The sequence below is a fragment of the Podarcis bocagei genome (assembly GCF_964188305.1).
Source record: "Podarcis bocagei genome assembly, chromosome: 6".
Taxonomy (NCBI): Eukaryota; Metazoa; Chordata; class Lepidosauria; order Squamata; family Lacertidae; genus Podarcis; species Podarcis bocagei.
In genome coordinates this window covers 4,426,479-4,570,657 of record NC_138130.1, presented here as the reverse complement: position 1 = coordinate 4,570,657, position 144,179 = coordinate 4,426,479, and the positions used below count along the sequence as shown (strand labels likewise).

General features: G+C 43.6%; 4 long non-coding RNA genes across 5 annotated transcripts in view; 1 reads left to right on the top strand and 3 right to left on the bottom strand.

Annotated features, from left to right (window-relative positions):
* The window catches only part of LOC308589479, an 18,352-nt gene extending 5,540 nt beyond the window's left edge, over positions 1–12,812 (bottom strand). The window contains exons 1-2 of one of the 2 annotated variants that reach the window (XR_014009304.1): positions 10,478–12,812; positions 9,637–9,748 (exon numbers count right to left, since the gene is read on the bottom strand). This is a non-coding gene — a long non-coding RNA (uncharacterized lncRNA). The remainder of the gene's footprint in view (positions 1–9,636; positions 9,749–10,477) is intronic. The other variant, XR_014009305.1, reaches the window with a different exon arrangement.
* Positions 12,813–31,492: 18,680 nt separating this feature from the next.
* Positions 31,493–99,828, bottom strand: LOC308589476. The gene is made up of 2 exons (XR_014009301.1): positions 99,400–99,828; positions 31,493–33,217 (listed from the first exon to the last, which is right to left on the bottom strand). It is a non-coding gene; the product is annotated as an uncharacterized lncRNA (long non-coding RNA).
* Positions 99,829–121,135: 21,307 nt separating this feature from the next.
* Positions 121,136–124,412, top strand: LOC308589743. Its single transcript, XR_014009464.1, has 4 exons — positions 121,136–121,374; positions 122,487–123,258; positions 123,432–123,683; positions 124,112–124,412. It is a non-coding gene; the product is annotated as an uncharacterized lncRNA (long non-coding RNA).
* Positions 124,413–132,857: 8,445 nt separating this feature from the next.
* The window catches only part of LOC308589529, a 14,424-nt gene continuing 3,102 nt past the window's right edge, over positions 132,858–144,179 (bottom strand). Inside the window, exons 2-3 of the long non-coding RNA XR_014009358.1 lie at positions 137,206–137,342; positions 132,858–133,873 (exon numbers count right to left, since the gene is read on the bottom strand). This is a non-coding gene — a long non-coding RNA (uncharacterized lncRNA). The remainder of the gene's footprint in view (positions 133,874–137,205; positions 137,343–144,179) is intronic.

The following is a 144,179-nucleotide window of genomic DNA, read 5'->3' as shown; positions in this document are numbered from 1 at the left end:
TTAGAAGCATGATTTTCATTGATTTATCTATCAGTTAAACCAACCAGAGCTTGCACATTTAGAGGGGTTGGGGCTTTTCTGCACCAATTACCTTGTCATTTGTTGATTCTACTTCTGGATAATCAGAAACCATCCATTAGCTTGCAATAGTGTCTGCTTTGAAGTATTGCATGTGGCAAAACTGCTTTTGTGGGTCAAACATGCACACTCCATAGGGGCACTTGGGGCAAGAGGGTTCACTGTGGATGGGGTGAGCTTTTGCCTTTTCGACCATATTATTCTTTTCCTGGTAGGAAAGGATGGATTAAATTAAAAGCAATAAATAATGTTCCTTGTTTTTTGTAGCAGGGGGTGGATTGCTTGTAAACCTGTCCCATCACTCCCTGCAAGGGGGGGGGGCGGTTATAGTGACCTGCTGGGATCCTCCAGTCTTTGCTGGACCCCACGGTAAAAGATCTTTGGGGGGGGGGGTGGCGGCCACTGGAGGGCTCAGGACGAGAGCTGAATCGTTGTGGAGGCAGCTGCTTGGGTTGAACTGTGCCCACAATTCTCATAATTTAAGACAGGATTTCCTGCAAAGAAATGTTTCCTTGTCAGAAACAGAGAAGCAGCAAGCAGCAATTTCATGATTTTGATTTTACAATTAACTGTTGAACTGATAATTATGCATGAAAAGCATGGAGAAGATGGGAAACACCATGCATCCCATGAAGCTGCCATTTGCAGAATCAGACTCTTGCGTGTGAAGACCCCCAGACCCCCTCCAAAATAAATCACACAGGACACAGAATATTTGTTTAAGGTTTTTGGTGTTAATTTGGTCTCAACTTTATTGATTACAGCATGTGAGGGGTTGCTTAGGCATTGGTTCGGACTACCTGAACCAGCACCAGCAGGAAAGCGTGTTCCCCATAGCAGAGAGCACGTGTGGCGGTTGGGGGAACAAGCCACCCTGCCGTTACTGGGCAGATTTTTGGGAGGAACCAAGCCTTTAAGTGGTTAAAATTGGGTTGCTGGGGGGTTTTGATTGTTGCCAATTTGGAGGAGGGGTCAGAGTCTTTAAATATAGGATGCCTGACGTTGGGCGTCCTCTTGGCCATTTTGCATCGGATCACATGGAGCACCTGGACAATCTTCTCATTGTCTGGTTACATTTCTTTATTTCTTTATTTCCCCTTTCTTTTTAATCCTCTCTAGTCCCTTAAATAATTTAATTCCCCCCTTTTCCTGTTCGATTTCCCACCCCACCCCTTACCCTGCCCTGTGGGAAGATTCTCCCTGTATCTGTGGCTTGCCTTTCCCGATAGTGAGAGAGCCCCCGTTAAGGGGCTTTCTTTCGCAAAAAGGTTTCCCCCATTTCTCTTGTTGAAATTAGGGCTACTCAGGGCTGTTCCCAGTTTAGCTGGTATCACTTTTGTTTATAGTACCCCGAAGGTTGGCTTTATTTTGAGTGTGTGCAGCACTGTTGGCCAAATTTTAATCTAGCTTTCGGCAGGAGCACTATTTTGAGTTCCTTTAATATTGCTATGAGACTTAAGATTCTCAAGAGCAGAGGCATGGAGGCCTATTCGGCCTGCACATAACTTCCAAGCCTAAAGTCTGCTACAGGTAGCAGTTAATTGTTAAGTCTCTGACCTCTCTATAAGAATGTACCTGCTTGCAGGCCCAGTTGCTGCTAATGTATATCTGAGGCAGACAGAGGGCGCCAGAGGCTCTCTGTGCCTCCAAGGACTATGAGCACTCTGTATATGCTCTTGAACTATGCTGTTTCTGAACAAGTTTATTTTCTTCAAGTTTGTTTTGCCCTGATAGTGGCGACTGCCATTTTAGAGACGAGCCATTGTGGCTTAGTGGCTAGAGTACAGGATTAGGACCTGGGAGACAGGGTTCATATCCCCCTCTTAGCCATTGTTATAACAAGGCAAAACAAGCTGCTCCTTTTGGACTATTCTGTTGCTGGGTAGTTCAGCCCATTTGTGATAAAAGAACTTTGGGTTTCTTGAAGGGGTGCTTCCCTCTAAAAGGGCAAGCAGGGGTACCTGGACAAGCTGTGGGCTACCTCAACTCTGCTATTTCACTGGAAACATTTTTGCCTGGCCTAGCAGGTGATCCTAGGGATTTGCCCTAGAATTCGATGGCCTGGAAGCGTTTCCGGCCTGAATAGTGTCCCCATGTGGTCCATGAAGTATTGGTTTCACTGGGTCAGCGCATAGTGCCGGTAATGCCTAGGTTGCAGGATTGGTCCCTGTATGGGACAGCTGCATACTCCCCCATTGCTCTACCTGGACACTTAGGTCCTTTTGGTGGTTACCTCACTGAGAGGGAAGTAACGGGCGCCACGTTTGCAATATGCAACTGGGAGAAAGCACCTTTGCGTGCCCGCATTGCAGTTTGCTCTGTGCGTTGCAGGGCACGGCGCTGCACGGGCTGCAATTGCATTGCATTGCATTGTGTGAGAGATTTGCAGTTGCATTGCATGGAGGGTGTGTGCATTGCACAGAGTGCGTAGTTGCATTGAACGGAGGTTGTGTGCAGTGCACGGAGTGTGTAGTTGCATTGCATGGAATGTAGTTGCATTGCAGGGAGTGTGTTTTTGCATTGCATGGAGTGTGTAGTTGCATTGAATGGAGTGTGTAGTTGTGTTGCACGGAGTGTGTTTTTGCATTGCACAGAGTGTGTGTCTGAAAAGGAAGCTGGCTCGGCGGCAGCTTTGTCGGGACTTCTTTAGGGGTTCTGGCCAGCGTCGGCCCTGTAAATTTACATATCATGATGGCAGCACAAGATGCCCCCTGCCCAAGCGGGGGCTGGAAGCTGGCAAGCAATAGCTCAATACCTTTTGCCCATATTCCCATTTTATTTAGGGATCCAGTTGGATATCGTTGCTAAAACATACCACTTGCCTATGGAGAAGCTGTCTGCCTTGAAGGAAGTTATTTTGTAATACTTCCTCTGTAGCAAGTGATGCTTCATCAGATCCGATCTTGCTGGGTCACTTAATTAATCTTCCCACTAGGCCAGGCTGCCTGCGGCCTGAGGTCCCCTTACCTTTGTGTACACCTACCAAGCGTGGTGAAGGCAGATATCAGGTGATGGTAGCAATTCCTGACCTGAATGTATGCAATAGTAGTTCGCCATGGCAGGATACCTTGAACCCGCTCAGGGATTTTCAGATTCATGCTGGTGCTGCTGGATCTTTGCCCTTTGGTTTTTATTTCAAGGGCTGCTGGTGTGCAAAGCTATGGCCTCCAGCCCGGTGTGGTGAGGCAATCATGTGACATAACTTTTCTTGAGTTTTCCCCATTGTAGTAGCAGTTCACATGTGGCTCGAGGAGTTCAGTGACCATCGGATCTGCTTTTGGTCTGATAACCAGGTAGTGGTGAGCGTCTTGGCAAAACAGTCCTCACGCTCTAGCACAGTCTCCGCCCCTCCGCTCATGCTTTCAAGCTGCGCCACTTAAGGTTTAATATTGTGCTTTCTACGCTCCAAATTACACTGACACACTATCCGATTTTCAGATGAAGCGCTTCAGATCCTGGGCTCCAGACTCAGCTATTGCCAGACTTTTCCAGACCACCTGTGGCATTTTGACAACAATTAGTAATTACAGAGAGCAGCAGCTTCATTTCCCCTTCTGCTTTTACCTATTAGGGGAAGGCCTGGATGGATTTCTTAGCATTAAGCTGGCAGTCCTCGGCCATTCAGATGAATTGGCCCCCATCCTCTGAGCAGATCCTGCAGTATTTGGTCCACCTGCTGCAGATTGGGCATGCGGTTATAACTATCAGAATTCAGTCCGCTGCAATGTCTGTTACACTGAAGCTTTAATTTTCAGAGACCCTTGTATAAAGTTTGTAGTGCGCAGGGCCTTGGAAGGTTGGAATAGGCTCCAACCTCATAGGACAGTGGGCAGGAAGTCGGTCAATTTTTACCTATGCAGTATCTGCAACAAGTTAAAACTTGTCTGCGGGTTAAAGATCAAGGTGGGACTCCTTTCAGTAGTCCATTGCATTTTCGCACTGAGGGTTGGGGAAATGGTTGTTGGAGCCAGCACGGGGCTGAGAGTCTGGAGGCTTATTGCTTCAGGACTTTTCCTTATCCTTTGGAGCTTGTCATTAGAGTTGGTACCTCTAAAACAGTGGGCAGGAGTGCCACAATCAGGCTTCCCGCCAGAGGTGAGGAGGGCCCTTGCCCGGTTATGGATAACAGAATATTTGGCTTTTCATTCCCCTGGGGGCTGGCCCGCTCCTAGTGCATGAAAATGGGTTCCCGTTAGCCAGGCATCAATGTGCTTACGTCGTGCACCAGTTATTACGGCCTGCGGCTTGCTTACCGCTGAACATGCCTCATTCCTTACGATTAGGTGCTGCTGCAAAGGCTGCACACTGGGGGCCTGTCAGTAGACAGGATTGTGAATACGGGTCATTGGAAGTTTGACGCTGACAAGGGTTATATCAGGAAGTGTCACAATGATGTCTGTGCTGATGCTTGTCTGTTATTTCCTTTTTTCATAGGAGCAGCTGTGCACTTTTGGGCCACAGCATTGTACACTGGGCTGGCAAACGTGCTGACGAGTCTGGACTGGGGCGCCATCTCAGTCTTCCTGCCCATGTGAACATATACTGGATGTCCAGATGGGGAATGCTTTGGGAGGAGATCCTTCCTTTGGTGCGGTCGAGTGTGACCTGTGCAGGTCCTCCCGCAGTGCTGGTGGTACAGCTGGGCGAGAATGATTTGCTGTCTTCCTCCAGCATAAGTTTGCATTCCTGCATGCAAGAGGGCTTGGATTGAGTTGATGGCAGCTCTCCCTGGACTCAAAATAATTTAAGGCATTGGTTCAAGGTGGTCTGGAGGGGGGGGTTGGAGCACCTGTCCCCTCCAATGCGCAAAGATATTCTATTAAAGGAAACCAAGGATTCGCCATGCTTTTGTCGACCCCTTTCGAGGGGTAGGGCCACGTAAGAGTCCCTGGGAGCATTTGGGGTGAGCTTGAGTCTGATCCTGGTTCATTGCTCCCCTATGCTGTTTACTGGTACTGACGATATGGTGGGGCCCAGTCGTCAGTGCTGCCCTGCTGAGGTCAGGTGCAGCTAGTCGGGAACCAATGCCTAGACAAACTACCACCGAGCAAGCCAGAAAGCATGTTAATAAGGCGGTGAACAATAGAATAAAATAAAATAAAATAGGTCCTTGCTTTAGGTGGTTCTGTAATATTCTACCCTGCTATTTTTCTTCAAGGCTGTTGCCCTCTTTAGGGCAGATGGGGTGCATCTTTCCCCTATGGGGAACGACACCTGGCGAGATGCGATTGCCTTGGGATTCATTGCTCCCCCACAATGTTTGCTGGTACTGATGATATGGTGGGGCCCAGTCGTCAGTGCTGCCCTGCTGAGGTCAGGTGCAGCTAATCGGGAACCAATGCCTAGACAAACTACCACTGAGGAGGCCAGAAAGCGTGTTAATAAGGCAGTGGAAAATAAAATACAGGTCGTTGGAAATCGAATGCATTCAAAGGTTATGTTCGTTAACATTGTTGGTGTCTTACAATTTTTGCTTGTTTTATCTTAGGTTTAGCAGCTGTCCGCATCTGGATGGTGGGGCACAGCATCATGCATTGGGCTGGCATCAGTGCACGGCAGTCCGGATTGGGACCGGGTCTCGGCCTTCCTCCACATGTGCAGTTGCCTTGGCTGTCCAGACGGGGAATGCGCCAGCCAGAATTCCTGCCGCTGATTCGGAGGCAGGTGCTGCTGGAAGGGCCGCCCACTGCTGTTGGGGTGCAGCTGGGTGAGAACGACCTGGTTTCCATGGACTGTTTTTCACTACGTGCTACAATTTTGGGTGACCTGGAGAAGCTGCGGGCAGTGGTGCCGACAGCAAAAATATTTTGGTCAAGCTTTTGCAACGATGTGTTTGGAAGGGTAGTCGTTGCCCAGCTGCCACTGAAAGGGCCAGGAAGCGCATCAGTTCTGCTGTGTCTAAAAAGATTTTTGAGCTGGGTGGAGATGTGATTTCCCACCCTGAGATTCTTTTTCAGGCTGAATCCTTTTTCAGAGCTGATGGCGCGCACCTTTCTGCCTTAGGGAATAAGGCTTGGCTGGGTGCGGTGGTGGCTAAGCTGAAGGCTTGGTTGGGTCTGTGAGTGGTTTGGCAGTGAGCTGAAGGCTCCATGGTGGTTAGGCATTGGTTAAAATTGGTTCTTGGAGGGGTAAGTGCCTACCCCTCCAAATGATGCGGAAAGGGAATTCCGTTAAAGGAATCCAGGGGCTTGCCATTCTTTTTGTCCTTGTCCCTGGCATCGGACTTGGGCCGTGCAAGCCCCACAGGAACATGGGGGTGAGAAGTGAGGGACTGATGCCCAGATTCATTTTCTCACCCAATACTTGTTTCCCACGCTGGCTTCTCTTGGTGTCCAGAAGGCCAGCTCTGTCCCTGAGGGCAAGGACAGATAGTCATAACCAATGCCTAAGCAACCACTCACATTTTTTGTATTTTGAATAAAGTTGTGGCCAAAAAATTATGCCAAAAACCTTAAACAAAATTTGACGTGTGAAGTGTGAAATTTTTGGGGGGTGGCATTGTGGGACTCAACACGCAACAGGACTGACAGCTGGAACCTCCAGAGGTCAGTAAGGGAAAACATAGTGGGGGAGCCCAGAGGAGGATTTCCGCCTCTTAGTTCACCCCAGATGCTCCCAGGAACTCTGGCATGACCCTACCCCTGAGAGGGGATTGGACAGAGCAAATCAAGCCCCTGGAATTCCCTAGTAGCAAGAACAAAAAATGAGGGGCAGGCACAGCCAATCCATAATCCCCTCCACCAAAGAATGAACCAACGCCTAACCGCCAACCTTACCAAGTTGTGACGATTTGCTACACGGTAGGCAAAAACCAAATGGCACCCGCCAATCAGCCAAGTGGCAAAATTCATACCGGGCCCCTGCTCCAAAAACAGACAACCCCATGACAGGCATAGCAAGGTCAAAAACACAACCTTAAATTATAAGGAGGGAGGGCGGGAGATCCACTGCATGATGCGAAAGAGCAAGTACTTCGCCTCATGCAGCCCCTAAATAGCCCCTTAGTTGCCAATCAAACCCCAATGACAGAAAATTTTCCCCAGTAACAAAGAGGCAACCAGTGATGTGAGGAGGTCATCCAAACGGGCCCGCCCCAGCAACAAGAAGGCAGTTTGGTGATCTCACCACAACACATGGCTCTCCATGATTTGGAGGACACGATTTAGCCTACCAATCATACTAGGGCTTCGTATGCACAGACTGCTTCTCTGGAGCCCCGTACTGAGGAGAGCGGGGCGGGGAGCTTATGTACTGAGTAGCTAGTAAGAACCAACCATCCAGGCCATTGCTGCTCATTTAAGAAAGTATTTTCTAGCCATCTACAGTGATTGGGAAAATGTCAGCAAAACGGAAGCCTTACTTGATAGCCTTAATTTCATTATTCAATTAAAAACAAATTATTTTAATGGTGTTTTTAATAGACTTAACATTATCTTCACATTCTGCTAAACTTTGAACTAGACATTATGTGAGCAAACATTTGGCAAATTACCAATCTCATGTGCAATATTAAGTTCTGTGTTTTTTAGAAACTGGCATTTTCCTCCTCCACCCCTTTCTCAGAATTTAGTCATAAGGTGTATGTACAAATGTACTTACATTTATAGAGTACCTATATTTATGCTATATGTAATCACATAAAACCATAATGCTGTTGGCTCCTGGGGTTATTTAAGTGGTTTTTGTTTTTTATGTTAGGATTGCTGGTTGGAATGAATAGATAATGTGATCATAAAAGTAATTTTAGACAGCCAAGGAATGCATTCAAGATGACAAATACCTCTTAAATAATCTCCTTGGAGTCTTTAGCTAAAAACATGATACAGCTTTCTTTTTTCATTAATTGAGCACATAAGGAAGTGTTTTAAACGTGATTCCCACTAGGAGTTCAGTTAATCTCTGCTAAAGAACTGGATTTAAAGCATGCATTCTTAAGCAGCTTACAACTTCAGTGAATGCAACTATGCCACTATGGTATTAGTTCTGCAAAATATATGTTCATTTATAATGGGACTGCTTGTTTTATGAAACGTTGGATCACAGTTTATTGTTAAAGTCAGCACTGAAAAGAAAAGAAAATATGTGGTCAAAATGTATGCTATCATGTAACCCAAGCTGATTGGACAACAAGCAAAAAATTATTTTAAAACATTTTCCAAGTATTGAAATTGTAATACACCACTATCACTGTGCAAAGAAATGCTTTCAAGTCTGAAAGGGGTAAAAGATTTAGACCAAAGGATGGTCAAAATACGTTTTATAACAGTTCAGATCACCCAGGGTGAAGAATTCACCTGCCCACCACGGACAGAGATGGCTTTACAAGTGCTCTGGAAGTGATATAAGGCAAGTTAGATGTAATGGGCAAATGTGTCTCATACCATACATAAATGTAGATAGGATCATGTTACGCAACTGTGGGCACAATGCACTTCAGTATGGAATGAGCAGCTTGGGATCCAGCAGATCTCCAGCTGAGGCAGGAGGTTCCTGGTGCTGCTGGGCTACCACAGCTTAGCCCTCTGATCCTCAGGTCACTCAAAGATATCCTGGCGCATCTCCCCTATCCAACTAAGATGAGCCCAGCAAATTGCAAATGCCATAAGCCCTGGAAGGGGAGCAATCCAGGGTCGTGGTGGTGGTCAGACTGGGGATGGGGGCGGGGGGTTGGCTGCATCCTAAGCCAATTCAGCTCACAAGACTTGGCAATCCAGCATAAGTCAAGTTGGCAGAAAGAGTGCTGTGATACAAACATTATTTTAAAGGTCTGTTTTGCCTCTGCCAGACCTATGCTGATTCAGACAGCAGTAGTCCTGCTGCTGAACCAAGTTTGGATCTGGTGTAACTTTACACTGGTTAACTTAGACCAAATTGCTTTATGCCACTTTCTTGTGTACAGGATTTCTCCATGGAACATTACTTCATGAATTTACTGATTAAAATTGTTATGCATTCAGTGGTTTGTGTTTGCCTAAGCTTGAGTCTGGACTAAGGATTCTGAGCTCCTGTGTTCTGATTCAATACATGATGTCCAATCACAGAACATTTCAGGATTTGGGCCTCTGCCATTGGCCCTTGAAGTCTGAGTCATGATTCACAGCCTGGAAATTTAGACGGCCAATCACATTGGGAGTGGGAGTGGCCCAGACTTTCAGGAATGTATATAAGCAGTTGCTTTGCCTCTGTTTCCAGTTATGTAGTTCAATAAAAGTTACTGCTGTTATCGCTGTGTCTTGCCTCGTGGGAACCCACCTACACTTCAAAAATGATTACAGATTGCAGGTCTAATAGAAATATATACCATGGCTGTTCCCATGAACAACTGTGTTTTTCAGCCAGAACTCCGTTTCAGCACCTCAGGTGGCCTCCATTGTCATTATAAAAGAACAAGAGAGGTGTTCATGATGAGTTCTGGCACCTTTTTTTCTAGAAAAATAAAACTAGTAATATTTATATCTTACAAAAATGAGAAACACAGAATGTATCTTGGGCCCATATTAAAAAGAAAAGAAAACAGTGCTACAAGGCTTGGATTCCTTTTGCTGTGACTGCACTTACCCATGACAAAAGCAGGGGGGGGGGCTTTGGTGTGGTCTGAAGTCCCATAAGGCCACCACCTTGCCATTATGGATCTGGCCCATGCATGGACAGGAGACCTCCTGGAAATTAACTGTATGAAAAAAGTAGGATACTGATATAAGAATATAAATAATGTTTTATACGAAATTTTCTCAAAATTTTGGATTTCCAAAAACAGAATTAAGAACATTTATTTCACCTCAAATTCCATGTCCAGAGTGCACTCTGCTAGTTGATGGTTTGCAAGGTCATGGATCTCAGATTTATCTCAGGTCTTCAGTGTGATAACATAGTGTGATAACAGGACTTGATACGAGCATCTCCTTCCATGTGGGGTTTCACCATAAGTGATAGGAGAGGGTAAATGAGGATTCTCCTACTGATGTGTTCAAAGTTATTCAGACTTGGAAACATAACTCAAAATTATATTTGTACTTGTGCTTGTTTCTTCTGTGGGAATTAGGAAGTTTTAGGAGTTTTCATTTACAAGCTATTTGTTTTTCTCTTCTCCTTCAAATGCCCTCTCAAAACTCTTCTTTCCTACAGGGCCTTTGGCTTATCCTGTTAATCCTCATTCTCAAATATAAGCAAGCTGTAATGCATTTGTCCACATCAATCCTGTCACTGCTGTTTTCCCCATTGTCTGTTTTAAATGGTAAGCTTTCAGGGGAGCAAGGAACCCTGTATTTTTGCCTATGAAATTTTGCAATCTGCCAGTACATAGTTGGTGCTGTATAAATATGTATTGGGGGGGGGGGTTTAAAAATGCAGATTAATGGAGTGGAATTATGTGAATGGATCTTCCAAACAGAGGCCTTACATTGCAATTGGGTCATAAACATTCCAATTCTTCATGTGTGTTTTGCCAATCGGCTTCCACATCTTCTTGTGAGTTCTGGATATTCTGCTGCTTGGATTAGCTAAAAGGATAGAGAAAATCCATACACAGAAACAAACAGCCGAGGCCTCAGTCAGTTGTATCAGAAGGTTATGATATAAAGTATGAATTCATTTAGGAGAGGAGTGGGGAACTTCAGGCCCACGAGCCAAATGTTGCTCTCCAGTCCTCTGTATCTTTGGAATTCTTCCTACGCAACACGCTACCACATCATCACCCCAGGATACAGCCCCTCTCTTAACTTATTTCGCCCCACATGAGCATTTTTACCTGGCTGAAATGTGTCCTTGACTTCTGATAATGTCTTATACTTGCCTGGGTGGAGGGTAGAGAGGTGGGTGGTTGGGTGTGCACATCCCAGCCTACTGCATGTAAGAATTTGGGCACAGGGACATAATTAATTCTGATAATGATGAATGACACTTGCAGTGCTAGCTGGTGGCAGAGTGATTTGGTCTTCTGTTTTTAACATTGTCATGGAAATAACTTTTGGTTTTGCAATACACACAAAAACAGTGGGGGAAATCATTCCTACACACACACATTCTGTGAAGATGTGAGCAGGCACTTTGTACGCCTTAGGAAGTTCAGTGACACACCATAGGTAAAGTAAATAACAGGCAAAAGCAAGGGAAGGTGCCAACCTGAGCTCCCTGGAGGAAGCATGAAATATACATGCAATAAATAAAAACAGATTTACCCTATGTTGCATAAATATATGTAAAGCAGCTGAGATATACAGGCAACTTCAGAAAGGATGATCAGTGAAGCACACGGGGCAGGTGCTGCTTGGTAATAAGGCAAAAACATCTGTACAAGCAGGAAGGCTCAACCTAGAATCATAGAATGAGAGAGTTGGAAGGGACCATGAGGGGTCATCTGGTCCAAGCCCCTGCAGTGCAGGACTGTTTTGCCCAACGTTGGGCTCGAACTCACAGTCCTGAGATTAAGAGTCTCAAGAATTCCTCTCTTCACAACGAAGGATAGAGAAACAAGTCTGTTCTTTTTTTCTGTCACTTTCTTTTATAGCAAGAGAAGATCAGAAAATATTCCTCTATGCCACATGAGCGGCAAAGATCCTAATTGCTAAAAACTGGAAAAAAGAAACTGTGCCAACAAAAAAGGAATGGCAAGAAAAAACTGTTAGAGTATATTGAACTGGCTAGATTAACAGAGGCAATTAGAAATCACACTAGACAAGAGTTTCAAAAAGCATGGGGAAAATGCAGAGAATACTTCACAAAACAGTGCCCTAAAATACATACCTGGACTTGTTTTGATTAATGTCTGTAGGAGACTTTGTGGATATTTAAGTTATAATTAGAAAAATCTTAAGTATTCATAAAGGAAACAGTTTATAAGAAGTAAATAAGAAGGCCAGATACAAGATAAAGGAAGTCTTTTATTTGGTTATTTGTATTGTTGTATGTTATGCTTATTGTATGTTATGTTCACGTTTAATGAGGGTGGATTTGTGTATTAGGGGGGTGGGGGGGTTGTGTTATGTTGTAAATAAAATTCCAATAAAATTAACAATTTTGTGTCACTTTCACATGTGTTCATTCATAAGTCGGTTCTGTCCTATTTCCGCATCAGTCTGAACTTTTTTTAAAAAAATGCTCACACAAATTCACACTGGTTTTGACCCTGAAATGTATCATTTTAAACACCTTTTAGTAGGGGCTGGGTCTTTTGTTTGCTTGCTTTTTGAGCTTAAGAACTGTGTCCCAGTTCTCACTTTAATTCAGGAAGCATAAATCAGACTAGTTTATTTAAAAATAAAGACCACACTAAATCCTTGAGCATCCCTAACCACCAGGGGCTTGAGGAAGGGCACAGTAAAATGTCAGGGAATACTAGATCCTAGTTTCATGCAATCTTGTGGGTCAGAAGTACCACTCAGACCCTCAAACCCCGCTGCAGCTTTCCCCAATATTGGAAGAACTAATTATTTTAACCACATGGGACAAATCTGAGTTAGGGTCCTTTGGACTTTTTGCATTGCACTGTATTTTCAATGCCACTCCTGGAAATGTGAAGCTCTGGTTGCTGAGAGTGCCTCATCTGGAATTAGAGAAGTTATTTTCCAAGTTCAGAGAGGGAAATAAGGTGTCAGTCAATGGGACTTTTTTTTAAACAAGTCACCGATGAACAAAACCACCTCTAAGCAAATTACAAGAAAGCCAAGAAAAAGAAACCAAGCTGCTGCGGCTTTTATGGCTGCTTGTGGCCACTGAGGAAGCAAAAGCAGTGGGGGTAGCCTCGCATGTTCCATTCCCTAACTCGTGCCCTGGTTATTTTTCTAAACCTTTCAAATAGTCTGCCTTATATAATGCGCTACAGAGAAACTGAAAGTATAAATTGATAATCATACCCAGAAACCTCAAAACACCAATTTAAATAATGTGGGCTGATAAATTAAAACTGGCAGATATGAAGAAAGCTGGGGCAGAGGTAACACGATGCCATTAGTTCACTGATGGCTCGCTTAATTCTGAAAACACTAAATTCACAAAAACATATGGGAAGTGCCAGAAAGAGTTACAGCCAGCAGCCTGAAATAAGACTGCAGGCCTAGATATGAACGGCAGTCAGAGGGCAATCCCATTTGAGGATGAGGAGCAGAGCAGAGTCAGCCCCAAAGAGCAGCTACCACCAGCAACAAGCCTCAGTATTAGCCCCCAAATGCTGCTGTTGACTGACTCCCTTCTGTACAACTTTCTAGTGTGGGTACCTAGAAGCTATTGCCAGACTGGAGGAAGGCACTCTGCGATCCCTCTCAGGGATGACTAGGCTGATGCAGCCGTATATAGCCCTTCGTAAACATGTAATCAAGCAAGTCAAGCACAACCACATCATTGTGACCTGCCAGGTGCTTGGGAACCTCTCTCATTTTGCCACCCCAAGCAGGGCAGATAAACCAGTAAGTGCCCTGATGGCTAGACATGCACACACTCAGCGTAATAGGCCTCACGTCCTGCAGGCCTGCCATAATTGGTATTTCATTTGAGCAAAGCAATTTTGGATCAGTGAGACAGCTGTAGAGAATTGCTATTTGTTCATTTTCCCCCTTGCCATTCCCAGTAAACCTTAATCAAACTCATGACTGCACCTGACCTAGCATTTTGTGTTCCCATTTAGATGTTTGTCCCAGCTTTATGTTAACTGATGGACAAACTCCAAAGGACTCTAGTCAAAAAGATCTACCACACATGAAAAGTCAGCTATGTTCATTTAAATGTTTGGATATTTGAAAACAAGGCTGTGTCAAAGCTGGGTTTTGTCAACCAATTTATTTAGAGACTCTTTGTAAAAAGAGCCATTGAGTTTCTTCCAGTGGTTTTCATTTGATTCAATGAAATGTGAATGGTTATTTATGGACATGCTGCTCTTTCCTTATGGGATAACACCACCCCAATTTCCCCTTGTAATGTTATGGGATCATATGCTGAATGTGATTGGATGATCCAGTGCACCTGAACATGTTTAATTAATGATGCAGTGACAGACACACAGCAATCCCAGGTCTCACAAGGCGGCCCCAGGAGAGAGAAGATTAGATGGCAAGAACAACAGAGCACAGCAGGATGGGAAGCGTCATTTTTGTGGCAAGTACTGAAGTGTGGAAATGAGAAACCTGGTGCCAAACCAGCCCTGATAAAGGTGCCAGAATTGGAGGAATTGGATAAGGTGTCTGCCAAAAAGTTATTTTTCTCTGGAATGCTAGCTTTTTATTTGAAATACAAACCTATAAAATGAGAAGCCTAGTTCACATTTTTGGAAATATAAAAGGATAGCACACCAAAACACTCTCTCTCTCTCTCTCTCTCTCTCTCTCTCTCTCTCTCTCTCTCTCACACACACACACACACACACACAGTTTCTACTAGCAAAAAGTAATTTTATAAAATATCTTGAGAATCTTCGGCATCTGAATGGCAAAACATATGCAGTTGCAGACACTGTGTCAGCCTTGCATCATATTTGACCTCCAGCATCTCATCAGAAATGCTTACATGGCTGGCTGCATACAGCAAAGCATTCAGGTTCAAAAATTCAATTGCAGCTAATTGTGCAAGTAAGCAACTAGATGTTTTGCATCAGGGACAGAGCAGATACGTTTGTTGTTATTTCTGTTTTTCTCTATATAGTGGATGTATGTGGAGTCTAGAAACATGTAGGAGAAGATATTAACAATACAGAATATTGTTTAAATACCCTTTTCACCTGTGCTGAAAATTAGAGGTTGAATCCAAAGCTAGTTGTGCTCAGAGTAGACCCATTGAAGTTAATGAACAGGTTTAACTTAGGTTTATTCATTCCAACAGGTCTACTCTATGTAGAACTTAGTTGGATACAACGCTAGGTACATTTAAAAAAATTAGTCACCTTGCTCCATATTGGAGGCCTGGAATGTCTTTTCGGAACAGTCCACTCATTTCCATGTTTGCATGCATGCAATTCCCTAAGTGAAATGAAGCACAACTTCTTTCATTTCTTTTCGCATTGCTTCACCATGCTGGATATGTGCTGTTAATTTTGCCTGTATAGAGGCAGGGCTTCAGCAGTCAAATAAGAGGGTTCAGCTGGAGTGCCCAGGAAACCATGCTTTGATTTCTTCATGTCTTCATGCCTCCTTATTCATGCCTTCTTTTGTTCTAAGACAGAAGATGTGAAGAAAGTGTAGAATCACATGGGATAGGGCACCACAGGTTGGGCATCACACACTACTCCTCCACACCAGGAGAGGTGGCAGTGCTTTGCCAACTCACACCTAGAAACCTTGTGTCGCAGTTACAGTGGAAGGAAAACACACTCTCTCTCAAGGTGACAACCCCTGGGGGAAAAGATTGGTTTGGAAGTGTTCAAGTGATGAGTCTGACAGCTCTGTTTCTAGAACTGGCCCAATATATTTTGCAATGTGAGGCAGAGCAGCCAATGGTGTCTCCTCCATGGCCCACCAATTTATTGAAGCACCTTAGGCAGAAAGTTTGACAACTGCCTCTTCCTGGTGGTAAAAAGAACCTGAGGCAGCTACCTCACTCAGCTGGCCCTGTGGTGCTAATAAACTGTGGAGCACATATGTGAAGTGCTTATTCGTGTACAAGAGAGAACTGGATGGAAGGAAATTTAGATTGCTGCATATGCTGGTCTCAGACCTCTCCTTTTGTTCTGTAACCAAGCATCAGCCTCTTCTTGGTCTCATTGTACAGCACACACGAGGAAAGTAAAACTGCCAGGAAAATGTTCTTATTCGAAAGGCTTATTTTAATGATTTCTCTCTTGAGACTGTGGCTCTTAGGGTTTAGAATATTGTGGTTTTAGCTCACTTACTGGCATCCCTGATCACAGACGTCTGGTAAATCTAATGAAATACAGATTGTTTGGAATATGTAGCTGTCAGGCAAAATACCCACTTTTTCAGGTTTAAAACTCAAGGTCATAAAGACAAAGAGATGCAAAGCTGGAAAATGTTGTTTGTGTGATAAACATTGTTTGTTTATTTCCCATCCTTCCCCTAAGGCTCAAGGCAGCTTACAGTTACAATTTAGAATTTTAAATTATAATAAAAAGGAGAACCACTGGTGGGGAGAACAGCCTTAAATAAGAGCTGGAGCCAACTCAGAGGGCAGCTGGCAGTTCTGACTGACTTTGTCCTGGAAGGGAAAGTGTGTGCCCACAGCTTCCAGCAGCACACTGTCTTTGTAGTATACAGCAAGCACAGACACATTTTAAACAGTTGTGTCCTACCTCTCCCTGTGCTTGCTTTACAAATAGCTGATTTTTAAAAATGGTGCCCCCAAATTTAAAACATCTAATTTAAAATAATTGTTAATTGTTTGGATGTTAAACAATTAACATCCAAACATCAGTTTGGCTTCTGTTTGGTGGCACAGTGAGTTAATAGCACAACATTAACTTTACATGGTACAAAAGTCTCTTGGTCCCAGAAGTGCAAGGAAGAGGCTTCTTCCCCTCATCTTTTTTCACTTTCCTCAAGGACAATTACCGTATTTAAACTGTTTGCAAGAACAGGACATGACCTCTGATGATTTACCTGCTCTTTCTCTATACAGATGTGAGTGTAAAGTTTGGGTGTTGTAAGCAACGTCAGAGTGGACCTATGCATTATCTGGGCAAAGTGTTTTGCCAAGCACCATTTGCCAAAGTAATGTGAATGCAGGAGTGAGGATCACTTGCGTGGCGAGGCCCTGTGACCACCCCGTTCCCTAAGGTGGAAATAACTAGACAACACATGGCATATTGGTTTTAGGATCAAATAAGGCCACAACTTTATTGGTTACAGATGTAAAGGTTTGGCCATAGGCATTGGGGTAAGCAATGGCACATGTTACTCACGTCTGTCCACTGGGAGTGTATCTAAGAGTGAAGCCAGCCGGGGGGCGGGGGATGCCCTATGATCTACATCAAATCTGGGCATCCACTGAACAGTCCCCATTGGAGGAGTGGTATGTCCCTAGCCCCTGTCCAGGCATGGGATAGGAGCCACACCTCCCAGATCCTTTTAACAGGATACCCTTACAACCTCCTCTCCAACTAAGAGTAGGCTTACCCAATGCCTATCCAACTTACAAAGTTGAGATGATTGCTATGAGGTAGGTGAAAACCCAAATGGCGGAGCCAATCTGCCAGATGGGAAAAATTCCTGCTCGGTCCCTAAATCCAGCAACTGACATAATCCACAGCAAGGTCATACCATCCGCAAAACTCTAATCTGAGGGAGTAAAGGTGGGAGAACTGGCGTGGTGAGAGAGTGGCTGAAAGGTCCTGCAGACTGGGCATTTATCCTTGTCCTGGGCATAGTGCCAAGCACCGCTACTGGTCAGTTGGCACCAATGCCCAAGGGAACGCCCCCTAAATTCCTACTGCCATTGACCAATTCAGTGGCAGGAGGGTGATCCAGCCTGCAATAGGCCAGTTCACAGGAGAGGCCTGAGCCCCACCCGGAAAGCCCCCCACAGAATTTGCAGCCTAGAAGCAGAGGTGCTAAATTCTACCTCTGTCCACTGCACATACCCCCTTGAAACTGTTTCCCCAAGGCTGTGCATCAAAGTAGTCTGAAGGATATGTACTAGAGAGCAGAGGTGCAAAGCGAAGGTTTAAGCATCTTCTCCCACCTGGCATTCTTCCCTCCAAATTGTCCCCATCCCTAACATAAGCATTATAGGGAAAATCATTTATTATATTCAATAGCTTCCACCAAGCACAGCACATTTCACTAGGATGTGTACCTGGAGAATTATTTTTTGAAAGGTGAACATTTATTGACTACATACTCATATCCATTCATAAATAATATAATTTTTATTCATCAAACAAACTAAAGAAACTAAGGTATCACTAAACTTATTTTTCATGAACAACTAAACTTTACTTTAAAAATATGAATTTTACAAAATAGCCACAAAATACCATTTCCTCCTGTAGTGATAACCAGGTGTATACAAAGATACAGTCAGTTTTCATGAGTTTTATCTTTAACCCAATAATAAACTATACCAAACTTACCAAAAGAGATTAAGGTTTCTTCATCTTCTTGCCCTAGAGAAGAGACATAACTCATCAGGTGGGAGCAAAAGGTGTTCATATAGGCTCAATGTTAATGTAATTTGCCATCTAGGAAAGATCAAGACCACTAGGGAAAACTCCCTGGCCACATTCTGGACTCATCATCCACAATTACCTTTTGCCCTCACTCCTTACCACTGAATTGGAGCAAACGGCAATTCGGGTCTTCCACAGATTTCTGTTTGCTCCAATTCAACATCAAAGAGTGGGTTTTCATGGGGAAAGTGTCGGGGGGGGGGAGCTCAGACACGGACCTGGAAAACCCAGATCTATTGCCTAGAAATATGGAGCAAAGGTAAGTGTGGATGAGCCCTGTATCTGACATTATGTGACTATGAAAATTGTGTTCTTGTTTATTAACAGAGTGGGTTAAACCACAGAGCCTAGGACTTGCCGATCAGAAGGTCGGCGGTTCGAATCCCTGTGACGGGGTGAGCTCCCGTTGCTCAGTCCCAGCTCCTGCCAACCTAGCAGTTCGAAAGCACGTCAAAGTGCAAGTAAATAGGTACCGCTCCAGCGGGAAGGTAAACGGCGTTTCCGTGCGCTGCTCTGGTTTGCCAGAAGCGGCTTAGTCATGCTGGCCACATGACCCGGAAGCTGTACGCCGGCTCCCTTGGCCAATAAAGCGAGGTTAGCGGCGCAATCCCAGAGTCGGCCACGACTGGACCTAATGGTCAGGGGTCCCTTTACCTTTACCTTACTCCATGGTGTTCTTGGACTTTGTTGGTCAGCCGTGACTCCCGCTAATTGATTTGCGATCCTCAATCAGCGATTTATGGCCGCCCGGCACACTTCCGTTGCGTAGCTCTCAGTCACGCCTCAGCAGAGTTTCACACAGCGGTGTAAAACTGTCTCATAGTTTGGCTTAGCTTCCAGACAAACACACACAGTACAGGTTTGTCTATTTACAGCCGTTTATTCCAACAAAACTCCGGAAAAACCGGGACTGCTGGCAGCCATTACAAAACTGCTCCTTTCCCCTCACAGCATAGAGTGAGACTGGCAAACTCCTCCCAATCTCCTCCCAGCTTCGAAAGCTGACGTCAGAATGGTGTGGCATCATGGGAACAACTTAACCTGTTAAGTTCCAACCCCAACACCCCCCTTTGCCGCCCATTCTGACAAGACCCTTTTAAGTTCAACACCTTCCCCTTTTCCTTGTGCCCCTTCCTGGCATCTTTCCCAGGCACCTGTTGAACCCCTTCAACACTCCCAGAATCACACTGTGCGAATTTTGCCCACGCACACGTTGCCTGGTATCTTTCAGGTGGAATGCCCTTTGTTGTGCGACTAGACCTTCTGGGCACAAACTCAGATGTTACCTCTGACTCACTGCCACCAGGAACTGTGTCCTCAGCATCACGGGATTCCCCCTCTGATTTAAAACGTTTTCGAATCCTCTCCATTACACTCACAGGAGAACTGGGCTCGCTTTTGGGTGTTCTCTTAACATCTTGTGGAGAAACTACAGATACCTCCTCCTGTTCCTGACTTTGGTCAGTGACCTGATCGTCATCATCAGACTCAGCCTCTCCTTCCTCCCCCTCAGAATTTTCCTGTTCTGAATCAGAAAGACATTCTGAGAGCACATCACGCATGACAGCAGTTTGTGACTTTTTATCCTGCTCATAGAACTCAGCGTGTTTACTGATCAGTAACTTACTCTGATCACCTGATGGAAATGCGAACCTCCATGCACGTGCTTCTGGCTCATACCCGCAGAAGATCATTTTCCGGAACTTGGATCCATCTGGCCCCTGCAAAGCAGCAGGTACTGACACAGATGCACGTGACCCAAACATACGCAAAAAATGAATCTGGGGTTTCCTGCCATGCAACAGCCTAAAGGGTGTGTCACCTACCATTGAATTGTAGGTACGATTCCAGGTGAAGCTCACATACCTGATTGCCTCCAGCCAAAACCTTGGAGGTAACCCAGAATCTTTCAGCAACACCTGTGCAGCCTGGACCAGAGCCTCACATCGGAGCTCTGACACTCCTCTCTGATTGTGTGAAGTCACTGTGTGACGTATCCCTTTCTTGCGAAAGAACTTCTGCAAAGCAGAACCTGTAAATTGAGCTCCTCTGTCACTTGTGACAGCTTGCACTCTGGTGGAAAACCTTTGTTCCACCTCCTCAATCCAACGTTTGATCAGCTGTGCTGCATCATCCTTGGATTTGAGACCAAGAGTCCAGGTATTCTGCGTAAAATCTTCCTGCATCGTGAGCAGATACCTGGCCCCTCCCAGACTTGGTTCCTTTACAGGACCCCACAAATCTATATGGACCAGTTCAAAATGTTTTGTTGTTATCCTCTCTACTTTTGGATAACTGCATCCTTTTACCTTCGCCAGTTTGCATGTTTCACAACTTATCATATACCCACATTCTGCGATGTGACAACCTTTGGAAACCTCCGGCAGCACCTGTAGTTCTTCTAAAGAACCATGAGCTGTTCGTGCATGCCAAGCATGGACACATGAATCATGATTGGGAATTGTAGCTCGCAGTGCTTGTGCTTTCTCAACCTTCCCATCACCCTCCAGAGACGTTTTAAGAATGAAGAGATCATTCTGCCCCTTTTTAACCTTGGCAAGCATCCTCTCTCCTTTGGAGATTGTGCACACATCATCCTGAAAACAAACCTTAAATCCCTTTTTCAGTAAATAAGGCACAGATAAAAGACAGTGGTGCATCCCAGGAACAGTACAACACTTCAACGTTTCCTGTAAAATAGAAAAATGCACATTTACAGCATTAGTCATATTTCTTTTCTGTCCATTTGCAAAGAGAACAGTCTTCCCAGCCGGAATTGCCTTGCAATTCCACCTCTCGACAGCAGGTGTCTCTGGAATCAAATTGCAATTAGCTGCAGAGTCAATAACAAAACTAAGCTCTGAGCCTGACCCACAGCTGTCTTCAGCCAACGCCAGACTAGCCGTGATCTGATAAGTCTCTTCCTGGCACCTGGCACGTCCACCAGCCTCAGTCCCACGCCTGGTTGTTTTTCCAGACCGGTTGCCATGGAAACCCGACTGGTTCCCATGAGAAGTGTCCTTGAAAACATCCTGCCTTGCCTCTCTGCTCCGGTGGGGGCAACCTCGACGCAGATGTCCCGCTGCATTACACACGTAGCAACGACGAACTCCAGTGGAAAAACACTGCCCGGGGCTTTTTTCAGCTGGCCTGGCCCTCACCCTCCTTCTTCCGGAAAAACACTCCTTGCAAGATCCGCTAGATCCGCCCCCCCCGAACTTCACTCCAGCAGACACAGTGGAAAACTTTTCAAACTTGCCTTTGGAACTTTCCGCCCCCCCGACTTGCTCACTAGCACTCCTTGAGGCTAAGTCATCAGGAACAGGGGCTCCAGCTATCTCTAGGCTTCCAGCTTCCATCTGCCCTTGGCCCTCCGCTGAGTCTTCACACAGACGTTTCAGCACTCTCCAGGCCTCACACGCAGATTCAACGCTCTCCAGGTGATGACGCAAATTAGCATGCACACCTGCCATTAACATGCAGACCTCAGCTTTCTCCCTCTGCATTTTTTCCTCCAGAGAAACAGATCGCAGCGTCTGTGCATCTCTGTCATCTCTTCCATCTCTGTCCACCAGTTGCACTGGTTCCCTTTGGGAAACGTCCCAAACTTCCGTGGCCAAAAACCACGCTCTCACCCTTCTTGCCCAGGTATTCCACGCTTGGGCGGTGAGTTCCTCAAGCTGTTCAAACGGAGCTTGAAACACCTCCTGGCCATCTGCCATGTTCTCCCGTTCTCCCAAGACGCCCCAAGCTGTACTCACAGAATCACCAGCTCCCCTGGCGTGGAGAAACGATTCCTTGCTGCTCTCAGCTCTCAGCAACACAGGCAAATCTCTGCGTCTTTCAGCTTGCTTGCTTGCTTGCTTGCCTCCGCCTCCTGCCGTGCTTCTCTGCTCGACACCGCAGATTTCAAAGCTCCCGGCAGCCTCCCGTGACAGTTTTACGATCGGTGATTAAGGTTACCCATAACCTCTTGGACTTTGTTGGTCAGCCGTGACTCCCGCTAATTGCAATTGCGATCCTCAATCAGCGATTTATGGCCGCCCGGCACACTTCCGTTGCGTAGCTCTCAGTCACGCCTCAGCAGAGTTTCACACAGCGGTGTAAAACTGTCACCTAGCTTGGCTTAGCTTCCAGACAAACACACACAGTACAGGTTTGTCTATTTACAGCCGTTTATTCCAACAAAACTCCGGAAAAACCGGGACTGCTGGCAGCCATTACAAAACTGCTCCTTTCCCCTCACAGCATAGAGTGAGACTGGCAAACTCCTCCCAATCTCCTCCCAGCTTCGAAAGCTGACGTCAGAATGGTGTGGCATCATGGGAACAACTTAACCTGTTAAGTTCCAACCCCAACAGGTGTGGCTTCACAAAAAATGTATCTTCAGTTTTTCTGAGAAGTCCACTCATCCTCATTGGTGGATGGTGTTGCAGCCAGTCCCTGGACTGCACAAATAGGCCAGATCGCTGGCAGCCCTTGGATGGGCATTCCCCTGGCGGTGGGGAATTTAGGGGGTGTTCACAGGAGTCTTTAAATTGCAACCTGCTAGGCAGTCTTTCCTGTCTGTTAATTTCCCCAAAGACCGAGAAGGATTTGCTTTATATGGAAAATATTTTACAGGAGGCTTAGTTACAATATGATTCAACATCCTTTTATTATATCCACTTTGGAAGCATATAGAAAGAAAGCAGTGAATAAAATCCTACAAAGCATTATAGGCTTGGCTTTTTGATAATACCCAAATGTAGTTCCTCAATATACTGCTCTTAATTTCATTTCATTTCTTTTTTTTAAAAAAAAATATTTTTTATTCATTTTCCAAATAAGTTTTATACAGTCAACAAATTATTTTACACTCATGCTTCAATTTTTTACTTCCCTCAGTTTCTCTGTCAATCTTTCGAAAAATTTCTATTTATTGATGCATTTCTAAACATGATATTGCCTTTCCCCACTCCTTTTCCTCTTACTCTCTTTTTTGCAGTATTTATTACTATTTCACAGAGTCTCTTCAAAACCAACAAGCGTTGTCTGTACATAACATATATTTTTCAGATATTCTGTAAATTTCCCCCAGTCCACGATAAACTTTTGGTCTTTCTGGTATCAAATCTTCCCAGTCAATTTGTCCAATTCTGCATATTCGGTCAATTTCCTTCTCCATTCTTCCACTGTTGGAATTTCTTCATGTTTCCATCTTTGGGCCAGAAGTATCCTTGTGGCAGTCACTGCATGTTGAAACAGTTTACAGTCTCTCTTATTGATTTCGTTTCCTACCATTCCTAATAGAAAGGCTTCTGGTTTTTTAATGAACGTATATTTCAACATCTTTTTCAATTCATTGTATATCATTTCCCAGAAGTCTTTCACCTTTTTACACTCCCACCACATATGATAGAATAATTTCATTTCATTTCAATAAGATTGCTTTCTAATTAGTGTTCTGTAAAAAAGGATTTTGAAGGCTAGGTGTCAGGGACTGGGCAAAGGAAGAATGGTGGAGACCGCCTCCCCAGCCTGACCCTTCCAGAGAAGAGGAAGACAGTTCAGAATTGCAAAAGAGGTTTGATGGAAGCCAAAGCTCAGAGGCAGATGAGAGGGAAAGTCGGGAAATAATGGGAGAGGAGGAGGAGAAAGAGGAAGCACCAGGGGGGCGACAGGTGATGGACACAGGGTTTTTAGAAAGCATTCCAGAACCCTCCTTCAGGTAGTGATAAAGCAGGATATCAAATTCAAACTCCTCCTCTTCTTCTAAATTACTGCAGATAGTGAATGAGCAGAACTTCACGTGTTCAGCTTCATGTTTCACACAGCATCTGCTTTTGTAAAGTGTGGCAGTGAGTTACTAGCTCCTGCATCTGTGCCACTTCCTGCATAAAGTGACATTTGAACTGTCCTGCAGCTCATTTATCTGTAACAGATCCCCAAAATTCCAAAGTCTAATCCTCCTCACTCAAACTGAAGAAAAGATAGAATGGAATATGGCATCACTAAAGCCTTGCCCACACTAAAAGAGAGAGTCGCATAGCTTTCTCTGTTGAAACATAAAATCGGACAAATACTTTAGAATGAAGTTTTTAGTTCTCAGGCCAATTCAGAATAGGAGAATCTTTCAAATAATAATAATAAAATGTTTTTACAGTAAGTAAGAAGCTTCAAGTTACCAACTCAAAAGTAAGAACAGTCTATTATAGTATGACAGTATAACAATTTGTAGCTTAGGAATCCTCAGCATTTTCCTAGCTAACATTGTATGCCGGTCTCTGGATGAGTGCAGTCCCTCTTGCAAACGCACATTCCCACTCTAAGAGACATATCCTCAGTGAGCCAATGCATCATGGCGGTAGGGGTGTGTCATGGAATGGAACAAGATAAGGTGGAGGGAAACCCCATGCTCACCACACTTTTGCTCAATATATATTAAATTCCCTTCATATTCCAAGGGATTTCCAGTAATTTTGGGCATTACCGCAATGGCGCAAAGCTCTCTTTGGTTAGACTTATTGAAAATATGGTTCTCACACTACTTTTCAAATTTTTTAAGAATTTTAGAATTTGCTATAATTGAAATTCAGTGGTGGTCTATAGGAATGTGTAGAACCTATCCACCTTCTAAGTGAGAAATGTTGATAGTCTGGCTTTCCTCAATATATTTCACTTGTGGAACTTAAAAATTTGATTCAAATTTCATTTCAGATGAAATTTGCTCACTTTCAAGTTGGAACTTGATCAAAACTTGGGATTTCCCATTTGGTGAGGCTAACTTCAGCATTCACTTCAACTTTAGTTTTAAGGGAAGATTACCATAGCAACACTAAAGTGTACTGCAATCCCTTCCCCAGAATGCAATTTTTGAAACAAAAGTATACTGTTGTTCCTCTTGATTGCATACTGTGTTGGGTAAAACTTCAAACAAATCAGGTATAAAATATGTGGTGTGTTTCCAAAAATCACAAGAAGAGGATAATAGCGCAACTGTTTTTTCTGTCTTAGTCATATGTACCTGAAACTAATTTGACTGCAAAAGTCATATCAACTTAGTTGGATTAGAGACCTTCAGAAAAAAGAGTTTGGCTCATTTCAAAATAATATGTGAACAGCCATTGCTTTTTGGCCCTGGCCTTTTGCAGTTCTTCAGTTTTTCTTTTCCTTCCAGACTTTCTCCTACGGAACTGTCCTGCCCTCTCTTTCTTCTGGACCTCTCCCTTGTCCAAGGATCTTTTTCTTTGTCCTAGGACAGGCTTCCTCAACCTGAGCCCTCCAGATGTTTTGAGACTACAATTCCTAGCATCCCTGACCACTGGTCCTGCTAGCTAGGGATCATGGGAGTTGTAGGCCAAAAACATCTGGAGGGCCGAGGTTGAGGAGGCCTGTCCTAGGACCTTCTTGGGTGCTTTCTCTGAGCCTCCTTTCCTGTTTCTTCTATTCAGAGGCAAGTCACCATGAATGCCACCCTTGTTCTCTTATGATGGCAATGATGCCTACCTGAGAGGTGCTGGGACTGAGTTCTGGTGAGGTCTATCTGGAAAAAAATCCCTGTGTCCTACCTCTTTAGGATTAGTGCACCTCAGCCAATGGCAGATAGAAACCCTGTGTGGACTAATACTCTCATTGGATGAGAGGAGATATGATAGACATCTTCAAATAACTAAATAATTGCCACACGGAAATAGAGCAAGCTTGTTTTCTCCTGCTCCAGAGGGTAGCACCCAAACCAGTGAAAGGAGTTTCTGACCAAACATCAGGCAGAACCTTCTGTCAGTAAGAGCTGTTTGATAGCAGAACAGATTCCCACAAGAGGTGGTGCACTCTCCTTACGTAGAGGTTTTTAAGCAGAGGTTGGTTGGTTGGATGGATGGATGTTTTAGTTGAGATTCCTGCATTGCAGGTGGTGAGGTTAGATGGCCCTTGGGTTCCCTTCCAACTCTCCAGTTCTTTGATTCTATGACTCTGCCAGCATGGTCGTGGTCAGAGATGAAAAACAACTAAAGGGCACCAGGTTGGCTACTCCTGCTCTATGACACATGGAGAACGAAGCCAATCACCACTAATAACAATTACAACACCCCTTAGCACTTTGCAAAGTAAACGGTTCCCTCCTCCCAGAACTTAAGAGTTGCAAGCAATCATTTCCTTCCTAAAAAGTGATTTGCCATCACTTATTTTTATCAGTATTGTATCTAAAAAAGAAATTCTCCCTTGATTTTCTCACTTTGGCACACAGCTTTTACCAACTGCAGACATTTCCAGGAAATGGTCTATATCAATCAATAACACTTTTATTTTGAGTCCAGATGTCTGGTAAACCACTAAGGGCTACAATCAAATTCTTTTCTTCCTGTAGTTCGCCTTCTCGCCTTCTGTTTGTATATGTCAGTGAACAGGACTATGCACCAATAGGTAATAATTTTCTCATCATAGTGATTTAAGCAATTCAAGGAAAGAGCTGGGAAAGCATGCTTCCAGATGCTATTCTGAAAATCACCATTTCACTTCTGCAATGTTTTCAAAGTACCTGGAGGCTTTCATTTCTAAACTGAAGCAATAGGATGAATTGCACAAGCACATCAGTCTACCCAAGGATCTTTTTAATGCTCTGGTTCTTAGGAACATTTGATATTGGAAGCAGACTTAAGTATGGATTAGTACAGCATCATCTATGACCTGCCAGGCTGAATGGATCCTATGGTCAGTTACTTGACAGTTTCCCTGCTTTTGTGAAGTCATGCAGAAGGTTTATCCAACCCGTGGAGAACCCATCAGCCTGCCTGCTGGGCTGTGTTTAGCTCGATGAGTCACAAGTTCTGCAGGCCTAGATGTAGATGCATTTGAGCACTGGAACCCTAGCAGGACACTTTTGGTTTATAGAAAAAAGGGGGGAGGGGGGTTCGAAAGATATGCTCCCATCTGGCACTTCTCAGGACTGGATTTTCCAGAAAAGAACAACCATTTCCTGCACTGTCTTCATGTACCACAAAATGGCAGGTTTTTGTGTCAAGTTTCCCTTTTCAAAATGAGTGACACCACTACTTGCCTCATGACTTGACGCAATTACGTTGAATGTTTTCCTGCCCCTGGCTTCAGCAGCCAATGATGTAGGGCAGGACCAGGAAAGATGGACAATATGACTTATTTAAATTCCACCCTTCTATTGTTATTTTGACCTCTTAGTTGCTTATTGCAAAAAAGCCTCTAAGCAACTTACATAAATGTTAAAAGAAAAAACCCGCATTAGATATTAAACTGTGATTTCTATAAAACAACTCCAGTAACCCATAAACAAACCCAGTAGAAATAAACTTTCCCATGATAGATTTAAAATGTATTGTTACATGCTACTCTAATCCATGAGTGGCAAGAGACTCCAGAGGTGTCGGTGTTTTCCCAGGGCATCATTTCCTTGGAATGATGAGAGACTGTGGTGTCTTTAGGACATATGGTTTTATTCACACACATATACAACCTAAGGATCAGATGGAGGGGCTCATGGCATTGGCACCCCAACAGATCTTGCTTGTGCATTAGGTTTTTGAAGAAACCCCAAAGCAGCTATTGGATGTGAGAAATAGTCTAGGTAAGTGGAATGATGAAACACTGGTTGTTGTGCTAGAACTAAATCTGCAGGGCCTGATTCAGTAAATAACATACAGCTCCTCTCCCACCTAGCTTTTTGAACAGTAACCACTTGGGAGCAGAGGCAAAAGCTCCCCCAGTGTGCTAAGTACTATCTTCCAGGAACTTGTGCAGCAACCCTTTATAAACTGAAGCCATACAGGCCTTTCTCGAGGCACTTAAATGCTTTGTGTCTCTATAAATAGGAATAACACTTGGCAAATGAGTTGGAAGAAGTATCTTAAACAAGCTGAAAGACGCATAAGGGTGAAGAGTGCTTTTGAACTGTGTTGCCTCTCTCTAGAGAAATCAGAGTGAATGACTGGGTAAGAACAATAGAACTGACTTGCAGGAGATTAAGTCACAGGGTCGCTCGGTTTCATTCTATCACTCTCTCAAAGAGAATACAGGAGACACAACCCATTGATGCTCAAGAAAGAAAGAAAGTGGTTTTTTAAGGTGAGTGTTTCTCAGGTACATGAGAGCTTGCCTAGTGAAATGCTATGAATCTGGAAGCTCCTGGATTACATCTCACATCCACCTTCAATTCACGGGTAAAAGTTCCCCATGTGAGAATTTGTGGTCCAGCTGAAAAGGCTTCCGTATGCCTAGGGCTGTAATTAGATCATGCAGAGGAAGTGTTCTGAACACTCTGAAAGTGCTACATAGACATTCTTGCTGTAGCGTAGCATGGCAGGTCCACTAAGTGGCAGGGGTCCTGGCTTGCCCGCGTCATGTGACGTGCCTCGCCCCTGCCTAGCGTGCGAGCACTCATACGCTGAGCCGGGCTGCATGGGTGTTCTGGAGGTGGAGAGGGGACAGGAGAAGGAGGTGCTCGGCATTCTCTTTGTGGCATTGGGCAGGGCGGGAGGAGCACGGCCTCTGGGCTTAGCCTCCTCCCCACAGCATGTGCCAAGCAGGGGCAGGACACACAGAGGGCGAGCTTCACCCTCACTTGCTCCAGCCACCCCCCAGGCTCCCGGGGTGCCTGAAGGGTCCCAGCGGTGCTGGGGGGTGTTGGCCCCCTCAATATTGGGGGGGGGGGAGGCTGGAGCTCCTGCCTCAAAATATTGAGGGGGTTGAAGCGCCTTCTGCCCCTGCTAAGAGGATTGCTGAGGATAATCTCAGTAATGGGCTTTCAGCTGCCTATGAGGGATGCTCCTCCTCTTACAATACTGACACCGTCACAGCTCTACATTAAGTTTACATAGATAGGTCAGCGGTGGGAAACCTTCAGTCCTGTAGCCCAGGCTTCCTCAACCTCAGCCCTCCAGCTGTTTTTGGCCTACAACTCCCATGACCCTTAGCTAGCAGGACCAGTGGTCAGGGATGATGGGAATTGTAGTCTTGAGGTTGAGGAAGCCTGCTGTAGCCCTATTTAGGCCTGAAAGAAATACTAATTTGGCTCCGGAGGCCATTTTCCTGAAGCCACACCCATTCACCCTATGCCTGACATCATATGTGATGTCATGCAGCTGAAAAGCAACTGAGTTCCCTTACCTTTTTAAAATTAAATAATTTATATTGTTTTGTTGGGGGGGTGGCTGGAACAGATAAACAACCAATGCCCAAGCCAAAAATCCACCTATATCTGTAATCATAGAATCAGAGTTGGAAGGGACCCTGAGGATCATCTAGTCCAACCCCCTGAAATGGAGGAATATGCTGTTGTCCCATATGGGAGTCAAACCTGCAACCTTGGGGTTATCAGCACCATGCTCTAGACAACAATAAGGTGGTATTGTTTAGCATCAGACTTATTCAGGGAACAATTCATCACATTGAAACAGGAGATTGAAGTAGAAACATTAAAGAAACTACCAGGTATCTGAACATAAATTTGTTGGATCATTGTCAACAATGGCAATATGCAGCAGCAATTGTCCAGCCTTTCAAGAGTCTCCCTATATAGTGGCAATAAGATAATTAACTACAGACGTCTACAAGAACATGCAAACCAGAATATTGTCTCTCAGTACAAGAAAGCTTAAGACCCATATCCAATATAAATCATCCTTAATACTGGTGTCCAATGCAACTTTATGCCCCCCGCCCTAGAAAATGAAATCAAAATCAAAACTCAGTTCCATTTCTTCCATTCTATTTACCAAGACTATGTGGATGGCTATGATATCACCACAACCTCTGCCATAGAAATGGCTACCTGTTTTCTCCTTTACCTGAAGAAACATATTCAATATGGCACTGAACAAGAGCAATTAATAGTTCTGCCATCCATGGATTTCCCTTTGAATTCATCTAACTGGATGCAGCATCATGTAGCAATAATGAATAACATTTTAAGTGGTTTGTGAAGGAGAATTTTATGTGGGTCAGTCCTGTACCTACTGCCAATTTCTTTGAATGATCTCATTTTCTAGAGTTATTAGACATATATTAATCTCTCTGGCATTCGGGATTTAACAGATTTCTAGTCGAAATCTCCTTTGTAAACTTTTTAAAGCCCTTGAAGAGAAGACTCTATTGATCATTTTATTGCCCTTTCCCACAGATTATCCAGCTCTACATATCCACATCTCTTTATATAGAAAGATAGAGTGGCCAAAAATTACACTGTACTCAATCCATAATTACATTAATTTCTACCACTGAATCTGCCATTTCCCCCATTGTCATATAAGCATGTAGATCTAATTTTTACAGGGGCCTTTTCACCAAGATATCTTTCTTGGGTAATCAAAGTATTTTTAGAACTCCTCCCTGTATATGCAAACTCAGCCCTCCTCCTCCATATGCATTACTATACACTTTTATGGAACATGACTTGCCAATATGTTGTCCATTCTTTCTTTCACGAAAGGCTTGGTTTTCCACCATCCTGAATAATTTGGTGGAATCTGAAACACTGCTGCCCAACCCAAATGTTAGATCATTTGTGAACAAGTTAAATAGAACTGGTACCCCTAAAATGCCATTTATCCAGGCTACGTCTTTCACAGGTAAGAATTTTGCATATTCAGTGACTAACTCGTAACCTGGTTTGGTTTTTATTTGATTTTTGGTCCAGTGCCTCCTGCTCTAGGGACAACAAATTGTTCACATGGTTCACATGTTGATCAGTGCAGTTAATTCCATAAGAATGCCCAAATCTGACTACTATCCTAGCAAACAAGTTAAGGGATAAAATATGATTCCAAGAACATACCACATACAGTACAGAGAAATGTTCAATATAAAAGTTAGTTAATGTTTATTTTGTCTAAGCAATGTCTTTCCATGTCCCAAAATATTCATGCTAAAAATACTTCACTATCTTACTTGGGTTTGGTGATTATATATTCATTATTTTTTGTGCATAACTCAAGGTATTGAAGTGATGAGATACAATTAAAATATGCAGTACTTTCATATGCTCCCTAGATTAATACATGTGGTATTTGATACTACATATTTTAGAAGTTTTAATATAATTCCAGAGAATACCAGCTATGGAAGGCAGCATTTCTGAAAATTGTGATCCCACAGCAAAAGCCATTCATGATTCCAAGGACAATATTATGCATCTAGGAGCGAGGGAATCTGAAGCAATAATATCCATTCAATTCACAAAGGGCCTGAATAGACAGAGTAAAATTACTCAGTTGTGAAGCGGAAGCCCTCAGGGGGACTATATTTTAGCAGGAGAACCACAGAGTGAACATCAAGAGAAAATGACTTTGCATCAACTTACTTAACTTACTTTGCGAAATCTTTATTAGGCATTACAAATATAGGCCATCATAAAACATCCATATATAAAATTTTGAAATATATATAAATAAACAGCCATGTAAAAATATGTAATAATGAGGATTTTCATTAACCACTCTAAGAGATACTATTGATAAAAACTCAGCCACCCTTGCAGTTACTTCTGGGTTAATATCAGACAGATAGAATCTAATATTTTCATTGTGCCGTGATGTTGGACTACCCAAAAAGGGGGATAGCACGCATTTGTGTAGCTGATTGTACAATGGACAGTAGAAAAGAATATGTTCTACTGTCTGGCACATTCAAAGAATGTCTGCAATGCCTATTGTTTCTGGGGATGTTTTTCCCTTGACAAAAGCTGAAGGGAAAACGTTCAGTCGGGCTAACCAAGGCTGGAATTACTGATTTTGAACTATACGTGACCCTGTTATCTGTTGTATTTAAACCATAGAACTTGGGGGAGCAAATTTTATTTATAGCTACTCAATGTTTTGTTTTTCAATGTCCCTTAATCTGGTTAGAATATTACAATAAATATATTGCTCACTTGAATTATACAAGAGTTGCAAGTCAATACTAATAGATCTGATTTTGCTATGTAAGAGTTGGAACCATTTGGATTGATAATAAGAGCCTTTAAGTAAGTCAGAGAGCAGACTCAAAGGTTGGCAACAGAAATGGCAACGTAATCACTATTTTATTGTGCTGGCCCAATATCCCATCGTGTGTATACCTAGTTCTGCACACATTGTTTCATACTTGATTGAACTTGGGAGCCCCAGGATACGTCTCAGGATACTTGAGTGCATCTTATCTAAATCACTGTTATATGCTTGTGTCCATATTGGGATCCCAAAATGTAGCTGGGATGACGCTTTAGCTTGAAAAATTTGAATGGCAGCTGGTATAAATTGGTTACCTTTCAGAAAATGAATGCGAGCTACTGCTGAGGACGCACACTTGGCCTGTTTGATAGCACTCTTGTGATGGTTTGACCAACCTGAGTCAGCAATATTTTAGGAAAATTGCCAAGGGTAAGATGGTATTATACAAGGGAAACTGTAAAAATGGGACATGCAGCCTTTACACAATCCTGTAATAAATTGGGAAGATGTTTATGATCCTCCCCATGCCTGAAAACCCAGCACAATTATGATTCCCATTTACAAGGAGGAATATAAAGGTGTTCAGTTGAACATGCTTACATTTCCCCTTCAGGCCTTCCTGCTGAAATTGAGGTCAGGCATGGATGTTGGTTGTGGTGCTGGCATGTGCATCCACTTTCAGTTCCCTCTTCAGGCATAACACATGAACAGGGCTGCAGGTCACAGCCATGGTTACATATGGCCACAACAGTTAAGGACAGCTGCCATGGTAGAATTTCAACCTTTAGACTTTTCCATTTTAGTTGCTTTTTTCAGTCTTCAATCACCCCTGAGGGATTCATTTTCCATGCAACGATGCATAAAGTTATAAATCAGAAACATTTTTGGCATTAATAGGCACTGTCACATTTTTTAGTTGCTGATCCCTCCATTGTTTTTAATAGCTTTTCAAATGCTTTGGGAACAAAGGGTGCAGTCTCTCACTTTTTGAAAAATCTCAGTAATACCCCCCCCCCAAAAAAAAAATCCCACCAAAATGGTCAAATTCACTTCTTACTGTAAACCACCATCTTCTCATTCACGTGTCAGCTGTCCTGATGTCCTGGAAGGAAGACACACATCAAGAAGTTAGAAAAGAAATATATTGTCTTTCTCAAACAAGTACAGAACAGTAACAGGAAATTCCTGACATATTACCAAGTCCAGTGAAACCTAGTGAATAACAATACTCTCCATATAGCTGGTACAAAACTATGATGAGAACAGTTTATTGCTGTTGTTGTTTCACACTTTCAAATAATGTTTTATTTATTTTTATCTTTTCTAAAAAAGAAGGAAGTTTGCCCTCCCAAAGCATCCTTCCTATGTTCCCGAGACAGACCTCCTCATGCGAACACCACAGCAATTTGATGTCACATCATTCCCCATGGGCATTTCTTGGAGTGGAACAAATGGCTGCCCCCATTTGCCAATGAGCAGAGCTCTCTCTCTCCGCGCCCCTGGGAATGCCTCTGGGAATGATATTACAACATGATGCAGGGCTGTTCTCATGTGGAATTCTGTCCCAGTGAAGCAGATGGGCTGCTAAGAACAGCAAAGCTCCCATTTGAAGTGGCATCAAGAATTTTTTTCCCAGAAAGAAAAATTCTGCCATTTCATATTTTGCCCAGATTTAGTTTTACTTGTCAGAGCAAGATAAATACAAACCAATTCTTTTGCATTTAGGTGTTCACAATTTTAATATGTCTGAGGGATGAATCATTGGTGCATTTAAGATGTCTGTAGGCACATGGAGGCAGTTTCCACCCCAGCCTTGCACAGATGACACCATGACTGCATGATCCATCAATAGCAAAAACCAGCTGCATCTAGCAAGGCAGCCATTGGTTGCAATTGCTTCTACATGCCCAATCCCATATGGTATAAGTTTTGCGTAGGCCAACCGCACACAAAGAACTTAACAGCATGTTAAAGATCAATGTGAGCTGTGTGCAGTCGTAAGGGTAGATGTTACCAGATGCACCCTGGAAGTAACTGCAAAGGCAGTGGCAACAAGCACAGCACTGCAAATAACATAGAAATAAGATTTAAGACTTAGGTTCATGCACATGCTCCAACATCAACATTATTTTCATAGTGGAGCAGCAGGAATGTGCCTCTCTCATTGAACCAATAAATAATGTAGAGTGCGAAGCCACACATGTGCCCATGTGGCACAATCTTTCTCCCCTTTGTAAGGAGAAATAATTGTACAAACCAGGTTGTTACGTTAGCATCCAGCATAGCACAGTCAACCAGAGAATAGAGAAAGAAGCACATGCACACGTCTCTACTCACTGGCCTGTGATAAGTAGACAGTCAGGTCAGAATTGCTCCTCCTTCTGTTCTGGTTCTGTGATGCATTAAATATCTGTAGACAGTAATTCCTTACAGGACAAATCCCATGCATATTTACTCAGAAGTAGGTCTCACTGTGCCAAATGATGCATACACGCTAGTTAGTATGTTTGGGATTGGAATAGCCTAAGTAAATCCGTACTTTAAATATTGGGAATCTGTCTTCATGCTTACATTTTTTACAACAAAGTGAAAGTTTATTCCCCTCTTAATGGTTGCTTATAAACATAATACATAGATAGATTCCTGTCCACACTTTGTGCTAAAATAAATAAAACAAATTCTGTAACATGCAATGGGATGCCAACCATTGTACCAAGAAAAACTAGTTTCTACAGTCAAAGTATAAATTATGCAAAATGAACATTTGTACAATGTATTCTGTATTAGGTTGCATAATTCAAGTCCGATTTTGCACATGGTGGGGGACAATAAATTAGGCGCGGCTGAAACATCTACTGCTGCAAGTTTTATCCAGCCACTTCTTTTGCTTATGAGTTTTCAATGTGATTACCCCACATGTTTTCAAGCAGGTCTCGGGCGAGAAACTCTGAATTTTCCCACTACAGTGGTGCCCCGCAAGACGAATGCCTCGCAAGACGGAAAACTCGCTAGACGAAAGAGTTTTCCGTTTTGGAGGTGCTTCGCAAAACGAATCTCCTATGGGCTTGCTTCGCAAGACGAAAATGTCTTGCGAGTTCCTGCGGGGGTTTTTTCCTCCCCCCCTTTTTCTAAGCCGCTAAGCCGCTTATCAGCTGATCCGATAAGCTGATAAACCACTAAAAGCCGCTAAAAACCCTAATAGTGCTAATCCGCTAATCTGTCAATTGCCTTGCTTCGCAAGACGAAAAAACCGCTAGACGAAGAGAATCACAGAACGGATTCTTTTCGTCTTGCGAGGCACCACTGTAGTTGAATTATGCAGCCACTACCTCACCCAGGCCCCTTTGGGAGGAATGGTGTAAATGATGATGATGATTGATGCAGTTCAGCCCCAATTAGACCCTGTGCTACTACAGAATGATGGAATACAAAAACCTGGATGGAATACAAAAACCTGAGTTGCTTTGTTTCAGAGTAGGGATAGGCAAATGTATCAGTTCTGGTTTCTCTCAGTTTCTCATTCAGTTCTCTACATTTCTGTTGTAGACCTGTGCTGCTAGCCATGGCAGAGCTCAGGGGAGGGAGAAGCCAGCCAACCAGCCAAGGCTCAGGGGGGTACTTGCCTGGAGGCAAAGTCCGTATGCAAGGTTCAGTCCAGACCTCAGATCAGGAGTATTTCAGTTCACATAGTCAGACGATTCAGGAGTCAAGAAAGCTAAGGGTCACGAGAAGCAAGAAGCAGCAAGGTCCAGGAATGTTGTTTCCAGCAACTGACTGTTGCGTGTCGAGGTCCCCGAGCCCCCCCCCCCCAATAATTCACACATCACACATCACTTTTGGTTTGGGTTTTTGGCACGATCTTGGCCACAACTTTATTTAAATACACACAAGTGAGTGGTTGCTAACAATTTACTGCCAACTGCAGCAGGCTTAGGCTTGAATGTAGGCCTCACTGCGTCTGCTCTTAAGAATCTTTGACTCATTGCAATATTAAAGGAAGCTCAAAATGGTGCTCCTGCCCAAGGCTAGATTAAAATTCGGCCGACAGAGCTGCACACACCCAAAATAAAGCCACCTTTGGGGATACTGTAAACGAAAGTGACTCCAGCTAAGCTGGGAACAGCCTGACTAGCCCCACAATTAACAAACAGGCAAAATGAGAGAAACCTTTCTGCAGAAGAAAGCCCCTAACGGGGGCTCTCTCCCTATTGGGAAAGGCAAGCCCAGGAGGATTATGCAGAGGCAGCGCTCACAGGTACAGGGAGAATCTTCCCACAGGGCAGGGTAAGGGGTGGGGTGGGAAATCGAACAGGAAAAGAAAAGGGGTGGAATTAAATTAATTAAGGGACTAGAGAGGATTAAAAGAAGGGGGAAATAAAGAAATGTAACCAGACAATGAGAAGATCGCTCCACTGTCCTCCAGACGGTGCAAGTCCTCCAGGTGATCCGTTGCACGCAGCAAAAAGAGGAAGTTTGTCACTGTGCAATGTATTTAACAAATAGGGCTGTCAATCAATAAATGGCAACATATAAATCTGCCCAGTAACAGCCCACCCCTGCTTAAAGATGGCCAAACTCTTTTGCCCAGCAACAGTGGTGTGTCTTGTCAGCCCCACCCGCAACCTGTGCTCTCCATGAGGAAGAACACGCTGTAATAATTGGGAAATAGTAAAATATTAGAAGTAATATTAGAAGTAATTGCTGAGTCTGGCAATGGGCCGTCAGAGGTTTGGAGCTGTTGGGACTCCCAATTTTGGAGGGAATTTGAAACATGTTTTAAAATACTACATGGAGTCTAGTCTGGACTATGGGAAAGGGGCTGATTTGTTGAAAAGGGTCAAAAAACACTACCAAGCTGGAGTTCCCACAAGTGAAAGGAAAATATGAAGAAGAGCTGCGGAAGTGACATGGAAGAGATTTTAAGGCCTCGGATATAAGGGCACCAGGTTAATGTGCCAGACTAATGGGACAAAAAGGACTGACAATCCCGGGACCGGGGGGAGGGGACGCTGGAAGAAGATTGGATTGTTTTTATTTCTTTTTTCTATCATTAGGAATGTTTTATGAACGTTGGAAAAATGTTGAAATGAAATTACTTGGCTCTTGTAAAAATGTTTAAAGAATTAGGTAAAAGGGTAATGGTTATGAGAAGCTGGTAAAAATAAGATTTAAGTTTTAAGGTTTTTTATAAGATAAGATGAAAATAGAGTAAGGTAATGTAATGACGGAATATTATGAATCATGGAAAGGATTTGCTGTGACAATTATTAATCAAGATACAAGAGATGGGAGGAGGAGGAGGTCATGGAAAGAAGGTAATGAATGTGGAGAATTTGAAAATGATGGTTTTATTTTTTTATTTTTATTTTTCTGTTTTTTGCTTTTGTCTTTTTTCTTTGTAATTTTTTTAAAAAATCTTTTTTCAATAAATATCATTTTTAAAAAAATAAGTACGGGGGAAAACAAAAATGATAAGAACATAATATGTTCAGTTGGAAGAATGTAAGGTGTGAAAACAAGCAGGAGATGTTATTGCATAACAAACCAGAAGAGGAAGTTGAGGGAAGTCGGGGGGGGGGCTATATTTTTTTCTGTGTTTGAGACAATGTTATTGTGATGAACATAAAATTACAAAACTTAATAAAAATTATTTTAAACAGAAAATAAAGACATTTGCACCCACTGTATTAATGCTGCAAGGGACTTTTTTATGTGCTCTTATGACCAACAGGTGGTGGAAGGAGCGAGCCTGTCCCTGGCCATAGTACTGGGGGAGCCCTCTCACTGGTCCGAGCTGAAGGAGCTCAGGGGCAGAAGGATGAGGAGAGAGAGGCTGGGGGAGAGGAAACAGGTTGGAAAAGGCAACAAACCAGCTTAGGATAGGTTGATTTTCAAAACTATTGGGGTGCATTTTATTTTTTTAGAGTAAATGAAGGGATTTCACTCCGCTGAAATTCATCACTGACAACTTTAAAAAGGGACACAGGTAATTTTCACCTGTGATCTCTGCTGTGGTTGATTTCAAATACTGCGCACAAATATCTTAATCAGGTATTTGACTCTGAAAAGTGTTAGCAGAGACATTAAATTTTGAATTAAAAGGAAACCGAAGGAAAATAGAAGATCAAAGAAGACTTAATCCGAATAACACAGGGACAGTAAATTGTAGACCGATGGTGGACCTTGAGAAACGCCCCCACCCAAACTTCTAAGCCCTTTGAAGTGACCATCCCAGCTGAAGGAAGGTAAGTATCAAGTACTCTTGTATTTTCAGAGGGGATGAGAGGCTCAGATGCCTCACAAGTAAACCCTAAACGCTGCATCACAATGAGAGCAGCAAGATAGTTGTATACATTATGCCCGAAGGACATCTAGGTGAATATCCCTTGCTTGGCTGGGAAGAAAATTTAGCTTGTGTTCCGTCTTCAACTCACTGTGCCAACATAATTGCAACTTTCTGCAACCTTTTTGCAAACAAATCAGGATGAATGCTCAATAGAAGGATTTATATTGTACACGCAGGTCCAGCTTACCTATCTTTGGAAATTGTTTGTTAGGTGATCGTTCACATAATGAGCTGACAATTCCCATTGATTCCTATGGAAACAAGTACAAGTAGTCTGGCTTCACCTCAGATCATATAAATCTTTCACCTTTTACCTGTGGAAACATTTCTGAGCCATTATTTGTCCAATCTCCCCCCTCCCTGCATGGTTTCTTCCGGAAATGACTGCAGCCAACCATCAAAAGAGAGATAAAGGGGGAAATGATTTGTCCTATCTCTCATTCGCCTTGGTTTCTCCAATCTCTCCTATTCCCTGATTTGTCTGATCTCTCTCTCTCTCTCTCTCTCTCTCTCTCTCTCTCTCTCTCTCTCTCTCTGCTCCCCCACCTAATGCCATGGTTTCTGCCCCAAAATAGCTGCCACCGACAGGGCCGTCTTAACTGTTGGTGCTAGGGGTGCACATCACCCCGGCACCGGGCTCTCAGGAGCGCCAGGCTGAGAGTCCAGGGCCGAGCATTGGATTCCAAGGAAGAGTCACCGACAGCCGAGCGGAGCAGAGGCCATCGGGGCGCTGCAGGCAGCTCTTCCCCAGACTCCAACAATGGCCCCCAAACTCGTGCCAAGCCGCCCACAGCAGAAGAACCTGTGATGCTCTGACGGGCTCTACTCCGCTTGGCTGTCAGCCAGTGTGAGAGCCAGTGTGGTGTAGTGGTTAAGAGCGGTAGTCTCGTAATCTGGGGAACCGGGTTCGCGTCTCTGCTCCTCCACGTGCAGCTGCTGGGTGACCTTGGGCCAGTCACACTTCTGTGAAGTCTCTCAGCCCCACTCACCTCACAGAGTGTTTGTTGTGGGGGAGGAAGGGAAAGGAGAATGTTAGCCGCTTTGAGACTCCTTAAAGGGAGTGAAAGGCGGGATATCAAATCCAAACTCCTCTTCTTCTTCTTCTTCTCTTGCCCCAGCTGCATGGCGGCTAACTGTTCCAGCACTGTGCCCGGAGCGCCGTGTAACATTGTAGGCACTGCGCGATGCATCCTGTTGCATGTGCTAAGCTGCAGGTTCCTTTGCTGGCTTTCCCGCTGTCGGCGCATGCTCCCAGCGCTGCCCAACGTGGGGTGTCAGCACAGAATGAAGGGGAATGCAAGCGGTAGCGGAGGAAACATCTCTGGACGGGATCCACTGCAGTTGGGAAGCAGTCTTTCCCTGCGCTCCAAGTTAGTGCACAGAAATGATACACGAATAATAATTCGGCCCAACTCAACACTGGTATTGGAGCAGCACACAAAATCTCCTATTTGATACACAGAGCCAGTTCCTCAGCAACAGCATCACGATGCGTCCTCACCCTGAGCTGGCGAGGTGCGCCATGAGGGAAGCCTGAATTGTGTGGCCATACTCAGTGTGTGGTCCTTCTCAAGCCACTGCTGCCTCTTCACAGCCTTGCCCTTCCTCAAAGGTGCCTGACCCAGAAAACAGCCGTGCTATTTCCCCACTTGGGCGCAGTTAGGCGGAGGCAGTGACTCTGTTTAGCCTGGAGAAGAGGAGGTTAAGGGGTGATATGATAGCCATGTTCAAATATATAAAAGGATGTCACATAGAGGAGGGAGAAAGGTTGTTTTCTGCTGCTCCAGAGAAGCGGACACGGAGCAATGGATCCAAACTACAAGAAAGAAGATTCCACCTAAACATTAGGAAGAACTTCCTGACAGTAAGAGCTGTTTGACAGTGGAATTTGCTGCCAAGGAGTGTGGTGGAGTCTCCTACTTTGGAGGTCTTTAAGCAGAGGCTTGACAACCATATGTCAGGAGTGCTCTGATGGTGTTTCCTGCTTGGCAGGGGGTTGGACTCGATGGCCCTTGTGGTCTCTTCCAACTCTATGATTCTATGATTCTCCACGCACACCCGAGCACAACTCAGTTCGTGCAGCAGGCTCACAAGTTATATCCAGAGAGGCACCTGTGCTCCTGGGTTGAAGAGTCTGGGCTCCCCCAAAATTTGTCCATCCGTGGGAACGTGTGTGGAAGTGTGGAAGCTTTCTCAGGCACCAATGAAGCTGGAGAGGGAGGCCAGCGGCTAATTGGCCGCCACTGGCATCCAAAAATGTGCCATGGTGGATGGGAACAGCGGATGGGAGCTCGCCATTTCTGCTCTTCCTGCAGCAGCTGCTCCTCACGCTGGTGGGCCAGGAAGTCGTGGCGGCTGCGGCTCCTCACTTGTTACTCCAGGTGCACCGACGCCCACCAAGAGCCTCCACCCCACTGTGGTAACTGGGCTGCAAGGCTGAGGCGTCCCGCCCAACCCTGCAAGCAAGAGGGGCCCATACAAAATAAAACAAATAACCATGAAAAAAAGGATGGTTTCTGGATGGCCTCTTAAACACCCACAGCTCGCAACAGCCATGGCTACAGTCCCTAGGAGCCCACTCACTTCTAGGAGCTCAGGTACCTTTGCCTCTCCAGTAAAATTATTGAGCCCCCCCCCCAAATGATGGTCATGTGGGTGGGTGGTCCATTCCAGGGTGCTGTTTGCACCCCAAAAAATCCATAAGTAGAGCGCCACTTCTGTGCATGCGTGCAATGTGATAGAGTGCTCTTGCACATGCACAAAGCGTGCAGATCACTCCTGAGCATGCGTGAAGTGGCAAACCTGGAAGTAAACACTTCTGGGTTTGCTGCATTCGTAACCTGAAAAAACGCAATGTGAAGCAAATGCAACTCGGGGTATGACTGTACAGTCGTACCTTGGATGTTGAACGCCTTGGTACTCATATATTTCGGCACCCGATCAAAATCTGGAAGTGAGTGTTCCAGTTTTCAATCCACTGTCCTATCCACTGTCAACAGAACACCCAGCTCCCAGAGGGAACAAAGGGTTCCAGAAAGCCTACACAGAGGCTGGTGTCACATGAACCAGCCAGTAAAATGATCCAAATAATGGTAACCCCAATTAATGAGCCTTGACTCACACTGTTCAATCCAGAAAGGCGCTAAAGGACTTGAGTGCTGCACAGTCTATTGCACAACCCATTGGCATCGCCTTCTCAATAATAAGGAGCTCCATCCAAATTAAAGCCCAACCACTTAAAATCTCGAGGGTGAACCGGCAGCAGCCTAACAGCCGATTGAATATCGCATATTGCCAACAAGGCACCTCTTCCAATTTGTTGGTAAGCTCAACCCCCTGATCCAGAGACGCGTATTTCACGAAACAATTCCGGAAGGATAGCATCATTCACTGAGGTGCCTTTGGGATGCGATAAATGAGGATCAGGTGGAATTATATGGGGCTTTCTTAGGGACAATCCCGATGGGGATAAATGAAGATCAGGAATAGAAGGAGGATCAAAGGGGATCCCACCATACATCTCAATGCAAGCTGCTTCCTAACCTTCTTTCAGGCTACCTCAGGTAGCTCTCTGACTTCTGATTTGCTGTATCCCGAGCCAGAGGAATCATAAACCTTGAGAAAGCCCTTCCCATAAACACAAAGCCGCTGACCCATCTGGATAACCTTTTAGCCAGGCTTTCAAGGGGGATAATTTTATGGGAATATGGGCCAGAGGTAATGAGCTATTGCTTGCCAACTCCCAGTCCCCCACTTGAGCAGGGGGCATCTTGTGCTGCCACCATGATGTGTAAATTTACAGGGCTGATGCTGGCCAGAACACTTAAAGAAGTACCAACAAAGCTGCCGCCAGGCCAGCTTCCTGCACACCAGCTTCAGGTTCTATTGCTCAGGGAATTTCCATTTGAAATGTGGAGCTGCACAAGTAGTCCGCATGTCCCCATCCCTGTGATCCCAGCAAGCTGTGAGGATGATGGCAGCCCTGCGTCTAACATTCTAAAATACAGTAAGGCATCAGACATTAAAAGCTTCCCTAAACAGGGCTGCCTTCAGATGTCTTCTAGAAATCTGGTAGTTGACATCTGGTGGAGGGCGTTCCATAGGACGGGTGCCACCACCGAGAAGGCCCTCTGCCTGGCACCCTGTAACTTTGCTTCTCGCAGTGAGGGAACCACCAGAAGGCCCTTGGTGCTGGACCTCAGTGTCCAGGTAGAACGATGGGGGAGCATGCAGCTGTCCCATACAGGGACCAATCCTCCAACCTAGGCATTACCGGCACCACGCGCTGACCAGCTGAGCTATCCAGGATGATACTTAAAAGACCTGGGACAACCTCACCCTGACCCCCGTAGAGGTCCAAGGTGACGTCTGAATCGTCATCAGAGCCCAGGGATGATGTACCTGTGAGGAAGTGTAAGCATCATCCCTGCTCCTCTTTGCCCTCCTCCTGGAATGCCGCCTCCGAAGACACTTCTTTCTGGAAGAAGGCACCTGGGGCATCAGCAAGTCATCCTCTGCAGGAGAGGCAAGCTCTGGAGGCATCTGCAAAGGCCCTGCCATAGTCTGCAAAAAACTAAACAATGTAAGGAACTGGTGAAACCAATGCTTTGTGCACCACATGGGTACGCTATTCAGGCCAGAATCGCTGCCAGAGGCCATCGAATTCTAGGGCAAAGCGAGCAAAGCCCTAGGATCACCTGCTAGGCCAGACATAAATGTTTCCAGTGAAATAACAGAGTTGAGGTAGCCCACAGCTTGTCCAGGTACCCCTGCTTGCCCTTTTAGAGGGAAGCACCCCTTCAAGAAACCCAAAGTTCTTTTATCACAAATGGGCCGAACTACCCAGCAACGGAATAGTCCAAAAGTAGCAGTTTGTTTTGTTTTGTTATAACAATGGCTAAGTGGGGGATATGAACCCTGTCTCCCAGGTCCTAGTCCTGCCCTCTAGCCACTAAGCCACAATGGCTCGTCTCTAAAATGGCAGTCGCCACTATCAGGGCAAAACAAACTTGAAGAAAATAAACTTGTTCAGAAACAGCATAGTTCAAGAGCATATACAGAGTGCTCATAGTCCTTGGAGGCACAGAAAGCCTCTGGCGCCCTCTGTCTGCCTCAGATATACATTAGCAGCAACTGGGCCTGCAAGCAAACATATGCTTTCTTAGAGAGAGAATGAGTCACATGTCACAGAGACTTAACAATTAACTGCTACCTGTAGCAGACTTAGGCTTGGAAGTTATGTGCAGGCCAAATAGGCTTCTCTGCTTCTGCTCTTGAGAATCTTAGTCTCATAGCAATATTAAAGGAACTCAAAATAGTGCTCCCGCCCAAAGCTAGATTAAAATTTGGCCAACAGCGCTGCACACACTCAAAATAAAGCCACCTTTGGGGATACTATAAACGAAAGTGATACCAGCTAAGCTGGGAACAGCCCTGACTAGCCCCACAATTTCAACAAGAGAAATGGGGGAAACCTTTTTGCAAAAGAAAGTCCAAGTGCAAGCAGCCAAGAGGACGCCCAAAGTTGGGCTTCCAATATTTAAAACCTCTGACTCCTTCAAAATTGGCAACAAGCAATTCTCCCCAGCGACCCAATTAACCAATTCACTGCCTGGGTCACTCCGCAAATCCGCCCAGCAACACTGGGGTGGCTTGTACCCCCCACCGCAACACGTGCTCTCTGCTAGGGAGAACACGTGATGCTGGAAACCCTGCTTAAGAAAGCCGGAGCCAGCCAGTTCACCTCAGGAGCAAGAAGGCTGATCAGCAGCAGGTGGAGTCACTTCGCCTTCTGCTCCTTCAGGCTGCTGATCAGCAGGTGAAGCCGACTCCTGGCTCATGGCAATTTCCACATTACTTTGAGATAAAAATGAATCCATGTGAAAATTCATCAGCATTTGAATGTGAATTTCCCTTACTAAACATATTTTTGCATGCATTTTTGACTAATATGCACATTTTTGTAAAGCACAATTTCCCTAATATAATTCATTTTGTATACTTGCACTAATATATGCATTTTATAGGGACACGGGTGGCGCTGTGGGTTAAACCACAGAGCTTTGGACTTGCTGATCAGAAGGTTGGCAGTTCAAATCCCCGTGAGCTCCCGTTGCTTGGTCCCTGCTCCTGCCAACCTAGCAGTTTGAAAGCACATCAAAGTGCAAGTAGATAAATAGGTACCGCTCCGGCGGGAAGGTAAACGGCGTTTCCGTGTGCTGCTCTGGTTCGCCAGAAGCGGCTTAGTCATGCTGGCCACATGACCCGGAAGCTGTACACTGGCTCCCTCGGCCAATAAAGCGAGATGAGCGCCGCAACCCCAGAGTCGGTCACGACTGGAGCTAATGGTCAGGGGTCCCTTTATCTTTTACCTTATGCATTTTATGCACACTTCACCCCAGTATATGCATTTTTGCACATATTACTTGGCTGGAAACTATTGTGAAATTCAGAGAAGTGTTCATTTCAATGGATGGATATGTTTCAGTCTTTGTAAAGTGTGAATTTAAAATGTGCCTTTAAATATGAACTGATATCTTCCCTCCTCCAATCTTGGAGCTGTAGCACACAACTAATTCTAATAAACAGACAAACACTTTCTATCAGATTTCTCGAATATACCTTTGAAACAGTAACAAGAGGACGATTATAAGCAAGAGAAGTTTGACTCCGGGCTCTTAGTGTGATGCTTTTCTAGTTTTATTCTGTGATGTGATGCACACTGACATATTTGGGGACTGGAAGTACTTAGCATGTTATCATTCTTTTCCAGAGTTTTCTATCAGCTTCTCAAAGGGCTGATTTACACATTACATTTCACTCAGTTTTCCCCATGGTTTTAAAACATCAAGTATGGAGTACACATTAAAAAGAAGGAAATGATTGGAACAGCATTTGATAAAACATGGGCACCTGCAGCAGAAGACACAGAACTCTGTCAAATGTTCTGCTCTTAGAACTTTTGGCATTCCATAGTATCACTTGCTACAGGAATTGATTACCTTTTGTCCTGGGCAAATCCAAGATATTTTGCTGTTGCTACCTGAGAGGAAGGACAAGATGGTGCCCTTCCCCATTTGACATACAAAAGCCAACTGAATTTGAATCGCAATGAATTTCAATTCAAATTGAATTTGACTTAATAATAGTAATATTTTTATAATTTATACCCTGCCCATCTGACTGGTGTGGGAACGTTTATATAATTTAGCAGAGTTTAAACAATCCCCTGTTTGAGTTTCTGCAGCGACAAGCAGGTTGCTAACTCGTTTGAGTCCTGTCAATAATTATACCTTCCTGGTTGATAATCCCTTTCTGTCCCTCTTAAAGAAAACACAATGAATCTGAATCATATTAACATAAACTACTTTACTATCAGATTCATTCAGGTTTACAGAGTTGTTCCTTAAGGCAGGCTTAGGTTACATAAGAGATAAACTATATACTATATAGTGGTGAATCATGAGAAGGCTGCATCTGAGTCGTTACCAGTTAACACTCCTTGCAGAAACCGACCAACTGACAAAACAGGCACTTAGTCCTCTCGGAATGTTGGACTTGACTGACAGCTTTATATCCCACAACTGGGTTGCCCCAACTTTGACAATGGTGGCAAGGAGAGCACCCTCCACTTCACTTAAGGCAGCAGCCTAGCTTAGGGGAGCCACTCCAAACCCCTCCAAATGCAACTGCCTGCACCCTGCCTCAAGGTGCTTGGGAGCTTTTTCCTCCCTTGCTGCGGCTGCCTCCTTTCTTAAGCTGGCTCCACCGGCCTCCCTGCCAGTCCTTCCCCCCAAGGTCTGTGTACAAGGCAGAGAAGGAACCCCTTTTCACCTCCTGCCAGCAAACCCCTCACAGCTGGGCTGCCTGCACACAAAGGTGCCTGAAGTGAGAGGTGTTACTGGGTGCACCTCGGCTGGCGGTGTGTGCATGAGCAGGAACATGCAGGCTCCCTGCAGTTGATGTTGCAGGGGTGAAGGTCAGGATGACCAATAGAGAGCCAGGCTAAGAATCTCTGAAGCCATATTATAGAGCCATCTAAAAGCTAAAAGCACAAAGTCATTTTAGAAAGCTAAAGACTATTTCTCTTTCTCATGTTTGTCACTTTGCCACCTTTTGCAGAGGCAGCAAGCATGCAAGCTTGTGGGTGCAGCTAGCTTGCCCCTGCAGGAAGTTTGCCAGTTGAGGTTAAGCCATTTCTGAGAAACGACCCCTGACAAAGGCAAGTAGCAGGATGTTTGCTGACCGCCAGGCTCCAGATATAACGCTTAGGTGTGAAGTTGCTAAACCACAAGGACATTTCTTGGAAGCGGGGGGTTCAGGGGCACTTCCTGGAACTAGTACAGAGGTTAAGTAGATTATAAGCCAGTAGCGCCACCTAGTGGAATAGGCAACTTGGAACCGAAAGGACACACCAAATTTATTCATTGGTTGAGCTTTAATGAATATGCATCAATGACCATAGGAAATTGTCAATCATTGGCTAAAGGGATGCCAAGGGGCCGAACTGTGCTTTGCAGAAAGATATATAAGTTGACTGCCCCAAAGGGGGGGTGGGCATTCTTCATTTTCCTGAATGCACCCTATTTGCTTTTTGTCGGACAAAATCCAAATAAAAATCTTCTTCTTTAAGAAACTTTGCTGCCTGATTTTTACATTCCTGGTCTGAATACCGATGTCCCTTTCATTTCTGGTGCCAAAAGTGACTCGGATCAGAAGGACTTTAAGTGTCCTCAGAGACCAGGAGGCAGCTCCCTTGCCCTCTGGGCAGAGACAGCGGAGGGCCAACAGACCTCCTGGCTTCCAAGTGCACACCGAACCTTTTCTTCGGAGGGGGACAGAAGGCAACTTGACCCTCTTGCTGTATCCTGGGACAGAGGACAACGGATTTGAAGAGCCGAGGTTGGGAGGACAGGGCAGAGAACAGCCGGCTGGGGTGAGTACATGGCAACAAGACCTGAGGGCATAGGAAATCCTCCTTTTAATTAAGGAGAAGGGAGATCCTGATCAAATCTCCAGCGTGGATAGTGGCATTAAGTAGAAGGGTTGACTGCTGACAACCACCCACGCTTTGGTATTAGGAAGGAGAAAAAGGGGGGGGCACAGGGTGGATAGTGTGTCGTGCAAGCGTCCAACGAGAGAGGCATTTTGTGCATGTATGTGTGTTACCCCGGGGCATTCCCCTGGGGTCGTAGCAACAAGTACTCCATTTCCCAGTCGGGCGACCGCACCTGGGTGAGAAAAGTTGCGAAATGAATGTGTGAGTGTTTGGTGTGGGGACGCTGTACAGGGCCATACTGAAAATGGGAGGGGGGAGGCCTGAAAGGCTTGAAAGGTCCAGTAATCCCCCTTCAATGTATGTTAAACAACTTCAAGAAAGGATTCAGCGGAGACTATGGCATAGACCAGGGGGGACATCCTGACCAGATTCCCTATATAGACAACTGGCTGAAGGTGGTAGATGACAACCGCCCCCTGGTTGAAGAAATGCAGGACTGAACATTGCAAAGTCACTCCCTCATGTCAGGTTTTGGAGAGGGAAGATGTCCAGAAGAAGTGCAGTGTTTATGGAGAACAGTGTACAGAGCAGTAAGCAGTTATTACTGCATTAACAGAGGAAAATAAAAAAAGAGCATGAAACAGGATGCTGCTATAGAATTAATGTAACAGGATCTTGAACAGACAAATGAAGGACTTAATAGATTAAACACAAGTCATTTAGAAGAGAGGTCTTAACTAATTCAAGACCTCCAGAGGCATGGAAGAGAATTTGACAACCTCAGAGAGGTTTTAGTTGAGAAAGACAAAGAAATTTCTGCTATTATTTCAAATACAAATGTGTATTCTGAGCAGATTAATATTCTGAAATGTCAGATCAAGTGCAAAGAGGATGAAATGCAAGACAGGGAAATAGTGTTGTCTAAGGCTGAAAGGGAAGTCCAGTTACTGAAAGATCTACAAACCAAAGGTGTGAACAGTGGAGGCAGAAAGCTTTCAGAACTTTCTGAACAGTTAAGTGCAATAAAATCATAACTGGCTGAGGGGAAAAAAAATTGAAAACGCTAGTAAAACAAAAGAGAATGAAGAATTCGTTAGGCAAAACAAAGAGACTAGCCAAACAGTTAAAGATCTTCATTCTGCAATTAAGACTTGTGATGTTACTTACAACAACAAACTCATGGAGTGTGACTCACAAATTAAATTGCTTAAAGAACAAATAAGTAAATCAGCTAAAAATTGCAAGAAACAGAAATAGAATGTAAGGAGGAACAGACCATCTTAAATCCCAGGTCGATGAACATATCTCTGTAAAGGAGAAATTGAACAAGTTACTAAAATTAAAAGAAAAACAAAGAACAAAGTTTTGTGAATGAGCTGAAATCAGTGAAAGATTCATACAACCAGCTCACTTTACAAAATGCAAAAAAAGAAGGGATGAAGATTTAGCTAATTTATCCAGACAACTTGCTGAACATACTGACCATCTAGAAATTGTCAAAAGGTCATTGCCACCGTCACACTAGTGGAAGAAGCAGGCAAGTTCATGTTTGGCCAGGAGATGCATGTGAATGTGCCCCATTTGGTTCTCACCCTTATGGAATATAAGGGGTATACAGGCTGAAACAGGCTTTGCCCAACCCATTGAGAAGTCTGCAGGCGCAGTGGAAGCTTGTGAAGCAGACGTGCCTGGTGTTCTAGAGAGACCAAAGGGTCCTAGTCATTTTAAGGGCCAGCGTTGATTCTTGGCTGTTGGAAATACTCCAAGGGAGGAAGCCCTGGGTAGCATGGCAGCCACTGAAGACAGCATGTCAGGCCACAGTGGCAGCCAGACCAGAGGGGGCTGGAAGCCCAGAAGGGGCTGTGGGACGCCCAGAAAGCCCAGAGGGGGCTAGAGGATGCCCAGAAAAAGTACCAAGCCCAGAGGGGGCTGAGGCTGTTTTGGGAAGTTGTTTCTACGCTTCAATAAATCTGTGTGATGGACTGTGGGCTGGAGAGAGGCTGAGACCTGGGAAGAGGAAGGCAGTTACAAGTTGTTCCTCAGGCAGCAGAGCACCCAGAAGTGGGGGTGCAAGCCAGGCAAGCCGTTCCAAGAGCTCTAAGAAAGCCAAAGTCTCCAAGAGTTGTTTGTGTTTTGAGGCGAAGTCCAACAGCAAAAGGCATTGCCCTGCATGTCCAGAAGTTGAGACGTTACTGGAAGCAGTATGGGGTCCCGAAGAGATTGCCGTGATGCACTGCAAAGCCCATGGGAGAGGCCGGGACATGGTCACTAGGGGCAACCGGAAGGCAGACAACGCAGCTCGTGAAGCAGCTTTGAAACCTCCACCAGCACTCAACGCAGCCCTCATCCCACAACTCACTCCAGACGATGTGGAACCACGCTACACACCGGAGGAGCAACAGTGGGCACGCCAGGAAGGAGCAACACTCCAGGAGGGATGGTTCCGTCTACCAGAAAACCGTGTTTTTGTGCCCCAACATCTGGCTACCGTGATTGTGAAGAATTACCACGAGTCCACTCATCTAGGGGGTCCAGCTGCCAGAGCACACCTTGGGAGACTTTTCTATATCACTAACCTTTCTCAACTAGTTGCTGCTATATCCCAGAGGTGTGTCCTGTGCGCCAAGAACACCCCCAGACAAGGCCACCTCCCCCCACCGGGTGTACAACACGTGGGCTTTACCCCTATGGAAAGCCTGATTGTGGACTTCACTGAATTGCCTCCAGCTAGGGGTATCAAATACCTGCTTGTGTTTGTCTTCACCCTGACGGGCTGGACAGAGGCATACCCCATTAGAACAGAGATACCTCGTGAAGTGTCCAAGAAACTGTTACATGAACTCATACCCCGATTTGGCCTCCCCAGAAGTATTGGCAGTGACAATGGCCCTGCCTTCATTGATAAAGTTGTGCAAGAAGTGTGCAAGGCGCTGCAGATAAACTGAAGGCTACACACAGCCTACAGACCCCAGAGTTTGGGAAAACCTGAGCGTATGAATCGCACCTTGAAGACCCACTTGGCCAAGTTGACCCAAAAGACGGGACTACACTGGATAGATGTCCTGCCCATTGCCTTGTTTCAGATTCGGAGCGCTCCAACCAAGAGACTGAGACTATCACCCTTTGAACTTTTGTATGGCAGGCCACCCCTTTCGTCCGAGACATCCCCGCCAGTTTGGGGCGGGTGGGAGATCACATCACTCAGGAACAAGTGCAATTCCTGTCCCCGTGTGTGTTTGCTTCCCTTTCCAGGTACTACCTCGAGCCTACACCGTGCAGTCTCGCTGAGCCGGTCCACCAGTTCCAGCCGGGTGACAGCGTGGAAGCGCAACCCCCTCATCCCTAAGTGGCGAGGCCCGTATACCGTCCTCCTCTCCATCCCAACTGCGGTGAGAGTAGCCGACGTGATTCCCTGGGTGCATCACACGTGTCTGATCATCACCTTGTGTCTGACGCTACCGGAAACGCGTTAGGCCACGGGCAACGTGATCCTGCGACTGATCATCACAAGGACTTTCACAAGGACTTTCCCCTTTTCTCTATTATGTTCTGTATTGATTTGCTCTATGTCCTACTGCCCTTTTTGCTCTATGTCCTATTGTCCTGACCCCACTGAGCCATACCAACCCTATTGGCCTGCGGACCTCTGCTACGACTGGTTCGTCTTGCCAGTGGTAAGAAACGGCGTGCTCATTGGCTATTGGGAACAGGGCTTTGATGAGGTTGCCGTATTGAAACATCCCACTACCCCACTGTGGCTTCTCTTCCACACCACTGTCCAGCTCACATGGGTACTGCTCCTACGGGAAGTTGCAGAGACGGTCGAAATCTATCGAGTTCTGGACCGCTCTTGCTGTTGTGGGGGGGGGGGGAACCAACTGTCACTCAGGGGGTAGAGTACTGTACCAACCCCATCTGGTAGACCAGGTCCTAATCTTAATCCAGGTGTTGCATGGGACGGAGCCTATCTTAATGCAAATATTGCAGGGGAGGGAGCCTGAACCAGGTGTGCATTGAAATTGCTGAACAAGTGCCAGTAAATCCTGCAGCCCCACCTGTGGTTGTCGTGGTGGCTCGAGCCTCCCAAAAATCTCAGAATACTGCCTGGACTACTGGGCCTGGTAACTCCACATCTAATGCCCTTGAATGTGGTAGGGTATTCTTGTGGCTGCATAAGGGTTGCCACCCCAGGCTTCAGCCTCCATAGGCCCTGGTCAGAGACCACATAGGTGACCTCCACCCAGTAGGACCAGCCTTTGAACTTTACAGAGTCTATTGCCATCCCTATAGCTCCCGAGGCCTAACAGTGTATCAGTGCCAGGCGGCCACTTTTCCCTGTGTAGAGTGGGAATGTTTTGTGTGTAGACGCTGTTCACGCCTCAGTAGGGCCAGGAGTTAGAGGCCCACATGACCTGGCCTTCGTGGGCCACCATCCCTTTGGCTTGTGGTTTTACCCTTTTTGTGGTATTTCTGTGTTGGTGGTACAGTTCTTCGTTCTGGGCCACCGAACATTCCTCGAATCAGGATGTGGATCATACCCTGCCTCCTGATGGTTCTCACCTCTCAAATGGCCACAGGGTGGAAGGAAAACACCTTCCTGAATATGACAACAGCTGTAGCTAAGAGCCTGAACAGGTCTGAATTTTACAGGCTGATTTGTACCACAAAATTAGTCTAGATGGTGCAGGTCTCCCCAGTGTATGTAGTTGAATTAGTTCTTAGCTCCCAGGTTGGTCATGGTTAAAAGAGATTTTGCTTGTGATTTTACTTCTCTTCGTTACCATATTACTCTTATCATGCTTTTTGCCTTGCCTTATTCAGATTGTACGCCAAATGGTAAGCCGCTCAGTTAATGCAGCAACACGTACCTATATCCTGGCTCTCTATGATGTTGCACCTATAGGTCCATCAAGCGAAAATGGAGAACCGTGACCGGTCAGCATTTTCGTGATGGAAAGGGGGGAATGCAGGGGTGAAGGTCAGGATGACCAATAGAGAGCCAGGCTAAGAATCTCTGAAGCCATATTATAGAGCCATCTAAAAGCTAAAAGCACAAAGTCATTTTAGAAAGCTAAAGACTATTTCTCTTTCTCATGTTTGTCACTTTGCCACCTTTTGCAGAGGCAGCAAGCATGCAAGCTTGTGGGTGCAGCTAGCTTGCCCCTGCAGGAAGTTTGCCAGTTGAGGTTAAGCCATTTCTGAGAAACGACCCCTGACAAAGGCAAGTAGCAGGATGTTTGCTGACCGCCAGGCTCCAGATATAACGCTTAGGTGTGAAGTTGCTAAACCACAAGGACATTTCTTGGAAGCGGGGGGTTCAGGGGCACTTCCTGGAACTAGTACAGAGGTTAAGTAGATTATAAGCCAGTAGCGCCACCTAGTGGAATAGGCAACTTGGAACCGAAAGGACACACCAAATTTATTCATTGGTTGAGCTTTAATGAATATGCATCAATGACCATAGGAAATTGTCAATCATTGGCTAAAGGGATGCCAAGGGGCCGAACTGTGCTTTGCAGAAAGATATATAAGTTGACTGCCCCAAAGGGGGGGTGGGCATTCTTCATTTTCCTGAATGCACCCTATTTGCTTTTTGTCGGACAAAATCCAAATAAAAATCTTCTTCTTTAAGAAACTTTGCTGCCTGATTTTTACATTCCTGGTCTGAATACCGATGTCCCTCAGTGGAAACACAGCTGGAACTGTGGATTTTATTGGGTGAAAGTGGATTTGATAGTTGGAGAGGTGCTGGAACTGCATCCCAGCATATTCCAGCTGAAAAAAAACCCCTTGGTATACCCCTTTATCTAATGTATATATATATATTTACATGCTTTTTACATGTATCTCTCTACTGTTTTACTCCTTAAGAATATATATTTTTGCATACATTTTCTGAAGTGAAACTGCATTCAGAGAGGAGCAGTCTGCTAACTTCATTCTCTGAGATATGTGAATTAGGCTGTTTCACTTTAAAATGCAAATTGAGTGAAACTCTACTCCAGGGGGAGGGAAAAGATTGGCCATTTTCCCACAATGGCAGCTATCCTTTTCTCTGTATCATGTCTGGCAGAGGTGCTGGGTAGTCATGTAGTTTATTTACTAGAATTAGAAACTGTTCATTAAATTGTAATGCTGGGCATTTCCCAACAAGATATCTAAAATCAAACTACAATAAATGTGTCATAAAAGACTAATGAAATACACAGTGGAGAAGGGGTTGGTTCCAATATTATCAGGTGAATGAGGTATTTTTAAAAGATTAAGAAAAAGGGTTTTCTGAAGAAGGCTCAGAATTTGAAAAAGTCATTATAGGAAATAAAGAAAAACTAACCTCCAAAATTTATAAAATTCTGCTAGAGTGCAAGACCAAGGATGAAATGATAAAGGCAACCACGATTCATTGGGAAACTGATATAGGTCACAATATAGAAATGACAGCATGGGAGAGACTGTGGAACACAACAATGAATTTTTCAGCATGTTATACTCTAAAGGAGAATTTACAAATATATATATAAATATATATATATATATATATATATATATATATATATATATATATATATATATATGCAGGTTTTGGTGTCTTCGGGTGTCTTCCCGTGTAAGAGTTGGGGTGTCTAGGCGACGTTTCGACGAGGTCTCACTCGTCATCTTCAGGCTGGTGCTTTCGGCTTCTTGTTACTGGAACAGAGCAGGATCTCAGTGTTTGAGTTCCTATAAATACTGTTGAGGGGGTGTGGTGTATAGCCTCCAACGTTCTGGGCAGAGAGGAAGTTCCCAGGTTAGTGTGTCTTTTCTTCTTTTGTTCATTAATTACTTGAGGGATATCTTGAGTGATTACTTGAGTGATATTCTGAGTACCACTTAGGAGGGTCATTAGGTGTGGATTAGTTGCTAAAGCTTTCGTGTCTTGACCTCTTGAGCTTGTGAAGAGTTTTTTCTGAAGATGGCTGTACTGCACTTAGTTGTGCTCTGGCTTGGCTTCGTGTATAGGGGCGAGCTGTGGTTTTGTGCCCTGTGCCAGCCAGATCTGTGTAGGGATTGCAGGGGGGTGCAGCATCCGGAGGTGCCACTATGGTTTGGCTACTGGATGGTGTCTGTAATTTATCTGTGGAGAGGGTCTGGGTTTGGGTCTGGTGTGGTTGATTGGAGATGGCGTTCTGTGTGCCTCTGGTTCTGGTGTCGGTTTTTGTGGGGAGGGCTATTTTCCAGACACCAGAACCAGAGGCACACAGAACGCCATCTCCAATCAACCACACCAGACCCAAACCCAGACCCTCTCCACAGATAAATTACAGACACCATCCAGAAGACACCCGAAGACACCAAAACCTGCATTCCTGTACCCGTGAAAATCTACGAAAGCATATATATATATATATATATATATATATATATGCTTTCGTAGATTTTCACGGGTACAGGAATGTAGGTTTTGGTGTCTTCGGGTGTCTTCCCGTGTAAGAGTTGGGGTGTCTAGGCGACGTTTCGACGAGGTCTCACTCGTCATCTTCAGGCTGGTGCTTTCGGCTTCTTGTTACTAGAACAGAGCAGGATCTCAGTGTTTGAGTTCCTATAAATACTGTTGAGGGGGTGTGGTGTATAGCCTCCAACGTTCTGGGCAGATAGGAAGTTCCTAGGTTAATGTGCCTTTTCTTCTTTTGTTCATTAATTACTTGAGGGATATCTTGAGTGATTACTTGAGTGATATTCTGAGTACCACTTAGGAGGGTCATTAGGTGTGGATTAGTTGCTAAAGCTTTCGTGTCTTGACCTCTTGACCTTGTGAAGAGTTTTTCTGAGAAGATGGCTGTACTGCACTTAGTTGTGCTCTGGCTTGGCTTCGTGTATAGGGGCGAGCTGTGGTTTTGTGCCCTGTGCCAGCCAGATCTGTGTAGGGATTGCAGGGGGGTGCAGCATCCGGAGGTGCCACTATGGTTTGGCTACTGGATGGTGTCTGTAATTTATCTGTGGTGAGGGTCTGGGTTTGGGTCTGGTGTGGTTGATTGGAGATGGCGTTCTGTGTGCCTCTGGTTCTGGTGTCGGTTTTTGTGGGGAGGGCTAATTTCCAGATGTCTGGCAGGCGGGACGTGTCGTCACGCTTGTTCATGTTGTGAGGGTGTTTCTCTATCTCGATGGCTTCCATGATTATTCTCTTGTGGTGATGTTCCATGTTAAAGAGCAATTTGGAATCTGCAAAATTAATTTCGTGTCCTGTTTCTTTCATGTGTTGGTAAAGAGAGGAAGTTTTTTCTTCTTTTTTGACGGCATTCTTGTGTTCTGCGATACGTGCATTTATTCGTCTGTTTGTTTGTCCAATGTACGTGGCTGGGCAGACTTTGCAGGGTATTTCATAGACCCCTTGGTTTTCTAACTGGATTTTATCTTTTGGGTTTCTGAGGATATTGGCTATTTTTTGGTTGGTGCAAAAGGATGTTTTGATATTGTGTTTATGGAGGATTTTGCTAATTTTATCTGTAGTGCCCTTGATATAAGGAAGGAGGGCCATGCCATTGTTTTCTTCTGTGTCTTGGTTTTTGGGGGGTGTTTCTTTTTGGATTAGCTTCGTAACCCTGTTTTGCTGGTATCCGTTGGCGATTAACACATTTGAGAGATTCTGTAACTCAGTTGTCAAGTGGTCTTTGTCAGCCAGGCGTTTGGTTCTGGAGATGAGAGTCTTGGCTACGGAGTTTATTTGTGCAGGGTGGTGGTGTGATTGTGCATGTAAGTAGCGGTTGGTGTGTGTTTTTTTCCGGTAGATAGTGTGTCCTAGGGAGCCATCAGGTTTTTTGTAGATTAGGACGTCAAGGAATGGAAGTTGGTTGTTGGCTTCTATTTCCATAGTGAATTGTATTTTGGGGTGTAGGCTGTTGAGATGTGTGAGGAAGCTATCTAGTTTTTCCTTCCCGTGTGGCCAAATTACAAAGGTGTCGTCAACATATCTGAGCCAAAGTTTGGGTTTGTGTTCTGACTTGTCTAAAGCATTGGTTTCAAAGTGTTCCATGTACAGATTTGCGATGACCGGTGAGAGGGGTGATCCCATAGGTGCTCCTTCTATCTGTTTGTATCTTTGTCCATTGTGGATGAAGTACGTGTTGGTTAGGCAGTGGTTGGTCAGGTCCAGGATGTATTCGGGGGGATTGTATTTGTTTTGAATGGCTGTCAAGGCTTCATTAATGGGCACTTGTGTGAAGAGAGATACAACATCGAAGCTCACAAGTAGGTCATCGGGATGTAGGTTTTGCTTCTTTATTGTTTCTATGAACTGGAAGGAGTTTGTAACGTGTGAAGCGATAGATTCTGCATCGGGCTGAAGTTGCTTAGCGAGAAATTTAGCGAGATTTTGTAGAGGTGAGCCTATGGAGCTGACTATTGGTCTGAGTGGTGTTCCTTCTTTGTGTATCTTGGGGAGACCGTAGAGTTTGGGGCATCTGGAAGATTTTTCTCTGGGGATGATTCTTAGCTGGATTTCTTCACTGATAGGAGAGGCTTTTATTTTGGATTTGGTGGTTTTTTCCAGATAGGTGGTGGGATCTGTTTTTATAGGTTGGTAGGTAGGGTCTTGGAGTAGATTTGATAGTTTTGCTTGGTAGTCCGATGTGTTCATCACAACAGTGGCATTACCTTTGTCTGCTGGGAGAATGATTATGTTGTTGTCTTTCCTCAGGTTGGTGAGTGCTTTCTGTTCTTCTTTGTGTAAATTGCTTCTGGGTGGTTTGCTGGAGCAGAGGATGTTGGTGACTTCAAGTCTGATTTTATTGGCTTCATCTGGGTTGATTTTGGTTAGGCTAGCTTCGACTCCGCATATGATGTTTTCCGTGGGGATGAAGCCGAAAGCACCAGCCTGAAGATGACGAGTGAGACCTCGTCGAAACGTCGCCTAGACACCCCAACTCTTACACGGGAAGACACCCGAAGACACCAAAACCTACATATATATATATATACACACACACACACACACACACACACACACACACACACATATGATATATAGATGGTACCTCACCTCAGGCAAACTTGTGAAAATATATAAAAAAAGGATCTAAACTATGTTGGAAATGCCAAGAGATAGAGGGAACCTTTATACATATGTGGTGGTTATGTAAGCAAGCTGAAGAATACTGGGAAATTGTTTACATAGAACTAAAGAAGATGTTAAGGCTGACATTTTCCAAAAAAAACCCCGGAGAGCTTACTATTAGGTATAACAAATGGTGAAATTCCCAAGAGAGTATTTTGTCTCTCTTTATGTGACTGCAGTGGCTAGAATAATTTATGCACAAAAATGGAAGGATAAAGGAATCGCTAGAAAAGAGGACTGACAAAATAAATTAATAGAATATGAGGAGTCAGCTACTATGACAGCAAAGATAAGAAACCAAGGTAAGTCCCCTATAAGGGAGGAATAGAAATACTTTGAAGATTATTTAAAGAAATATAATAGCAAGTATGGCTAGAATTATGAACAGCAGTTAAAAACAATTAGAACATTGTATATAAATATAAAACCAAACCAAGTAAAAGATGTGAGCAGTAGATCAGTGGAATGATTCAGGTGAAAGTTCAGTGGTAATTTGCCTGGCACAGTGCTTATTAAAGCACTGCAGTTGCTGCTTCCCTGAGACAGAATCCTATGCAATTCTAACAGCATTTCAATAACAAAATATTGTGGAAGGTATAGATCTCATGGGAACCCACTGTATGCATTTTGCACCTTCCTGAGGGCCTTAAGCATTGAACACCCCCAGTGAATCTCTCAATCTCTGTGTTAATGGCTCTACTTCTGAAATATACTCCGAGTCGCAAAGTGATTTCATGCTCTTTATTCAGCTCATAGTGGTGAGGAGGAATGAATGAAAGTCCCCTCACAGTATCTGCTTTATATACATTATTTACACAATGCGCTGCACATGATTGGCTAATTCCGGAATTCTACTGTAAGCCAATCAGGTTGTGGATTCACTTCTATCTGGAGCAGGATTGGGTGGTTCCTGCCAATCAATCATACTGCTGCATTGTTCTAGGACCAATCAGACTGCTGCATTCTGAATCCTATTGTTCTAGGACCAATCAGACTGCTGCAGTTTGGATCCTATTCAACTCAGTACATAACAACTTCATTCACTCATTTGGGCAAAAGGCTCCAAAAATTGGCATAGATAAGTAAGGCTTGCAAACGTATTGCTTACAACTTAATGAGACATCTCTGTCTATATCTGGTCAATGGATGAAGTGATGGCAACAAGGCTAATCTTTCTCCATTATGTAGAAAGAAGATATCAAAATACTATTGAACTTGCAGAGTAATTAACACCATTTGATTACATGCAGACTGGATACCATATATCATCAGAGCTAGCAGGGAAGCAGTTGAAGAAGGAGCAAAAAGGGTTTTCTCTTGTGTGTTTGTGTTTCTTTGTGGCTGATTAGCTGTTCTCCCTGTGCAAAGGTCAGAGGGGGCAGGGTTTCTGTTGAGGAAGGTGATTAGCTGTGGGAGGAGCTTATCAGAGCTAGCAGGGCAGCGGCGCGCGCCTAGCGGCGCACGCAGTTTGATCCATCTTTTAGATTTAGGGGAGCTAGTCTCAAACGTTTGTTGGAGGAGACCTAGGTTTTTTTGTGAGGGGAGTTATTTGTCCTGTCTTCACGCTTTTTATGATGGAGGACCGCTGTAGCCACCCCCAACGACACATTCTCAAGATGGAGGGGGAGGGAACAGCTGCTGTCGCCTGCGGTTCCTGCGCAATGTTTGCCATCTTGCCAAAGGTTGCAGGCAGCTTTACCTGCAGCAATTGCATGTTGATTGCCCTCTTAAAAGACAAAGTCCAGCAACTGGAGGAACGTGTAGCTACGCTCCAAAGAATTAGAGAGCTGGAGGTCTTCTTGGAAGCAACAGACCACACCGTCTCCATCAAGGAGGAGACAGGGGACTCCCCTGAGAAGGAGGCTAGTTCACCAACACAGGAGCCAGATATATGGAGAAACGTGGCTCAAAGAAGTAGGAGGCCCAGGGTTCGTTCTGATTGTCTAGAAATACACAATCGCTTTGAGGTCCTCTCCCCTAGCATGGAAGACGAAGAACAGACTCCATTTGAGGATCTCTCCCTCATTTCAGTCGATCAGGTAAATGAAGACGAGCAGCAAAGTCAGTCCTCAGGGAATGTGCAGGCGACCTTGGAACGGACAGCTCATGGAAGAACCCCGACCAAACCTAAGAGGAGGCGTGTAGTGGTGATAGGGGATTCCCTTCTGAGGGGAACAGAAGCAGTGATTTGTGGGCCTGACAAGATGTCTCGGGAAGTGTGCTGTCTCCCCGGGGCTAAGATCCAAGATGTAACTGAACGACTGCAAGGGATCATAAAACCCACTGACAAATACCCCTTCCTCTTGGTTCATGTGGGAACCAATGACACTGCAAGCAATAGCCTCCAGAAGATCAAAAGAGACTACAAAGCTCTCGGCAGGAAATTGAAGCAACTAAATGCACAAATTGCCATCTCATCTCTCCTCCCAGTTGAACGTCGTGGCCCAGGGAGAGAGGGGAAAATAGTGGAAGTGAACAGCTGGCTTCGCAGATGGTGTAAACAGGAACGGTTTGGATTCTTAGATCACGGACTGCAGTTTCTTGAAGATGGACTTCTGGCAAGCGATGGGCTGCACCTCACAACGGTTGGGAGAAATGTTTTTGCCAAAAATCTCAGAAACCTCATCAGGAGGGCTTTAAACTGACTAATGTGGGGGAGGGAGACAGTGCTCCTGAAGGTAGGAGCCTATCAATTGATGAAGATGATCATCCAAATGTCATAGACCAAATGGAGCAAACAGCACTCAGACCTAGTGGTGGGAAGAAAAAATCCTTAAATATGAAACACGGGGGAATGATTAATGGACTTCAATGTCTCTACACTAATGCGCAAAGCATGGGAAATAAACAAGATGAGCTTGAGCTCTTGGTACAGCAAACTAAATATGACATAATAGGCATCACTGAAACCTGGTGGGATAAGTCCCACGATTGGAATGTAATAATGGGGGGATACAATCTATTTCAGAGAAACAGACCAGACAAGAAAGGAGGAGGAGTGGCGTTATATGTCAGGGATGTCTATACCTGTGAAGAGATCCAAGATTTAGAACCTCAAAGCCAAAGTGAGAGCATTTGGGTCAAAATTAAGGGAGAGAAGAATAATAGGGACCTCATTGTGGGAGTTTACTATAGATCCCCAAGCCAAACGGAGGACATAGATGATGCCTTCCTGGAACAGATGGCCAAGCATGCAAAAGGAAGGGAGATAGTAGTAATGAGGGACTTCAATTACCCGGATATTTGTTGGATGTCAAACTCAGCCAAGAGCATAAGGTCAAACAGATTCCTCACTGGCCTTGCAGACAACTTCATTGTCCAGAAAGTGGGAGAAGCAACAAGAGGAACAGCCATTTTAGATCTGGTCCTAACCAATGTTGATGATCTGGTTAGTGGGGTAGAAGTGGAAGGATCATTAGGCGCGAGTGATCATGCTCTTCTGAAGTTTACTATACAGCGGAAAGGAGCAGCCAAGCATACTAGGACTCAATTTCTTGACTTTAAGAAAGCCGACTTCATAAAACTTAGGGAAGTGCTGGGTGAGATCCCATGGACAGTAATACTAAAAGGAAAGGGAGTTCATGATGGCTGGGAGTTTGTTAAGAGGGAGATAGTAAAAGCACAACGTCAGGCAATACCAATGAGACGGAAACATGGAAGGTGCCTAAAGAAGCCAGGGTGGCTATCTAAAGAACTTTTAACTGAGTTAAGATTAAAAAAGGATGTGTACAAAAAATGGAAAAGGGGGGAAACCACCAAAGAGGAATTCAAACAAATAGCCAGCACGTGTAGACACAAAGTCAGAAAAGCTAAAGCACAGAATGAACTCAGGCTTGCTAGAGAGGTTAAAAACAACAAAAAAGGCTTCTATGGGTATGTTCGTAGCAAAAGGAAGAACAAAGAAACAGTGGGGTCACTCAGAGGAGAAGATGGTGAAATGCAAACAGGGGACACAGAAAGGGCTGAACTCCTCAATGCCTTCTTTGCCTCAGTCTTCTCCAATAAGGAAAACAATGCCCGACCTGAAGAATTTGGAGCAAATGATTCAGCAAAGGAAACACAGCCCAGAATAACTAAGGAGATAGTACAAGAATACTTGGCCAGTTTAGATATATTCAAGTCTCCAGGGCCAGATGAACTGCATCCAAGAGTCTTAAAAGAACTGGCAGATGTGATCTCAGAACCACTGGCAGTCATCTTTGAGAATTCCTGGAGAACAGGCGAAGTCCCGGCAGACTGGAGGAGGGCAAATGTTGTCCCTATTTTCAAAAAGGGGGAAAGAGAGGACCCAAATAATTACCGCCCAGTCAGTCTGACATCAATAGCAGGGAAGATTCTGGAGCAGATCATTAAGCAAACAGTCTGTGCGCACCTAGAAAGGAATGCTGTGATCACCAATAGTCAGCATGGATTTCTGAAAAATAAGTCATGTCAGACTAATCTGATCTCGTTTTTTGACAGAATTACAAGCCTGGTAGATGAAGGGAACGCAGTGGATGTAGCCTACCTTGATTTCAGCAAGGCATTTGACAAGGTGCCCCATGATATTCTTGTAAAGAAACTGGTAAAATGCGGTCTTGACTATGCTACCACTCAGTGGATTTGTAACTGGCTGACTGACCGAACCCAAAGAGTGCTCATCAATGGTTCCTCTTCATCCTGGAGAAGAGTGACTAGTGGGGTGCCACAGGGTTCTGTCTTGGGCCCGGTCTTATTCAACATCTTTATCAATGACTTGGATGATGGACTCAAGGGCATCCTGATCAAATTTGCAGATGACACCAAACTGGGAGGGGTGGCTAACACCCCAGAGGACAGGATCACACTTCAAAACGACCTTGACAGATTAGAGAACTGGGCAAAAACAAACAAGATGAATTTTAACAGGGAGAAATGTAAAGTATGGCACTTGGGCAAAAAAAATGAGAGGCACAAATACAAGATGGGTGACACCTGGCTTGAGAGCAGTACATGTGAAAAGGATCTAGGAGTCTTGGTTGACCACAAACTTGACATGAGCCAACAGTGTGACGCGGCAGCTAAAAAAGCCAATGCAATTCTGGGCTGCATCAATAGGAGTATAGCATCTAGATCAAGGGAAGTAATAGTGCCACTGTATTCTGCTCTGGTCAGACCTCACCTGGAGTACTGTGTCCAGTTCTGGGCACCACAGTTCAAGAAGGACACTGACAAACTGGAACGTGTCCAGAGGAGGGCAACCAAAATGGTCAAAGGCCTGGAAACGATGCCTTATGAGGAACGGCTAAGGGAGCTGGGCATGTTTAGCCTGGAGAAGAGGAGGTTAAGGGGTGATATGATAGCCATGTTCAAATATATAAAAGGATGTCACATAGAGGAGGGAGAAAGGTTGTTTTCTGCTGCTCCAGAGAAGCGGACACGGAGCAATGGATCCAAACTACAAGAAAGAAGATTCCACCTAAACATTAGGAAGAACTTCCTGACAGTAAGAGCTGTTCGACAGTGGAATTTGCTGCCAAGGAGTGTGGTGGAGTCTCCTACTTTGGAGGTCTTTAAGCAGAGGCTTGACAACCATATGTCAGGAGTGCTCTGATGGTGTTTCCTGCTTGGCAGGGGGTTGGACTCGATGGCCCTTGTGGTCTCTTCCAACTCTATGATTCTATGATTCTATGATTCTATACCAGTAGCTATTATTATTATTATTATTATTAATTATTATTATTATTATTATTATTTATACCCCACCTATCTTGCTGTGGGGCTGGTGAGTACAGTGCCAAAACAGACATAAACACATTGAAATCAAAATTAAACAAACTAAAGTTCAATGGCAAAAATGTAAAACTCTTCCGTTTTAATTAATGAGTCTTAAAAATGCTGTCACATGCTGGGGGGGGGTGTCCTGTACACATTTTTAGGCATACTGTATCCTAGTATATGCATGTCGATGCACATTAATGGGAAAACTACACCACAAGATTCAGAGAATTGCTACTGTCAAAAGGATGGCTCTGCTTCAATTCATGTATTGTTAAAAAAAGGGTAAATTCGGAAGGTTCACCTTTAAATGTGAACTGAATCACTTTTCTTCCCCATCCCAAGCCTAGGGTTGCCATATGTTTGGATTTTCCCAGACATGTCCTCTTTTTCAGGCTTAAAATTTATGTCCGAGCAGAACTGTAAAATGTGGCAAAATGTCAAGAGTGCTAGCTTGCCCTTCAGCATCCTCCAAGCCCCACTCCCCTGCCCACCCCACCCCCAGGCGGGCTTGTTTGTGTGTGAGAGAGAGAGGGAGAGAGGGAAAGGGTAGGAGGGAGAGGGACCCAGAGGCAGGCAGCCTCCTCTCAGCACTTCCTGATCAAAGCCCCCCAGGACAAAATCGGTAGCAGCCTCTCTCTCTCTGGCTCCCTCCCCTGGCATGCCTCCTCTGCACCCCCCCTTCCCTCTCTCTTTTTCCATCCAATGATCTGTCCCCCCTGCACAACTACCCTTCTTCCCCTTGGCCAGGGTGTTGTCCAGAAAAGGAGGCTATCTTTGGCTCCTTTCCCTCAACTGGGACTTATTGATTTAATTCTGCCCCTTCCCTCCTTTACCTGCATCTCTGCTGTGCTCCCTGACTTTTCCCAAACGAGTTTTCCTCCTGATGCGATTTCTGCTCACTTTCCCTTGCCCCCCCCCCAGCCCCTTGCCACTGAGTGGCTTTTTGAGTCCTTTGCCTCCTCCCTCCTGCTTGGATGCCCTCCCCCATCCCTCCCCTCTCCTTCTCCTCTGGACCCTCTTCATTTCCTTCCCCCTCTTTCCTTCTGCTGGGATCCCTCTTCCATTTTCTCCCCTGAGTCTCTTGTCCCTCCAAGGGCTTGCCTCTTCTCCCCTCCGCTGCCCACTGCATGGCTTTTGTCCCCCCCCCACCAAGTCCAGCGTTTTACACTACGGTGGCTGCCCAGCATCTGCTTAAGGACTTCCTGTGAGTGTGAGCCTCATCCAGGGTTTGTCCATCATCTCCCTGCTCATGTGATCTTCTGTTTGTTTTACGGCCAGAGCTCGGTGGCAGAGCATCTGCTCTGAATGCAGAAGGCCTCAGATTCAATCTCCAGCATCTCCAGCCCTGCTTGAAGCCCTGGAGAGCTGCTGCCAGTCAGTGTATGACCTAGCAGTCAGCAAATGTGTCCTCTTTTTTGCTCTTCATAATATGGCAACTCTACCCTAGCTGCCCTGCACATCCCCAGCAATAAAGGGAAGGCCTCATCTCCTCTGTTGTAATATTATAGCAGCCGGAAGCTTCACCTAGTAAATCACCTCACCAGCCATGCTCCCCAATAGGAATGGTTGCCCCGGCAGGAACAAAGAGAAATGCAAATCACAATGAAGTCAGGACATGGGATGAGTTGAACCACAGAGTGGGGACGACTCATCATGGAACCTAAGTTTTCTCGGTAAAGTAGTGTTCTGCTCTAAAAATATCCAAACTGTCCACTTAATCTCTGCTTCTGGGGAAAAAATGCCCCCAGCAGAGCAGTAGCTACAGATAAGTTTGTGTTCCTCTCGTAGCCTGTTGCTGCAGTGCCAATAAATACTGAAGTGTTAAATCCAACTCAAAGCATTTATGCTAGGCTACAAGCAAGATAAAGTATTTTAATGACATATATACTTGGGGCTCCATCTTTCCAGGGGTGTTTAGTGCCTCACACCACTGGTCGCTTGATTTATTCTTCTTATCTGTAGCCCAGATGCTGAAATAGATCACTCTATTACATTAGCTGATGCGCCACCACTAGTAGGATGAAGACCAACTCCTTCCAGCTGGCTCTTCCCCTCATATTTGCATGCAAGGATTTGCTGATGACCAGTATAATGAGATACTATAAACTATCCCTCTGCACTTAGTGCTGTTCCATAATGTAGGCTCTCTTTAAGCCTTTAGCTGGCACATTCCTAATTCTGCTTAATAGTTATTCCAATAACGTATGGAAAAGCTGGTACCTTTTAGGCTGCCTATAAAATATCTGCAATTGTAACTGAAATTCAGATAGAAACTCTGACCACAATTACATTATCACAAGTGACCAGAGAAAGCTTGTGCATTCAACATCAGATTGAGCCTATTAATATAACCCAAGGTCCATATTATAAATTATAAGAGAACTCAAAGTAGCAAAATAACCTTGACCAGATGATGTTTGAATTCCTGCCTTATAGAAAATCTGGCACAAATTCTGCCATATATATATATAAATATATATTCCTTTGATAATATTCTACAGTCTTAAGAGCTTTCCCATTTCATTGTGCTAGCCCTTGTTTGCTCCATGCACCCTATAAATATATTTCTAACTTCAAATGTCCTTTATTGTATTACTAACACAATGCTAAGGACCTGTTCCACATAAATCCAGCTAACTTTTTAAAGCTATGAAAAGTGTCTCTGTTACTAATGGGTTTTCAGTAATATTTAAATCTTATCCAAACAACCAAAGCACAGACTTGTGTTCAGATCCATAAAATAAACTCCACAAAATGACTGAAGGAAGAAATAGCTAGCAGTGGGTCCAGGGACTCCCTACTGACCTGTTACTTGTCCTTTCTTGTTCAATCATAAAGGAACAATAGAATGCTAACCAAAACTCTGCTGCGGAAGGCAAAGTAGGAGAAGTTGCAACTTTTGAGTATCATTCTTACTACAGGAGAGGGACCACAGTGATTTGCAGGCTGTATGAGGTCTCTAGACTAGTCAGAATAAATCCCAGGTGCCTAATTTTCTGGTCTTGCCCGATCAGTAAAAAACAACTTCCTATGTGCTGCAAAGCCTCCACTTTTTGTTCAAAATACAGCTTTGGTGATTGATTTCAATGACCCTAAAGCCCCATTCATGTGTTATTTGCATTAGCATGTGGAGTGGGGACACACTATTAACCTTGCTCCCAAAATCACCATTTCTTTAAAGAACCATGCACTGTACATGGTCAAAAGTAAATAAAAGCCAATGCATCTAGGGGCTGCAGAAAAGTAGTTGTGCAGGTATCCTGACACATGAGCAGGAATTTGCAGGCTGGGGTTTCTATACAGACCACAGTGTTTTCTGAAACACAGCTGTTGCAGGAAACACTCACCCCTGAGTCAACATGGTAATGTCCTACACATGAGAAATTCAAGCAAAGGGGAGCTTAAGTGCTCAAGACTACATTCTAGATGTTACCCTGACACCAAATACAATGGACCTTGGAATACCTGTATTTCCACAATCAAGAAAATTAATGAAGCAAAGTAGGTAACCATTGCTAGATGTTGGGAGACAAACAGAAAGAGTACAACCTTCCTGTTTCTCATTGGCCTCTCAGCAGCTTTTAATATCATTGACAATGACATCATTCCAAAACAGCTCCATGCCTTGGGAGGTGAGAGGGCACTGTGTTACAGTGCTACTGCTCCTACCTTTGGGGCTATTTCTGAAGAGTTACATTGAGATCATAGGTGCTGACTCCCTGGGGCCCTGGGTGCCCGAGCACCCACAAAATTCCCCATTAAGGGGCTAAAAGGTAAAGGACCCCTGACACTTAAGTCCAGTCGCGAACGACTCTGGGGTTGCGGTGCTCATCTCGCTTTACTGCCTGAGGGAGCCGGCCTTTGTCCGCAGACAGTTTTTCTGGGTCATGACTAAGCCATGACTAAGCCGCTTCTGGCAAACCAGAGCAGCGCATGGAAACGGTGTTTACCGTCCTGCCGGAGCGGTACCTATTTATCTACTTGCATTTTGACATGCTTTCGAACTGCTAGGTTGGCAGGAGCTGGGACTGAGCAACAGGAGCTCATCCTGTCATGGGGATTCGAACTGCTGACCTTCCGATCAGGAAGCCCAAGAGGTTCAGTGGTTTAGACCACAGCGCCACCAGCTAGGCACCCACAAATTTCAGCACCAGGGCCATGAACACTCCATGGCATCCACGGCCCCGAGTGCCCACAGTCACGGGGCCAAGCTCAAACCCTCCAACATTTCTCCAATGAAAATTGGAACATTCCATTCCCTAATGATAATTTTACTATTTACCGTATATCCCACGCATCTTGCTGGGGTAGCCCAGCACTCTAGGCAGCTTCCAACATATATAAAAATATATATTAAACATTAGAAACAATAGGAAAAAAACTTCCTTATACAGGATTGCCTTCAAACGGCTCGGGGGGTTGGATAACTCCATACCCACCAACATTTATCCGATTCAAATAGGGACAGCCTAAGGAATGGGACATCCTAAGGAATTCCAGGATGAAATCAGAAACTGGGATGGCTTCTCTAAATCAGGGCTGTCCCTGGAAAATAGGGAAACTTGGAGGGTCTGCAAGCTGGTACATCTGATTGAGATACTCCCACCAGCGCTAGAACTTGAACCATCTGAATTCCCATTAGGACAAGAATGGGACCATGAGGCAGAGGGTTTAACATTCAAAAGTGCAGAAGGTTGGGTGCAGTTGCTAGGGAGTTATGGACAAACACAGTTTCAGGCTTCTGTGGCACCGTAAGTCACAGGAAATAAGATTTGACAGGAGTGTGTGGCAGAAGGATGCGGATGTCTAACATCTAGTCGCACTAGCAGAACTAGCAAAGGGCTGAGAACAGACAAGAGCAAGCCAATACCCCTTTGTTAAAGCAAAGTTAGCGGAGAGCCCTAGTAAAACCATTCTCTCTTGGAAGTTTGACCTTATATGGCAAGCTTGGGGAGAAAGGTTTTAATTTTTGCATGCAAATTGTATGCAGTTAAGTGCCCCAGATCATTTCAAATGTCCCTCCAAATATGTTTTGTAGACATTCTTCTTCAGTTCCTTTTTATTCAGGATTTGCCCAAATCCAATATATCCCAAGTAAATTAATTTCTTTGGCTTTTAGGAGCCTATTTGAGATGAGGATGCAGTATTTTACAGGAGCCCTATATCAGGCTGGTGGATGTTTTGTATATGCAACTCTGAAAATACAGAATGCTTGCCATCATTTCTCTGCAACAGCCCAATCTCCAGGTGTTTCTTACAGTCCATCTCAATGTCTTTATACAATCTTCTTACAATAATGGCTTTCACCAGAAAGTGCTTCCTATGTGGAGAGCAGTACCACACCAGCCTTGAAGATGTCTTCTGATTCAGCAAAGGAGAAGGTAAGTGAGAATTACACCTTTAATTTGCTCAGATAGTGTTCCAGGACCATTTTACATGGGTCATAAACATACTTTAAGTTATGATCAAGCCGCAGTGAAGCCTATTTATATGAATTACTTGCCTGCAACAAGCTCCAGGCACACAAAATAATCCTCATTATGAGATAAAGCCACAGCACAGATCACACAATAAAAAAACCATATTGTAGGGACTGGCTTTCAAAAGGTTCACATTTCTTCTTCCTTCTCTCCTGCATTGTCCCATCAGAAGATAAGTCTTTCTGTGTATTTCCCCATTTTCATACATTTCAGCTGTGTTTATTTACCAGGAACAGATGCTATTTTTACTTCATCTCCTTTGCAAATCTCTGTTTCTGCTTGATCCTACTTTTGCTTTGGGGGGGGGAGTTGTCAGGGTTAGAACAACCTGTGCACTGGGGTTGCTATTATAAATAGTTACTGTCAGAGCTGCTTGAAGATCCTAGCTCACAGAGGATCACGCTAGCCAGCAGTCATTAAGTAAAAGTCTTTATTGAATTACAGTTTCCATTCTCACGCTGCTGTCCGCAACTCTACGTCTAGTAGCTAGATCGGCGAAGCTCCGTCTGAGTCTCCGCCCCGTGCGCACCAACTTAATATCCTAGCCTTGCTCCACCTTTTCCGCCTGACTGTCCTCCTCTGGGTCCCTCTACCCCCCGGGGCTTCTTCCTTCCGGGATTCTTCTGACGCTGACCCGGACCCTCCTGCCTCCTTGCGCCGGGCTTTAGGACCTGGTTCCCTTTCGGGGCTGCTTACTGCGCCGCCTTCCTCTGCATTTGAACTTGGCGCGCGCGCCCAACCTTCCACTTTCCTCTTAACCGTTTCTTCGCTCCCCGATGGAGGTGTGGCCACTCCTGACTCATGCCCTCCCTCCTGTGGTGAGCTGCCAGCGCTTCCCCCCTGGCTCCCTTCCTCTTCCCTGCTTCCTGGCGGTGACGCTGGTCCCGATTTCCAGCTGCTCCCCCCTGAGTCTCCTCTGGCTCTATCTTCCTGGGGTGCCCCCCTAGACTCCCCCCTTGCCCTGGCCACTGGTGCTCCTTTCTGTGAATCCTCTGATTCACTGGAAAGACTGGGAGATCTCGGGTAGTCGTCATCACTCATCCTTTCCTCTGCCTCCTCCCCTTCGCTCTCTGTTTCCTCCCTTGCCCGTGTCTCTGCTCCTAAACCCCTGACATCCATCCCCCCCTCGAAGCCCCCCAGTCCCCCCTCCCCTCCTTCCGGTGCTGGAGCTGGGGGCTGCTGTTGCAAAGGGACGAACGTCGGATATCGGTCGCTTCCCGTGGCAGGCCTCCATCGGAACTCTTCCGGGTCTTCCTCCCTGCTCTCGTTGACGACGGTCACCTCCGCTTCCATCTCTGTGCCGCCGTGCTCGAAACCAGGGTCGTCCCCGAAAATGTCCATGTCCGTCTCTCCCTCACTTCCTCCTGGCGGCGTTGCTCGTCCTGAGCAGTCCAGCCACTTTCTGCGGAACTGCTCCTCTGGCCTATCGTCCCACCAATACGAGGGTTCTGAGACAGATCCCGAGGGTGACCCCTCCGGGGAACGGACGTCTCGTGTTGGTTCCTCGTCCGAGTCGAACCCCCGGAACGTGCTGGCCGAAAGCGTGGGCGTGAAAAGCCAGTCGTCGAAAAAGTCTGCTGGCATAGGTCTATGTGGGAAGAGGGCATGAAACTCGTCTTTGAGCAGAGGTTCGTCTAAAGCGTAGCCCGGCACCCAGCTGTTCGCACTGGCCGGGGTGCCCTCCCTGGCGAGAAAGTATTCTACCCCCTCTTCCCCCCATCTGGAGTCCAAAATCTCCGTGACTTCGTTGATGCGCTCCTTCTGTGCCGCTCCCGCGTGCCCTGTTCTGTCTTTGGCCGGACTCGGCGCCGTTCCGGGTTCCTGGAACCTGTGCGGTGCCTTGTAGGGAGTGAGCACCGATCTGTGGAATACCGGATGCATTCTGGAACCCTCCGGAAGTGCCAGTCTGAAAGCTACCAGGTTGACCTGCTCTTCGACTTGGTAGGGCCCCAGTTGTTTATGCCCTAGTTTCTTCTTGGCCAACGACCTGGCCGGCACTGCGTGGGCTGCTAACCAAACCCAGTCTCCTACGTGGAGCTCTTCTCCAACCCTTCTGTGCTTGTCTGCTTGTACCTTGTATGAGTGCTTGGCCAGCTCCAGGTGGCGCCTCAGCTGATCGTGGACTTCCTGCAGCTCCGACGCGAATGCATCTGCTGTCTGCGGCTCCCCTTCCCCCATTCTTTCCAGTCCCGGGAAGGTTCTGGGGTGCCTCCCGTTGTTGGCGAAGAACGGCGTGACCCCCGTGGATACGTGCTTCGTGTTGTTGTAGGCGAACTCTGCAAGCGGCAGGTAATCCACCCACGTCGCAGGCTGTTGATTCGCATAACATCTCAGGTACTGCTGCATGATGGCATTGACCCGCTCCGCTTGCCCGTTGGTCTGCGGGTGTCTCGCCGACGCCAGGTTGATCTTGACGTTCAGGAAGCCCATCAGCTTCTGCCAGAAGTTCGAGATGAACTGCCGCCCGCGGTCGGACAGAATAGACCGTGGCAGACCGTGAACCTTGAACACGTGGTCTATGAACAGTTTGGCGGTTTGCTCCGCCGTGGCCACCTTAGCACACGGAATGAAATGCGCCATTTTGGAGAACAGGTCCACCACCACCAGTACTGCCGTCTTGCCCCTTGAGCTGGGCAGATCCGTGACAAAGTCCAGAGCCACCCTTTCCCAAGGTTCGACCGGAGTTTGCAGCGGCTCCAACAGTCCGGCCGGCGGTTTGTGCACTGGCTTGGCCCTCTGGCAGGTGTCACACCTCGCCACGTAGTCTGCGACCTCCCCTCTCATTCCAGGCCACCAGAAATCCCTGGCTACTAATTCCACCGTCTTCTCCTTGCCAAAGTGCCCGGCCGTGGGCGCGTCGTGCAGCTGCTGCAGCACCTTGGCTCGAAGTTCGTCTCCCGGCACGTAGATGGCCCCTTTACGGATGAGCAATCCATCTCTTAGCTGGAAACCGTCGGCCGCTGCTTTGCCCCTTTGCACCTCTGCCATCTTTGTTTGTGCGAAGGAGTCCCCCTGCAACGCTCGCCGCACCGCCTCTAGGTCCACGGTCGCCGCAGCGCACGCCCACACTGTCGGTGCGAAGATGTGCATGGCGGCCGCTGGTGTTGCGTCCTCCAGATACTGTGGCTTACGGGAGAGAGCGTCTGCCATGATGTTGGTGTCCCCCGGGACATACTCTATTCGGAAGTCGAAGTTCGCAAAGAACTCAGCCCAACGTATCTGCCTCTGGTTCAGGAACTGTGCCGTGCGCCAGTGCTCTAGATTCTTGTGGTCCGTGCAAACCTGCACCGTGTGCTTGGCGCCGACCAGAAAGTGCCTCCACGCCTTGAAAGCTGCATGAATGGCCAGCAACTCCCTGTCCCAGATGGTGTAGTTCTGCTCGGACTTGCTGAGCTTCCTGGAGTAAAACGCTCCCGGTCGCCACACCCCCTGCGGGTCTTTCTGCAGCAGGACCGCCCCCACGGCTCTGTCCGAAGCGTCTGTCTCCACCCTCATCGGCTTGCTGGGGTTGACATGAAGCAGCTGCTCTTCCGACGCGAAGAGACGCTTGAGTGCCTGAAAGGACTGCTCCGCCTGCTCTGTCCAGATGAACTTCTTTTTCTTGGAGCTAAGCGTGTCAGTGATGGCCGCCGTCTGCATCGCGAAGCCCTTGATAAACTTGCGATAGAAGTTCGCAAAGCCGACAAACCGTTGGACCTCCTTCCGGTTGCGCGGGCTCTTCCAATCCAACACTGCTCGAACCTTGGCGCTGTCCATGGCGAGCCCCTTGTCAGACAGCTTGTAGCCCAGAAAATCCACCTCCGGCACGTCAAATTGGCACTTCTCCAGCTTGGCGTAGAGCCTATGTTGCTTTAGCCTGCTCAGCACTTCCTTGACGTGCTTGTCATGCTCCTGCTGCGACTCTGAAAAGATCAGGATGTCATCTAAGAAACAGACGCACGTCTTGTAGAGAAGTCCCGCCAACACGTGATGCATAAATGCTTGAAAAACGTGGGAGCCATTTTGCAGTCCAAAAGGCATAACTCTGTATTCGTAGGTACCCAGTGGCGTGAACATGGCTGTCTTCCACTCATCACCCTCCCGCATGCGAATGAGGTTGTACGCCCCCCGCAGGTCCAACTTGGTGAACACTTTTCCCTTCCGCACCTTCGCCAGGAGGTCGTCGATTCGGGGCATGGGGAAGTCCGACGGCTTGGTCACACTGTTCAAAATCCTGTAATCCACCACGAGTCTTTTTTGGGGCGTGTCTCGCTTCTTAACAAAGAATACAGGACTGCCCCCCGCTGCCTTGGACTCTCGGATGAAACCGCGCTCCAAATTATGATCGATGAAGTCTTTGAGTTCCTGCAGCTCGTCCTCCGACATGGAATACAGCTTCCCTTTAGGCAGCGCCGCCCCCGGCAGCAGGTCAATTTTGCAGTCATATGGTCTGTGAGGGGGTAGCCTGTCCGCCTCCTTCTCGCAGAAAACTTCCAAAAATGCTGCGTACTTGTGGGGAATCGCTTGCAGCGTGCCTAGCAGCAGCTGTGACTCCTCTTCCTCTCCTTCCTGCCTGGGCACGATGCAGTGTGCAGCACAAAAGGAAGAGCCGAAGACCAGCTGCCTCTGGTACCAAGCCATCGTTGGGCTGTGCTTGTCCAGCCAACTCATGCCCAATACAATGGGCGTGTCAGATAGTTGAGTGACGTTGAAGCTGATGATTTCCCTGTGATTCCCAAGTCGCATCACCATTGGTGGCGTCTGCTTCACCACTTGCCCCCCGAGCAGCTCCCTGCCATCCACAGTGACCACCTGCAGGGGCAGTGTGGCCGGCAGCAACTGCACAGCGTGCCTGTCGACAAAGTCCTGCCCTATAAAGTCCGCATTGCTGCCTGAGTCAATGGTGATTGGCACGTCCATGGTGATTCCATTGGGCAGCTGGAGAGATGCTGTGAGCCTCACTACTGGTTTGGGCGGGAGGGGGTTCACTGGCTGTAAAATCTCTGGGGACTGCGTCACTAACACGTCTGGCTGGGCCCCAGTGCCTCTTCCTCCAGCCAGACATCGTCGTTTCCCTGCTGTGTTCCTCCTTGCTGCGTTGCTGCAGTCACCATTGCTGAGGCTGCAGTGAGCTTGTGGGGCCTCTGGGGACACTCTTTCGCCATATGCCCTGGCTGCTCACAGACGTAACACTTCCTGTTCCCTCTAGGAGGCTTCGCTTTCACCGTTGTCGGTGCTAGGGCTCTGGTTGCTGACTGAGCCCTTGCACCTCCAACCTCCATAGGTTCGGCTCCTCCTCCTGGCGGAGGCGTGGATTGCGCCCGCGCTGCTTCTCTGGGAAGGAAGGAGGGGCCCCCGGCTGGTTCGCGCCCTCCACGCCCTTCGTCCTTGCTCCACGGACGTCCTTCCAGCCTCACCCCCACTGCCAGTGCCCGCTGAACGACCTCCTGGGTGGTTCGGGGTCTCTCCCCCCTGGCTATCTCATCTTTAATCGAGTTGTGCAGCCCCTCCCAAAAGAGGTCTCTTACAGGAGCCGAATCTCTGTCCCATTCCAGGGCGCTGACCAAGGCGAAAAAGCGGGCATGATACTGTCTGACGCTGGCCCTCCCTTGTCTCAGCCCATGCACCTCCTTCCGTGCAAGATCCACGTCAATACTTGATAAAAAACACCCATCCATCGCTTTAATAAAGGCATCCGCATTCTGGAGCGCCGGATCCTTATCTCTCCATAAATTGCGCAACCATGCTTTCGCATCCCCATGCAGATGGGACATGATGAACCCCACTCTCTCTTGTTCATCTCTAAAGTCTTTATGCAGCAGTTGCAGTGCGCACAGTACGTCTGCTCTAAAGTTGGGATACTGTTGCAGGTTCCCATCGAAGTGAGAGAGCAGCCCGCCTGTCCGTCTCGCCAACCCAATTCCCTCCTGCCGGGGTGTCTGCTTTGCCAGCACGTCTAACCTGACCTGGAGATCCCTGCAGGCGGCAGCTGCCTCCTCCTCTCTCTTCCTGGATGCTAGAACCTCGGCGTTCAGTTGTGCCACTGCTTTTCTGAGGTCCTCTATCTGCTGCTCAGCCGTCATGTCGTCTGCCGTTCGTGAGCTCGCTAGTGGGCACCTGCTTCTCTCCCCTCCTCGAGGCTGTAGATGCCCACAATGGTGTGACGGAGCTTACTGTCAGAGCTGCTTGAAGATCCTAGCTCACAGAGGATCACGCTAGCCAGCAGTCATTAAGTAAAAGTCTTTATTGAATTACAGTTTCCATTCTCACGCTGCTGTCCGCAACTCTACGTCTAGTAGCTAGATCGGCGAAGCTCCGTCTGAGTCTCCGCCCCGTGCGCACCAACTTAATATCCTAGCCTTGCTCCACCTTTTCCGCCTGACTGTCCTCCTCTGGGTCCCTCTACCCCCCGGGGCTTCTTCCTTCCGGGATTCTTCTGACGCTGACCCGGACCCTCCTGCCTCCTTGCGCCGGGCTTTAGGACCTGGTTCCCTTTCGGGGCTGCTTACTGCGCCGCCTTCCTCTGCATTTGAACTTGGCGCGCGCGCCCAACCTTCCACTTTCCTCTTAACCGTTTCTTCGCTCCCCGATGGAGGTGTGGCCACTCCTGACTCATGCCCTCCCTCCTGTGGTGAGCTGCCAGCGCTTCCCCCCTGGCTCCCTTCCTCTTCCCTGCTTCCTGGCGGTGACGCTGGTCCCGATTTCCAGCTGCTCCCCCCTGAGTCTCCTCTGGCTCTATCTTCCTGGGGTGCCCCCCTAGACTCCCCCCTTGCCCTGGCCACTGGTGCTCCTTTCTGTGAATCCTCTGATTCACTGGAAAGACTGGGAGATCTCGGGTAGTCGTCATCACTCATCCTTTCCTCTGCCTCCTCCCCTTCGCTCTCTGTTTCCTCCCTTGCCCGTGTCTCTGCTCCTAAACCCCTGACAGTTACATATATTAACATTTATATCCTGCCTTTTAGAAAAAAATGCTTACAAAAATCACTTACCATACTTAAGATACAATACAAACAATAGGATGTATGATCAAACAACAAACTGCCAACAATAAAACAAAAACAGAAGAGTAGGAAACTGAAATAAACATGTCTGCTGAAACAACACAGTTGTCAGTAACTATTTCAGGGCCAGCAATAAAGAGAGCAGCTGAACCTCTCTGGAGGAGTATCTCATAATCTTGAGCAGGGCTAGGGAACCTTTGGCCCACCATAAACTAGGAAGGGATAGTTCAGTTGGTAGAGAATGAGAAGCTTAATCTCAAGGTCTTAGGTTCAAGCCCCACGTAGGGCAACAAGATTGCTGCATTGCAGGAGTTGCACTAGATAAACCTTGTGGTTCCTTCCAGCTCTAATATCCTATTATTCTATGCCACTTCAGGGAAGAGAGGGGAGGGAAGCAGACCCTCCAAGTGTCCCTATTTTCCAGGGACATCCCTGATTTAGAGAAGCCATCCCTGTTGATCCCGGAATGTCTTACTTTTCCTTAGGATGTCCCTATTTTCTTTGGAGAAATGTTGGAGGGTATGGAGTTATCTGTCCCCCAGCCATCTGAATGCAATCCTGTATAGGGAAGGTTTTTTAAAAAAATGTTTAGTGTTTTATTATGTGTGTGTGTGTGTGTGTGTGTGTGTGTGTGTGTGTGTGTTTATATATATATATATTCCCATATATATATGGGAAGCTGCCCAGAGTGGCTGGCACAACCCAGTAAGATGTGTGGGGTATAAGTAGTAAAATTATTATTATGGAATGGGACATCCCTTTTTTCATTGGAGAAATGTTGGAGGATATGGGGAAGGAGGGGGCCAGCAGGCGGATGAGGAAGGGGTCAGTGGCAGGCAGGGGGTAAGCGAGGGAGATGTGGGATGGTGGGGGGGTGCCCCAAACGTGTCCAGGTTTTGGGGCTTTGGAATATGGCAACCCTAATGCAGAGACACAGTTGCAGCCTGTGGTTTGAAACCAGAGCTGAACTCCCATCTCATCAGTGGAGGACGTAATTTGCTACATACCAGAGCAAACTGGAATGGGTAGGGCCACAGCTTTGTTTAGGCAGACAAGCGAGTGCAACTGCACCTTGCAGAAAGCAGAACTGAATCTGTGCACAGCAGCTGATGTATGACAAACTCAGTCTTTGCTTGGTCACTATCTCCCCACCACCTCCCTAGGCCACTTTGACTGATGGGCGGGTGCCACTCTCCTGACCTCATTATGATGTCCACCAGGCAGCTTTACTGATCTCCGTAACATATTCATTTATTTGTATGAAATCTTTGGTTGGATAATTGTGTCACAGAATTCAAAGGGTACATTATAAAGGATAGCTGTCTTTCAGTTTATGTATTAGCTCAGAAAGTGTGATCTAGATAGATGTGATCTAGATTAAAATGTGAACTACATGGATACTGAGTAAAGATAAATGACAGAGGATAAGGATTTGCTGAATTAAATATCTGAACTGGAATACAAAAAGGGAGGTGTGAGGAGGTCTGGAAACTAGTAAATGAAGTATAAGATATAAAAATATTGATCTTTTTCTTTTCTTTTTTCTCTCTTTTTGTTAACTGTTTTCTATTTTGTATTTTTTCATGTGTTCTGTTTTTGTGTTTTTGTAGTTCTTTTTTCCTTTTTTGGGGTTATTCTTTGTTCTTATTTGTTAAGTCTAAACTTTGAAACTTTTTAAGGTTTGTAAAATCTCAATAAATATTATTTTTTTAAAAATAAAAAAAATAAAATGTGAACTACATGTTTTCCCCATCCCTAGGCTTTTTCTTTGCACCCCACCAAATTGTAAAATATTGTCAAATGAATTTAAGTGGCAGTTTTTAAATCGTGAATGCAACAGCATCCTTTGTGAGATTCCACATAATATTACACTTTCTTATTCATAGAATCATAGAGTTGGAAGAGACCACAAGGGCCATCGAGTCCAACCCCCTGCCAAGCAGGAAACACCATCAGAGCACTCCTGACATATGGTTGTCAAGCCTCTGCTTAAAGACCTCCAAAGTAGGAGAGTCCACCACACTCCTTGGCAGCAAATTCCACTGTCAAACAGCTCTTACTGTCAGGAAGTTCTTCCTAATGTTTAGGTGGAATCTTCTTTCTTGTAGTTTGGATCCATTGCTCCGTGTCCGCTTCTCTGGAGCAGCAGAAAACAACCTTTCTCCCTCCTCTATGTGACATCCTTTTATATATTTGAACATGGCTATCATATCACCCCTTAACCTCCTCTTCGCCAGGCTAAACATGCCCAGCTCCCTTAGCCGTTCCTCATAAGGCATCGTTTCCAGGCCTTTGACCATTTTGGTTGCCCTCCTCTGGACACCTTCCAGTTTGTCAGTGTCCTTCTTGAACTGTGGTGCCCAGAACGGGACACAGTACTCCAGGTGAGGTCTGACCAGAGCAGAATACAGTGGCACTATTACTTCCCTTGATCTAGATGCTATACTCCTATTGATGAGGCCCAGAATTGCATTGGCTTTTTTAGCTGCCGCGTCACACTGTTGGCTCATGTCAAGTTTGTGGTCAACCAAGACTCCTAGATCCTTTTCACATGTACTGCTCTCAAGCCAGGTGTCACCCATCTTGTATTTGTGCCTCTCATTTTTTTTGCCCAAGTGCAATACTTTACATTTCTCCCTGTTAAAATTCATCTTGTTTGTTTTTGCCCAGTTCTCTAATTAAAAAGAAAGAAAATGAAACTCCTATGGTAAGTCAACTACATGCGAAGGCAGACCTAGCTGCTGTAGAGCAAGCAAGCAAATACAGTAGGCAGAGAATAACAATCCATAATATGCACCAAGAGAGGAAGGAAAGATCGGTATGAGAATTGCAAGCACGTTTACCAGAACATCTCTATTTTCAGCCCTGAAATGTTGGAGAGGATTCTTTTTCTGGCCTGGCCTGCTCACTGGTCACCCCCTTACAGGCATTCACATTAACAAATTCCCTTTATATTAAGCTTTCATGCTGGGGGAAAAATAAAAACTTTAAAACTACAGGTTTGCGATCATTTTTATAGTTACTGCTGGAAGTTACTGGCTCTCTCTTTAGAAACAGACCTACAGTAGCTTTTAAATTAATGAACTGGAGGAAAGCACAAACCTTTACAAGGTTAATTTAAACTTCTTGTACCTCCTGGTTTTTCTTTACTTTCTCTCTCTTTCTTGGAGTTTTCCATTAAGCAGATTGAGAGCAATGATGTGAGCCTGCAAAGAAGACCACTAGTCACTAATAATGGTTGAAAGAGGATGTTATAAAAGCTAGGACCATTGCAGTAAAAAATATTATCCCACCACCTCCAATTTCCCTAAGGTATTCTACAAAATTTTGCAGAATTATCATTTAAATATATTTTATTTGTAAGCTTATTTGAAATATCAGAGGCTTTGCAACAGAACAACAAAATCCACTGTGTGAACCAATGACCACAAGAAAGGGGGCATTTATGGATGTTAAAATGGGGTTTAGATTTGGAAACCCATTAAAGTATGTCCACAAATTGACATTAGTGTATGACATCTAACTCTTTAGAACTGTAGGAAAGTGTTAATGTTAATGCCATGTTGTGGAAAACTGCCCGGTAGGTGCGTCTCACAAGTCATCACATCTTTCTACTTCTAATCCTCTGGTCAAAATCTATCAAACAAGGAGAAAGAGGGATGGCAGCTTCAAATGACAGAATGTGCAGAGTTAGCAGGCCTAACCAGCAGAATAAGAGAGCAAGAAGATCAAGTACATAAAGAGGAGTGGAAAATGTTTGTGGAGCATCTGGAAAATAACTGTCACTTGCTTATGAGTGAAAATGCTAACAGTATAGCATACAGTAGAGAGATATAATCAGGGGCAAAACTAAATTAAATGACTTTTTTCTTTTAGAATATGCAGAAATTAAACGAAAATGTAAAGAACTATGGGAGGGTAAGGAGGGAAGTCAATGAATGTAAGATTACAATGATGGGTACTTAATGACGGGAATATATATTTGAAAATTTTCAATAAAAATCATTTTTTAAAAAAACAATATCAAACATACCATCTGACAAAATTATTTTAAAAAGGCCAAATCAATGGGCACATGAAAAAATGTATTGGTTTGTTTTAAAAAATTGTTCTTCTGCACAGACATGTTCGACTACAATGCAACAGTAAACAATTTCATGATCTAATATATGTATCTCCTTTAGCTTTTTTCAGAGTATATGACTTTGTCCACAGTCACATGACTGGTAAAAATAACATACTATTTAAAAAATGACAACACTCCTATAACAGAAGCTGAGAATATTTGCCTCAAGGCATTATCTTATTGCACAGCTGCTGAAATTCTTATCTTGAATTGTTCTTGTCAGTTCACAAAAATACCAGGTGACTTATCATTTTATCATTTGATGCCTGTAAGCATCAACTGCAAATCATTGCATTCATGTGGTAGAATGTTCTCTTGGTGGGGTTTGATCTCCTGTAGCCCATCCACGTTTACAAATCATTTGACATGCTAATCATGTTGGTTGCAGGCATATGTGAACAAGCCCTGTATAGTGGTGAATCAGTCAACTCTTGCCCATTAAACTGCTCTTACGTTTTTTCCTTCATTCTTCATACTGATGACTGCTTTAGAACATGGGCTGAACCTAGAGCTTCCATGCTAGATGTGTATCTATAATTTATCATGAAACATGAGAGAATGTAAAAATGGTTCCTCCTGTGCATTCCTTCCTAGTCCTAAAAACCAGTCCTTGCCTTTACCTGTTGTGTGGTTCACCTAGACATCTTGCCACTGCAGCAGGGCCAGATCTGAGGGCTGGGGCAAAATGAGCAGGAGCTGTTGCAGGTACCATTACTTTCAGTGCATCAGTAAGAGATGGCATCCAAATCAGCTCAAACAGAACATATTTATCATTATCTTTAAGGTATATGTAAAAAAATGTGCTGTATGCTCAGCATCTTTCAATATCAGGTCACACATGATTTAACTGGCTACTGATTTGGCTTGAGTCAGGGATTTTTATTAGTCTTGCCGTGGAAGAATTTGTATGGATATAGAAACCTCTTAATCAAAAAGTCTTTTATCTTCCCAGATCTGCTAGCTTCCAGGAAATAGGATCTGCAGATGCTAATGATGCTTTGATTTTATTATGGAAGATTCCTTCCTTCCTTAAAACTTCTTTTCATTGGTATGCTCTTCTTGAAATATATGGCAATAAATAACCCACACAGTATGTTAACTTTTATTCATCATATATCCACCATAATCAAGCAATGTCAGGTCATAACTCACTAAATTAAAGATACTTTATGAGGTTGTACTTTTCTACTGCCAACAGTTCCCCATAATCAGAAAAGGAGTGTTATGGATCTGATAAAATAGGAATGTCCCCTTAGAAATAATCCAGCTTCACTGGTGTCTGCCTAATGAAAACCATGAAAGCAATTAGCACCTGGCTAAGGATGATTTACTCCCTGCTCTTGAAGGCAACCAGGGAATATGACATTGGAGGAGAGAACAGAGCTTGCAGGCCTAGTCTGCTGCAGAGTCGGTAGATTGAGATCTTTTTCAAACAGCTGCAGAGAAGCTTTTGCATCTAAAGATCCAGTCCCAATGGTCACCTATGTGGATAAAGACATCTTTTAAAACAATCTCAGCATATAGAAGGTGCCAGAATCTAAAACTGATACACCACTTGTAAAAAATAAAAATCTCTCATATTAAGAACTCATGTTCCAATTTGTGCTTAAGATGCTGTGTGATGCAACAGGTATGTACATTCATATGCGGTGGTGGACATACAAGAATTTTTGACAATGGTGTTTAATTTTACATTCTTATCTAGGAGGCCTCTTCAATTCTTGCTACAGATGCCATACACCATGTTACATTCATCAAATGTATCAAAACTTTTCATTTGCAAATTGAAATAATGTTGGGTCTGATCTAGTTGAGAAACCTGGGATGGGGTAGCAGTAGGAGGCTTATCTGAGAGCATCAACAAGCATATGGACAGAGGTGATCCAGTCAGCATTGTGTGCACACAACCTGGGAAAGGTTTTATTGATTAATTTTATTTGCACAAAGCGTGTTCTCCCTCATGGAGAGCATGGGTTGCCGGGGGGGGGGGCTGACGAGACACCTCACTGTTGCTAGGCAAATGGTTTGGCCATCCTTTAAGCAGGGGCAGGCTGTTACTGGGGAAATCTAGATGTTGCCATTTGTTGATTGACAGCCCTATTTGTTAAATACAATGCACGCAGCGAGGAACTTCCTCTTTTGGCTGTGTGCTTCGGATCACCCGCTCTCCCTTCCCTAATATTAGGCTGTTGCTTGACCTTGCTATGCCTGTCATGGGGTCGTCTGCTTTGGGGCAGGGGCCCGGTAGGAATTTTGTCCATTTGGCTGGTTAGTGTGTGCCACTTGGTTTTTGCCTACTGCGTAGCAAATCGTCACAACTTGTAAGGTTTGCGGTTAGGCATTGGTCTTGGAATTGGTTGGTGGAGGGGTATGGATTCGGCTGTGCCTGCCCCTCCAAAATGCTGCTGCTGCTGCTGCTGCTTCAAGGGTTTTCCGTTAAAGGAACCCAGGGGCTCCCCATGCTTTTGTCCGAAACCCCCTGGCAAGGGGCTAGGGCCACGCAAGACCCTGGGAGCATTCTGGGGAGAGGTGAGGCATGGTTCCCAGTCCCGTCTCTCTCCCAGGTGACTTACCCTTGCTGACTTCGTGGGGGGTGTGAATGTCAGAGCTGTCCCCGGGCTACCAATGCCTAAGCAACCACTCACATTGCTGTAATTTGAACAAAGTTGTGGCCAAAATTATGCCAAAAATCTTAAACAAAAATTAAGTGTCAATTGCATTTTTCTTTGGGGGGGTGTCTTGGGGACCTCGACGCGCAACTATATATACTGCCATATTTGAGGTGGAGAATCATGGTAGTGAACAGCACAAAAACAAAAATGAAATTATATCTGTAAAACAAATGCAAAATGCATTACAGTGCAGTAGATCAAATTAATACATCAACATTCCTGGATCACCCTTAAGGGAAACCAGTTACTGATCCATAAAAGGACATGTCCTCTTATCCCATGAATGCTAAGCTTGCATAGGAGTCTTTGGTGAAGGGCTTTATCAAAAGCTTTTTGAAGATGTCTTGACAGTGTTGATTGGAGCCATGTCCCCTTACCTCTGACAAGGTTCCCATTCTAGATGAGGGAGAGCTCATGCTGTCAGTTTATGAAAGAAAAAGCTTGCTGTTCATGCTTCACTTGCACCCAGGCCTCTTTAAGTGCCAAATTCACAGTGAACAGTGAAATAATTATGTTATATTGCAATTCTTTCATCTGGGTGGAGAGTCGGCTCATGTCAAGCCTTCACATGCTGAGAACCACCAGCAATAATGCTTCAACTAAGTTGGAAATTGTTGCTCTCATACACCTTCCTTTGAGCAGTATCCACTAGGGATGGGGAAGATTTCAAATCAGTTCACATTTAAAAGTGAAGCTACTTAATTTGTACTTTCAGAAACAAAATGATAACTGAAACAAAACCATCCTTTGAAATTCACATTTGCAAACAGGTTCTCAGGCCAAGTAATGAGTACTAGTTTGGCCATTCCTGTACTAGGATAAAGTGTGGTACAAAATGAATATATTAGTTAATATATCACACAAGAATGCTTTATATTAGGGGAAATGCAAAAATGTTAGATTGGAAAAAATTCCTAAGAAAAATGGTATATTAGGAGAAAAGTGCACTAGAATGTTGATGAATTTTCATGAGGACATAAAAAAAATCACAAACTAATGTGAAAATGTGAAAAACATAAGAATGGAAAAATTCAAAACGGAGAGAATGTTAAATTGACAGATTTGCCTATTCCTGGTATTCACCAGTTAGCCAACTGGTGGATTTCATGGGACAGATAGTCTCTCCTGCAGAGATGAATGCTGCTCCCTATGTACATGTGAGAGTAGGAAAGGGAGGTGTTTAAGGAAGACAGATCAGGCCCATTTTCCTTTAGCTCTGCGTACTTTGCTTGTTCCTGTATTTTTAATCTTGGTGGCAGTGGGGTATCCTTGAGTGGGATCAGCTACCTTCTCCATAGTTGGCCCCAACAAGCTAATTCTGGGATTTGGACCCTCCCAGCTGCAATTCATGCAGGATACATTACACCATACAGGATACAGGTACATTTGTTTTGCAGTGGTGCAGCAAATAGAAAGTGAAAGGGAAGGGAAACAAAATACGTCCCAATCATAGTTGGAACTAACATTTCCTGACCTGTTAAGGCCTGACCAAAGGCCAGAAACTCTCTTCCAACTCATGAGATCTGTCTGCTCAATAAACTCTTTTTTCCATTACAAGCCTGACTGCGCTCATTAGGTCTGTGCTAAACAATCATCTAAACAAATTTTGAAGCACCATGCCAGAGAACTGATTGAAAATTCAAACTTACTGTCACCAAGGGAACCATTAGAGAGGATGACATGGAAGCTTATATGTGAATTAGAACACCATTTCCCCGTCTCATTCAGAGGCAGCTTAGCATGGGTGCCACAGGAGCTGTGCCTTAAAGAGCCAGCACAAGAAAGCATATGGACAATAATTGAGGAAGATACAGTGGGCCCCAAATCACCTCCAAGGGAGAACACCTAATTTATAACGTCATTTCCTAAGGATAGTCATGGAAAACTGGGATGAGGAGGAAGGGCATGAAGGTTGAAGGAATTACATGTCTGCAGGACCTTTCCATGGCCATGCAATCTTGGCATGAACATATGGCAGAAGAAGGCACCATATGCAAAGGAAAAGCATGAGTAATGAATAGATCTCATGTGGGATACTTTGGAGAGGGGCAGAAAAAACCTCAATGTCTATATCAAGGTAGAAGGGAGAATATGAAAGCGAAGCTTAGTGGAAGACCAGAGCGAGTCTCAAACAGTCCTTCTATCTGAATTTGAAGGCAGACTCTGAGATTATCTGGTGACTTGTGCCATCTAATCATTACTTTCTTACAGTAATATTCATCATTTGAATAGAATAATATAATAGAATCGTAGAATTGTAGAGCTCGAAGAGACCCCAAGGTTCATCTAGTCCAAACCCGGAATGCAGGAACCCTGCCCACAGCCGTGTTGCTGAATACTTTTCCAAATCCATATCTTTATTGCTTTAGCCAAAGGCCATCAGTTATACAACAGTGAAATAGTAAAGTGACATCACTTTAAATAAATATCATGATCCATTGCAATGTCCAATATATTTTGCAACAACAAAAAAACACAAAACCCCTGAAACACTCAATAAACACGTCTACAAATGGCATGTGCCCCTCAAGCTTAGAAAGCGTACCCACCCCTGCTTTAAAGGATCCTAAAATAGTGAAGTTGATACCTATACATTTAAACTGCTTAATTTTGGTGATGGATCCCATTTATCTTGTTTCTGAGCTTTCCCAACAAGCATAATACGCCACCCTGAGTCATTCCAGTGGTGTCAAATCTACTGATAGACCAAGGAGAACTCCCCCTGGGCCAATCTAGTCAACCTCCTCCTCCTAGATTTTACCATCCACAATGTGCAGAGAAGCATTTTGATATGCTTTTCTGCTAAGAACTAAGTGTGAAGTTAGATGGATAAATAAGTTCTCATCCACACATCACTCCAAGAAATGCAGCTCGGGTCAATTCACCGAGGAATTAATAAAGATCAATTTCTTCATGCATCTTTAGTGGCAATCACACACAGGTCCCAAGACAAAGGCTGCATTTGAAGCAGGAACTTAAAAAGAGAGTGTGAGTGTTTTGTCTCACTGAAATTTCCATGCGAAAAGAAATCTTACATAGCTTCAAACTCTTTTTGACCCACTTGTTATTTGTGTCTGAAGGACTGGGAAAGATTAAAAGTACAAAAATGAAATGACACCAGGAGAAAAGTCTCTGCAATTAGTGCACCTTTTAGGTCAAGGCCAAGGGCTGCGTTAATTACATGAGCCTCATTTGACTTCTATGCCTTGGGTGGGTTAAAAATAATATCAGAGGGGACTGGAATGGGCTCTGCCGTATATACCCCCAGCCTGCAATGTTCAGCTAATCAGTACTAACTCTGATATCAAACCTGGAAGATTTGTGAGGAAATCTTACTATGTAAAGTAAATCAGGACAAGGAGCTTGCAGCCCTCCATATGTTTTTGGACTCCCATCAACCCCAGCAAGGAATGGTCAAGGATGGTGGGAGTTGGAGTCTAGTAACATCCGAAGGGCCACAGATTCGTCTTCCCGGAATTAAACCTCTTTTTACTCAGAATCATGAGAAGAAAAGACTCCCTGGAAAAAAACCCTGATGTTGGGAAAGATGGAGGGCACAAGGAGAAGGGGACGACAGAGGATGAGATGGTTGGACAGTGTTCTCGAAGCTACCAGCATGAGTTTGACCAAACTGCGGGAGGCAGTGGAAGACAGAAGTGCCTGGTGTGCTCTGGTCCATGGGGTCACAAAGAGTTGGACACGACTAAACGATTAAACAGCAACAAGATACTGTTGTACATCAGCTCCCATCATCCCTGACCATTGAACATTCTCACTGGGGCATATGTGTCAAGGGCACTTCCAGCCAAAGGAATGTACAGCAGATCAACTCTTTATTGTCAAAGATAACACTTACAGTTTCATACAGCTCTGGATATCTATGCACACCAATCTAATGGCTAGGCAGCTATTCCCAGGTCCACGCTCTATGGAGCAGTTGCAGCAAAAGGGGGCCATTCCCCCTCAACCAATTTATGTGACTGTGTGCATGCAGCCTGAGACTCTGCCTCCATGGAAACTTTCTCTGTACATCCCTTTCCAATTCTCTCCTGGTTCTGGGAGACAGTGGTGCAGGGAAGCACCTGGCCCTTCACTTGCCTGACCTGCCTCTCCCTCCTCTTCTTCTGACCCATCCTGTGCTTCACCCTCCAGCTCTGAAGCTTCCCCTGACTCTGATTCTTGCCTCCTGGCTGAAACAGGTCCCAACAAACCACTGCCCCCCTCTCCCAAGTCACACCTCAGCCCCCCCCCCCCCGGCTCACTCTTCAGCATCCATCCAGCCCCTGACAACATGGAAATTGCAATCCAGTATCTGGAGGGCCACAGGCTCCACATTGTTGATTAATGCAGACGCAGCATTGCTGATGGAGCTAGTTGGAGGAATGTGTGCCAAACATAGGCTGTGCCTAGAGTGAATCGGTTGCAAACTTACTTTTATTTTATAGATATGTTGCCACCATTTGGGTTAATTTTATGGAGTATTTATGAATTATAATTGAAATTTTAATTAGTAAATATGCTTTCTTTGTGCATGGATGAAGTTGTCATATTGCTTATATGGTTTCTCAGGTTTTTTTTAACTATAGTTAATTTGGAATTTTTACTGGAGCAATTTTAAATTATGCTGGTTATGACACAATATGATTTCCCTGCTCCCAAACCAACCAGATCATGATTTATTTTCAAAAAGTGGTAACAATAAGCCTCAGGAGATATTAGACAGGTGGAGATAATCAGATCATGATGGGGGAATTTCATTATCTGCATTCCTCTTCAGTTGGAAAATGAACCAGTTTGCCTGGCGGTCTGGCATTCACTTCCCTGTGGAATGCGAGGGCAGGCAAAGGCACTGGGTGCAGGGAGCACTCTGGTTGCCATGACACCCTCCACAATCCCGTTCCTGGAAGCACAGGTTAAACTGCAAAAACAACCCAGCTACAAGGATGTGAAAGGTTTGGATTAAGAGTAGATTTCATTCGGTGAAAGAGACGAGGGGAGCCCACGGTTTGCTTACTTAAAGTTTTTCTTCACATTTATGATACGGCACCCTTCCCCTCCCCAAATGCAAGTTTTATTTACAAATATCTGCACAAGCAAGGATGGAAGAAAATGGAATATAATATGGAATTTAACAAAATTGGAACTGTATGTGTGAGAGAAAGGAACAGAGAGGGAAGAGGGGAAGAAATGCTATGCTTTGAAAATATAGAGCAAAATCCTTCCTAACCTCCATTATCCACAAAGGAATGCATTTGAGATAAGGATAAATGGCCACAAATCAGCGGTAGGGAGGAGAGGACTCTAAAACAGATGTTTTTGGATTAAGTATCTGCAGTCTGGAGTCAGACCATTCTTTCTAGGCTGGAAAAATGGAGAAGATGCCTTGTTTACTGGAAGCTGAATCATGGGAAGAAGCAATGAAGTGACTTTTGGAAACTGTGGGATAACAGCTTCTCCCAAGACATGTTGAGAACCATCAACAGTTGCAGGAATAAAGGATATATAGATAGGATATACAGATTAGATAGATAGATAGATAGATAGATAGATAGATAGATGGGAAAACATCATGGAAAAAACTGTCACACTCAGAAAAGTTCCCCACTTGAAACTTTATCTATAAATTACCTATTATACCAACACAAATTGAAATCACAAGATTATAGCTGTTATATAAGGGATTATTATATTTGAATGTAATGTAATGAAATTATTAAAATTTTGGAACGCAGAAAAAATGTAGAAGAATGAACTCATCAACTCTAGCATGTGAGGGGGCCAGTTTAATGAAATTGTATAATTTGACATTTGAATAATTGGCATTAATAATTGTATTAATTGGATAAAATTAGTATTGTTATAATGAGGCTGTTATTGGAATGATATTGGAAAATCAATATATATATATATATTAAAAAGATTTATAATTAAGCAATAAAAACATGATCCACGCGAACAGATCTTGAAAGACTAAATATCTGTCATCGCAGGACGTCTCATCCATTTCACTTCAAATGGAGTTTTTGGGATAAGAATTTGAATGGTGGTTCACATGAAAAACACAGAAGCCTTCTTCTGTCCTGGTGTGTGTGTGTTTGTGCATATGCAAAGCACAGATAGAATTTCACAATGGCTTCTATACTTGGCAAATGGGCAAGTTCTGTTCCACTGTGCTGCTCTCAGTAGCAGCAGTCCTACTTCAGAAAACTGTCACCAGCTGCTGTTCTGTGGCTCATTTATAGACCACTTTTTGGTCCACTAGAGCCAAAAGCTGCTTCCCTCCTAGGGCAAAGACAGCTTCATTGGGACCATGACATTGGGAGAGCAGGGCCTTCCCACACACCAGTGTCTAAAGACCAAATCACTCTCTGCAGCACCTGCAAAATCAAGCAGAGTGTGGTATGTTCAAATTAGATGGGGACCAGCGTGTTGAGATTCCTTCATTGCAAGGGGTTGCACTAGATGATCCTCAGGATCCCTTCCAACTCTATTGTTCTATTATCTTATGTTTACATTCTAAAAGTTAGGTGTGTTAATTGCATTCACTGGGTTAACTTTATGTCTAGTTTTCTCCTGAGCCAAGTTGGCAAATCCCCTTCTTCCCTTTGTCCTTGTTTGTGAAGTCACTGTTTTCCTGTTCTTGCAGCCTTCCCTCTGCATTTCTCTATTGCAACCAACAACTGTAAAAGAATTTGGGACACTTAGCTGCAAGATTCACATAAAAGTAATATGACATCTTCCCTAAATTATAACCATATGGAAATCTGTCAAGATCCTAAAGATCTTGTGTTGTTCAGCAAGTCCATCCAATTACACCAGTGGATGTATTTCCTGAAACTATACATGAATCTGTTATCTTTTTAGATCCAATAGTTGAAACGCTCTGGAGTTAAGACATGCCTGTTAGTTCTATTTTCTTCTTCTTTGAAATCCCTTAAGGAAACAAAATAAACTCTCCTCTGACTTTTTCATTATTTCTGCCATCTGATGAAGAATTTAATACCTTGATTTTCCATCAGCATTTTATTTCTTTATCATTTCATGTTAGCTTGGCAGTAAAAACACATATATTTTATATATAGTCAGGTAAAATTGAAAAATGTAAAGTGCTAGCAGTTATGTAAATAGATGGTTTGATGATGGAGTTTGCTTTTTCGGGCCCTCAGGCCAATGCAATTCCTCCCTTCCTTTTTTTAAAAGAAAACGTTAAAACTACATGCAGAGAGAATACCTATTTATGTACTTCTCTTCATGGCTCCTAGATTAGCAAAGCAAAATAACAGGCAATCAGGCTAGACAGCAGGAAACTCACACCTAAAATGCATCTTAGGATGGATAAGGCACCCTGGGAAGAAATTGCCTGTCAATAGTCAGCAGCAAGGAAAGATTTATTTGTCCCCCCAAAACCAACAATGACATCAAGATAAGTAATGAAAATCATAAAGGCAGGATGAGATCAACCCAATGTGTATTACAGGCAGCTACCAAAGGCAGAAAAACCCCCGGGGCTCCTAGCTAATTAGGAAAATCTTCAAACTAAATGCCATTTTCTTTCCTCCTGGCCCAGACTCATGGGAGAACATGGGTTGAAGTGCATGGGGATTGTGCCCTCCCAGTTTTCCCAGTTGCAGTTATCTTGCATGTCTTTGGACATATCTGATCTCCCACCAGAGGGCCATCATAACCCCAAAATTATTACTTATAAAAGTAAGAAAACCTTTATCTGCTCCTTACAGTTCTCCAGCTACATAAAACACATATACAGAACATTTCAGTGACTATAAAAGAGAAGTCACTGTAATAAGATGCAGAGTAATCACATTTTTCATTTTCCTGTAGCTTTTCCACATCCCGTTTGAAAGGGAACATGGAAATGCAGAATAAAATGGTGCCCATTTGCTGTGATACACATGATGTTTAAAGGGAAAGAGACACAAGGCTGTTGCTGCTGTTTCTTTCAGTTGCCATATGCTCTCTGAGATACAAATTTTCAGCCTTTACCATTTTTTCCCTTTCCCTCTCACTTGGGGCCCAAAGAGACCTGGGCGTGGTGCAAAGCGCTACCATCATCACCACATTTATATCCCAGTCTCCCTCCATTGATGTAAAGACGTCATATGAAGCTTGCACTCGAAAGAACACTGTGAGGGAGGTTGAGTTGAGAGATAGCAACTAGACAAAGTTTAGGCACCTGCAGATTTACAAAATCTGCACTGCCATTCAAAGGGGGAAACTGCATGCACTTCAGGCCAGGATGCCAAAGAAAGAAATGTGTTAGCTTACCTAAGTAAGCCAGTGTGGCGTAATGATAAGGCGTTGGACTAGGAGACCCAGGTTCAAATCTCCACTCAGCCATGAAACTTCCTTGGGTGTCCTTGGGTCAGTCACTATATGTCAGCCTAAGTTATCTCACAGTGTGATGGTGAGGATAAAATGGGCAGGATCGGGGGAGATCCATTTGCACCACCTTGAGTTCTTGGAGGAAAGATGGGCTATGCGTGAAATAAAATAAGATAAGGTAAAAGAATATCACAAAGCAAAAACATGTTATTCCAGTAATCTAGACATTACCACAGGGGAGAATAATAATTTTAATAAAGTGCAATCCTATTCTTATGTCATCATATGTAGAATTAACATCATGCTGGATATTGTGTATTAGCCAACACTCACTTTCCAGTTCTGCTATTCCGTATGCCTAACTTGCCTGGAACATAGCTTAGTTCTTTACCCTATGTAACTGGGAACATGTTATTAATAATAAACCAATTATGTCTGCTTTGCAGGGGGTTAATATAGGAACTTGAAGAAGTCTGGCAACAGTCCAATGCAGAACCACTGTAAATGCACTTACACCCTCTGAATTCATCTGTCCATTGAGAGTATATTTTTATTCCCGAGTAAGCATCTGGGCTTATCCACAATTCCATCAGCTCCACACCCAGTGTGAGGGTCCTAAATCCACCTCTGCTCCAGTAGTCAAATATTCTCTGAATATTGGGTATCTGTATTTGATATCCATTGTAAAGTAAAGGGTAAAGGGACCCCTGACCATTAGGTCCAGTCGCAGACAACTCTGGGGTTGTGACGCTCATCTCGCTTTATTGGCCGAGGGAGCCAGTGTACAGCTTCCGGGTCATGTGGCCAGCATGACTAAGCCGCTTCTGGCAAACCAGAGCAGCACACGGAAACACTGTTTACCTTCCCGCCAGAGAGGTACCTATTTATCTACTTGCACTTGGACGTGCTTTTGAACTGCTAGGTTGGCAGGAGCAGGGACCAAGCAATGAGAGCTCACCCCGTCATTGCGGGGATGCGAACCACCGACCTTCTGATCAGCAAGTCCTAGGCTCTGTGGTTTAACCCACAGCACCACCCACGTCCCTCATATCCATTGTAATATGAATTAAATATTTGACATTTCATTGATAGCTGACATGTACTTGGTGTGCCGATTTAATGTTTGACATGGTTGATAACCAATGTTTTCAGAGTTTCAAAACTTTTAATACTGAAGTTTGTCTTTACTTCACAGAAATAAAGGGGTGCACAATATGCATGAGCACAGCCTGGGGAGGGGGCAAATAAACTTCAACAACTTTGATTTCCTAAAAAAACTTCAGCAACTTTGGCTCCCCCCCCCAACGAAAAATCCTGGCTACACCCATGTCAATAGGTTGCTATAGTATAGTGTTGGAGCCTCACCTTCATCAACAGTGGCCTGAGAGAAGATCCCACACACCCAATATTTCTCTTGTCAGGCATTTCAGGGACAGATCAGCAGCAATGGGTAAAGGTATTGCTAATTATTCTAATCAAAGCTTCCAAAGAATCTGTTGCTTCCTGGGAAATGGTCTGAAAACCAAACGCACTCAATATTATTTATTTAGGCATTTTACTCCCCACTCACCCACCCTTCAGCTCAAAAGTCTCCTAGAGAAAGAAAGCAAACCTAAGCAGCAGTTCTCAACATTTTCAAAAGTTCTGATAAAGACCAGCTGGGATGGAATCTGATGGGTCTTTCCCCAAGGTCAGCATGTATAGGTTTGCATCTTAAAGCATGTAGACACTTTAATTCACAAAATAATATGCAGAAACATTCATTGAAGTTTTGTTCCAAGATGTGCTAAGTTGGGCCATCCTGCTCGTTCTGCAGAATGGGACCTAGGTTTCTGCCCCAAAGCCTTGTCCTGATGGTGCTACTGGCTGCTACAGGAAACAGAAGCCCCTTTTCTCTCCCCCCCCCCCCGCTCAATATGGTTTAGTTCACCTTACCTCATCCTCTGGTGTCCTTACAAAAGGTTTCCAATTTCCTTGGCCAGGGTCATCTTACCCATAGAGGCTAGTGGCGCAGGGCACCAAGTTCTGGAGGGCGCCAGGGAAAAGGTGGAGGCTGGACATGGCATCTCCCGGCATCAGCTTGCTGCCCTCGCCCGCCTCCGCCATGCCACGCCAAACCAGCGCCGCCCCCGGAGCCTCCTACGGTCTGCAAATAATAACATCCTCAAGGTCCCAGGCTTCAGAGAGGTTAGGCTGGCCTCAACCAGAGCCAGGGCCTTCTCGGCTGCAGCTCCAAACTGGTGGAATGCTCTGTCAAAAGAGACTAGGGCCCTGCGGGACCTGACATCTTTCCGCAGGGCCTGCAAGACAGAGTTGTTCCGCCAGGCCTTTGGTCAGGGCGCAGCCTGACTCCCTCCTCTGGCAACCTGCACATAATTCTGCTTAATTGGTTGCCATCAATTTGATTTAATTAATTTTTATAATGAAATATTTTTAGATTGTGTGATTATTTGACTGATTATTTGATTGTTGTTAGCCGCCCTGAGCCCGGCTTTGGCTGGGGAGGGCGGGATATAAATAAAATTTATTATTATTATTATTATTATTATTCTGCCGTGGCCACCGTGGCACAAAGCGGCCAGCTGAACCGGGAGGCTTCATCCAGCCTCCTCTTCCCTGCCAGAGGAACCGCCCTCCAGCCGCTGCCGTCCTCCTTAAAAAACTGGGAAACGGGGGGGGGGGGAGAGAGAGAGGGAGCTTTGCACTGAGGCATCTGATCAAGGCCTGTATTTTAAAATGAGCTTAAAGATATATTTGCAAATGTTTTTATATTTCATGCCAGGCAGAAAAGCAGCTGGCTAAGTACTTTGGCAGTTGTTTATCCTCTTGAACAGGGCCCCCCTGATTTATAGCAGTAGCAGGAGACAAGTTTCTCAAAGTTGTAAAAGGAAATTACAGGCTGGGAGCAAAGGTCATACTGACCATACATATTACAGAATACAATCAAGCTGCAAAAACACTAATTAAGAGTTGGTAAATAGTAAGATTTATTGTTTAACAGAAAATAATACCAGGTGCCTCCCATTAGACTCGAGCCATATTTTCATAAGGTTAAAGGGCAAGAGCTAATAGGAACAGCAGCTGGCTGGGAAAGGAGGTGTAAACTGAAGAGGCTTTTTTTTTTTGAAACTGTTTTTACTAAGTTCCTTTTCTTCTAAAAAGCTATATATGTTAATGTATGAAATATATTGGCTTAATGTAATTATGCAAAGGATTTAGAAAGTAAGAAATGTTAGATTCTTATGTTAGATTCTTATTTTATTGATGGTGTGTGAGAAAGTGAACCCAAGATCTCTGTTTAAAATAAAATTAGAACCATTAGCCATCTGTTTTGGAGTGAATAGGGTAATAGGGCAGCAGGGGCCAAAGGTTATCTGGTAATTAAGGTGCCTGGTCGAGGCAAATGTAAGATATATGGCTACTTGTCTGCCATTTATGGATAGAAGGAAATATAGCTCTTTGTCTCCCATAAAAGGTAATAGGAAATGGGTGTATCTTTTATGATTGGTTCTAGCAAACAGCCAATAGGAATTTCAACCAGGCTGATTGGACAGAGGCAGCCAAAGGAGGAGCAAGGGGGCTGGGCTGAGGAAATATAAGTACTGGCCATCAGGGCTGGAGGGAGGCAGAGCTTTGGTAGCCATATACCACTGTGTCTCTCATTTATTTGTCTGACAAATAAATTATTATTTTAATTTCTCTATTGCTGCGCTGAATATTTCATTCCAGCTAAGCGTTAACCACAAACAGGGTGCTACAGCACCACAGTGCCGGATATGCTTAAGATGGCCCTGTCCTTGGCAGTGGGAGGGAACAGTCCAGCTGGATCAGGTCCTGCCATGGCCCTTGCCAGCCTGCCTTGCTCTGGTCTTCCTTCTCACAGGGCAGGTGGTGTTGAGAACCACTCAATATGCAGCAGGCCCTTGGTGATGCATTTCCTTGTTTATTTCACTGTGAAAGTGGCCACAATATGGAGGAGGAAGGGGAAATTAAGATAGTGTTCCTGTTTCCTGGAACAATTTAATTTTTGATTTTTAAACAGTAATGTCTTTTTCTGCTCTGCCTCACTACTTTTGATTTTCCCTTATTCATTTAAAATCTGAACCAAGCTACAAATATGTTTTAAGTTTTGTGAAATTACGTAAAGGAAAAGATAGGTGAACTCCAGAGTAATCACACTTACCATCAAAAACAGGGCAGTTTAACTGCATTTTTAAAAATTAAAAATCTCTCCCTCAAAGACATGAGATGACAGTTTTTATTTGTTCTACATTTCTATATATGAATTCTCAAATGTTGAATGGCAGCCCTGCTTTATGTATTCAAGAACAGAATGTTCTAACCTTTGCATAAAATTATCTCTAAACTTGACATATTCCAACCTGAAAACAAAATATTCCAACTGAAACCACTTATAGTACCTTCCCAATTCTAAGTAGAATTTGCCATAATGAATTGCTAACAATCAGAATGAGGAAGTTAAAATGAAATTAATCTTGCAACCATACATATAGCATCAAATTATTCCCCACAAGCAGAAATGAATTAAAAATAACTCTAGCAGAAAATAAAATAATAAAAAATTGTCGGCAAGTGTTAAATGAGTTGAAGAAGAATGATGCATAACAACTTTGTAAACCTTAAAGCAATAATAGATATCTCTCTAAAGCTGTCTAGGTTTGTCCAGGGACCTATAAAAACAAAAGATATGTGGCCACTATAAGAAGGTACCGGTGTGAAAGAACTCCATGTTATTAGCTGCTACTGGTGCTGGTGGGGAAAAGACACAGTGTAATAAGATTGGTGCAGGATGTATGTTGTGCTGACATCCGTTACACAGTAGGCACCAGTCACGCTTTGTCCAGGGTCAACCCTCAACAGTCCTCCAGGTCCAAAGGAGTATTGGCTCTTCATCTGTGGGAGCTGGAGATAACACAGTCTGGAGGAGGCAAAATTCCAACACCAGCAGCCAAAGCTCACGCAGCAGCCAAAATCAGGTAGTGTAACCAAGGCAACTCAAGTTTAAAAGTTACCATCATATGTACAACCTGTACTATACATACCATTTTAAACAGTCATGGCTTTCCTCAAAGACCCCTGGGAACTTTAGTTTGTTAAGGGTGCTGAGAGTTGTTAGGAGATGACCATTATTATTATTATTATTATTATTATTATTATTATTATTATTTACCCCACCCTTTTCCCTGATGAGACTGAATGTGGGTTACAGTTAAAAATAAGAACTGCTAAAAATATCGGGGGGGGGGGGAAATCATAGAAAACAATTAAAACTGTATACCTGTATTAAATATATTTCAAGTCATACAAATAATTACAATAAAAACAGCATGGCACCAGCCCTTTCATTAAAAGCCAAAACCCCCCAAAAATTAAGTTTTTGAGTTATTTTAAAGGAAATTCACAGGCGTAACTCTTCTTACCCCTCCTGAATCCCTCTTTCCAAAAAACTGAGAATTATAGGTCTGTGAGGGGAAGGGTCTCCTTACAGCTCTCAGCACCCTTAGCAAACTACAGTTCCCAAGATTCTTTGGAGGAAGCCTGGGTGTTTAAAGTAGGGTGATACTGTTTTAAATGCATAGCACAATGGGGTATTACAGAAACAGTGTTTTCTCCCTCTCAATCCAGTATTTACTGTGAAATAAGATGGCTGCCTGGAGATGGGGAGGGGTCCATGACTGAAATACACAAATTACAGCTGAATATTTCTTTTTCGCAAGTTGACCTTTATCAGCTTTGTAATTTGATTCATTTCCATTACAAATATTAACACAGAAGATCACACAATCATCTTTTTTGCAGAACATGTTTTGTGTGATTTGTGTTCACCTGATGGTAAAATATGCACCTATTAATCACTCATCATAAACTCCCCTTCCAGAAAACAATTGTTAAGCTCAAAGGAGAGCAAAATAGAAAGCTCCTCATTTTCTAATGGTCTTTGTCTTGTATTTTCTTTCCAGGTTTCTTTTATCATAAGAAAATCAACACCTGGGACAAAGCACTCTGGTAAAATGAGAGAGAGAGAGAGAGAGAGAGAGAGAGAGAGAGAGAGAGAGAGAGAGGGAGGGAATATGCCTAGGAGAGAAAACAAAACCACTTGCATAGCAAATGTGAAGTTTACAACTTGCAGGTTCAGTACCTAAACCTTGAGGCTTCTTGGCAAGGACATTGTATCTACAAGACCAGTGATTTTCAAATTCTCAACCTCCAGGAAATCTTTACTGCATGAACTTGTCTGTTGCTGAGGTATCCTCACACACCTGCCATGGATAGGGCCCAAATATCATTTCTTTAGGACCAGTTCAAGCGTGTAACCTGAGTCCTGTCCTCTGCTCCCAATGGGCCTTGTCTGGGTTTTTGTTTTGTTTTTTAATGGAGGATTGATTGGTACCTTTAGCTTCCTTAGGCAACTGTTTTATGCCATGTTTCTGCCTGTCTGATTTGTCTTTCTACCCAAAATGCCCTTCATACAGTGTTCCCTGTCCCTGGGGCCATTTTGTGTGTGTGTGTGTACGTGTGTGTATGCCAATCAAATTCATACACAAACACACACTTTATGGAGACCAAAGCACAGGCCCTTGGTTCTTAAGGCATAGATGAAGTGTCTTCCTTCTGTGCCCTCTCCCCTGCTGGGGCAATGGCCTGAAATCTCTGTGCGTTCCAGAGAATTTGGGGAAGTGTTATAGCTTGAACATTCACCATGAGACTCACTTTTGTGGTCTCTTTATTAGAAAACACCCCAGAAGACATCAAATACATCGTAAAAGGAGACTGATGACAGCTAAGTTTCAGGGAAGTTTAAGTTTCAGGAAACCTTTCAAGAAGCCCCAAGGATTATTTAATTATTAAAATATTTTGTATACTCCTGTGATATGTGGTTACTAATGTCTGGCTCACACATGTTTATTCAGATAAAAAAGCATTCCTTATAAGAGCATGCAGTATATTAACTTTTCTTTAAATTGATTGTTGTGAATTAATAACTAAATTGCAGCGTCACTCATCTTCTTTCCATGCCTGGCAGTTCACCCCTTTTCTCTAGATATGGAGGAAAAGTCCCCCAAGGCAGACAAATCTAGCCTTCCTTTGTTTTGTTACTGTTATTCTTCTAAGCCTTCATAATATGATTGGCATACACAAACAAAGTGGTCAAAGTGGTCTCTGACTTTCTGAAAACCATCCCACAGAGATTAAAAGAAGGGTCTCCAGCTTTCATGACAATAAAAACGTTTATGCTTCTGTTGATGGGCAGTAAGAACTGTTGCGATTCCCTTTTCTAGTCGATGCTCTCATGGGTATCCTGGGGGGAGACAAATCCAGGTTTCTTAATGCAAGGACAATGCAAAGGTTGCTTTCAAAGCTTTTAAACCTGTTCTACACTTCTCATATTATCTGTATTTCAGGGACATCTTAAACCCCCTTGAGACATTTTTCACTGATCATGTAGATTCTAAATAGTTTCTCTCTTCCTTTGTAAAATACATATTTATCTAACATGGTCTGCCACCTATCCATATAAATATACGTGAAGGCAGATTTTGGTGGATTGAGCATACGAGACCAACAGTGGTTCCAGCAGTTAAGAAGGTGATTTCTGCATGTGCTGTCGAGGGAAGTGAGGGGCAGATGGGCTCATCAACCAGGGAAGGTAGCCAATCCAGGAGAAGGCAAATTCTGATCCTAAGCCTCCGCTCCTTGTGGGATATCGTTGGGAGAATAAATGGCTAAGAAATAAACCCTACATAAATCGAGAGTGGAGTCCCTTAGAGGGTTGGATGGTGCCTTGTATGCCGCCTTCTGGCAACACCTGCCGCCCAGCTGGTGCCCAAGGTATTTCTCTGATTTCTCTTATTTTCCTTGGACCACATCGGCAAGGCCGAGAGGGGACAGCCCAGGACCCCCATACACCCTGCCCACACTTGCACACCATGGAAGGTCACTCTGGAGCTGCTAACACAGCAGTTTGACTTTACCCCCAGAGGTGCACTCCATTGTCTCTTGAGACAGACGGATGCCAAAACACACACACACACACACACACGTATAATGCACCCCCCTTCAAATAGGCAGAACAGCTATTGCCAATTCAACACCAATTTAGTGAAAGAAATGCATCGAAACAATACATTGTTGTTATTTTAGTTAGGTATAGTCTTTCAGTTTTTTCTAAGTAATTTCTTGCTTCTCAAATTTCTCTGAAATCAAAATACTTTCTGTAATCAAACACTTTGTTTATCTGCTGCATCAATCACGCAGACAACCACAGTGCACCCCACTGTGTTATATCACTAGTATAATAATACCATAAATCAGATGGAACATCTGTCAGCAAATACCCACAAAATATCCAGTGCAAACAGAAGGTAGGATTGAATTTTATAATAGGCTACAGTTGCTTATTTTGGGCCCAATCTTTGCACAGTGGCACAACTGTCAGCAGGAACTACTGGCCAGCAATCAAGGCAAGTGGCCAGCTAAGAGCATTTACTTACTGAGACTCTATACCAAGATGTAGGGAAACCAGCAAGCCAGTCTACTATTTTCCAAAGAACTAGTGGTAGACTATTCATTGTTCATTATTAACATGCTTGCCTCTGTCATGCTGCAATGTAAATAAAGAAGGTTCCCCTTTTTCTTGGCATCCATCTGTCTCAAGAGACGAAGCACCTATGGGGGGTGGGGTAGAGGTCCTGGGCTGCCCAGATGACAAGAACTCTCCTCTTGGCCTCACTGATGTGGTCCAAGGGAAAGCAGAGCAACATGTTTGGCTACAGGAGATGTCGGAAGGAGGCGTACAAGGTGCCATCCAACCATCTTAAGGACTCCACTCTGGATTTGTGTAGGGTTTACTATTCAGCCTTTCCTTCTCCTGAAGATGTCCCTCAAGGCAGTGGGTAGTGTTTCCCTACTCCTCTTTCTTCACAGATTTCAACACAGAGTGGGAGCTTACAGTGCCTCTCTTAGCAAGCACAGCTTGACAGTTCAGAGTATCAGGCTTTCATTGTTCAACATTTCCAAACAGGAGCAGCCTGCATGTTAGGGCCTAGACTGCTGGATGTCTGGATTGTAATATTTGCTGTCAATCAGGCCCAAATAACCCTGAGAGTCAGAAAACTCCCAAACAGGCATGATGGGCCACAATGAATGACTGCCAACATTATCAGAGGCAGGATGCCTGTAGAGACCAGTCAGGGAGAGTCACAAGTGGGAAGAGTGCTCTTGCATCTTCAATTCTATTTGGCATATAGGAGATGAGGATGCACGAGGGAGGCTACTATGTCCATGAGGCGTGTGTTGGTTATCTGGAGATTTGAATCATTTAATTAACATAATAATTCTCCAACTTACGCTCATGCAGTGGATCTTCCTCCTCTTCTCCTCTGCAGTCTCCCAACTAGAGGGTCCCCCAAACCGCCACAGTAGTTTTTGAGTTCATGTGGGGGGCTTCAGGGAGGAGCAAAGGAAGAGGAAATCCTGTTATATGAACAGAAATCTATTTGTTCAATGTTGGATTTCATCCAATGAAAATAAAATGTAAACATGTTTTTAAAAAAGAAAAGAACACCTATGTGGTTTTGATACAATGTTTAAATGTTTATTTTGATGAAGAGCAATATTTTTTTTTACAAATAATACCAGAAAACAGCTGCATTAACCAGGGATTACAACAGGAACTGGAGATTCCTCTCCCTTTATATAAAGATTGAGAGAAGAATTTATCATTCTGTTCCCCATGCTGTTTGTACTTGTACAGTCTGTCATGGAAGGCTTGGAGAATATACTAGTCAGTAAGCTTCTTGACATTAATTTGATTGTCTCTCTTCGTTAAGAATAAGACAGCAACAAGAAGCTCCTGACTCCACCCAGATTCAACTAGGTTCAGGGCCAGGAAGTGACTAAGTTAGAATATGCACATGGAATTCTTTTGAAATAAGGATTGTGGAGATTAAACAATCTTTTAACATCCCTGCAGCTTGGTCAAAGCACTTCAAATCTTTTATCTAGTTGTAATCCACTTTTGCATCTGAAGAGGTTGGTGTGGTAACCTGTTGTATACTAATAAATAATAGAAGCACATGATGTATTGAAAATTATTTGGTCTGAAAAGGTGCTGCTGGATTTATATGGAATCTATTTATACAGCATCTGAACATATTAAAATAGTTACTGTAAGTGCAATGGCCATGAATTGACTTAAATTCAAGTGCAGCAGTATAACAAGACTGCATGCCTGAAAGAAATCCTCGATTTAGTCGCACGTACATAATTATTATTGATTCAAATTGAATGTACACTTGTGTATGTAAGTAGTAATTGCAGCAAAAATGCTAAGAAGTTAGAACTGGATCTCAAAAAGGAAAATTAGCAATCATTTTAACCAGCTGTGTTAGCAATATATATTACATATTGTGTACCACATAAGGAAAATTGGTTCTATTAGAATGAATCTTCTTCTTGTTGTTGTTGTTTGTTTAATTTCTATACCACCCTATACCTGAAGGTCTCAGTGCGGTTCACATAAAATAGAAACAACAGAAACTATTACATACTGTTTTCAAAAGATAATGAATTCCCCCCCCAAACACCCCTAGTGCAATGTGTCAGGATTGAAAAACGTAAACCTCAGCAATGTATAAAAGCAAAGACTTTAACTTGTTTCTCTACTTTAGTGTTTGTAGCATGGATTGTTAATTTTTAAGGTCACCATATCAGTCAAGTTTAGAAGTTTTCTTGTGGGCATGTTGTCAGATATTTGTCTGTAAAATTCTCCCCAGCATTAAATTAAATAGAGCTGCAATCCAAACTCCACTTACCTTGGAGTAAGCTCTATTGAATGCTGCTTGCCTTACTTCGTAGTTAACATCAGGGCTTTTTTCCAGCCAGAGCTCACTGGAGCTCAGCTCCAGCAACTCTCAGTTGGGCACCACTGCCACCTCTTTTTCTAGAAAAATAGCACTGGTTAACGTGGTTAGGATTGACCTGTAATTCTTTAATGCCAATGAGATTCCTGAACTGAGATCTCCATTCAACTGACCAACCAATGCATTCAGAATCCAGGGTTATACTGGGGACTGTGAGGAGAATCTTTGAATTTGGTTTATGTGGTAAAGAAACAACAACAATAATAACAGCTTTTATATAACACTTTTAGATGTAAAAACATTTCACATGCATCTTCCAACTGCAACGTTTACCACAACCCTGTAAGGTAAGTTAGGACTGTTATTCCCCCATACTGCAGATTGGGGGGCTGGGGCTGGGGCTGGGGCTGGAGTGAGGGAGAGAAACTGAGGCTGAAAGAGACAAACTTGCCTTAGTTCATCAGTCTCTTGGCCATTATAGCACTTTCCCCTAGACATCTGTACACTAAAGCCTATATTTTCCAGACAAATTCCATTTTGATTCTGGTCAGATGGGACAAGAGCATAAGATTATTGTACTTCAAGACAGAAGCCTCTCTTTGTACTTTGGCACAAAAAAGTACAAAGTAGCTTGTCTTTGTCAATGCTAGAAATATTTTCTATGTATTTTCCCCACATCCCTCTGGCTGTGCTGCAAACCTCTATCTATTCCTCTCACAGAGCTACAATTCCCAGTTTCCTGGGACGAGGGATTGACTGTTAAACTACTCTGAGAGTTATAACACTGTGGGAATAGGGTATCCTAACAACACCCAGCCCCCTTAACAAACTACAGTTCCCAGGAATCTTTGGTGGGAAGATGTGACTGCTTAAAGTGGTATGATACCACTTTGAATGTGTTGTGCATATGGCACTTGTTTCTAGTTTCATCCTGAGCCGTTTCTTGGTCATGCTAAATCATGCAAAACCTGTGGCTCTCCAAATGTCCAGCTTCAGACAACTTGGCCAGTGGCCACAGATGATGGGAGATGTAACCCTAACAAAACGACAACAAAACAACCTATGGAATAGATACCATTACACGGATGGACCTTATGCATGAACTGTCTATAGAATGATCTGATCCACTGGGTCTTCTGCTTTGTTTGTTTGTTAAATGAATTACTTACTTTATGAATTACTTCTGTGGAAATTTGCAATTTGATACTATGAATAGTACACCTTATTTATCTTAGAACACAGCCGGTTAAGTCTCATGTGTTTATTTAGGGAAATGTAACCCATTATGTAACATTACATGCAGGGCTTTTTTTTAGCTAGAACTCTCTGGAACTCAGTTCCAGCACCTGTCAAGTGGGCACCATTGCCATTATAAGAGAACGAGGGAGGCATTCAGGGTGAGCTCCAGCGCCTCTTTTTCTAGAAAAATAGCACTGAACAGGTTCCCTTTCCCTGTGCTAAAGTGTTTGAGAACTGTAGGTAGATAGATGAGTTTGCCTTACATTGACTGGTATTGGATGGCCACATTTGTTTAGAAGTTCGTATACAATAGCTGATCTGTCATACGAGTTTCACATAAAAACTCATAAAACAGTTACATTTATGGCATGTGGAACATGATCATACAAATTATCCTTGCTTCCTTCTGATGTATATTAATTCTGCTTAAGTCACTGTGGCCCAACTCTGTTCGACAGTGGAATTTGCTGCCAAGGAGTGTGGTGGAGTCTCCTACTTTGGAGGTCTTTAAGCAGAGGCTTGACAACCATATGTCAGGAGTGCTCTGATGGTGTTTCCTGCTTGGCAGGGGGTTGGACTCGATGGCCCTTGTGGTCTCTTCCAACTCTATGATTCTATGATTCTATGATTCTATGATCTCACCTCCATCCAAGTACTTTGGAAAACTATGTTATCGACTAGTTGCTCTCTGTTAAAAATACCAGCATTTTCATATTGCTTAATTTTTTCAAACAGTCTGGCAATCTATGTGTCACAAGCCACAAGTGTGGTCAAAGGATCTCAAGGTTGTATATATAGCCATTTTCTCTTCACAGCAACCCTGAAAGGTAAGAGAGACCTCCCTTAGATATAGTGACTGGCCCAACATACGTCCACTGGGCCACATGGCTGACTGTCTCAGCAATCTAAGAGACTACTTAGAAAATAGAAAAATAGAAAATGCAAAAATATTTTTAAAAAACATTTTTTTAAAAAAGGTGGCAACATGGGTCATGAAAATCCTTGTCTAGTCTTCATGGATTTGCCCTATGCAGGGCTTATGTTAGCCAATCTTTGTGTGCATCTCCAAAGTAGCAATGCAGTTGTACTTTCATAAATGCTGCATCAGCACAACCATTAAAATAAAAATATTAATCAATAGGCTCTTCATCTCATGAGCTATAATATACATTAATACGAGAATGGTGGTTTCCAATACTTACCTAAATGCATTGCCAGGAATTACAGAGCCAAGGTATTGATTGATCTGTGTGACTCATGTTTTCATAATGATTTCACAATTATAGGCCTCTGGGCAAACCAGGACCAGATTAACCACTTCAGTAAGTATGCTATGGAAGAAGAGTCCCAGCTATTAAACAGGGGGCCCCACTGTTTTTTTACTAGCTTGCATTCTCATCAATGTAATGGGCTGGCTTAAAATACTCACAACTAAAGGAAATACATTGTGGATCACACGATCCAAATAGCCTACAATATGAGCATGTAATGCACAATCATTGCTCTGTGGATTCATTTTTAGAGTCCAGATCACCAAACTTGGATTGGAGGGCAGAGGCAAAGCTCAAGGGCAAACAACATGAAAGAGGCCCCTAAGCCAATTCCATATGTATTTTATGACATAGAAAATTATGAACAATTGGAATAAAATGACAAGTATGTTTCCAAATTTGGATGAGACTCCATTAGTGAATATTTATGGATTATTTTCAGGAGTTCTAAACTTGTTGCCAACTTAGAGAATTGACAATGCCTAGTACCTGAAGTCTTAAATTTCTGATGAAATTTCTGCAGGATTTAACTCATTTTGTATTTTAGCACCAAATCCCATAATCTTATCTAGCACATTATTAAAATAAATGTTATTTATGTAAATAATGTATATGACATGATTTTGGTGACCCCCCCCCCCAAATCAGGAATCTTGAATCAGGTCAAGGGCCCCTCTCTCCCCACCCTAGTTCTGGTCCAACTGGACGGAGTTCCCACATGGCTATACATCCAGTGGACTTTCCAGCATGGAGATAAGACTTACAGTGCTTTTCATTGTGCACCTAACACAGTGAATGTGGGATCAGAGGGCCACAAGTGGAATGACTGTCTACATGGATGCAGAGAAGAGAACAAACCATATAGATCAGAAAGTTACATTTGAAACAGCCTGAAGATGTTTGTGGACCATTTCTCAACACACATGTGTGAGATGTGAATTGCTATGTATCCCAAAGGTGTGCATTATCTGGTAATTTTCCCTGCCTACATCAAAGGCCTGGTAAATGCTGCATTACCTAAGCACTATTGGTGTGACTACCCCATGCCTCATCCTGAGCAATGTATGAGATGAAGATGCTTGGGAGAGACAGATGATGTAGAAAATTTGTGCAAAAGTGCTGCTGCCTCCAAGAGTAGCACGGGCACTTTCCACATGTCATACTACTCTGGTTTAGAAATCTGGTTGTAAGGAGATGTTGCAGGAGATGTGAGGTAAATCCTCTCACAACTATCTTCTCACATCATATTTCAACCTAGAAGAAAGGAAATGTTTTACTGCCCCAACATATTTTGTTTGAGTTAGAATTCTTCTTCAGGGGAAATGTGTTACATTTTATAATAAAATCAAAACAATTTAACAAGGATTACTTAGCACCTTTCAGATGACAGTGGTGGTAGGAACAATAAAGTATCACTTGGTCCTTTGAGGACACAGATTCCGGCAAGGCTCCTCATTCTGAAGAATGTGCATTTAGGAAGAAGAGTACGTTGCTTCCAGGTGCTGCTCACTAACTCCAGTGCTTCCCCACTTTCTGGCTGCTTTTCTTAGAGATGACCTTTCTGTCTGGCTGTGCCTCCACTCCAGTCTCTCAGATCTTACACAGGGCTCTGAAAGCCATATAAAGACTTGCCAAATTATAGCTCATGTCGTATCTGAAACAGTTCTGAAACTCAAAGTTAACAGCTACTGAAAGCAACCTGAAGTAAACCCCAGATTCCGAATCTCCTGCCTTAGATTCATTGCTCTGGAAGCTTCAGAGGAATGAGAGAGGAATGAGATTTCTTTTTGCATTTTTTTAAAAATATTGATCCTTCCATCTTGAAGATGTCCTGAGCTTATACTCGGCAGCTTCAACTTCAAAACATAAAGGCAAGTTTCTTAGGCACTGCTACAGAATGGGATATTCCGGCCATTGGCACTGTTCATTCATTTGTCTTGTTCATTTCATAAAACATATACTTGCTGTTTTATAGGTGACTGCATCTCATAATTTACTTGTTTTTCTTAGCTTTCCTAGAGAAAGCTCAGGGTCTTTTCAAAGGTCTAAGGCAGGCTTCCTCAACCTCGGCCCTCCAGATGTTTTTGGCCTACAACTCCCATGATCCCTAGCTAGCAGGACCAGTGGTCAGGGATGATGGGAATTGTAGTCTCAAAACATCTGGAGGGCCAAGGTTGAGGAAGCCTGGTCTAAGGGTTTTGAAAATAAACATGGCGCGGGGGAAACAAACCCAAGAGAGCTTCCAGCAGCCTTTTCTGCTTGAGGGCTGACTGACCGAACCCAAAGGGTGCTCATCAATGGTTCCTCTTCATCCTGGAGAAGAGTGACTAGTGGGGTGCCACAGGGTTCTGTCTTGGGCCCGGTCTTATTCAACATCTTTATCAACGACTTGGATGATGGACTCAAGGGCATCCTGATCAAATTTGCAGATGACACCAAACTGGGAGGGGTGGCTAACACCCCAGAGGACAGGATCACACTTCAAAACGACCTTGACAGATTAGAGAACTGGGCCAAAACAAACAAGATGAACTTTAACAGGGAGAAATGTAAAGTATTGCACTTGGGGGGGGGAATGAGAGGCACAAATACAAGATGGGTGACACCTGGCTTGAGAGCAGTACATCAGTACATGTAAAAAGGATCTAGGAGTCTTGGTTGACCACAAACTTGACATGAGCCAACAGTGTGACGTGGCAGCTAAAAAAGCCAATGCAATTCTGGGCTGCATCAATAGGAGTATAGCATCTAGATCAAGGGAAGTAATAGTGCCACTGTATTCTGCTCTGGTCAGACCTCACCTGGAGTACTGTGTCCAGTTCTGGGCACCACAGTTCAAGAAGGACACTGACAAACTGGAAGGTGTCCAGAGGAGGGCAACCAAAATAGTCAAAGGCCTGGAAACGATGCCTTATGAGAAACGGCTAAGGGAGCTGGGCATGTTTAGCCTGGAGAAGAGGAGGTTAAGGGGTGATATGATATCCATGTTCAAATATATAAAAGGATGTCATATAGAGGAGGGAGAAAGGTTGTTTTCTGCTGCTCCAGAGAAGCGGACACGGAGCAATGGATCCAAACTACAAGAAAGAAGATTCCACCTAAACATTAGGAAGAACTTTGTGACAGTAAGAGCTGTTCGACAGTGGAATTTGCTGCCAAGGAGTGTGGTGGAGTCTCCTTCTTTGGAGATCTTTAAGCAGAGGCTTGACAACCATATGTCAGGAGTGCTCTGATGGTGTTTCCTGCTTGGCAGGGGCCTGGACTCGATGGCCCTTGTGGTCTATTCCAACTATGATTCTATGATTCTAGGGTTTGATAGGTTGGAAAAGAGGCATCATAGATCTCATATATAGAATCCCTGGGACACAGGGGGAAACCAGTTCTCAATGCATCCTGTGTCAATCAATTGCAGTGTTGGCCCTTTGGGTCTCAAATTTCAGCTGTGCACTGTGTGATGCCAAAATCCCCTCCCCCTGCCTCTCACCTTCCATTCTACAGCATAGTTGTGCCATGTGCACCCACAGCTCCACCCCTAAACTTGCCTCTGTCAACTGGCATGCTCAAGTGGTGGTGATCTCATGGGCTCAGCTCAAAATGTGATTATGGGAACTCTTGTGTTTGTCATCATAAGACACATCTTCCATTACTGTATGTAACGATGATGTGGTAAACTCTGGAAAGCTTTGAAGGTATGCCTGTACTTTACTTGTTGTTTTCCATGGAAGGTTGCTGGTTTCCAGATATGTATAACTGGGGTGGGTGACTCTGTCAATTTTGGTTTCTCTGACTCTCTCTCTCTCTCTCTCTCTCTCTCTCTCTCTCTCTCTCTCCCTTCCTTCCTTCCTTCCTTCCTTCCTTCCTATTTGCTTACTTGCTTTGGGAAAGAGGCAAGTGTGTCCTGGAAGAGATGCTGTGGGCCTCATCTCTGAGGTGGCACTGCAACAGATGCCCACAGCAAGGATCAAGTGACAGCAGGGCACAGTTTTAGGGCCAATTCTGTAAGGCACACTTGCCTGGTTCCCATGCTCACACTCTCAGTGTTGCTTCCACCACTCCTACACATTGTCCATTCTCTGTAGCCCCTCTTGGCTCCCTTTTGGTTTCCCACTATGGCTCACCATATACCACTGCATATGTAGATCCAGCCTGAAACTCTCTAGAATTCTCACCAAAGTTCTCTTGTGGAAGCAATGCCATCAAACAATTGTGCATGCAGAGCTGTAGCAGTAAATCAAACAGGCTCCCCCCAGAACGACAGGTATTCCTTCCAGTACCAAGATGTGCTTCAGTCAATTTAACATCCTTTATTGATTTTATCAACTTTTTCCTTTAGCAGCAGATAAAAATTTTAACACCCCCCTCCCATGCAGATTAGATTTAGGAACAGAATTAATTTGATTGCACAAGGGAAAGGAGTCAATTTAGCCAGTGTGAACATGAGATTTTAAAGGTCTTTTTCTTTCTTGACTAAAGATACAGCATTAAATTCCATCCGTAATCTGAAGACGTAACCCCCATACAAAGGGTATCCAGTGTTTTCTCTTATAAAAGGAAGCTAGACACAAGCCTAAAGTGATGAAATATTGATCTCTGGGGGTTCAACCACAGAGCCCTCCAATCACTGGATAATATGATTGAATTGAAATTGAATTTTCTCTCAGATTGAAACTGAATGGCACCTCTACCTACCCCAGAGTAGTTTGAATTAATCTCTGGGTCACCTCACATGATATCCCTTTTGTTTGTTTGTTTTTTTCCTTGGCTGTTCTGTGAAGAACCAGCAACTGAGCTAGTGGCTTTGAGACACGACTGGAAAGCAAGGAGCAATAAGCAGTACTGTATATTTAAGTAGGTGGGAAATGCTTACCTACATATGGATAAAAGCAGCTCATTTCATCACAGTTTAGATGGTCTAGGAAACATCAAATTTTCAATGGTTTTCATTGGCTTTTTACTGGAAGGACCCCGTGCTTTTAACTCATGCATTCTGTCTACTAATAAAAATGTCACCTGGTGGATTTCTGCCCTCCAAATAGCTGCTAGAGACACAAGAATGGAGGTGCTTTGGGATTTTGTTTGGCCTGCATTGGTAAGCAAATTGGCCAGATTTAAGCTGTCCAGAGTAATATGCAGATTGGAACACAATTACCATTCAGTTTTCACACTTCTCTGAATTTTGCATCTCAAAAAAGTGTCAAAATGCATTTGAAATGCAGGTTTTAAATTACAAATTTAAAGTACAAATATGTGTTTTTTAGGGTTCAACGTGTGCAAAAATGCATATGCTCCCAACATCTACCCCTCCACAGACAACTTGAAAATTACCGAGAGTCTTAATTTTTCTGCCTCCTTTAGCAATTGTAATGTGTTGAACCAGATGCTGTATGATTCTTAATTGCATTTTTGCAGACGCACTGTGGACCACATAAACTTGCAGACCTCTGCTGGCCCACAAAACACAGTTTGGGAACCCCTGTGTTAGGGTAAATTTTTAAATGCAATTCATTTTTTTTATTCCATAATGATATGGAAACAGGACAGAATGTATCTGTGATTGAACAGATGTGAAAGAGGCACAGCCTGAAAATTGTCTCATCCATCTCTATTAAAGAATCGTGTCAATAAAAACTGCACCTGTGGCGCTGCCTTATTTCTTTGTGTGCCCCCCCCCCCCGCAAAAACCCTCTGCTCAGAACCCACCCTTTGTGTGTGTGTGTTTATGGCTTAGTCCTCATCTTTTATTGAAAGAAATCCTTAGCACATGCAGCTGAATTTTCCTCAGATTTATCCCTGGTTTCTTTTGTCATGCCTCTCCTCTGCCTTCTCCTCTGCCGCTGTCAAAGCAAATATTGCAATAGGGGTGTGCGCACATCCCTGACACAGATCCAGCCCTGGGCCATTTGTGGGGATGGGACTAGTGGTTGTGAAGGAGCAGCCACTCCTTTATCACAGCAGGTTGGGGGAGCGACACTTGGTGTCACTCCTGAGCCCACTCACCTCCCGCTAAAATAAGGCTCATCCACACCTTTGCTTGCCCTGCCACTTTCCCCCAGGAAAACCTGCGGCTTAGAGCTGAAGCAGAACAAACGGCAATCAAGTTTTCCTCAGATCATTGTTTGTTCCAAAAAGCAATGACAAACCTAGACAGCATCTTAAAAATCAGAGTCATCACCTTGCCAACTAAGGTCCATATAGTTAAAGCTATGGTTTTCCCAGTAGTGATGTATGGAAGTGAGAGCTGGACCATAAAGAAGGCTGATCACCGTAGAATTGATGCTTTTGAATTATGGTGCTGGAGGAGACTCTTGAGAGTCCCGTGGATTGCAAGAAGATCAAACGTATCCATTCTGAAGGAAATCAGCCCTGAGTGCTCACTGGAAGGACAGATCCTGAAGCTGAGGCTCCAGTACTTTGGGCCACCTCATGAGAAGAGAAGACTCCCTGGAAAAGACCCTGATGTTGGGAAAGATGGAGGGCACAAGGAGAAGGGGACGACAGAGGACGGGATGGTTGGATAGTGTCTTTGAAGCTACCAGCATGAGTTTGATCAAACTGCGGGAGGCAGTGGAAGACAGGAGGGTCTGGCATGCTCTGGTCCAGGGGGTCACGAAGTGGCAGACACGACTAAACGACTAAACAACAGCAAGTCCTAAAGAGCAGGTTTTCTAGGGGAAAGTGACAGTGCAAGGGCAAAACCTCTCAGACCCATGCCTAAAAAGCATGGAACAAGCAGAGAACTGCTTGGACCCATGCTTTCTAGTCATGGAATAAGCGGAAGCATGGATGGGCTGTAAGTCTTGCGCATGGCCAGAGCTTCCTCCCCACCAGTGCCAGATTTACATATAAGCTAAACAAGCTATAGCTTAGGGTCCCACTCTCTTGGGGGACCCCCAAAAAATTAAAGGAAAAAACCCTGGATGTACATTTCCAAAATATAAGATAAAAAACCAAATAAAATTAAACCTACATACAGTAACACAATTTAGGTCCATAAGTTCCCATATAGGATATATTCAACACAAAAAAGTGACAATTTGTTGTTGACAATGGACAGCTGGACATATAAAGGGCCCCATTACCTCCAGTAGCTTAGGGCCTCATCAAACTAAATCCGGCCCCCTGTCCCCTCCCCCATCATATTAAACACATTGAACATTTTCTTGTTTCAAAAGCATGGCCAGGAGTGGGCAGAAGAAGGAGATGCTGTGTTGCCTTCCACTTCTCCTACCCACAAGGAGCAGGAGGCTTTCAGGGCACTTACCAGGTTGCAAAATACAAGCACCCTGTATTAATCATTTCAAAGGTTTCATTGGCTATTTACTACTGAGCTGCTCCATATCACTAACATATGCCTGCTGTGGCCTTAGCATATACAAATTTTGCAATTGATCAGCACAAACCAATCAATATTGCAAAACATGATAGTTTATAGCATATAAGGAAAAAGCAGGAATAATTATAGATAATGTCAATCATTCCAGAGCTATTTTATTCTTTAATTGTTTAGATAACAGATACCTTTTTCCCCAAGTGCAAAAAAAGACCATTGCATTTCAGGAATCTTGTCTTATTACCACATTTTTTAAGCATCTCGAATGACCTATTCAAATTGAAGGAGAAAAAAACAAAATGGCTTAAGTAAGGAGACAGACATGTATCATCCCACCTCTTCAACATCCAGGGTATACTAATAAAAAGAAATTATGGAAAGGGCAATAGTAGCAGAAACCTACTTGAAAGCTGTGTCATGTGCTTGCTAATTCAGACCAAGAGTGACTTCAAACAAGCAAGGATCCCGGTGGCATTGTTTCCCTCTTTGTTTTCCCCGAGGGAATCCTTTGCCATATATTAACCAAATAGCTGAAACATGTTCCCACCGCGCACAGATGTACTCCTTCAGTGACTCCTCCTCATGAGGTGAGCGTGGTCATGATTTTCTTCTTTGGTTCCTTCTTTGTATAAACTGGTCCATTTCACGTGATGGAATGCGAGGTCTTTGTCCCTCTCTGGTATAGAAAATTAAAGTGATGGTTGTGCTAAGTCTTTGTGCTAAGACTTTATTGTTTCGCTGTATTCTACTGTCATGCTGTTTTACTGGGCAAAAGTGTAAGTGTCAGAAACTCACTAAACAGTGGCATAAATGTCAAAGAACTACCCATAAACGACACCACTAAGTCTGACTTTTACTACAAAATACATTGTGCCCAAGAGTTAGGTAACTACGAAGCTGTAATAAAAGAACCAACTTTATGAGAAAAACATTCTACGATGTGGCCAAGGAAGATCCATCAAGGGATACCCACATGCTTATATTAATGTTCACTGTGCTCCTCACTTCCTCTCCACTGACCTTCAGGTTGCAAAAAATGGGGTTTTAATATTACTCTCACTTTCCTCACACCGTGCATAATTTTCTACACCTCTATCACGTCCTTCCTTATACTGTATTTGTTTCTGAGTTTTTTTAAAAATAAACTAAAATGTCACAAATGTTGTAGCTCCAGCCCCTTGATCATTCTGCTTTTCAATTGTTATCCCATGCTCTGCTCTGCCATGGGCATAGTCCACGAAGATTATTGATCCTCCTTTTTGTTCTTTTTTATACGAATATCAAATGGGGGAATCTGTAGAGGGTGGAATACTGGGAGCACCAAGAGCTAGTTTGGCCTCTGGGAAGGTCCAGGAAGGGACTGGGGAGTCATTTTAGGTGTTAACAAGTATCTCTGAACCTCTGTGCCCTACACACTCTGTGCATAGAAATTAATAAAGTGACATTTTGTGGGCTCATAGCGAAAATGGAGCTAACATGGGATTCATTAAACTAGATTTAAAAATTAATTATATCAGCCTTTAAAAAGAGAATGCAAATGTAAAATTACCGTAATTTAAAGCTGTAATCTTAGGAAACCTTAGGGTTCCAATCCTAATTGCACTTGCTAAGAAGTAAGCTGCAGTGAACACTTATTTAAAAGTGAACATGCATACGGTTGCACACACTGAACTCAGTGAAATTTATTTCTGAGTAAACTTGTTTGGAATTAACCTATAACTGCCTATTTTTTACAGGAAAGCAGAAAATAGGAAATCAGAGGTGAAAAGGGAGTTACCTATAGTACTATGAAAATATGTTGTTCTATAGCAATGTTTGGTTAATGCCAATCTCATAAAATATCTATCAATTTTTGAAATATAAATATAAACCACCACTGGGAATGTCCTTTGGTTCTATATATATATATATATTAAAAAAGTACATGGTTTTCTTTCTGGCAATGTGGTTTTAAAAACATCAATCACTAAGAAACTTGTTGAGTGAGGAGAGAAATACAATAAATCACTCACGAGCAGATATGATAAAGCTAAAATCTTTCATAGCTGCTGTTCACAGAAAACTAAGGGAGAAGAAAACTGCATGACTGCTCCAGCTGTCAAAATGGTGGCTTCCGTAGGCAGAGCACTCTTACACCTCTGCTTAGGGCAGGGATGGGATGAAACGCCTCTACCCCACCAGCTGAATGTGGTCACCTGTGCCTCTCTACCTGGGCTTTGGGACTCTCCCTTGGCTCTGCTGCTCACCTTCCCTGAGCCAGTCTGCCTTTCAGTAATTGTGCCAGGCTAGAATGTGTCACTGTATTGTGATAATGTTTCTGGCTTTTCTGAATGGAGGATGGAGGGGTGTATGTGTGTAAATATCTGGTTTTTGCATGACAAGAACACAGTCTGCTGTTTAAAGGTAAAAGATTAAATCCATTATGCCATTCACTTTTGCTTTTTCCTCCCCTCACCAGTGGGATGTGACGCCCAGAAGGTGGTCCAAAAGAGAATGTGGCTCTCAGGATGAAAAAGCTTCTCCCTACTAGACTGTTTTAGCTTAGGGCTTCTCCCACTTTTCAGTGAAGAGGATGGCTGGTGCCATCTTTCAAGCAGTTGGTCTGCAATTCATGCCATTATCCTTAGCTCCCCCCTCCCCCCCCCCGCAGTCCTCCAAATTTAGCAATAATCCCCTCACAACCATGCCTCTGGGAGTCCTTAGAGCTCTCCCGCCTCTTTCATGCAGCCTTGCATGCATGTATTCCTTATCTATGCATCTCCCATACCTATTCCCTCCCCACTACTGTGCTTCAGACCAAAAGCTTCCATATACATTATGGCACTCAATAAATAAAAACAACATGCAAAAGAAAATCCCAAAGACTACATGGTCTTATAGTGGTCTATTGCAACGATTGGCTTATATAGTTGCTCCACACATTACCTGTTTAATTGAAACATATAGAGACAGCATGTAAAGCATATGGCACCATAAAATGAGGTCCTAGCAAACTGAGGTTCCATCAAATTCAAGAGATACACATGCTATGTGGATCTACATTGTTGCATCCTCCAGGTGGACCAACTGTTGGCACACAAAATATTTCCCAGCAGATTCTACATAGCTAATAGAACATGTAAACATACTGTCAAAGATGAAAAGGAAGTAAAAGAGCATGCTTTTTTAAAAAATGAGAACAGTATCATAACCTGAAACCCATCATACACATTTCAACATCATGACCTAGTCCTTTTTTAAAAAAGGACAAAGAGAAAACAAGACAGTCACTTAAAATCCTTGAGCTACAATAATAGTCCCAAATTGTGCTTTGGGAAAGGGCACCCTCTCTGCAAGCTATTCATTTTAATACTTCTAAGATGCCTGAGAAATGCAGGTGTTCCTTGAAACAAGACTGAGATCTGGGCTGCAGGCCAAAGTGGGATTGTCCACTGAGAAAGAGCTAGAAGCACCATACCAGGAATGAAACTTACACGGAACATCAACCATGTAGAAAAGCTTATCCGGTTCAAAACCACCCAGGTTTGCTATCACAGCAAGCTTTAGCACACGATCATGGTTTAATATTTTTATATCCATGAAATAACCCTTTATTTCTTGTCACAATTGAACCTTAAATACACACACCTCCATTCACTCTCATTCTTTTCTAGTCCCTCTGTTGACTTGGTTAAGGAAAGGTTGCAGTTCACTGATATTATGCTTTCAATGTGTCAGATTCCTTTGTTTCAGGGCCCACCCATTCTCTTGCTTGGCTCAAATTTTGATCAGCTTTTGCACCTATTCATTCCTTCGTTTCTGAAAGCTTCTCACAGTGTTCTGTGGCTGTGCCATAAGTTTCTTGTGAAAATCCAGTCTTGCCAGTTGCATGGAAAATGTGAAGAGAGTTTTGGTCCACTTGGTAAACTGATTTTGGAAGGCCTAATGAACAGCTTTCTTTGAATTTTTCACAGATCCACGGGCACCCTCCCACCTCCTCCCTTCCTTTCCACACTCCCCTCCCCATGGTCAGTTTTTCATTAGAGTCAGTTACAGTCAGAAAAAAATGGACTAAGCACAACCCAAAAGTAAACAAAGAAGCACAAGTTTGCTGAAGAGGTTCCAGGGCAAAAATAAAAAGTGTACAAGCAGGGAACCACTGAACTACAAAAGTCAGGATTTTGCCAGCAAGTGTGGTTCAGCCCTTAGTTTCCTGTGCTGAATTTCCTATTAGAGGTTCATGATTTCAAGTATTGCAGAAGACAGAGTAATACCCCTGCCAGGTATTGTGAAGAAGTGATGCCAATCAGGGCTGGTCTAAGACATTTCTCTGCCTTAGGGGCAGCAAGAAATGGCGCCACCTTTCAAGACAAGGTGCATAGTATCCAAAGCCAGCCAAGTTAAATTGGCACTTGGAACAGAAAAGCTCACAGGAATAAAAATACAGCAATAATAGTCACCACTCCTGCTCTCATATTGGATTGTGGGAAAATACTTTGCATTCTGGGGTTGAAGCCCCAGCTGCCACCTTCCCATTGGGCAAATGGGTGCCTCATGCACAGTGCGGCTTGCATGGCAATGGGAAGAGGGGAGCTGAATGCATGCACAGTAGTTGCAAACTGTTCCACCCACTTTCCTCTTTTGAGGCGTTGCACCTACCCACTCTCCGTGTTTCATAGTGTGGCTACTTTGGTTACCTTTTGGGCCAAGTAGGAATTTCTAGCCAGCCAGATAACACCTGGAAGACTGGTCCTTTTAGCTGCTCCACACTTACTGGGACAGAATGATGGTTTGTTAAATAGGTTGAATGGTTTAAATGGTCACTTAGGCAGGTAGATCACCTTTAGGGGCGGTGAGTGGCTAATCTTGTAATTGAGGGTTATAAGATCTGTGGCAGGATTTGGGCCACTATTTGGGGGCAACTTGCCACATCCACTCAGAGCTTTGAGGCCCTGGGAAGTGATGAAGCAGGAAAGCCTCTCTACTCACCTTCAGGGTAAAGTTGGGGACTTGCCTCCCCTTATCCCAGTAGAGGTGGCTCTTATCCCAATAGAAACCCTACGGCTGCAGGCATTTCCCTGAAATTTGTTTATTTAGCTCCTGCACTGATAGCTTTCCCTCTGCAGATTCTGTTCGTGTTTGAATTTAATAATAATGTGGCCTACAGTTCAACTGGTGTCAGAGTTTTTATTTTAGCCCTTGGCTACAAATTCAGTAATGAACACTTTCTTGCTCTTCCATGACACCCAAATTATCTGATTGATATGGCTGCCTTATTCTGCGTAAATGGTAGGGCTGGCCCTGCTGCCGGCCAGAGGCAGGAGCTGTGGGCTAGATAAGGGTCCAACAGAGTATAAGGCATCTTACTATGTTCACATGCTCCCACCCTGTTCAAGTCCACAAGGGGGAAATTTGGGGTCATAGGCAGGCTGGAAACCGATCAGGTCAGGGAAACTGGATTGCTGAACAGTCAAAAAGTAAGGACTACTTACAAATTGAAAATTCTCAGACTATAACATTAGAAGAATGCCATCTGTCTTATTCTCCCTTTAAATTTCTGTTAAGCTGACCTTTTGGGATGCAATAATTAGAAATCTTCTTGTATCTCTTGTGCTTTTAGTGCAAAGCTAGTTGTAGTTTCTTAGGAAGTGCTTTCCTGAAATTATCTTTTCTCAAAGCCACAGATCAAGAAAGAAAATGCTCCCAGAGGGGGAAAAACAACGAACTGTCTCCAAGATGTATTGTTCTCTTTCTATTAATGGAAATTGCACAGCCCCCTTTTCCCCACCCGCAACTCTTCCACAATTGATAGGTTATTTCAGAAAGGCTGTGGAACTGGAATAAGACAAATCAAGCAGAGCTGAACATGTCCTTTCTTTTACATGGTCAATTTTTTGCATAGTAGCAAGCACAGAAAAGAGCTTCTGATTTTAAAGGCACTCCTGAGAATTTGAGCAGAAAAAGAAATGGCATACAAGAGCTGAAGGTTCAGGCATGCATTTCATTTGAAATTAAGTATAACAAAAACTGTGCACATCCATGAGCTGTTGAGCAAAAAAACACTCCTCCTTTGCAAATGCACTGATGTCAGTACTACAATGTATGTGCCTGATATTGATATAGTCCTGACATACAGAGCAGAAGAGTAATAACTTTTTAATTTCATTTTATCCCATCCTCTGAGGCATTTCAGGAAAACAATAATAGCTGGGGTGGAGCTGTAGCCTTTCCAAAACATGTGCTAAGAATGTATTTGTACTCCTTTTTTAATGAATAATTGTATTTTTTTAATCAATAAATGAAAATGGTGTATCACTTAAACTTCAGTATAGGCAGCTTGAAATATAAAAAAGTCTTCCACAGTAAATTTCCCCTACAGAAGCATATAGTGATGCCCAAACAGAGAGGATGTTTTAGACTTTGGGCTAGGATGAAGGGGGAGAAGTCATTTCAGTTTGTGGCCAAGGTTCTCAGCATATCTTGAAGGCCCACAGTTAGGTATGCTCAAGAGTATTTTAAAAGCAATTGTTATGGGTTGTTTTTGTTTGGTTTCTCAGCATAATGCATCTTAGAAATACTTACGATAACTAGTTTGGTAGAGCATGATACTCTTAATTCCAGAGTCAAGGGTTTGAGCCCCACATTGGGTTAAAAATTCTTGCATTGCAAGGGCTTCAACTAGATGACCCTCATGGCCCCTTCCAACTCTACATTTCTACAATTCTATGAGGAATAATCACGCCACTTGTAACTTGTGCCCATTATTGAAGGAAATATGAGAACTTTGTCAATTTAATAACAAACAGATGCAACTCATTGAGGAAGGCCATATTGAATAATATCTTTACTAGTCTGTACAGGAACACCACACAAGAACCAAACCAGACTGACACTCCTGGCTAATGAGAGAGATTCTATGGATCCTGAATCCACCGTCATTCAAGCGTTCCCCACTTTGTTTCTACAGTGGTCTCCAGTTTAAGGGCCTGAGTACCAATTACAAAAGACCAAAGCTGACTCCAAACCAATCAGTATCCTAATGAATTCAACCAAAACCTTGTAACTAAAGTCTTAACAATTGCCAAGCACTTTCCAAGTCTTACATATATCCTCACACACTTCTTTTAGCAGTGCAGAACATTTTGACTGCTCAAAAATCAATGGCTCACCCCATACCCTCCAACATTTCTCTGATGCAAATAGGGACGTCCCATTCCAGAATGATAATTTTACTATTTATACCCCATACATCTTACTGGGTTGACCCAGCCACTCTGAGCAGCTTCCAACATATTTAAAACATAATAAAACATTAAACAACTTCCCTATACAGGATTGCATTCAGACGGCTTGGGGACAGATAACTCCATGCCCTCTAACATTTCTGCAATGAAAATAGGGACATCTTAAGGAAAAGTGGGACATTCTGGGATCAAATCAGAAACCATGACGGCTTCTCTAAATCAGGGACATTGCTGGAAAATAGGGACACTTTGAGGGTCTGTCATACATTCTTCAGAAGTAGAATGTCTCTGACAGAAGGGTGTGTTGTCAGGAAGTAGAGAACATGAAAGGAAAGTGACAGGTGTCAGAACTCTGTCACGATGTGACAAATTTTAAATTTATAACATAAAATGCACCTCAGAACTTCATGGCACAGTTGGATCAAATGAAAAATCATTGCTTTCTTCAATCTTGTGTTCTCAATACATCAGCCATCAGAGGACAGGGTCATAAGTTAATTTACAATTTTAACTGAAATAATATTGCTCTTGGGGCATCTCCCCACCTAATCAATGTATGATGAAAAATTGAGCAATGCTTACCTTGGTTGTTACATCGCTAATTTTATGCTCGGTTTCCCATAGGAATGCATTGAAAATCAATTAATGCGTTCCTATGGAAACCGCCTTCAGACCAGGTCCGGGGACAGTCTGTCCCCGGACCTCTTCTGAAGGCTGGGGGGGGGACAAGGGCTTTTCTTCCCACCCCCAGCATTTTTAAAAAAACCTGGGACAGCGGAGGACTTCTCTGCTGTCCGGGGCGATGTAAAAGCCCCTGGGAAGGCAGGCAGGGGGGAGCAAAGTCTTTGCTCCCCCCCCCCGCCTGCCTTCAAAAGCCGTCCGCGATAGCGGGAAGCGCTTCCCTGCTATCCCGGACTGCTTTTAAAATGCTGGCGGTGGGGAGCAAAGCCTTTCGGCCCCCGCCGGCCTTCCTGGACCTCTTCTGAAGGCCGGAGGGGGGGAAAGGCTTTGCTCCTCACCACCAGCATTTAAAAGAGGTCCCCGGAGATTTCCCTATGGGCTTTCGTCTTGCGAAGCAAGCCCATAGGGAAATTCGTCTTGCGAAGCGCCTCCAAAACAGAAAACCCTTTCGTCTTGCGGGTTTTCCGTCTTGCGATGCATTCGTCTTGCGAGGTACCACTGTATTTGAATGTTCCCCCATGTAAAAAAAAAAAAGTGCCCTGGAAAAACAATTACCTCAGGGGAAGATATCTTTTTTTAAAAAAATATATTTTATTAAATTTTCAAACACAAAGTAAGAAGTAAACACACAAGATCCCTTCACCAAAAAAAATAACAATCAGAAAAACAAATACAAATACACCAACAAACAGTATTAAAAAAAAAGAAAAAAAAGAAAACCCAACTGTTCAGAACATTTTTTATATAACTAACTGGACTTCCTCACATCTCCCTTACCCTGCGTTCTTTGTAATAAAAAATACCAGCAAATTATTACCTTATTTTGTACCTTATTTTGTACTTTTCAAATGTTATATTTCTAAATTTAAAGTAATTTTTGTCAATTATTTGTACCTTGAATTAAACATAATATTGCTTTAAATTTCGACCTTTTCTTACTTATTACTTAATTTTCTGTATCTCAAAATCAAATTACTGGAGCCGTACTTTTCTGAATCGTGCAACTTCTTAACATTCGTACAACTTATATTGTTTTTGTAAATAGTCCTTGAATTTTTTCCAGTCCTCTTCCATTGTTTCTTCTCCCAAATCTCGGATCCTGGCAGTCATCTCGGCCAGTTCCATATAGTCCATCAGTTGCGTCTGCCACTCTTCCAGTGTGGGCAAGTCTTGTGTCTTCCAATGTTTTGCGATGAGTATTCTTGCTGCTGTAGTTGCATACATAAAAAAAGTCCTGTCCTTCTTTAACACTTTCTGGCCAACAATGCCCAGGAGGAAGGCCTCTGGTTTCTTAGTGAAGGTATATTTAAATACCTTTTTTTAACTCATTGTAAATCATTTCCCAGAAGGCCTTCACTTTTGGACAGGTCCACCAGAGGTGAAAGAATGTCCCTTCAGCCTCCTTACATTTCCAGCATTTATTATCAGACAGGTGATATATTTTTGCAAGCTTGACTGGGGTCATGTACCACCTATATATCATTTTCATAATATATTTTTCACCGGAAAAATTTCATTCCGGTGGTCCATAACCTTTCCCAGTCCTCAAACATAATGTTATACCCAATATCCTGAGCCCATTTTATCATGGCTGATTTGACTGTCTCAACCTCAGGGGAAGATATCTAGCAGCGTAGCTTTCCTTTTTTTTCATCCAAAAGTCATCTTCCATCTGCAGTCTGTAACCAATACTGTTTTGAAATGAATTATTCATTTTATTTCTAGAACTTCAATGTGGTGTCAGACCCACCCACTCCCCTCCCTGGTGACCTGGCCTCAGTCCAAACTGGGTCCCCCTGTGACTTTCATGAAGAAAGAAGATGACAGGTGTTCAATACAGCGAGTGCATACACCATGTCTGGTTTGACCCTTCTCTCATTTCAATAATTTACTGAATTTAAAACTTATTTTAAAAATCCATCATTGCTCTAAATATTTACCTGCATTAAAATTGTATGATTTGTTTCTTAAATGAGTTTTTTAAAGCATAAACTTGGTTTGCATTAAGAATAAACATAATTATATTCATCACAATATTCCCACTCTACAGAACTGGAGTAAGTGCAGTGCTTCCCCCCCCCCAGGGGGTATTCAAGGGTACACAGTACTGACACCTCTTTTTTATTGTTAAAAAGTAACAACTTCATGGTGAATACCAGCACCTATTTTTCTAGAGAAAAACACCGAGTTAGTGTATATGAAGATGTCCCCAATGACTCATTCATTCCCATGTTTTCCGCTTCAACAGCACTAAGATAAGAAGAGAATAAACGGATATATTCATTACATTTATGGAATTTCTTTTGTCTCAGCAAGCTCCTGCAGCTTCTTAGACCTCAATGCAAACCCTTCCGCCCTGTGGGGCTTTACAAAATGGCAGGGTGGCCCCCACATCCACAGCCTTGCCACGCAGAATGGTTAGGGCAGAACATGGACAATGAGAAGTTTGCTGTGCCAGCCAAGCGGTGCTCCAGCAACTGGGCCTGAGGATGTTGTACAATGGCAGTTGGCTCAGCTCAGACTCCAACCCCCCGGGGATCCCCTTCCCCACCTCCAAAATGACCTGTTTCAAGGCCACCTGCCAATGAATGCTTGCAGGCATCCCACCCACCCCCTGTGTTTGGAAAGGGGGGGGGTGACACACCAATGGAGCAGTGCTTGTCAACAATGATTCCCATGAGTGCTGGGAAAGAGGGACAGCTCTGTCCAACCCCACACCCAACACCCAAGCAAGGGAGGGTTGATGTTTTGCAGTGCCAAAGCTGGCAGTACCAACTATTTGTTCAGTCAATGATTTTATGATCACAGTAAAAGAAACCCTCAGAGTGCCAGGCATGACACAATTGAAATCAATGGGCTTCAGTGTGATTTATTCTGATGTGAACCAGGTGCTGGATGCTGCTGTGTTTTTTGTGTGTGTTTTTTTACAAAGTACTGTGTTGTCTTATTTATTTTTCTCATTTGGACTTACAGATACCACATGCATCCCAGTCCAGAGGGAGTAAAGTAAGGTCACTATTCTAACATACCCCAACTCTGCTACTGAGCCAGTCAGAGCAAGTTTGACTAAAAACAGCTTATGCTGCTTCAAGAAGATGTTTCTAGGCAAAGAGAATCTGAACGCTGAGAAAGTCTCCCTGGGTATCTCTCGTCTGTGCCAAATGAACCAGATCTATGTGCAGATCCCTAATTCCATACTCAGATTGCCCTTGCAATAACAAGATAAATACATTAATAAATAGAAAGACTGGAACAAGATTTTCTGTACTCTTCATTTTAGTTAATTTTTAAAAACAGAATAAATGCTGCACTTAGATGCCCTTTCTTGGGCATAAACTCAGGGGAACATACTTGTGAATAAACATGTATAAGGATTCCAGTATCTTACAGATGATTGCTAAGTTACACAGTTAGTTGTGCAACATCCAGCATGCTATGGGCTATAAAAAATAAATGTACTATTATTGTGTGCTGCTGAAATTACTATTCTAGTGCCTGCGGTTAAAAATGATTAAACAATAATAAGCAAAATTAATTTTGATCCTGATCTCAGAGTTGTGGGGATTCTTACATATGCCTTCACTCCTCCTCCTAAATTTCCTACACTTAATTGTCAGGGTTCAGGAAAACTTTCAAATGGTAAGCATTCTTTTTATGCAGTGTTTCGAAGCCTGATCAGCAAGTACTGTATATTTGTGAGAGAGCTCCACTGATGGGCCAGATCCTGTTATCCGAAAACGGACCTGTAAGCAAGTCTCAATAACAAATTCCATCCTATTACTGGCTGCCAGCTGAGATGACAGTTAGACATACTCCGGGCAGGGGCACATTTGGGCTGGGCTTCTAACATTCGTTAGTTATTTAAAACAACAGATATCTGTCTATCTTTACATTTATAGCCATGTGTTAGAGACACAGCACAATGTCTGGCCAGGGAGCAACAGAGCAAAGGGAATCAACTGGCACATTCCAAGCCCCAGCACATCATGGAAGGTGAGAGATTGGCCTTTGGACCCAGCAAATCTAAAGCCTCTGGCACAACCCCTTCCTCTCCCCTCTCCCAAACACCCTGTTTTGAGAATTTCAACTGCATTCTACTGCTGGGATAAATGCTGACAGTAGGAGCCTCCAGCTATTCACTCCCACTATGCCCCAGCCATCAATATTGGGGTAGGATTGTACTGCAAATTAGTTTTATTTATTTATTTGGCACATATTATTGCATCTAGTGCATAATATTGCTTAAAACTAGCATGGTGCATTTTCTTTTTCTTTCACTGAAAAGGCATGAAAAGGTAGGGTGACATTTGGCAGCATACTGTGAAGACACTGCATTGACTTTGAAATTTACTGGTCACTGTGTCAGAAGGTTCTACTTCCTGTTTCTTAAGCAGTCACTGATTCACAAGAGTGCCTCTCATCTTACTCTATGACTTGCTAAACTAGCTCAGGAGTCCTCGTAGAGATACATTATCAAAGCTTTTCAAAAGTCTAAATACTCAGTGTGAAATGGATAGCATTGCAAATCCTTGTTTACACTCTCAAATAACTCTAAAAGGTTAATGACAAAAGCCATGATTTCCACTTGTTTTTTCCAGAACATGCATTAAGCTATGTGACCTGTCATCTCCAAGATCCCTCTTGATGTTCCTGTTAGAATTCCTGGCTCCGTGATTGCAGTCCTGGTGTTGTTGTCTTTCACATGACGGTATATGTTTTGACTCCACAGAGTGGGAAGTGACAGAAACAGGATATTTGTGTTACTGTGTTCCGCGAAGTGGGACTATTGTCATTTGTTCTTTTTCTCTTTGCTGTCTGATGCTAGAGAGAGAGGGAGCCATGTTGCAGTGCTCCGTGTGTGTTTATATGTAAATAAAGTAGATTAGCCAAAATGCTGAGTTGCTGAGGTCTGTTACACAAACTGCAAACACTCTGCAGATCTCCAAGTGTGCCGGTGTCGGTTGGCATTGGTCGCTGTGATGTTCGGGCAGAAGAAAGCTTTTGAAGCTCCCAATTGACCAGGAGGGAGAGCATGCCAGTCGGGCATGTGTCTCTACCAGGGTCCTACTCGAGTGTAGGCTGAACTCCTGACAGTTCCATGGGACCAGTAGTCCTCAGCTACGGAAGCTGGCCTTAGGGATAAGTTACATATTTTTGATAGAAAAGTAGCCCTTTCTCATTTGAGTTGGTATCCAGCAAGCCTGGTAAGTTAATGCAAAAGCTATGTACACAACAAAAATGAAGGTGATGCACATCAACTGTACTAATGTTTAAACCAAGAGGCATCCATGTCTTTATGAAATTTGATTATTAGGTTTCACTAATCCTATACATATTTACTAAGAAGTACAGTGGTGCCTCGCAAGACGAAATTAATTCGTTCTGCGAGTTTTTTCGTCTTGCGAATTTTTCGTCTTGCGAAGCATGGTCAAGTCGCAACTGCACCTCTTCAAGCGGTTTTAAGAAAAAGGAAACAAACTTGCAAGACGTTTTCGTCTTGCGAAGCAAGCCCATAGGGAAATTCATCTTGCGAAGCAACTCAAAAAACGAAAAACTCTTTCGTCTTGCGAGTTTTTCGTCTTCCGAGGCATTCGTCTTGCGAGGTACCACTGTAAATCCCATTTCAATAAAATGGAATTCCTATAGCACAGGACTCTTGATTATTTTTATGCACAAGTTTAATATTGTTTTGTAAAACAAATGCCACAACAGCACTGCATGTTGGAGCAAATAATAATTTGTATTTATGTGCTGACATTATGCTATTTTTATTTTGCAAAGCTAACTGATTGAAAGGAAATATAAGTAGGATCTATTATACTCACAGCAGCAATATGCATGCAGCTATTTTAATTTTCTCTTTTTATATTTGTAGCATTTCTTGAAGTCCCTTGAAGTGAATTGTTCAAATTAAAATAATCATGTAACTCAATGCAAGGCAATATAATCAGAGAATTTATAGAAAAATCATGAAAACAAAAATATGCAGCTTGACCTGCCTCCCATTACCTTGACAAACTATTCATTCTCTGTTGGGAAATCATGTTTGACAAGGATGAACTGGCAAAGATAAAATATTATAGAAAATATGTCTTCAGGGCTACAGTATGATGAAGCTGACCTAATATTTGACAATGATGCAAGTGGCGTCCCTGAGCTACATGGATGAACAATATGTTAATTTATGCTAAGGAATTTTTCTACATAATAATGGTCCAACAGAGGATGAGGCTGGCATGTTTAGCAAGCTGTTAAAAGAATATGCATCTCCCAAGCACATCCTGCATCTAATCTTAAATGACTGGCCTGGATATGTTTCCAAAGACAATACATACCACCTGCACTGACACTCTTTGTTCCTGCAAATATACAACCTGAGATTATATTGCCAAAATGTTAATGCATAAGAAGAAGGTATGGCTGAAGTGACCCAAGAAAGCATGGCTCAAGCCGTCTTCTCCCCACAGCCCAGCATCTATTCCAAGTGACCTTCTAGAGGGGGTCCACTGTCCACTGCTATGTTAGAGGTACCCTACTGAACTTGCACTTAAAATAAATTTGAAATCTATCTTCCATCGTTTCCTAGCTCACACTGTCTACCATCTAAATTTCTTCTATTTTCTAAGCCCATTTTCATGAGAGGTTTGGAGCCAGCTTTGGATGGCCACTGTGTGAACAAGATGCTGGACCAGGTGGGCTGATGATCCGGCAGGATCTCTTGGTGTTCTTGTCTTCCTCGGTGCAGAGGCACCATTTAGGCATCACTCAGGATAACTCCTCCTGCAGGTAAAAGCCTGCCGTCCAGGGCACATCACACCAACTTCTGAGTGAAAATAAACAAGGCATTATAATAAATGCTTTATTAGAAAATTAAAGATAGCGAACATGATGGAGATGAAAATGTAATACAGTAAATAGCATTGTTATCAGTGAACATGACTCCAAAGTCAAATTAATGAAAAGCCAAAAGGTTAACAACCATCCTTGAATTAAAACGACTTTTAACAAATCTGCAATCAACAAAGCTGCAAAAATGGTTACAGATAGTGAAGCAAATATAGCAAAGAAAATAATGAAATTTAATAATTTTTTTCCTTATCCTGCTGTTAAATAAAGTCATGCTTCTGATGTAACTCAGTAGCTTATTGGCTGAGGCAATCCTTTTGCACCTGTTTGCCTCTATTCTAGCACAGTCATACCTCGGGTTACAGATGCTTCAGGTTGCGCGTTTTTGGGTTGCGCACCGTGCCAAACCCGGAAGTACCAAAATGGGTTACTTATGGGTTTTGGCGCTCACGCATGCGCAGAAGCGCTAAATCGTGCTTTGTGCATGCACAGAAGTGCCAAATCATGACCCGCGTGTGTGCAGACACAGCGCTGCGGTTTGCGAACACTGCGGGTTGTGAACGTGCCTCCCGCACAGATCACATTTGCGACCTGAGCGTCCACTGTATGTTACTTCATAAGCACCTTGATTCCAAAGGTTTCCAGTTTGTCTGGAAATGAAGGCTGGAGACAACGGAGTAGTCCCACCCACATCCTGTATTTTGTGGGATCTTCTGAAATAGTTAATGCTTAATCTTCTTCCATTCCTAATCTACTCAAAGCACCACCTTATTAACTTTTGGTGGGCTATGGAGGGTCCTGAGATATTGAATGTCCTTAAAATAAGTCTCCTTTGTTATCTTATAATGGCAATGGTGCCTACCTGAGAGGTGCTAGAACTTAGTTGTGGTGAGTTCCGGCTGAAAAAAAGCCCTGGCAACACCTCTTATTGAATCACCATGAGTTCACTGGTTTAGAGGTGCAATAATAGGTATACAATCTGGAGTTTAAGAGCCAGGCTGACTGAGCTTGAGCGATGTTGAGTCCTGGAAGAACTTTGGAAAATCAGGGAATCTAAGAGAGTTAGAGCTCCTGATTACAATGACTCCCCCAAAAAGTAGGGTGCTCCTGGAATGGTGATTTCGAGGTGAAGAAAATAAAGGAGTGGTCTTGTTCCTGAAGGACAAAGCAGTGGCATCTTTAGGTGGAATGTAGACTATAATCATGGTGAGTTCTAGAAAAATAGCACTGGGTGTTGCTGGGATAAAGTCTGTCTGGCTGACCCTGGACTCCCAATATTGAAAGGGCTCTTCCCCTGTTTCCAGTAGAAGCAAAACAGAGCTGTGGCTGAGGAAAATATTATTATTTTTAATTTCTCCCCAATTTCTCTCCAAACAGAGCATACCGCCTTATACTGTTTTGACAGGAAAGAAAGAAAGAAAGAAAGAAAGAAAGAAAGAAAGAAAGAAAGAAAGAAAGAAAGAAAGAAAGAAAGAAAAGGAAGGGAGGAAGAAAGTTAGTTTTCACCATAACTCTCTGCTTCTTTTCACCCTGAGGCTGAGCAGCCTTTTTAGTACTGTTTTTCATGCACCTCCCCTCTCTGGGAAATTATTACATCATCATTTAGTCATATTTTCTCAAACATTTTCTGCAAAAGCTCTTCTTGCATCACTGATCTCATCTACAGTACAAGACCACTCTGCTGTTCAGAAGGATGTGTCACCTAGTGCCTGCTGGTTGCTGGAATGAGTGCTAGATCCCTTGTTCTGATCCAGCAGAGCCATACTTCTGTTACCAAGTAAAATTTCAGAATCAGGGTTGACACATATTGTGTCTTAACTCTCAAGAGGTCTTGAATTTGAGGTTTCAACTGTTCCAGTGGAAGTTGGGGAACTTACTGAATACATCCCTGATTTTGCTCAGGCCTCACATGCAACAGTCCTACACCTGATATTGTATATGATGTCAAGTGTGGGGCAGGTAAAGATGCAGCTTGGGTGAAAGTGAGGTTTGTAGGCACTGCCAATCAGCTGATCAGTGGTGCCTGCAAAGTCCTGTGCCTTTGCAAGTGAGCGCCACCGTGATCAATGCTTACAAAGGGCAATTAGCTGAGCATTGGCACCATTTAGATAATCCCAGAAATAAACAGGCTCCTTGCATAGAACAGCACTGTTATTTCTGGTGGAATAATACCAGACCATTACAGCTGATTGAAAGAAATTGTGACAACCCCTGAACAAGTCAAGGTGGGGGTTGTTTGTTTGTTTGTTCTCAAATACCCCAAATTTATAGCTAACTTTTAAATAACTATTCTCAAAGCAGGACACATATGGTACCAAATTATGACAACAATTAAACATTACACAACAAACGTATTGACATGTCATTTATTGAAGGCTGCTGGTGGAACTACCCAGCTCAGACTAGAAATTTGTGTGCTTGTGATAAATGTTGGCATAGCAGAGACATTCCCGTATTTTTTACCATCCCTTTCATTTCATTTCTCAGGCACCCTAAGAATCTGCCATAGTAGTCCCATGTATTGCAGAGGATGTGTTCTGGAAAGTACATTCCCTACACACAAGACACTGGCCAAATTTGTTCTCCATGTCATAAGCAATCTTTCTTTCAGGGAAGCTTGTCTAGCATGCTTGACCTTTAACTGAGGGACTCCTGATAAGGAACTTCAGGGTTTCAAAGCAACTGCATCAACCACAGTCCGTCCCAGATCCATCTTTCAAGTTCCATGGGAAAGGATGTTCTCTACTTGCAATATAATTTCAACGCACAAATTTAAATTGCATGGTGAAATTGTACTATGCAAACCATTAAAAATGTGTGTGTGAAATTATGGCTTGTTCTTTTCCCTCTGAATCCTTTAAAAAGGCATGTTACATAACTTAAATGAAGTAGAGATTTCTGGAATAAGCTGTAATATAAAGGACTAAAAATGGAACTTTAGCTTTGATGGCACTCTAAAAGCTCTAATGATTAAATTGTTGGCTCTTCAGGTTTAACACTAGAATGAGAAAAAATGTATATAGAAATGTATCAATGGCAGAATAATTTTACAGTTTCTTATGGTTCCACTCATTCATTTACAGAATGAAAATGATGGTATGTTGTGTAAAGCAACTGCAACAGAATCTAATTCGACATTACAAGATGAAATGTACTGTTGCAAATATTATATATAATGTATTATTTGCTGAAGTTATCTTGAATGCTCTTTTAAACCAAAAAAGGAAGAAAAGAAAAGAAATGTCTGGGACAACAGCATAGGTCTGTTGAACATAGTGCGTCAGACATTATCAACACAACCTTGATTAGGATGCTGCATTCTGATCATCAACAGAAGCTGGTTCCAAATGCAAATTTAATCTCTCTTAGTATTCCAACATACACTAACCATCATACCTTTGATACCACTGTGGGTTTGTGGTGCTTCCCAATCTCACATCCTAATTATCTTCTCCTAGTATTTAATAGTTTCTTCACAGATGCCATCAGGTGCATTAGGAACTGCTTATTTATGGACAGCCAATAATGTCCTTATACACTCCTCCAAGTGAAATATCATTTTAATTAACAACTCACAAGCCGATGCAGGTGAACGATGTATAGTTAAAATATGCTTAATATTATTAATGGTAATGAACCAGGCTGGATATATTGGCAGAGGAATGAATTATTTTTGTTAGCAGGCATGTATCCATTACTTAGCCCCCTGGCATTCCAAGTTCCTTAAGGCCGCAGTCCTGTGCACACTCTGCAAATTTTCTGGAGAGAATACAGAGCACTTTCTCAAAGGGATGAAGTGTGATTCTTTTTCCCACTCTGCATCTGCCGTTTCTGTGTCCACTGGGCCTCTGCAGTACCAGGCAGCTGTGATGCAGCTGGCCGCTCACTTCAAGTCTACCTCTCATTTAAGCATTTGGCAGCCCCCTTCTCCCCATGGCCCATGCTCTCCAGGATAATCTCAGGATATTCAGTTGCCAAGCACTTTATGTTGCTTCGATAGTGCTCATCCAGGACCACAGAGAGCAGAACACTCTGCAGGCACACTGTATTTATCTCAATATTTAAAAAGCAATCTTAAGGAAAACACCTTAAGATTATTACACAAGTGTATTGCACTCCCTTGCAAATGTTAAGAATGTTTTCTTCCATTATCACCTAATTGTTGGAGGGATCGCAAGAAACTTGGTACATATTATCATTTATGGTGGGAAATGTCGGTTGGTGCAAGATTTTTTGAAACTAACTTTGACTGAAATGATAAATATTACTATTGTTTGCTGTCCAAAATTTAAGTTGTTGACCATTTTCTTCATGATACCAAGGTAAATATATTGTCAAAAGAATTGGTCTCGTATATGACTGTGGCAGCATAGATAGTAATTGCAAAACAATGCACCAGACCAAATCTACAATGGTCAAAATTTAGGAACATTCCTTCTAGTCAACATCCCTGGGGTCTGGCACTTGCACTACCCAGAAAGGATGCCCTAATCCTTCTTGCCACTGGTGCAAATAGTGCAAGTCAATGGAAAACAACCCACTATCTTACACTGGATGCTTAGTATTGCTAACGGCATAATTTGAGATTTTGACAAGGACAAGAAGTTCCAGGCACCTTTTAGATGATTTGGCATTCTTTTATGACGTGTACAGAGGAACCCTCATTTTCAAGATAACCTTCATCACAAGCCTGACAAATCTGGAACTTGGACTTTATTATTTTAACTCATGTGCAACTAACTACTCATTCTATGGGCCTATTTTATAGTTTTGTTTTTCAACTTTTAATTTTTGTCTGTTGTTATAAATGTTCTCTCTGTTTTATATACATTATAAAATAAAATAATAAAAAATTGCAAAAATATTTTAAAAGCCACAGTAAATAGAGAAAAATATTTTATATATATTTTGTGTGTGTGTGTGTGTGTGTATATATATATATATATATCCTGTCACAAATATATTAAATGCATGCAATCACATGCAGTGAAGCTACACAGGAAAGTCAGAATATCTCAGGATATATCTACATAACAGAATTTAAGCATCACTTTATTTCTTCAGGAAACCCTGTAGGTGGAACAACTGGGATAATGTAATATACTTTAATTAGTTTGGACTGGTGAAAGTTTGAGGGAGCAAACAAAAGTAGAGCTGCATAATAGTGAAATCTATAAAGCGTGTTCTCACTAGCAGAGAGCACGTGTTGCGGTTGGGGAGCAGGCCACCATCATGACTAGGCAAATTTGGGAACCCAAGATGAAAAAGGGTTAATTGGGTCGCTGGGGAATTTTGGGTGTTGCAAAATTGGAGGAGGGGTTTAGAGTCTATAAATTGAGGAGCTAGACTAGGGGACTTCCTCTTGGCCGTTTTGCATCGGATCACCCGCCCCCCTCCCTTTTATAGGGTGGTTCTTGGGTTCATTTGACCTTGCTATGCCTGTCATGGGGTCGTCCGCCTTGGAGCGGGGGCCTGGTAGGAATTTTGCCATTTGGCTGATTGGCTCTTGCCACTTGGTTTTTGCCTACTGCGTAGCAAATCGTCACAACTTGTAAGGTTGGCGGTTAGGCATTGGTTAAATTGGTGCTTGGAGGGGTAAGTGCCTATCCCTCCAAATGATGCGAATGGGAATTCCGTTAAAGGAATCCAGGGGCTTGCCATCCTTTCGTCCTTGTCCGTGGTGCCGGGCTTGGGCCGTGCAAGCCCCACCGGAACATGAGGGTGAGAGGTGTTGGACTGAATTCCCAGCCTCATTTCTCCCCAATACTTGTTTCCCACGCTGGCTTCCGGTGGTGTCCGGAAGTGCCAGCACTGTCCTTGGGGGGGCAAGGACAGATAGTCATAACCAATGCCTAAGCAACCACTCACATTTTCTGTATTTAAATAAAGTTGTGGCCAAAATTATGCCAAAAACCTTAAACAAAAATCAACGTGTGCTGTGTGAATTTTTTTTGGGGGGGTGGCACTGCGGAACTCAACACGCAATTAGTTTTGCACACCATAATTGTTTACAATAGTTAAGTTGCATATTATTTTTCTCAGTAAAGTTTGTAAGTTATATTGCACATTCATATTCCATTTTGTTTTCTATATGATCAAAGTTTGCACATGCTGTTCATTATATATTTCCCTTCCTCCTGCCCCCAGATGCATTCATGTATAAATTGTCGGTGATTTCTTTGATATTGTTACATTCATATCTCTTATAAGTTGCAATATGTTTACTGGCCTTCTGATGTGCTGTTTAAAATGCATCCTTTCTAATGTATTTTAGCCTTTCAAGCCCTGTCCAGCTCACATCCTCTTGCCTGTTAGGGGAATTTAAGAAATTCATGTTCAGGGAGCATTTCTGAAATGAACTTTTGACATTCTCTGAGTCAAACTGGAATACAGAGCAAAATCACTTGGGGGGGGGATAGACCTAGCCTAGATCAGCTAATGTACATTTATTTGGTTTTTAAAAAAATGTCTAGTAAGTAAAGCTATATTCAAATTAAGACACAAATCCACAGAAGCAATGGAGATAGTTACAGGCACATGGCAAATTTGCTTTTCAGTAGGTTTCATTTGCATCCATTATCAGCCGACGCTGAGCAACCTTCATGGTGGATCTAATATACAGTATAACAAGCTGCCTTATCACTCTTCTGAAGCCTTTTCAAATTAGTAAATTGCCTGGGTCCTCGCAGATACTAATTTTTCTCCTATTTAAACATTTTCTCCATAAAATGCTGTCCACAAAGTATCTGTTGCATGAGTATGCTAGCAAATAGTTTTCATATTTATATTATTAAAAACTCTACATCCATTAGATAAAGTGAAGCTTGCCTTGAATATTTAATTCCAAATGTACAATATGGAGTGAGAAAGATGAGCAAAACTTGACAATAGGTATGTGATCAGCAGGGTCATATACTGTCTTCAGTTCCTTCTCTCATTATTACTGAAATTATTATAATTAAACATTCTTTAAAAGAAAATCCCTGTACAGAAAAAGTAAATTAACTAGTTTTCTAGTGTACCCATGCACAAAAGCTATTGTTTTAATTGTTGTATTTCTACCAAACAGAAGATATGATCAAGTAGACACTTGAAAGAATAATATGCTTTTAATGTTTGCCTTCAGGCTAAAAAAACTGTATAGAGTTGAAAGTTTGAGGTTATTACTGCCTTCTAAATGCAGTTTTATTATTATTAACGCTTTACCTAATTTCCCATGCAGTCACCTATTCTGAAATTTTCTTCCCCCAAACAAAATCAACTCTAAAGTGAAGATGCAAAGTGGTATAAGTGCTATGGAGGTGGAAAATGGAAGAAAAACAGTTACTAGTAGATCCTAATTACATTGCTCAAGTCTAAAATACTAATAGCCATATTTTTTTAATTAGCTCAGCCAACAAGATCAAGCCACATTACAGATCAGGCAGATGTCCAGCTTTGTTAGTGCCGTGGTTCATAGGCAAGTTCCATGGGACTCAGAGGAAGAGTTGATGCAATATGCTCTGTTTAGAAGCCTGGAAAATGAGAAGTAAAATTTGATTAATGTCACATATGTTTTTCAGACTGTTTACATTTGACATCAGTGGCCAGTAGGGAAAAACAATGAATTTACAGGAGAGGTTGGGGATGTGTTTGGATTTATTTTTTTAACGGAATCATATGACTGTCTCCACTGCTGGGAGATCTCAATATATTGGATTTTGGGATGGGCCTGTGCAGGGCGCTCATTTTAGGATTCATACAGAAGGTTCTAGTATCCTGATTGCATGGAGCTCAGAAGCACAGGGAGCTCCCACAAGTAGAAGAGGCTGTCCACTTCATAGATTTGCCCTTTAACTCCTGAAGGATGACTAGAATGGTGGTGTGATACAAGCACTGACCTGACCCCACCAAAAACTCATCCCCTGATGAGGACTCAGATCTCTTAAAGTCAGGATGGGCAAGGATCTGATGAGCAGGTGGTTGGGTGCATCACTGCAAGTATCCTGCTGACAGCATTAGGCTGCATTATCACACAACACTGGGCTTGGCACTGCGGTGGACACTTCAATTGGCACTGGCACAATTTGTTGTTGTTTAGTCGTTTAGTCATGTTTGACTCTTCATGACCCCATGGACCAGAGCACGCCAGGCACTCCTGTCTTCCACTGCCTCCCGCAGCTTGGTCATCTTGTCCTCCTTCATTCCCTTCTCCTTGTGCCCTCCATATTTCCCAACATCAGGGTCTTTTCCAGGGAGTCTTCTCTTATCATGAGGTGGCCAAAGTATTAGAGCCTCAGCTTCAGGATCTGTCCTTCCAGTGAGCACTAAGGGCTGATTTCCTTAAGAATGGATAGGTTTGATCTTCTTGCAGTCCATGGGACTCTCAAGAGTCTCCTCCACCACCATAATTCAAAAGCATCAATTCTTCGACAATCAGCCTTCTTTGTGGTCCAGCTCTCACTTCCATACATCACTACTGGGAAAACCATAGCTTTAACGATACGGACCTTTGTCGGCAAGGTGATGCCTCTGCTTTTTAAGATGCTGTCTAGGTTTGCCATCGCCTTTCTCCCAAGAAGCAGGCGTCTTTTAATTTCGTGGCTGCTGTCGCCATCTGCAGTGATCAGGGAGCCCAAGAAAGTAAAAACTCTCACTGCCTCCATTTCTTCCCCTTCTATTTGCCAGGAGGTGATGGGCCCAGTGGTCATGATCTTTGTTTTTTTGATGTTGAGCTTCAGACCATATTTTGCGCTTTCCTCTTTCACCCTCATTAAAAGGTTCTTTAATTCCTTCTCACTTTCTGCCATCAAGGTTGTGTCATCTGTATATCTGAGGTTGTTGATATTAATTCCGGTTTGGGATTCATACAATCCAGCCTTTCGCATGATGAATTCTGCATATAAGTTAAATAAACAGGGAGACAATATACAGACTTGTCGTACTCCTTTCCCAATTTTGAACCAATCAGTTGTTCCATATCCAGTTCTAACTGTAGCTTCTTGTCCCACATAGAGATTTCTCAGGAGACAGATGAGGTGATCAGGCACTCCCATTTCTTTAAGAACTTGCCATAGTTTGCTGTGGTCGACACAGTCAAAGGTTTTTGCATAGTCAATGAAGCAGAAGTAGATGTCTTTCTGGAACTCTCTAGCTTTCTCCATAATCCAGCGCATGTTTGCAGTTTGGTCTCTGGTTCCTCTGCCCCTTCAAAATCCAGCTTGCACTTGTGGGAGTTCTCGGTCCACATACTGCTTAAGCCTGCCTTGTAGAATTTTAAGCACTGACACAATGGCAGTGTCTAAATCACTGTAGAGCTGAGCAACTTTATCCTCAAAGTGTTTAGTTATTCAGTTACAGTTAGTCAATGTGTGCTCCAGAGATGTGCCTTCCTGGTCAGGATTAACCAACCTCTGGACCACACAGAACAAGTCTGCTGGTCTTTCCTCCAGACATAACCCCCTGAGCCAATTTCAGGGGGCATCTGGGTGTGCTGGGGGGTGAGGGCAGCATGGAAAACCCCATTGTGCAAGCAGAAGGACTTTTGCAGGCTTCCACTGATAGGACACATAGAGCCAGTGTGGTGGATTGGTTAGAGTGTTGGACTGAGATCTGAGAGACCAGGATTCAAATCCCACTCAGTAATGAAGCTCACCGGATGACCGTGGGCCAGTCACTATCTCTCATTCTAACCTACCTTGTATGGTTGTTGTGAGGTTAAAATGGGGACAGGGAAAACCAAACATGCCACCTTGAGATCATTGAAGGAAAGGTGGGCTATAAATGCAATAAATAAATATATAAGTTGAATCCTGCCTTTTACGTTTTCTTTTTTAAAAAAAGATAAGTTGATGGTCGGCCATTGTATGTTTCAACTTCCTCGAATCCATCCCTATCTGCAACCTTACAATTGCAAAGTGCACACTTCCTTCCACATTTCCTCTCAAGGCTGTGATGAAATATAGTGTCACCCATGCTTCCAGAACCAGCCAATTTCCCCCTCCCCACCCCACAAAGCTTGGGCAGTATAACATTTCCCTTGGACTGATAAAGGCAGTGCCCTGGTGTGGACTGTGGAGCTGGAAAAGCTACCTCTGCTTTTGGGGTTTTTTCTGTTGCTTAGGCTTTCAGAACACCCAAAAGCAGTGTGAGCAAATTACTGTTAGATCACCTCTCAGCAAATGTGGGTCCAGAGTTAGTGTGCTTTTTTTTTTTTTTTTACTGCTTGTCATCTTCTAGCCATCTATGTTGAAAAACCACCATCTAAAAAGAATGGCTCCAAAAGAGAAGGATCAGAAATGGCACAAATATAATACATCTGCCGACACTTTCTTGCAAGGGGCACATCTCCTGTCTATACATGCGGGCATTTGCATTCAAAGTCACTTCCCAGCTTGTAAGGAGGTAACAAGGGAGGAGATACATAATCACCCAAATTATTTAACAGAAGGATAACATGTTGTTCATGTCCAGAAGCAGTTATTGTAATAATAACGCTCCTCCATAATTGCCTCAGTGCTTGAGTCAGAGACAATTATGTTCACTTATCTCCATTTCCCTGATGTTATTTAATTTTTCAACCATTTTCATGACTGCCTAATAATTAGTGTTACTGGGCATTTTTGTCCAGTTTTATTTTATCTTATTCTAAGCATTTTTTTGTCTAGCTGCTGAGATGCAGAGTTGATGCTGCTGATGAAATGGCTTTTGTCAGTACATGTAAGCCATCATTGTTACAAAGTCCCTCCCCTATTCTGTGACAAAAGAACATTGCATTTGAGGCTTCTCACAGGTGCACCAACAACACATCTCTCCCAAATTTCATAGGCTTTTAATTTTTGATAATACTGGTAAATGTAATTTGCACCTGGCATGCATGAATACAGGTCCGGCCTACACTCAAGAGCCCATCAGGGCTAGTTTAACTGTGTCAAGGAGCAACAGAATTCTCAGAAGCCATATGTCCTTCTCTCTGAAGTAGACCACCTAGGTTTCAGCTGTTTGCTGTAAAAAATAATAATTAAAAAAATATCAATCAATCAATGTTTATTACGGTCCAGAGACCCAACAAATCGTTACAAAGCAGTGCACAATTCAGACAGCCTACCTCCAGGTTAAACAAGCATTTTGTTCAGACTTAAAGATAGGGATCATTGGTTCTTGCAACCACTGATAAAAACTTTGCCACTGCTAATGTTCGGTCTTCCAATAGGAACCTGATATAGTGAGCCTCTGATTTTCCCGGGAAAGGTACCAGCAAGGGTAATATCAGTTCAGCCCTGGCTTGCTCATATTTCACACGAGCAAAGTCTGTCCTGTTAGGGAACTCCTCTCCACCTTCATAACCCAGGTAATAAAGTTGGGGGGGGGGGTGACGGACCAATAGAGGTGGCTTTTCTAGCCATGGTTTTCTGCCATTTGCTGACAAACTCCTCATTGGTCAGGTGTTGATACAAACCCTTCCCTAGATCAAACACTGAAATCCTGAGCCAATGTTTTAGGGCAGCCCACCATGCTTTAGTTGAAATTGGGCATTCACCAACTTCTAACAGAAGTATGGAGTTGGGGACACAGTTGGGTACCTGCAGCAGAGATCATAGAATTTTGCCTGGAACAGAGGTAGCTATTCAGTCACAAACAGTAGGCATATGGCCTATAAAATGCAGGGCTTTTCAGCCTTCCTTCATGTTCCTTCACTGACTTGCATTGTGGTGGTGATGATCTTTGCTTTATCCAGCAGGATGCATACATCACATTCATTTTAATGAGGCCATTGCAGGGTTGCTTCTCAGTGGATTTTGTGGTCATCTGAGTTGTTCCTTTCATACAAATTTGCATGTCCTCTTTATTGCTGCTTATGGCATTTCCCTCTGTTCCACCTAATGCTTCACCAGACTGAACCAGTTCAAAAGGAGGCCACAGTATCACACCAGGATAATTCCCCAAACAATGCTCAAATAGTTATTGTATATTAAGAGGAATACAGAATGGTATTTGTGGAAATATTTATGCAGAAGTTGCTGTGCAGAGTTGGGTAGTGGGAAAGAAACTTGGGGGAAATGATTAACTAGTTTGCCCATAGAGTCAGTTTCTCATTGGAAACTGCATGCTGGGCTGTGCGGCAAAAGCTGCACACGACTGCTTTGTGTGATCACAAAACTGAACTCATGTGTGCCTGCATTCGGGCTATATGCCCAACCTACCACTTTGGCTGAATGGTTCAGCCCTCGGAAACACAGAGGCTCTAAGGGAGTGAGCGTTGTGGTAGAGATGATGGACATGAAGCTTTGTTTTGTGTGGTAGAGGACATTTGCATTCACTCCAGGCCAGATCCATGTCAGAACATAAGCATTTGGTTTGATCAGACCCAACACCCGTCTGGTTCAGCATTCTGTTTCCAATTCTGTGAGTTCCTAGCCAGAATGAAATAGGGGCATGGAGGCAGCAAAATCCCCATTTAACAAAGGTAATTCACAGTACATGTTAAAGTGTCCTTACTGGTATATCAGCTATATCTGAAGATGTTTCTTCTTCAGTGAAGTGAAGTTTTTATTTATTTATTGCCATTTAATTCTACCTGTCATATTTGTGTATGCAGTCCTTTCTCCAAGGCACTCAGGATAATGTACAGTGGTACCTTGAGTTACAAACGCCTCAGGTTACAAATGCTTCAGGTTACAAATTCCGCTAATCTGGAAGAGTTACCTCGAGTTGAGAACTTTGCCCTGGGATGAGAACGGAAATCATGTGCTGGTGGCGCAGCAGCAGCAAGAGGTCCCATTAGCAAAAGTACGCCTCTAGTTAAGAACAGTTTCAGGTTAAGAACAGACCTCTGGAACGAATTAAGTTCGTAACTAGAGGTACCACTGTATACGGGATGATGACACCATCTTCTCCAGGGCCGGCCCAGGACAGTTTGCCACCCTTGCTTCATGGGTGGGTTGGCTCATATCTTCACAACAACCGTGACAGGTAGGTTACACTGAAACATAATGGGGGAAAGAGCCCCAAGTCAACCGTGAGCATCATGATTGAACTGCAGTATGAACTTTGACCTCCTACGTGTAAGTGGCAATGGAGGTAGGCGAAATATGAAGAGGGCGAAAGTCTTTCATCCTAGGAATTATGGTAAAATTTGTGAATTTCCCAGTACCCTGTCAAAATCAGAGCATTAGTAGTTCAGATTCCATCACTTTAGCATTGAATGTAGCAATGCATGCCTCAGTTATAATTACAGATGCAATGATTTAATTAAAAACAAAGAAAACCTTAAGAGCAAGTTGTTTACAAGTTGGTTCTTTCCTATTGAGCTTCTTACATTATTTGATAGTCATGTGCTGTGTAATGGCATTGTTACTGCAGAAATGAAAAATAATGCTACCGGTTTTTGTGGGGGGTGGGGCTGGTTTCAGCCTTGTAAATTGACAATGATCTGTGTCAACTGATGTTCTGTAATTTTTCAATTAGGCTCTCCTGTGTCCTACCCCGCTTGTGGAATGATGTATGCACAATACAACGTTGTTTCATTGAAAGCTTTGACATAATTGGGATAATTTCCATTTCCCTCAATTAAATGAGGTATAATTAATTTCCCGACTGTCACCAAAACATATTTGATCTTAAGGAAAAGAACAATTAATCATTTCTAGGGAGAATAGCAGACATTTCCCATTTGGTGAAGCTTCATAATGGCATTTCACACAGCAAACCAAAACTATGAACCTCCAAAGCTCCCCTCTTTCCTTCCTTGTCTATGACTAAGAGAGAGCACAAAACAGATAATGGAGCTGTACAATCAAGGTACCTATTCAGGGCTGCAAAATTCTAAGTAAATATTAAGAATCAGCTTGGAGGGAGAGATGGAAACCCTGTTTTCCAAAATCCTGTCTGCATGGTACACTCAGATACTTTCTCTTCATATGCTCACAACTGCATCTGTTACTGCCACTATTTCACATATTCCAGAACTGATCCCTTGTGTTGAAACAGGTTCTGTAGCTTTGCCTTCAGAGGATCTGCCTAAGAGTAAGGTAGAAGCTGGGACTGGAGGTGTAAGAGGAGATGGCATATCATGGAATCACAGAATTGTAGTGTCAGAAGTGACTCCGAGGGTCCTCTAGTCCAACCACCTGCACTTGTAGGTATCTCAACTAAAGCATCCATGACAGAAGGCCATCCAACCTCTGCTTAAAAACCTCCAAGGAAGCAGAGTCCACCACCTTCCAAGGAGTCCGTTCCACTGTTGAACAGCTCTTACTGTCAGAAAGTTATTCCTGATGTTTATTCAGAATCTCCTTTCTTGGAATTTGAAGCCATTGGTTCAGGTCCTACCTTCCAGAGCAGGAGAAAACAAGCTTGCTCCGTCTTCCAAGTGACAGTCCTTGAGTTATTTGAAGATATGATATCCCCTCATGTGCTTTCTCCTTTCCTCAGGTGACAGGGTCAAATTTTAATAATAATAATAATAATAATAATAATAATAATAATAATAATAATAATAATAATAATAATTATTTATTTGTACCCCACCCATCTCACAGAGTTGTCCCAGTCACTCAGGGTGGCTTCCAGCATATATAAAAACATAACAAAACATTAAACCTTAAAAAGCTTCTATATACAGTGCTGCCTTCATATGTTTTCTAAATGTTATATAAATACTCCTCTCCTTAACATCTGATGGGAGGGCATTCCCCAGGATGGGTGCCACTACTGAGAAGGCCCTCTGCCTGGTTCCCTGTAGCTTAACTTCTTGCAGTGTGGGAACCACCAAAAGGCCCTCAGTGCTGGATCTCTGTGTCTGGGCTGAATGAGTGGGGAAGAGACGCTCCTTCAAGTATACTGGGCCAAAGCCATTTAGGCCTTTAAAGATCAGCACCAACATGTTTTTCTTGCCTAGGGAGTACACTGGAATGTTTGGATTTCATGTTGCAGAAGTAGCACTTTGGAGAAACCCATTCATAATGCTGACTTTACTGACATCAACATGCCACATCACATGCACATTGTTGGGACGAGCATGAGCCCAGCATTGCACATGTGACATCACACATGTGGCACATACACGGCATCACATGCACATAGCGCTCTCCTGCTCCCAAAAAATCTGGGGCCCAACTCAGTGCCTCTGTTTGCATGGGTTTTCCACACAGCAAAGTTGATATTGCCAATCTTCATGCCATGTTTGCAGACACCTTTGTAACACAGAATAGGTTTGCCAATGGGCCTGGTATGTGAAGCCAGCTCCCCATAAAGCACTTCTTTGGGATCCTGCCATCTTTTATTCTGTGGACATGATTAAACCACTGTAGCTGGAAATGTAGGCTTGGGAGAGCACACCCTTGTTTGGGACTGTCCTGCCACATGATGCCCAAAATCTTCCTGACACAGCACATGTGCAATATGTTGAGGCGTCAATCTTGGTAACTGTAAGTTACCCACAACTCATTTCCATAAAGCAGCATGCTCAACATGCAAGCCTGGTAGATCTTCATCTTGGTATTGGTCATTAGCATCACATTCTCCCATCCCCTTTTGGAGGGGAGAGTCATTGCCACAGCTGCCTTGTGAATATGCTTGTCCAGCTCAGTGCTGATGGAGAGGTTGCTGGTTATGGTGGAACCCAGGTAGACAACATCATCTACCACCTCAAGCACATGGTCACCCATGCTACATGGAGTGCTGGCGATGTCATGACCCCATATCATGAGTGTACAGCACATATGGTTAACTGCTTCTACAAGCAGTTCCAAGTACAAGAAAAGAAAAGAAAAGTGAAGCTCATATATGCCATTTTGCATGTTAAATGTTTACGTAAAAAAGGTAAAGGTAAAGGACCCTTGGATGGTTGAGTCCAGTCAAAGGCAACTATGGGGAGTGGTGCTCATCTCGCTTCAGGCTGGGGGAGCCAAAGTTTGTCCACAGACAGCTTATACATACATATACATACATACATACATACAGGAGTATATAAAGGTTTATATACATGCATCAGTATCCATAGAAATGTCTATAATCTGTTTTCAATTACGTTAAGCTCTCTGCCATGCTGATAACTTACAATGATGACAGGTTGTTTTAAAATATACTTTATGGGGATAGATAACAGATACAGGTTTCCTGATGCTCAATTACCTTGCACCTGTATGTGTTCTGCTTGTAAAATGCTAAGCATGAAATTCTAAATTGCCTTCTTTGGAAGAATTCCTGCTTTCTCTGTCCTTATTCTTATTTCCCTTTTAGGACTCCAAAGTAAACTATCACAATTTGGTATTTTCTCCTGCAGGACTTCACTTACCTGCCCTGAACATATTTTGTTTCAAAATATGAAACTTTGCACAAATGTGATTTTCAGAATGCTACCAGTGAAATATTCCTGAGAGAGAAGAAAATGAGTCGCTCATTCTTCAAAATACTATGTTGATTGAAATGAATTGGTTGTTTCTTGGTGCAATAGTTTTCTACTTCATTGTGAGGGCACGGATAAGCCCTCCAAAAAAGGAAAGAAAGAGGATTCATGCCGCTTCGTACAAGGCCAATGTCTTTTTGAAAGTCCAGAGAGCTTCGAAATATGCATTGCGCCCTCCCACTGGATCCTGCATTCCCTGCCTCCTGCCTGTGATGAGGGTCATAGAGGGTCTTAAAATCTCTTCTGGGCTGATTGCCATCTTTAGAACTCACAAAATGTAGGGCATGTAGGGGGTCATAATCATACAGCTATTATAGGTGTCCTTTAACCTGTCCTGGAGCATAAAACAAAACAAAAAGAACTCATCTGACCCCTAAAATCTGTGGCGAGTCCACCAAGAATGTGTATCATAAGATATTTATATGTACAGTAATGTGTGGGAGGCAGAGAATAGTACAGAGGATTTGGGAAAATGAGCTTGTAGCTATTTATTTTCATTATTATTGCTAAAACATTTATTCCTAGGATGTATTCCTATACACTTAGAGAGTAAGTTCCATAGAACTCAGTAGGAATTCCTTCTGAGTAGTAATGCATGTGACTGCACTGCTGAATGATTTCAATTTGATCAATTAAAAACAACCGAGTGAATTGGAACAGTAGGCTATTTTTTATATTAAAAAAACTTTATAAATCTGTACGAAAAATATTGAGGGAAGGCAACATGATACACATTACAATCCAGTCCTATGTAACTTTACTCAGAATCCCTCTAAGTTAAGTGAAACGGACTCCCAAGAAAGTGTGCACATGTTCCCATTCACACAGGAGCAATTGTCTCTTCTAAGTTGCAAGAAAGGAGATTCTGACTAAACTAAAAACTTTCTGACAGGAAGAGCTGTTCAGCAGTGGAGGTTGTGGAGTCTCCTTCCTTGGAGGATTTTAAGCAGAGGTTGGGTAGTCATCTGTCATGGATGCTTTAGCTGAGATCCCTGCATTGCAGGGGGTGGGACTAGATTGACCCTGGGGGTCCCTTCCAGTTCTAAGATTCTATGATATTAAGATACACTATGAAAACTATCAGAGGTCAATTAGCAAATCTGAACAACTGTAAAATCAAGAGTGGGAAGAGAAAGGATACAACCCTGTGTATGTTTTAACTTGGAGGAAGTCCCATTGAACATCATAAGAGTTACTTCTGAGTAAACTTGCAAAACACTCAGTGTTGGGCTGTAAGACTGCAGTCCTATGCTTACTGCCTTGGAAGTAAATTCTATTGCAATATGTGAGCTTGGCTCTCTAGGTATATATCCATTGGCACGTTCTGCGTCTCACCTTTTGAAGCAAGGAGTGTGTAAATGTTAAGTATAATTGTTTAAAATTATGGACTTATTTGAATGTATCTCTGATGTTTTTGTAGCCACTTGAAGAAG